Raw genomic sequence first — 143,437 nt, 5'->3', positions numbered from 1 at the left:
AGACAAAAATACAAATAATTTTTTTCTTGAAAATAATTTTTTGCGGTGCAGCTTTATGATTTGTTTTTCCGTATTCACAGTGCGGTTGTGGACATTTTTTCTAGCAATCCTACGTTATTGTATGATTTACTTTATATGAATTAGCCAACTTGTAAACTACGTACGAATTCCCATGAGATCTTGCAAACGTTACATCTAGGATGAGTCTCATGCATACGTCTTGTCAGCAGCGGTAGGGCAATCAGATGTTGTATCGAAGCTGTTTAGGATAGATCTGGCTTGGTCTGGAACACCAGGGATGCTTGATATCAGACTACATACAATCAGGTTCTCAAGGTTTCATGCTAGGTTGCATTCTTTAATTGGCTCCCCAGATCACCCATTTGTTCCCATTCTCATCTTTGAAGATAGCTGAGATGGTCCTCGGAGAAAAGAAGGTAATTGAGTTCAATCAATCATTGACGTTTGATGGTCAATCAGCGAAGGCTTCTTTAGAAACCTGGAGCACGTAGGTCTCATCAGGCCGGCCTGAAAAATGAGCTCCATTCTTCAAGCTGAGAAACGGCGAACAGACAGGTGCACTATATTAAAGGCTAAAAAATCATTTTGTAATGTCATTTTGTCCTTTCACATTAGATTCTCTCTGCAATATCTCCTTTAATCTCGTAGCAGGTTGCCAAGCAGCAGCTTAAAGCGGCGTGTCATTATGAGCATTGTCAGATGGACTGTTATTTTAAGGGTTCTGCGTTTGTCAAGGTAATGATCCCGCCGAAAGAGTTTCGCTAATGCAAAAGAAATGGAAGGAATCCGTCAAGTACATATTAGACTCTGGAGGAGATATTGAGGAAGAAATAAGAAATGCACGTCGGCAGGAGGTGGGTGCCGAATGGCTCGGGGAAGAGGAAAATCTCGGAATGACAAATCGGAACGTCAATTAAAGTAAATCACTTTTAAAGTAAAAAACTATTAATTGCTTCATATGCATCGTGGGAAGCTCACAGATCCGGTCATATGTTGAAGCCTATATGTGAAGACCAGAACATTTGTGTGAGCTCATCTCGAAAAATTGTGAAAGATCAGTTCACACCTCACCAGGCTTTATTCGATTCCCAAAGAGCTTTATAAATGACTGTTAAATGTTTTATCTAAAGTATTTAGATCATTGATGGTATGTGACATATAGGCCTAAAATTGAATTGCCTTGATGTGTTGATGACATCACAGTGGCACTCTTAAAGGCACAGTACACCCAAAATGAACCAGAATGAGTCACATAAGATAGAAAGAAACATGAAGCTTATTTTATTTAGTGATCTGTTCTCTTGAGATGCTAAGCCTCATGAAGTTTTGTCTTTGTCTTTTAATTCCAGCCGTCCCCAAAACAACCGCCAACATCTTTCCTGCTGTCCTGGATGCCATAAATGAAATTAACTGTAATCTCTCTCTCTCTCTCTCTCTGTGTTGTCTTTCTCTTTCATCTTCTGTCTTTATTTAATCAGCTTGTTTTCTTTTTGTGTCTGCTGTCTGGATTTAGTGCCAGGGGTCGCTTGTTGTGCAGATTGTGTGAATGTTGGAGTTCTGGTGTCCATGTTGTGATTATAACACAATTTCTGAATATTCAAAGAGAGACGACGTAGTCCTCGCTGTGACCAGATGCATAGCTTTCAATTAATGCTAAATCTCGCTTCGGCTTGCATATGAGTTGATATTGACAGGTTTGAGCAAGCTCATTTTGATTTAAAAAGGTATTGTAGTTTGTCAAGCTAACGTTACACTTAGAAAAACTAAATTAAAGGGATAGTTCACCCAAAAATAAAAATATTGTCATTAATGACTCACACTCATGTCATTCTAAACTCGTAAGACCTCCGTTCATCTTCGAAACACAGGTATTTTATATAGTCTAAGAGATTTCTGACCCTTCATTGAAAATCTACGTACGGTATACTGTCCATGTCCAGAAAGATAATAAAAACATCATCAAAGTAGTCCATGAGACGTCAGTGGGTCAGTTAGAATGTGTTGAAGTATCGAAAATACATTTTGGTCCAAAAATAACAAAAAATGCGACTTTATTCAGCATTGTCTTCTCTTCTGTGTCTGTTGTGAAGCGCATGCGCGAGACTAAAGTCACGTGACTGTAGTGACGTGGATGACGTGTTTTCCTCAGACATGTTTGCAACGTTTTTTTCTTTCAACCTTTCAGCATGCGTCTCCCTCAGACTGTAAACGAAGCCCGTGCGCACAAAAACAAAACAAAAACAAAAAACAGATGGGGCACACCAGATAACACGTCAGCTGCGTTGTACGTCATCCGCGTCACTGAAGTCACGTGACGCAGAGAAGACCATGCTGAATAAAGTCCTAATTTTTGGACCAAAATGTATTTTCGATGCTTCAACACATTCTGACTACTTTGATTATGTTTTTATTACCTTTCTGGACAATCTTGATTGTTTGTATTTATCATTCTGTAGATGAATGTGTATGTGCGCAGGCGTTTAGTGTTTCTTTACAAGGTAACTTCACCACCTACTGGTCTGGCACGCATAATAGACCATTTTAGTTGTTTTTTGTGGATCTGTTATAACGTTGACGCTTTTCACAAACACAAAGGTTAACTTTTTAACCGTTTTTAACTACATCATTGACGTGTAAATTTGTCTGTTGGAGTATAAATATGGGTCTGCAAAGTTATCCACAGGGAGATATACTCTTTAACCCTTGTGGGTTGTTCAAATTCACTACCCTTTTGTGTACAAAAAAGCCACTAAACGGCTGTAAAAATGTATCAGAAGATTGTTTGCATAAATCTGTTAATCACCCTCAGTACTGATCAAAACTACCAAATGTTTACAAAAAAATCCATAATTATGTTGGCTTGAGAAAGCCAACATACTGTTGTTGCACTTAAACTTATTAGTGGTGCTTGCATTTATGCAAGGCATCACTATTACTATTCCTCATACTTATTAGTGGTGCTTGCATTTATGCAAGGCATCACTATTACTATTCCTCATACTTATTAGTGGTGCTTGCATTTATGCAAGGCATCACTATTACTATTCCTCAGGGATATTATTATTAGTGGTGCTTGCATTTATGCAAAGCATCACTATTACTATTGCTCAAAGATATTATTAGTGGTGCTTGCATTTATGCAAGGCATCACTATTACTATTCCTCAGGGATATTATTATTAGTGGTGCTTGCATTTATGCAAGGCATCACTATTACTATTGCTCAGGGATATTATTATTATGTTGGCTTTGACAAAGCCAACATACTGATATTGTATTTAAACTTATTATGTTGGCTTGACAAAGCCAACATACTGATATTGTATTTAAACTTATTAGTGGTGCTTGCATTTATGCAAGGCATCACTATTACTATTCCTCAGGGATATTATTCTTATTATTATATTTTATTCTTATGTCTGCACGTTTTTTCGGCACGTAACTCGTCCCGCACGGTTTGCCGTAGTCCCATGAAAGATGGCTCAAATCGACCGGTTTATTGAGGAGAGGTGTGCTATGACTTTTATAAGGGATCGGGTGCAGGATTTCCGAAAGGGGGGCAAAAAATCACCCAAAAAATCCCATTGACTTAACATTGCGCCGAACTTTGACGAGTCATAGCTCCGCTCGAGGATTTTGTAGAAATATGTGGGTTACAACATTTGAAGAGGGTGGTAGACTCTGTAAAAACATACATGACATTGGGGTGTAAGTTGTACCCCTGGGGTGTAAGAGGCACCCAAAAGTGCCCCATTGACTTATAATGGGGCAGGAAACATGCCCATATAAGGAAATAAAAAAGTTCCAGCTGGGATATCTTCGCTTTACAATGTCCTACAGACAAGTGGGTGGGCTCATTTCACTCGGGCATCCAATCAGTCTCTCAGGATCATCTCAGAGCTATTAAGCCACGCCCTTAGCAACAATTTTGGGCACCCTAGCAACATCTCCCATAGACTGCCATTATAAAATGCCCAGATGGATATCTTTGCACCAGAGTGTCATAGAGACATGGGGGTGGGCTCATTTTACTCAGGCATCCAATCAGTTTCTCAGGATCCTTAAAGGCTTACTAAGCCACGCCCCTAGCAACCACTTTTCAGCACCCTAGCAACATAAAATTCAAACAGTTATATCTCAGCATCCGAACATCGTAGAGACACGGGGGTTGGACCGTTTGACTCGTGACTCAGAGTGTAATCATTATGGGATGCCAATTTTTTCCCTAGCAACCAAATACAGTACCCTAGCAACAGAGTAAACAAAGCCTTATATCTCTGCATCAGAACATCGTAGAGACACGGGGGTTGGACCGTTTGACTCGTGACTCGGCGTGTAATCATTATAGGATGCCCATTTTTTCCCTAGCAACCAAATACAGTACCCTAGCAACAGAGTAAACAAAGCCTTATATCTCCGCATCAGAACATCGTAGAGACATGAGGGGTTGGACCGTTTGACTCGTGACTCGGAGTGTAATCATTATGGGATGCCATTTTTTTCCCTAGCAACCAAATACAGTACCCTAGCAACAGAGTAAATAAAGCCTTATATCTCCGCATCAGAACATCGTAGAGACACGGGGGTTGGACCGTTTGACTCGTGACTCAGAGTGTAATCATTATGGGATGCCAATTTTTTCCCTAGCAACCAAATACAATACCCTGGCAACAGAGTAAACAAAGCCATATATCTCCGCATCAGAACATCGTAGAGACACGGGGTTGGACCGTTTGACTCGTGACTCAGCGTGTAATCATTATGGGATGCCCATTTTTTCCCTAGCAACCAAATACAGTACCCTAGCAACAGATTAAACAAAGCCTTATATCTCTGCATCAGAACATCGTAGAGACACGGGGGTTGGACCGTTTGACTCGTGACTCAGAGTGTAATCCCTAGTGGATGCCATTTTTTTCCCTAGCAACCAAATACAGTACCCTAGCAACAGAGTAAACAAAGCCTTATATCTCTGCATCAGAACATTGTACAGACACGGGGGTTGGACCGTTTGACTCGTGACTTGGAGGGTAATCACTAGTGGATGGCAATTTTTTCCCTAGCAACCAAATACAGTACCCTAGCAACCGGATAAACATAGCCTTATATCTCCGCATCAGAACATCGTAGAGACACGGGGGTTGGACCGTTTTACTCGTGACTCGGCATGTAATCACTAGTGGATGCCAATTTTTTCCCTAGCAACCAAATACAGTACCCTAGCAACAGTGTAAACAAAGCCTTATATCTCCGCATCAGAACATCATAGAGACACCGGGGTTGGACCGTTTTACTCATGACTCGGCATGTAATCACTAGTGGATGCCATTTTTTTCCCTAGCAACCAAAAACAGTACCCTAGCAACAGTGTAAACAAAGCCTTATATCTCCACATCAGAACATCGTAGAGACACGGGGGTTGGACCGTTTTACTCGTGACTCGGCATGTAATCATTAGTGGATGCCAATTTTTTTCCCTAGCAACCAAATACAGTACCCTAGCAACAGTGTAAACAAAGCCTAATATCTCCGCATCAGAACATCGTAGGCACACAGGGGTTGGACCATTTCACTTGTGACTCTGCATGTAATCATTAGTGGATGGCAATTTTTTCCCTAGCAACCAAATACAGTACCCTAGCAACAGAGTAAACAAAGCCTTATATCTCCGCTTCAGAATATCATAGAGACACGGGAGTTTGACAGTTTGACTCGTGACTCGGCGGGTAATCAGTAGTGGATGCCATTTCCCCCCTAGCAACCAAATACAGTACCCTAGCAACCGGATAAACAAAGCCTTATATCTCCGCATCAGAACATCGTAAAGACACGGGAGTTGGATCTTTTTACTTTTGATTTGGAGTATAATCATATACTGTCGCCCAAAATTTGCCACGGCAAGCACCACTTCACATTTTCTTCAGGAAATGTACCTATCTAGTTATTATTATTCTTCTTCTTCTTCTTCTTCTTCTTCTTCTTCTTCTTCTGAGACTAAAATTTCTGCGGCTAACTCATCCGACAGCTTTCAAGCTACATCCACGAAATTTTCCACGGACATTCTGACTGGTCTAAAGAAGTGTGCTATATCTTTTTGACGGGATCCGACTTACAGAATTCCTAAAACGGGACATCAAACTTCCGAAAAGTCCCATTTACTTAACATTGCGACAAACTTTGACAGGTCATAGCTCCGAGTGAGAAATTTGTAGAAACTTGTGGCTTACCATATTTAAGGAGGCTGACAGGCACTGTGAGAACATACCTCACATTGGGGTGTAAGTTTCACCCCTGGGGTGTAGGAGGCCCCCAAAATTCCCCATTGACTTATAACGGGGCAGGAAACACGCCCATATAAGGGAATAAAAACGTTCCAGATGGAATATCTTCGCTTTACAGTGTCATAGAGACATGGGGGTGGGCTCATTTTACTCAGGCATCCAATCAGTCTCTCTGGATCATCCCATAGCAATTAAGCCACGCCCCTAGCAACCATTTTTGGGCACCCTAGCAACATCTCCCATAGACTGCCATTATAAAATGCCCAGATGGATATCTTTGCAGCACAGTGTCACAGAGACATGGGGGTGGGCTCATTTTACTCAGGCATCCAATCAGTCTCTAAGGATTCTTATTGAGCTATTAAGCCACGCCCCTAGCAACCAAATATGAGCACCCTAGCAACATAATAAACAAAGCCTTATATCTCTGGATCCGAACATCATAGAGACATGGGGGTTGGGTCTTTTGGTCATGTTAGCTTCATGCTAGCTTCAAGCTAAGTCATACTAGCTTCATGCTAGTTTCATGCTAGCTTTATGCTAATTTCATAATAAATCTTGCTAACTTCATGCTTATTCATGTTAGCATCATGCTAGCTTCATGCTAATTCATGTTAGCATCATGCTAGCTTCATGCTAATTCATGTTAGCATCATGCTAGCTTCATGCTAATTCATGTTAGCATCATGCTAGCTTCATGCTAATTCATGTTAGCATCATGCTAGCTTCATGCTAATTCATGTTAGCATCATGCTAGCTTCATGCTAATTCATGTTAGCATCATGCTAGCTTCATGCTAATTCATGTTAGCATCATGCTAGCTTCATGCTAATTCATGTTAGCATCATGCTAGCTTCATGCTAACTTCATGCTAATTCATGTTAGCATCATGCTAGCTTCATGCTAATTCATGTTAGCATCATGCTAGCTTCATGTTAATTCATGTTAGCATCATGCTAGCTTCATGCTAATTCATGTTAGCATCATGCTAGCTTCATGCTAATTCATGTTAGCTTAATGCTAGCTTCATGCTAATTCATGTTAGCATCATGCTAGCTTCATGCTAATTCATGTTAGCATCATGCTAGCTTCATGCTAATTCATGTTAGCATCATGCTAGCTTCATGCTAACTTCATGCTAATTCATGTTAGCATCATGCTAGCTTCATGCTAATTCATGTTAGCATCATGCTAGCTTCATGTTAATTCATGTTAGCATCATGCTAGCTTCATGCTAATTCATGTTAGCATCATGCTAGCTTCATGCTAACTTCATGCTAATTCATGTTATCATCATGCTAGCTTCATGCTAATTCATGTTAGCATCATGCTAGCTTCATGCTAATTCATGTTAGCATCATGTTAGCTTCATGCTAATCATGCTAACTTGATGCTAGCTTCATGCTAATCATGTTAGCTTCATGCTAGCTTCATGCTAATTCATGTTAGCATCATGCTAGCTTCATGCTAATTCATGTTAGCATTATGCTAGCTTCATGCTAACTTCATGCTAATTCATGTTAGCATCATGCTAGCTTCATGCTAATCATGCTAACTTGATGCTAGCTTCATGCTAATCATGTTAGCTTCAGGCTAATCATGCTAACTTTATGTTAAATCAGGCTAGCTTCATACTTAAACATACTAACAGCCAGATAGCCTACTAAACTAAACTTCTGTCAAACCGTTTTTAACGTTCAGGCCAGGCTTTGTCAAGCCAACATAAAGTTTGTCAACAAACTTTTCTATCTAGTTATTATTCTTCTTCTTCTTCTTCTTCTTCTTCTTCTTCTTCTTCTTCTTCTGAGACTAAAATTTCTGCGGCTAACTCGTCCGACAGCTTTCAAGCTACATCCACGAAATTTTCCACGGACATTCTGACTGGTCTAAAGAAGTGTGCTATATCTTTTTGACAGGATCCGACTTACAGAATTCCTAAAACGGGACATAAAACTTCCGAAAAGTCCCATTTACTTAACATTGCGACAAACTTTGACAGGTCATAGCTCCGAGTGAGAAATTTGTAGAAACTTGTGGCTTACCATATTTAAGGAGGCTGGCAGGCACTGTGAGAACATACCTCACATTGGGGTGTAAGTTTCACCCCTGGGGTGTAGGAGGCCCCCAAAATTCCCCATTGACTTATAACGGGGCAGGAAACACGCCCATATAAGGGAATAAAAACGTTCCAGATGGAATATCTTCGCTTTACAGTGTCATAGAGACATGGGGGTGGGCTCATTTTACTCAGGCATCCAATCAGTCTCTCTGGATCATCCCATAGCAATTAAGCCACGCCCCTAGCAACCATTTTTGGGCACCCTAGCAACATCTCCCATAGACTGCCATTATAAAATGCCCAGATGGATATCTTTGCAGCACAGTGTCACAGAGACATGGGGGTGGGCTCATTTTACTCAGGCATCCAATCAGTCTCTAAAGATTCTTATTGAGCTATTAAGCCACGCCCCTAGCAACCAAATATGAGCACCCTAGCAACATAATAAACAAAGCCTTATATCTCTGGATCCGAACATCATAGAGACATGGGGGTTGGGTCTTTTGGTCATGTTAGCTTCATGTTAGCTTCAAGCTAAGTCATACTAGCTTCATGCTAGTTTCATGCTAGCTTTATGCTAATTTCATAATAAATCTTGCTAACTTCATGCTTATTCATGTTAGCATCATGCTAGCTTCATGCTAATTCATGTTAGCATCATGTTAGCTTCATGCTAATTCATGTTAGCATCATGCTAGCTTAATGCTAATTCATATTAGCATCATGCTAGCTTCATGCTAATTCATGTTAGCATCATGCTAGCTTCATGCTAATTCATGTTCGCATCATGCTAGCTTCATGCTAATTCATGTTAGCATCATGCTAGCTTCATGCTAATTCATGTTAATATCATGCTAGCTTCATGCTAATTCATGTTAGCATCATGCTAGCTTCATGTTAATTCATGTTAGCATCATGCTAGCTTCATGCTAATTCATGTTAGCATCATGCTAACTTCATGCTAATTCATGTTAGCTTCATGCTAGCTTCATGCTAATTCATGTTAGCATCATGCTAGCTTCATGCTAATTCATGTTAGCATCATGCTAGCTTCATGCTAACTTCATGCTAATTCATGTTAGCATCATGCTAGCTTCATGCTAATTCATGTTAGCATCATGCTAGCTTCATGCTAATTCATGTTAGCATCATGCTAGCTTCATGTTAATTCATGTTAGCATCATGCTAGCTTCATGCTAATTCATGTTAGCATCATGCTAGCTTCATGTTAATTCATGTTAGCTTCATGCTAATTCATGTTAGCATCATGCTAGCTTCATGCTAATTCATGTTAGCATCATGCTAATTCATGTTAGCATCATGCTAGCTTCATGCTAATTCATGTTAGCATCATGCTAGCTTCATGCTAATTCATGTTAGCATCATGCTAGCTTCATGTTAATTCATGTTAGCATCATGCTAGCTTCATGCTAATTCATGTTAGCATCATGCTAGCTTCATGCTAATTTATGTTAGCATCATGCTAGCTTCATGCTAATTCATGTTAGCATCATGCTAGCTTCATGCTAGCTTCATGCTAATTCATGTTAGCATCATGCTAGCTTCATGTTAATTCATGTTAGCATCATGCTAGCTTCATGCTAATTAATGTTAGCATCATGCTAGCTTCATGCTAATTCATGTTAGCATCATGCTAGCTTCATGCTAATTCATGTTAGCATCATGCTAACTTTATGCTAATTCATGTTAGCATCATGCTAGCTTCATGCTAATCATGCTAACTTGATGTTAGCTTCATGCTAATCATGTTAGCTTCATGCTAGCTTCATGCTAATTCATGTTAGCAACATGCTAGCTTCATGTTATTTCATGTTAGCATCATGCTAGCTTCAGGCTAATCATGCTAGCTTTATGTTAAATCAGGCTAGCTTCATACTTAAACATACCAACAGCCAGATAGCCTACTAAACTAAACTTCTGTCAAACCGTTTTTAACGTTCAGGCCAGGCTTTGTCAAGCCAACATAAAGTTTGTCAACAAACTTTTCTATCTAGTTATTTTTCTTATATTCTGGACAAAATTTCGGCGCGTAACTCGTCCCGCACGGTTTGCCGTAGTCCCATGAAAGAGGGCTCAAATTGACCGGATTATTGAGGAGAGGTGTGCTATGACTTTTATAAGCGATCGGGTGCAGGATTTTCGAAAGGGGGGCGAAAAACCACTCAAAAAATCCCATTGACTTAACATTGGGCCCAACTTTGACAACTCATAGCTCCGCTCAAGGATTTTGTAGAAACATGTGGGTTACATTGTTTGAAGAGGGTGGTAGACTCTGTAAGAACATACATCACATTGGGGTGTAAGTTGTACCCCTGGGGTGTAAGAGGCACCCAAAAGTGCCCCATTGACTTATAATGGGGCAGGGAACACGCCCATATAAGGGAATAAAACCGTTCCAGATGGGATATCTTTGCTTTACAGTGTCGTAGAGATAAGTGGGTGGGCTCATTTTACTCGGGCATCCAATCAGTCTCTCAGGATCATCCCAGAGCTATTAAGCCACGCCCCTAGCAACAATTTTGGCCACCCTAGCAACATCTCCCATAGACTGCCATTATAAAATGCCCAGATGGATATCTTTGCACCACAGTGTCATAGAGACATGGGGGTGGGCTCATTTTACTCAGGCATCCAATCAGTCTCTCAGGGTACTTACATAGGTATAAGCCACGCCCCTAGCAACCACTTTTGAGCACCCTAGCAACATAAAATTCAAACAGTTATATCTCGCCATCCGAACATCGTAGAGACACGGGGGTTGGACCGTTTGACTCGTGACTCAGAGTGTAATCATTATGGGATGCCAATTTTTTTCCCTGGCAACCAAATACAGTACCCTAGCAACAGAGTAAACAAAGCCTTATATCTCCGCATCAGAACATCTTAGAGACACGGGGGTTGGACCGTTTGACTCGTGACTCGAAGTGTAATCATTATGGGATGCCAATTTTTTCCCTAGCAACCAAATACAGTACCCTAGCAACAGAGTAAACAAAGCCTTATATCTCCGCATCAGAACATCGTAGAGACACGGGGGTTGGACCGTTTGACTCGTGACTCGGAGTGTAATCATTATGTGATGCCAAATTTTTCCCTAGCAACCAAATACAGTACCCTAGCAACAGAGTAAACAAAGCCTTATATCTCCGCATCAGAACATCGTAGAGACACGGGGGTTGGACCGTTTGACTCGTGACTCGGAGTGTAATCATTATGGATGCCAATTTTTTTCCCTAGCAACCAAATACAGTACCCTAGCAACAGAGTAAACAAAGCCTTATATCTCCGCATCAGAACATCGTAGAGACACGCGGGTTGGACCGTTTGACTCGTGACTCGGAGTGAAATCATTATGGGATGCCAATTTTTTCCCTAGCAACCAAATACAGTACCCTAGCAACAGAGTAAACAAAGCCTTATATCTCCGCATCAGAACATCGTAGAGACACGGGGGTTGGACAGTTTGACTCGTGACTCAGAGTGTAATCATTATGGGATACCAATTTTTTCCCTAGCAACCAAATACAGTACCCTAGCAACAGAGTAAACAAAGCCTTATATCTCGGCATCCGAACATCGTAGAGACACGGGGGTTGGACCGTTTGACTTGTGACTCGGAGGGTACTCCCTAGTGGATGGCAATTTGTTCCCTAGCAACCATAGACAGTACCCTAGCAACAGAGTAAACAAAGCCTTATATCTCCGCATCAGAACATCGTAGAGACACGGGGGTTGGACCGTTTGACTCGTGACTCGGAGGGTAATCACTAGTGGATGGCAATTTTATCCATAGCAAACAAAAAAAGTACCCTAGCAACAGAGTAAACAAAGCCTTATATCTCCGCATCAGAACATCGTAGAGACACGGGGGTTGGAACGTTTGACTCGTGACTCGGAGGGTAATCACTAGTGGATGCCAATTTTTTCCCTAGCAACCAAATACAGTACCCTAGCAACCGGATAAACACAGCCTTATATCTCCGCATCAGAACATCGTACAGACACGGGAGTTGGATCGTTTTACTCGTGACTCGGAGGGTAATCACTAGTGGATGCCAATTTTTTCCCTAGCAACCAAATACAGTACCCTAGCAACAGGATAAACACAGCCTTATATCTCCGCATCAGAACATCGTACAGACACGGGAGTTGAATCGTTTTACTTTTGGCTTGGAGTATAATCATATATGGTCCCCAGAATTTTGCCACGGCAAGCACCACTCACATTTTCTTCAGGAAATGTACCTATCTTTATTAGTGGTGCTTGCATTTATGCAAGGCATCACTATTACTATTGCTCAGGGATATTATTTTTATTTTTATTCTTATTTCTGGACAAAATTTCGGCGCGTAACTCGTCCCGCACGGTTTGTCGTAGACCCATGAAAGAGAGCTCAAATCAACCGGCTTATTGAGGAGATGGTGGCTATATCTTTTATAAGCGATCGGGTGCAGGGTTTCCGAAAGGGGGGCGAAAAACCACCCGAAAAATCCCATTGACTTAACATTGGGCCCAACTTTGACAACTCATAGCTCCGCTCGAGGATTTTGTAGAAACATGTGGGTTACAACATTTGAAGAGGGTGGTTGGCTCTGTAAGAACATACATGACATTGGGGTGTAAGTTGTACCCCTGGGGTGTAAGAGGCCTCCGAAATTTCCCATTGACTTATAATGGGGCAGGGAACACGCCCATATAAGGGAATAAAACCGTTCCAGATGGGATATATTTGCTTTACAGTGTCGTAGAGATAAGTGGGTGGGCTAATTTTACTCGGGCATCCAATCAGTCTCTCAGGATCATCCCAGAGCTATTAAGCCACGCCCCTAGCAACAATTTTGGGCACCCTAGCAACATCTCCCATAGACTGCCATTATAAAATGCCCAGATGGATATCTTTGCACCACAGTGTCATAGAGACATGGGGGTGGGCTCATTTTACTCAGGCATCCAATCAGTCTCTCAGGATCCTTACATAGGTATTAAGCCACGCCCCTAGCAACCACTTTTGAGCACCCTAGCAACATAAAATTCAAACAGTTATATCTCCGCATCAGAACATCGTAGAGACATGGGGGTTGGACCGTTTGACTCGTGACTCAGAGTGTAATCATTATGGGATGCCAATTTTTTCCCTAGCAACCAAATACAGTACCCTAGCAACAGAGTAAACAAAGCCTTATATCTCCGCATCAGAACATCGTAGAGACACGGGGTTGGACCGTTTGACTCGTGGCTCAGAGTGTAATCACTATGGGATGCCATTTTTTCCCCTAGCAACCAAATACAGTACCCTAGCAACAGAGTAAACAAAGCCTTATATCTCCGCATCAGAACATCGTAGAGACACAGGGGTTGGACCGTTTGACTCGTGACTCAGAGTGTAATCACTATGGGATTCCAATTTTTTCCCTAGCAACCAAATACAGTACCCTAGCAACAGAGTAAACAAAACCTTATATCTCTGCATCAGAACATCGTAGAGACACGGGGGTTGGAGGGTTTGACTCGTGACTCAGAGTGTAATCACTATGGGATGCCAATTTTTTCCCTAGCAACCAAATACAGTACCCTAGCAACAGAGTAAACAAAGCCTTATATCTCCGCATCAGAACATCGTAGAGACATGGGGGTTGGACCGTTTGACTCGTGACCCGGAGTGTAATCACTATGGGACGCCAATTTTTTCCCTAGCAACCAAATACAGTACCCTAGCAACAGAGTAAACAAAGCCTTATATCTCCGCATCAGAACATCGTAGAGACATGGGGGTTGGACCGTTTGACTCTTGACCCGGAGTGTAATCACTAATGGATGTCAAATTTTTCCCTAGCAACCAAATACAGTACCCTAGCAACCGAATAAACAAAGCCTTATATCTCCGCATCAGAACATCGTAGAGACATGGGGGTTGGACCGTTTGACTCGTGACCCGAAGTGTAATCACTATTGGATGTCAAATTTGTCCCTAGCAACCAAATACAGTACCCTAGCAACAGAGTAAACAAAGCCTTATATCTCCGCATCAGAACATCGTAGAGACACGGGGTTTGGATAGTTTTACTCGTGACTGGAAGTATAATCATATACAGTCCCCAGAAATTTGCCACGGCAAGCACCACTTCACATTTTCTTCAGGAAATGTACCTATCTAGTTATTATTATTATTCTTTTTCTTCCGACCTAAAAATTTCTAACTCTAACTCCTCCTAGAGCTTTCAAGCTACAGCCACCAAACTTTGCCCAGACCTTCAGTCTGATCTGAGGAGGTGTGCTATATCTTTTCTAAGGGATCGGACTTACGGTTCTCCTAAACCGTCCGATCAAACATCCCAAAAAAGTCCCATAGACTTACATTCATAGAATGTTTAGGCTGAGTGTTTATTTTCAAATTCTAACTGTCAACTCTCATTCATACAAATACATTACATCATCTCTCAACCTCTCTCAGTCTATCTCTGTCTCACAAAACTCACTCAATAGGACAGACAAACACAACTACACACACACACACACACACACACACACACACACACACACACACACACACACACACACACACACACACACAGACACACAACCACACAGACACACAACCACACACAACTACACACAGACACACAATTACACACACAAACACAAAATTATATATAACATACTGTCACAAAAACACAAACATGCACACACACACACACACACACACACACACACACACACACACAATCACACACAGACACACAACCACACACAGACACACAACTACACACAGACACACAATTACACACACAAACACAAAGTTATATATAACATACTGCCACAAAAACACAGACATGCACACAGACACAATCACACACAACCACACACAACTACACACATACACACAACTACACAGACACACAATTACACACACAAACACAAAATTATATATAACATACTGTCACAAAAACACAGACTCAAACACACACACACACACACACACACACACACACACACAAACACACACAGACACACAACTACACACAGACACACAACCACAAAATTACACACACAAACACAATATTACACACACAAACACAATATTACACACCCAATCATACTCACACAAACACACACATAAATGTCCCAACTGCCCTAAATGCCCCATTCTGCCCCAAATGCCTCATCTGCCCCAACCGCCCCATTTTGCCCCAAATGCCCCATTTGCCCCAATTGGCCAATTCTGCTCCAAATGCCTCATCTGCCCCAAATGCCTCATCTGCCCCAACTGCCCCATTCTGCCCCAAATGCCTGATCTGCCCCATTCTGCCCAAACTGCCCTAAATGCCCGATCTACCCCAAATGCCCCATCTGCCCCAACTACCCAATTCTGCCCCAAATGCCCCAACTACCCTAAATGCCCCAACTGCCTCATCTGCCCCAACTGCCTTAAATGCCCCAACTGCTCTAAATGCCCCAACTGCCCTAAATACCCCATCTGCCCCAAATGCCCCGTCTGCCCCAACTACTCAATTCTGCCCCAAATGCCCCAACTGCCCCATCTGCCCTAAATGCCCCAACTGCCCTAAATGCCCCATCTGCCCTAAATGCCCCAACTGCCCTAAATGCCCCATCTGCCCTAAATGCCCCAACTGCCCCATTCTGCCCTAAATGCCTCAAATGCCCCAACTGCCTCATCTGCCCCATTCTGCCCCAACTGCCCTAAATGCCCCAACTGCTCTAAATGCCCTAACTGCCCTAAATGCCCCATCTGCCCCAATTATCCAATTCTGCCCCAAATGCCCCAACTACCCTAAATGCCCCATCTGCCCCAAATGCCCCATTCTGCCCCAACTGCCCAATTCTGCCCCAACTAACCCATCTGCCCCAACTAACTTAACTGCCCCAACTGCAGCTCCAGCTATTACTCTCAGACTAGGCTTTCTCAAGCCAACATAAAGTTTGTTCACAAACTTTAACCTCATCTAGTTTAACTCTTTAATTGTCAAGTTCAAAAGTGATGTCACTGATTTGGGGAAAAACACCAAAAATGACAAATTTTCAATATAAAAGTGATTGTGGACGGGATTTTTTTACCATTTTCACAGTTTTGGCCATGTCGAAGATTAGTGAAAACATTGGCTTTGATGCATTTTTAGTTTTTGCAGCATCAGATATTATTTTTTCTCCCTAATTAGTTGTTTGTGGCTTTTTTGCCCCATTCACTTCCATTATAACCACATTTTTTGATTGCAAAGCCATCATGCGTTCTTGATTGTTGCCGGTTTTTCCTTTCGCTAAGAGGTAAAATTTGTCTTTTTTACTGTTGATTGATTATTTGAAGAAATTTTACAGCCGTTTCATTTAGTGTTTTTTTTTTTTTTGTACACGAACAACCTGAAAGGGTAGTAAATTTTACCACTGTTGAGTTTTTTAAAAAATTTCAAAGCATTTTCTCAAAATAATTGTCAATATAAGATTTGTCACCAAAAATCATTCCATTTGCTGAAACACAGAGAAAGTTGTGGCCAAATTAAGACAAAACCCATAAGGGTTAACAAAAAACACTTTTCAAGAGTGATGTGAAAGTGATAAGCAGTTCAGCAATAAATATAAACGGTAGCATTTACCTAAAGATGCAAGGACAAACTTAAATTGTTGAAATGAAGTTATTCACTAACACAATCCTTCAAGTTAAACTGTTATGATATCTGCATCTGTTTGAAATGAAACCAAAAAACAATTCTTTAAAGTGCAGGTGTGCTGTGATGAAGTGTGCTATGTTTTATTCATGTACTCAGAGTGTTTGCTGCTGGGGTCTCAGCTCTGCCTGCCCTCGCGCCAGGGACAGCCTGATAAGGTTAATGACCTTTCCCGAATCTGTAATCTGCTACATATTAAAGACCCCAGTAAGACCTTCACCTGCATAATATCAAGAAATTAAAATCAGGGTGAGTCTATAGCAGGCCTAGTGAGATACTGCTGTTCTGGCAAGTTTGTCTTTGCAAGTGTTTTAACAATTAGCTCGCTATTGACATGATTGTAGGCGAATACATAAATCAAATCAGAGTGCTTCTGCTTATTGGATTTAAAGGGGCACTCCACTTTTTTTGAAAATATACTCATTTTTCAGCTCCCTAGAGTAAAAAATTTGATTCTTACCGTTTTGGAATCCATTCAGCTGATCTCCAGGTCTGGCAGTACCACTTTTAGCATAGCTTAGCATAATCCATTGAATCTGATTAGACCATTAGCATTGGGCAAAAAAATAACCAAAGAGTTTCGATATTTTTCCTATTTAAAACTTGACTCTTTTGTAGTTACATCATGAACTAAGAACGACAGGAAAAAAGTTGCAATTTTCTAGGCAGATATGGCTAGGAACTATACTCTCATTCTGGCGTAATAATCAAGGATTTTGCTGCTGTATCATGGCTGCAGCAGGCGTAGTGATATTACGCACTGCCGGAAAATAGTCGAATGTAACCAAGGGGACAATTAGCGTAATTAGCGCAATGCTAATGGTCTAATCAGATTCAATGGATTATGCTAAGCTCTGCTAAAAGTGGTACCGCCAGACCTGGAGATCAGCTGAATGGATTTCAAAACGGTAAGAATCAAATGTTTAACTCTAGGCAAGCTGGAAAATTAGCATATTTTCAAAAAAAGTGGAATGTCCCTTTAAGCATTTGACAGACGCCTTAATCCAAAGCAACTTATATTGCATTAAAGCTATAGCCTACCATATGCATGTTTGCAGGGATCAAACCTATGACCTTTATGTTGCTAATGCAATCCTCTACCCACCAAGCTACATAATCCCTTTAAATACAGGATTCCCACCGTTTGTTGTGCATATTGAGCCATGGTGCTCATATACCAAAACAACAGGTTCAAATCCACTTGGCGATATGTCCCAGTCCAATTCTCCCCTCCACAATTATTTCCAATCCCTCCTCCAATGTATATTTAAAATAAAAATGAAGCAATAAAATTGCAATTCAAATTAATTTTAATACACAAAAATAGAGAATTTCAAAAACGGCACTCGAGTAAAAAACATGTCTTCAAAACTATATACATTTTTGTATTGAATTTATAAATAGATGTACAAATCTACAAATCAAGAATACAAATCGGAAGTGGTGGTAAGAAGTATAAAACAGCCACACATCTCCACAGACTAATGAGAGTTCAGCCACCTTAGTGTAGCTTATCTCTCGCTTTACATGTTGCCACTGAGAGAGAGAGAGAGAGAGAGAGAGAGAGAGAGAGAGAGAGAGAGCACTCACAAATGGACTGTCTTAAACAAACATGAGCATAAGCAGATGGGGTTAAGCTCGATTAGTCTTTTATTTGTTTTTTGGACGAGAGTGTTTTGCTACAAGCTCATTCTCAAGAGTTGCACACACAGATTTCTGAAAGTCTCTCAAGGGAACAATGGCAGCAGAGAAATCCATATGAAGTCTGAAATAAAAACTGTGTGGGAAGAAAACATGAGCCAATTATGCTTTGTTAGATGTGCTAAAGGTGCCAAAAGAACTAGACGTCCACCTGACTCTATTTAAAGATACAGAGGTGAACAGAAGATCTCAGTAGAAAACACGCGTTGCTTGTTTTGACCCTACACATACTTGAAAAATGGAGAGAAATAAAAATCATAACTATATCTAATAATAACAGGTGTGAGTGTTAAGAGTGAGGAGAGGAGGTTTTAACTTTGTCATAACTCTCAGATTTTATACAGAGAAGCACCAAAACCAGTTTAAAGGGAACATATCATGAAAATGTGACTTTTTCCATGTTTAAGTGCTATAATTGGGTGTCCAGTGCCTCTATCAATCTAAAAAATGTGAAAAGTATGCAAGCGTGTTGAATAATAGGTAATTGACATTTGGCTCCCCTTGTGATGTCATAAGGGGATATTATTAAAAATAATACCGCCCCTTAATCTGCACTATCCAACCACGGCACTAACATTTAGTGCAGAGAGAGAAAAATTATTGACAAGAAAATTGAGTTTCAATTTCAACAAACCACCATCATGGCGAATCATATTGTTTCATCAGCTCATTTGCATTTAAAAGAACACACCCAAAAAACGGCATATTTTTGCTCACACCTACACATTTTAACAAGTTATAATAAATTATCTATATGGTATTTTGAGCTCAAAGCTTACATATGTACTCCAAAGAAGGCAAAGATTTATTTACATCTTAAAAAAGTCTTGTGAAATGTCCCTTTAAGCCACACTTAAAAATGTCTGTGCATGTGATGACAGCAAAAAAAATTCAAGACGCATTTACTTAACTTCTTAAACCCTGAGGACCCTGTCCCGGGGCAAAAATTTCGTATTTTGACTTAATATAAAATATTCTTTTAATCTTTAATGGTCCGTCATGGACCCCAGTAACACATATGAGATACTGTTTGAAAGCTTAGAGTCTCTACTTTCTGCAGATATGCATCACTTTGACATATCTTTTACTGTAAGAAAGTTATTTACACTTAATTTACACAATCACCCCCCCACACCAATATTTATAATATCATTTAATACTCACATATTTCATATTTTTCAAGTATGAAAAACATGTGCAAGATTTATATCAAATGAAAGCTCTCATTCTCAGGAATAAGGCTACATCATTATTTTTTGTTCTATTATCAACACATATCCAACAATCGTTGAATGAATAATAAGGTAAAAACTGGTCTTTTGTAAATTTATGTGAAACTTGAGCGTGAGCTGCCTCAGATAGCACATATAGCCACAAATGATACACCATCTTTTATCTTAGGTCCTACTCTAAACAATGAGTCCATTCACAGCATTTTCTTTGGTTGTGTTCATGAATAATCCCTTGCTATTTATTATATGTGCAAAACAAAAAATTTATATTTATATGAAAAATTTATTTTCGCACCCTTCAGTAAAATACAAATAACTTTTGAATGCGACATGATAAAGAGATCATTCTTTTTTTGGGTGTTTACTGTCTGCTGCTGCTAACAACCAGAAGTCTGCAGTCTGCTAGAGAACACAGAACCAGAGTTATACACTATCAAAGACAGTGTTTACAACATAAAAAATAAAATTTGGTGTTTTATCATATGAAAAACAACATAAACAACAATATTTGTTACAAACAGCAGGTTTTTTTGTAACTTCAAAGGTTTTTCTTTAAAATGATATAAAGAAATTGCATTTATTCCACTGTATGTGGTTATGGGAGCATTTCAAATGTTTTTAGGCAGAAATCGTATTCAAAAAGGGTATTATTCCTCCCTTCAGTTGGAGTAAAATAACTTTTGCAGAGATTAGGATAGAGAAAAAATTCATTCAAACAAAACTGTCTGCAGGTAGCTGAGGCACCCAGGGCCAGAGTTATACACTTTTAAATAAAAACTTTAGAAAAAAAACATCAAAAGCGCCTATTTATTTTTGTGTTTATTAGAGGACTGACATCACATACAACCATGTTTAGCACTTTCAACAGTGTTTTAAAGTATGTAATTTCAAAGGGTTTCCTGTAAAATGATACCAAACTTTTGTATGTAAACCTCTGCATGTGGGTATGGGAAGCTTTTGAAATTGGGTAGGCCAAATCCAGGCGAAAATCCCCAAAATAGCTTTAGGGTGTAAGAAGTTAAAAGACCGCACATTGAATAAAATAAAATAATTTAATTTAATAAAAGGGTGTTTGTTAGGCTTAAATTGATGAAAAACTAAGACAAACTCACAATAACAACAAAGTGTTTTGGACACTTTCTGTTTGTTAAGAAGAACCTGTGGTGCACCTGCAATGACACATCAGTTAACCACTGAGGGAAACTGACTTCATAACAGTTAGTTTGAAGTTTTTAAAAAGGAAGTTAGTCTTGAGAAAATATCTAGTATCATCTGTTACCAAATCTCACTTGGACAATTGACATGCTTTGCGGCTTTAGTGTGAAATGGGGAGGCAACTATAATCTGATTCCAAAGAATCTTACTTCACATTTAAATAGAAAGGCACTTGCAAGATTTTTAAAAAGGGAATTAAAATAAAAACAGATAGAATTACAAAGATGTACTATTAATGCAATATAAAAAAAAATACACAACGAGGGGCCGATTTCTTATATCTCTGTTCTAAACATCTATCTGGGGAGTTTGACTCATCACAGAGCACTAACTGCTGTGCATAACCTTATTTTAAGGAAATATGAAAAATGTGAACTTATGTAATTGCTAACAAGTTTAGATGTGACTAAAATTGATCCCGCTTGTGTAATTTCATGACTCATCTATATGTGAAACTGATACATCTAAGAGTTTACCCTCCACCAAAAAACGGTTTTATCCCTCTGCATTTCCTGTGTCACTCTTTTCTTCTTTCAGCATGGCCTGTGCACTCTTTATCACTGCATTCCCTGTGTCACTCCTTTCTCTCTCTCAGCATGGCCTTTGTCACTCTTTATCTCTATGCATTCCCTGTGTCACTCCATCCTTTTTTTAGCATGGCCTGTGCACTCTACCTTTCTCTCTCTCAGCATGGCCTGTGTCACTCTTTATCTCTATGCATTACTTGTTTCACTCTTTTCTTCTTTCAGCCTGGCCTGTGCACTCTACATTTCTCTCTTTCAGCATGGCCTGTGTCACTCTTTATCTCTATGTATTCACTGTGTCACTCTTTTCTTTTTTTAGCATGGTCTGTGCACTCTACCTTTCTCTCTCTCATCATGGCCTGTGTCACTCTTTATCTCTACGCATTCCCTGTGTCAATCCTTTCTTTTTTAGCATGGCCTGTGCACTCTACATCTCTATGCATTCCCTGTGTCACTGCTTTCTTTTTTCAGCATGGCCTGTGCACTCTACCTTTCTCTCTCTCAGCATGGCCTGTGTCACTATTTATCTCTATGCATTCACTGTGTCACTCTTTTCTTTTTTTAGCATGGTCTGTGCACTCTACCTTTCTCTCTCTCAGCATGGCCTGTGTCACTCCTTTCTTTTTTTAGCATGGCCTTTGTCACTCTTTATCTCTACGCATTCCCTGTGTCACTCCTTTCTTCTTTCAGCATGGCCTGTGCACTCTACCTTTCTCTGTCTCAGCATGGCCTGTGTCACTGTTTATCTCTATGCATTCCCTGTGTCACTCATTTCTTCTTTCAGCATGGCCTGTGCACTCCTTATTCCTGCATTCCCTGTGTCACTTCTTTCTTCTTTCAGCATGGCCTGTGTCACTCTTTATCTCTATGTATTCACTGTGTCACTCTTTTCTTTTTTAGCATGGTCTGTGCACTCTACCTTTCTCTCTCTCAGCATGGCCTGTGTCACTCTTTATCTCTACGCATTCCCTGTGTCACTTCTTTCTTCTTTCAGCCTGGCCTGTGCACTATACATTTCTCTCTCTCAGCATGGCCTGTGTCACTGTTTATCTCTATGTATTCACTGTGTCACTCTTTTCTTTTTTTTAGCATGGTCTGTGCACTCTACCTTTCTCTCTCTCTCAGCATGGCCTGTGTCACTCTTTATCTCTACGCATTCCCTGTGTCACTCCTTTCTTTTTTTAGCATGGCCTGTGCACTCTACATCTCTATGCATTCCCTTTGTCACTCCTTTCTTTTTTCAGCATGGCCTGTGCACTCTACTTTTCTCTCTCTCAGCATGGCCTGTGTCACTATTTATCTCTATGCATTCCCTGTGTCACTCTTTTCTTCTTTCAGCATGGCCTGTGCACTCTTTATCCCTGCATTCCCTGTGTCACTTCTTTCTTCTTTCAGCATGGCCTGTGTCACTCTTTATCTCTATGCATTCTCTGTGTCTCTCTTTTTTTCTTTCAGCATGGCCTGTGTCACTCTTTCCTTCTCACAGCATGGCATACTGTATGTGACTCTTCCTCTCTCTCAGCATGGCCTGTGCCACTCTCTCTCTCTTTCTCGCTATCTATCTGTCTATCTCTCTCTGTGTATGGCCTGCGTCACTCTTTCTCTGTATGGTCGGTGTCAGACTCTACATTAACAGCAAATTATGATGTGAGTTATTTCCTGTGGGGAGTATGTTCTACTTAACTACACTCTCCCGGCCTCTGATTCCCACATTAATCTTCGACCCTCTGAGAACACTTCCATCGATTTGTGGTTCGCTGGGAGTCCATCTCATCTTATGGAAGTGAAGAGCAGGATTAGGCTGAAATGAGCATCTGGGGGAAGGAGGTGTTAAAGGTGCAGCGAAAGAGAGGAAAGACCTCTCCGTCACCCGGCTGACTGGTGATCTTTGTTGTCTTGTAGAGCAATGTGAGGGTGTGTTAACTGAAGGCTTTATATTAATCACATCATCTGTATAAAGAGACGTCTAGTGGTTATTGGAAAGTAATGCTCCAGGTTCAATGCAGATTAAGCAGTATTTACAAAGTGCGTGGCATCATATCGATTACCATCTTCAAATCATTTTAGTTCATCTTTAAGTTTGCCGCAAACCATTTAGGGTTTAAAATCATACATTTGATGCTCATGTTCTCCCTGTGCGTATTTATTCTCGTGTAACTGAGGTATTAAAATGATCATGCTCTTTTTAGATAAGTTCTAGGCTAGTAAACCTCTGTTTATCTGTTACCAGTAAGATTCCTGTGTAATGTTACTTCATGTAAATAGTATTTTGTGGTTTGTTGCACCACAAACTTACCTAGTATTGCTATGTTTCACACATATAGTTATCATTTAGTGTAGTTAAAGGCCTGTGTTTACCGTCTGATACCATCACTCTATCATGGTACCCACATTTCAAAAAGTGCTCATAAGACACATTAGTCAAGCACAGTTGGAAACTCTGGTAAAATTATGTGTCCTGTTTGACATATATGTCTCTCCTTCCATATATGTTCAAGTTTGTGAAGTTTCAATCAAGAAGATTTTCATTTGTTTCCTCAAAATGATTCATCTCGTCTGACAGCTGTAAATGGGTTCACTAAGGATACATTTTAATTCATCAGAGAAAATACACGCATATAGCTTTGAGCAAAACCTCAAGATATGAGGTTAGAACCGAGATATGAACTTTGGGTGATTTTAATAACATAAAAGTCTTGCCTTTTTGTAGCCTCGGTAGACATATTAAAGCTCTTATCTCTCTTTATAAATACATTACAACTATGGGCATTGGGCAATGATGTGTGTTTCTGTTTAAACTTAAATTAGTGCAAAGAAATTGGATGGATTTGAGCAATCAATTTTGACTATTTTTAGATCTAATGTTTTAATTTTGGTGATGCATCTATTTATTATGTAAAAGCATACTATTAACCTCTTTGATATTTTTGCAGCAAGCACCTTTATTTGTTTAATTTTATTTGTTTACATATTGTTCATATGTTAATGCTGTATAAACAGGAACAACTTGTGCATATGATAACATTTATGTAAAACATTTGTTGGATATAAATTTGTATACGCATGTGCAAGATTTTTATCTATTTTCTTGGAAGATGCTATGTTTAATAAGTAAACATTATCTGCTAAAGGTTAATTTAGTCAACTTTTTATGTCAGTTTCTGAAAAAAAAAATTTGTAGCATCAAATTTTTTTGTGTGTTTCTGTAATATTCTTGCTGTGTACTAAAAACATAATCAAAATAACAGAAACCATCGTTAGGAAAAATGTATTTGAAGGTTAATTTGAATTTTAAGTTTAGCTTTGAAGCAATCTTGTAGCTGGAGTATAAAATTTGATATTGCATACTGTATAAACTATTGTGCACGAGGCTCTAATAATAACCTTTTATTTTTAAAGCAAGCTTCATTTTAATGAAATTGTTTACGTATTTGGCAGACATGCATTAACTGAATTATCTCTTAAACAAAACAGGTGCTGCCCACAATGTGATAACATGATATTTCTGTACAACTGCTGAATTTCTGTAGAAGATTTCAGTTATTTATGGCCGAGCCTACAGAGATAACAATAACAAAGATTTTAAAGATTTTTAAAGGAAAAATTAAACAATGTATCTGAGGTGTTATGTGAAGGAATTACATTTACATATGCATTTGACATATACTTTATTTAAAGCAGGGCATTCAAGCTAGCAGAATTTGTGTTCTCTGGGATCAAACCCACAACCTTTTGCGCTGCTAAACACAATGCAGGATTCAGGAACACTCAATTAAGTGTTGGAAAACAAATTATGTTTGTTAATATAATTACATGGTATTTGGTGAAAATGGGAGTATATGCATGTGAATGAGTCTGTGTATAAATGTACAGACATTATTATTATTATTATTATTAGAATAATAGTTGCTTCTGGACACATCTCTGTTTGTTTATACCACTCCATCAAAAAAAATCAGTCTAGACTGGAAAAAACTATGAAAGCAGACTGAAAATTTGTAATAAAATTCAATTTTATCATTTGTTACTTAGAGACCACAGAAAATATTGTATTTGAGGGCTTAAAGGGCAGATTACTGTACTGTGTATAGTTTAGATGTCATGTCAATTTAAAGGGTTGCTTTACAAATGTATAACAAATCGTGACTTTGTTAGCGCAACATGAAATTATTCATTTCATTTTTAAACAACAGAGAGTAACAGACAGCGCCATCTACAGGTAAGTTTTAATATCTTCGTATTAAACTTCGTATGTCTTTGTTTCTCAGCCCATGTGGCAAATATAGACCTATTAATATATAAAAATATTTCAAAATATAAAAATTGCCAAAAAAATATATTTGGTAAAATATAATTTAAGATAACAATATAATACTAGCCTATATAATATAATATATTTTAAAATATGTTTACAAAAATTTATTTTTCACCAATATATTTTTGTGTATTTTTAAATATATATAAAAAAAATTTTTAAGCATTTATATTCATGGCACAGAAAAACTTTGTATTTTACAAACTTGTAAACCTAACTCAATATATTTTCAACTGCAAAAAATATACTTTATAAAATGTTATATTTATACTTGATAAACTTTTAAAAATAATATTTATTATTTAAATAAAATATTTAAATATTGTTTATTGCATATTGGATGTAAAATTAGAAATGTATTTGTTCCTGCTAAATACATTTGGAATATATTGATATATGAAGGATAAAAATGTTCAAATTCAAAAATATATTAAATTAAGCTTTACTTTCTACTAAATGTTTTTTATATATATTTAAAACATAACAATGTCTTATTTGCCATATGAGAGGCTATTTCTTGTAGTAATTGTTAATAACTACTTTAAAAAAAAATTTTTTTGATCATATTTTCTGCTTCAGACCAAAAGTACCAACGGCTCTTTATCTAAATCAAAGATGATGTATAGAGATGTGCATAAGAATAGATGTTTGTTCAAATAAGAACCACCAAGAAAATCATCTGGAGGCATTGAGATATCATCAGAGTCATTAGTTTCCCATTACGCTGCATGAAGATACTTGTGATCTAACAGAAATAAAACAATAAAGTGTTTCATTCACATCTCTTAAACCAACAACAAACAGCTAAACCACAGGTCATATGCCGTTTGGTTTCTATGTTCAAGTAAAGTTCAAAGATGAGAACATTTATGTCTTTGTCATTTATAGACTTTAAGTATGCGTGCCAGAATGCCAAATCTATTAAGTTGTTCAGAAATGTTCTTAAAAAATAACAGCATTTAGATAATCAAAACCAAACAACTTTGAATACCATAACTAAATTTGTTTCTTAAACAGATGTCTTTTAATGGACATTAGAACATCATTTTTTATTTTAAGGTCATCTTCTGTTTAACTTCTTATTTTTTCCACACTTAGTGACCTTTCTTATCACTTATTCACACATTTTATTTGTGCAATTGAGAAATAGTAAAAAGATTTAAATAAAACATATAAAAAGGTAAATATTTACAACCATTCTACCAATAGGCTATTTGTTAATATATTATAGTAAACATTAAAAAGTGTATTAATTACTAAAATATATCAGAGTACGCGACAATTTACTATAGTTTACAAAAGTAAATACTTTAATTTATTTTAGTACATTGATTTGGTTTATTTATTTATTTTTTACTGCATATTATTTAGGAGAAGGCTGCATCCTCCGGAGGTCGCATTTGCAGGCTGCATACGTCATCAAGACTGTCTTATTTCAGAATATTAACATTTATAAAGTTTACTAATATTCTTAGTTAATCGTAAATTGTTGCAATTTGCTTATGACTTGCGAATGTAATGCTCAGTTTATTTTAATAGACCAGGCTTGATGGCGTATGCAGCCTGCATATGCGACCTCCGGAAGCTGCAGCCTTCAGATGAGAAACGGCCTCAGTGTCTGATTTCCAAACGGAAGTGAGCACTTTGAAGCGTGTATTTCCTTTTAATTATCAATTAAATATGTTTTATCTGACCGACTGTTGTGGTCTAGCCAGCTATTTCTCCACAATTTAATTTGTATTTTGTTCTGTGCGGTCGTTGTAATTCTTCGTGTAGTTCTCCGTCGCTCCAGCAGGCGGCAGTAATGCCGTTTAACTCCGTCAACGTCACTGTAGAGGAAGAGTGCAGCGACAATAACAACAACACGACTGCAGTTATTGCCTAATGTCAGATATCAAATTCAGTTTAAACATTATAAACACCGTTTACTGTCATCATACTACATCAGGGAAACTCATTCGGGTTCATTAATAAGTTAATGGTAAGTGAAACATTATGACAATATCATTTTTAAAATAAGGAAGGTTAACGTGCCACACAATGCAAGCCAGCTGTTACATGTGTTTAGTTATGGAATGACTGATTATATTATCATGTCATCTAAACTAGTTCGTTTTCACATTCAGGGTGACTTGATATAAATCATATCTGAAGATTTTAGAAAAACTGTAAAACCCTCTCTGACGTCATGGCCCAGCAGAGAGGAGTCAACAGTCTGCAATTTAACCAGGACCAGAGTAAGTTTGAGACAAATTTGCCCAATCTAAAATATAGCATGATGCACGTATCTTTAAAAAATCCTAAATTTGAGATAGTTTTAATCTGGTTTAAAATGTTTAAAGGTAAAGCCACTCAAACTCCCAAATACATAATGTTAGATTAGTCTCAACCTAATAATACTTGTAATGTACTATTGATATTTACTTTTAATAATAATAATGACTTATTTAGCTATATCACTTTATACACTTTTACTAAGGTTGTTTCTGCTGTGCCATGGAGACCGGTGTTCGGATTTACAACGTGGAACCTCTCATGGAAAAGGGGCATTTAGGTAAAATTAATCTGCTTTTGTCATATTAATATCACTTGTTTGTTGAGATGTCTGTAAATGTTTTGTGATTTGATTGGTTACAGACCATGAGCAAGTGGGCAGCATTGCCTCGTGTTCAATGCTTCATCGATCAAATCTCTTGGCTGTTGTTGGAGGCGGAGTCAATCCTAAATTCTCTGAAATCTCAGGTATGACGGCACCTTGCACTTTATAATGCAAACTAATCTACTATTAAAATCCAACTGTAATAATAAAAGTATTTTGTTTTGTATTAGAAAACGGGTTTAAAACTTAATTTAAGCTTGCATTAAATGCATTTTCAACATTGGATTATATCTTTGACAGTATTAATATGGGATGATGCTCGAGAAGTGCGAGACCCCAAAGACAAACTTGTGCTTGAGTTCACATTCACCAAACCAGTGCTCGCTGTGCGTATGAGACATGACAAGTAAGACGAACACCATTTGGGGAATCTCGATTATGATTTGATTTGAATGTGCTCAATGTACTATTAATGTCTCATCTCTTCTGTTCTTTTGTGTGAAGAATCATCATTGTGTTGAAAAACAGAATCTACGTTTATAGTTTTCCAGACAACCCTGTTAAGCTATTTGAGTTTGACACTCGGGACAACCCAAAAGGTATTGCGATGATTATACAGATGTATGCAAAATATGTGTAGATAGAAGAAAATCAACCTAATAATTTTGTTCTTAAGATGCTTTACATTTATGGTCCTGTAGGTTTGTGTGATCTGTGTCCTAGTTCGGAAAAGCAGTTGCTGGTTTTCCCCGGACATAAATGTGGCAGTCTGCAGTTAGTGGTAAGATGCACTGTACTAGGATTGCAAAAACAAATGTGAAAATTATTACAAAATAGGAATGCACCCATGTATCGGCCTGTAATCGGTATCGGCAGATAAAATTAGTTTTTGACTCGGCCAATTAAATCCTGGCATTCAAAAGGAGTGGGAAAACGTATCAGAACTCATACTGTGGCATTATTTTGAATTGGGTCACAATGACAACAGAAATGCTCTTTTAGGATTTTTACGACATAAAAAAGCAAAGTTATCGGTATCTATTGGTATCGGCTAATGTCATTCTAAGTAAAAGAAAACAGAACAGTGCATTCCTATTACAAAATATTGGCTATTAAAGCATGTGATTCTCATTTAATTTCAGTTCAAGGTCCAGATTCATCCATCACTTTCTGTCATTCATTAACAGGATCTTTCCAACACAAAACCTGGAACGTCTTCAGCTCCGTTCACCATCAACGCCCATCAAAGTGAGATCGCCTGCCTTGCACTGAATCAGCCTGGCAGCGTGGTGGCCTCCGCCTCTCGAAAGGGCACTTTGATTCGTCTGTTTGACACTACGACACGAGATAAACTTGTCGAGCTGCGGAGAGGGACCGACCCTGCAACACTCTACTGGTATTGACCTATCTCTGCAATACATACAGTACACTAAAACTTTGTTTTAAAAGCATTTTAAAAGTTTGATTACTAGTCCTTTATCTATATAAAATGCATTATTTTTTTCAGCATTAACTTCAGCCACGACTCATCCTTTCTCTGCGCATCAAGCGACAAGGGAACTGTGCACATATTCGCTTTAAAAGACACCAAACTGAACCGTCGCTCTGCGTAAGACTTTCTTCTCTCTTGGTCATTTATTTACATACAGAATTACATAGTTGTAGTGTCATTTATAATCATATTTGACTTCTCTTCATTAGCTTGGCACGTGTGGGAAAGGTGGGTCCGGTCATTGGACAGTACGTGGACAGTCAGTGGTCTCTGGCTAACTTCACCGTTCCGGCCGAATGTGCTTGTATCTGTGCTTTTGGGAAGAACACATCCAAAAATGTCAACTCGGTTATTGGTATGCGTGTTTTATTCTTAACCCCTAAAAACTTTTAAAACTTTTTAGCTACTCTTTTGTATGATATGTAACGTTTGTTTCTTGTTTCTCTTTGAAGCCATATGTGTTGACGGGACATTCCACAAGTACGTCTTCACCCCTGATGGAAACTGCAACCGCGAGGCTTTTGACGTGTATCTGGACATTTGTGATGATGATGATTTTTAAAGCTGGAGAACTTTGATCTGTCGCTAAATGTAAATTAGTACTCAGTGTTACAGCTTTGTTTGTTCCTGTTGCTTAGTTGTGTGAGTTTATGTCGCTGCTTTGTATAATCAAATGTACATAAGCTTTCTGTGTAAAGTGGAAATATGTTTAATGAAGTTTGATAAGATACACATTTATAAGTTTTAAAGTCTGTTGAGTGTCTTTTGGGAATCACCGTTATAGACCTTTGAATTGTTTTCTATCATTCATTAAAGTGCACCTATTTCATTGCTAAAAAAGCTCTGTGTCCTTGATTGGCCAGCTAATCTGTACGTTGTGATTAGCCTAAATACCTCTGACATCAGCTGGAAATGTGACGCTCCTTACCATGTTTGACCGATTTGCTTACAGTGCAATACTGACAGGAGTTAACTTAGGTTGTGAGTCCTAAATGGGAGGAGTTATGATAATGACCGTCGGGTCCAGGGAAATAAAGTGTTGCCTGGAATCCGTGTGTTTGTTGTAGTCCAAGAAAAGAGATTTACGTTAGAAACCATAACTAGCATCATCATTTACCTTGGGCTTTGTACTTTTTGCATATCATTAAAATGTATGAATACACACTTAAACACCAAAGGAAATGTAAAATCGTGAATCGGACCATAGTTGCCCTTTAATCGGATATTATGTTGTTTCTTTAGTGCAGGTTATTGTACGAGAACCCCTGGTGGTTCGGGAGGGAATTGGAGTGGGTTCGTGAGTGGATGAATAAATACAATTATATCATAAAATGTAAATAAATAATTTTATTAAAAATAAAAATGGAAATAAAGCATTTACTAACAAAACGAAAGATATTTGGGTCAATGAAGAACAAGCTCCTAAAAACTTATTTTTTTTAAATTGATGTAATGCATACTTTGAAGTCTTTAAGTTTTGTTTATTAAACAACATTTCTGTACATTTTAATGTTTTTTTTCAACAATATTTTTAATATTCCAATTCAAAAAAATGTCAGGTGGTACAACCAATCATTGTCTTTTTGCTAGATAAGTTTTAATGCTGTCCCTGTGTCATGTTGATTGTTTTGATAGTGGCATTTCAAATTATAATCCTGGAAATATTTTGAAAGTGCAAAACTAACATTTGAAAACTATACATTTAAGAAAAATATATTTTTTAAAGCATAATTTTATTTCTTATTAAAATTATTATTATTTTGTTTTTTTATTGCAGTTGCTCCATTTGATTTTCTGATTGCACCACTTGACCTCTGCAATGAATTTATATTTAACAGACTTCTACTTGGATGCTGGTACAAGCTTTTGCCTGTGATATCAAATTCATAAATATACTTTTAAAATACAATTACAATTTTAAAGCATTTTTTCCTAGTTGACTTTCTGGTTGCACCACCTGACCTCTGCAATAAATTTATATTTAACAGACTTCTACTTGGATGCTGGTACAAGCTTTTGTCTGTGATATCAAATTCATAAATATACTTTTAAAATACAATTAAAATTTTAAAGCATTTTTTCCTAGTTTTACATTGGTTGTACCACCTGACATTTGACTTTCTGGTTGCACCACCTGACCTCTGCAATGAATTTATATTTAACAGACTTCTACTTGGGTGCTGGTACAAGCTTTTGCCTTTGATATCAAATTCATAAATATACTTTTAAAATACAATTAAAATTTTAAAGCATTTTTTCCCTAGTTTTACAGTGGTTGTACAACCTGACATTTGACTTTGACCACTGCAATAAATTTATATTAAACAGACTTCTACTTGGATGCTGGTACAAGCTATTGCCTGTGATATCAATTCATAAATATACTTTTTAAATACAATTAAAATTTAAAAGCATTTTTCCTAGTTTTACATTGGTTGTACCACCTGACCTCTGCAATAAATTTATATTAAACAGACCTCTACTTGGATGCTGGTACAAGCTTTTGCCAGTGATATCAAATTCATAAATATACTTTTTAAATACAATTAAAATGTAAAAGCATTTTTTCCTAGTTTTACATTGGTTGTACCACCTGACATTTTTGGTTGCACCACCTGACCTCTGCAATAAATTTATATTAAACAGACTTGGATGCTGGTACAAGCTTTTGCCTGTGATATCAAATTCATAAATATACTTTTTAAATACAATTAAAATGTAAAAGCATTTTTTCCTAGTTTTACATTGGTTGTACCACCTGACACAGACAGTGTACCAGCCTACCCATTAAGTTAAAGTAGCTTTTTTAGTATTTGAGGGAAATCTACAAACTTTATTCAGCCATAAGACCACATTTTATTTGCTGGATGATGTGATATATATCATGTTTAGTGTTTATACTTAATTTCTTAATAAAAGGCCCATGATTGTGTTTGTACTACATTTATGAACATTCAAATTGCCGGACAAAAGTTTTTTCTAATTAGCCCAACATCCCAACACCTACTAATATTTGTGAAAGGTAGACAAAGAAGAAAGGTAAACATGTTGAGTTTAGCCAGTGGAGGGAGTGTTGCTGTTGCTCTCAATACAACAACACACGAATGCTCACGGCACGCAAACTGTCCGTGACAAACACGAGACAACACCCGAGGAGTCGATCCACGCATAATCCAAGACTGTGACGTGTCGGGACGTGTTTTTTATGTTGTTGTTATATGACTGCAGAAGATTGAGCTCGAGGTGGCATTTATCAGAAAGTGAGTTTTCATCATGCTAACACGACTTAGCCGTGCATGCTAAGTCTGCATAATTGAAATATAGAAATAATAAAGATGTTTTTATATGACTACACACTTTTAAGTAATTGTAGTACTGATTAGATAAAACATAGATAAACATTCATTTATTTCGCTAAAAGTGTGCAAATGCCTTATGCAATGCGTTTGTTTGTTCTTAGCTTTAGCACAAGAAGCTAAGTTAATGAAATCTAATCATCAAAACTGAATAATTTTTAAAACCTTTTTTGCTTTTAATTTATTAAATTATTCTGAATTAACGATATGTCGTCGTTGTCTTCCTCATGAACGCAATTTTGAGAAAGTGACAAGCTGGGACAGCTAACGTTAGCATGCATCCAAAGCTAATGTTGACATTTAACACAAACACGAGACAAACTGTTTTTGTCATTAAGTTACGTAAATACGTTTTTATGACACGTCTTGTATTACACATGATACATTTGACTTTAAAACACATGACTGCGATCATGCAACCTTCCCTTTTCAAAGTGTGTATTTGGCAATCACAGTTATTGTGTGTAAGTTAACTGAGATGAAGACTTGTTGATGTTCATTCTTGTATTTGTTTCAGGTTCTGTTTAGTTCAGGATGTCTTCTCGTAAAAAGGTTCTCCTGAAGGTCATCATTCTTGGGGATACTGGGTGAGTTACATGCTTTTTCGGGGTTTAATATTTAAAAATGTTAGCTTATGTAAACCAATACCAATACAAGATAATATAAAAAATATGTAATAAATAAATATATAAATATTACAATTGAGACTATTAATAGAATGTGCTTTGGTAGGCACCTCAAAGACTGTGCCCGCGGGCACCACGTTGGAGACCCCTGGTGTAGTGAGTTTACAACCATGTATTTGTGTCCCACAGTGTTGGAAAGACATCGCTGATGAACCAATATGTTAATAAGAAATTCAGCAATCAGTATAAAGCTACGATCGGTGCGGACTTTCTTACCAAGGAGGTGATGGCGGATGACAGGCTGGTGACAATGCAGGTATGTCCCATGTTAAGCAGTTTTATTATAGCATGTTATGGTGTTAGATTGCATGTTTACCACTTGGTACAGTAGTCAATGTCCTGATGAAGAAACTCCACTTGAAGTAGATATCATTAACTAAATTTCCTTACATTGGGTTAATTTAGGAATATAGTGGGTACAATCTAGTTCGCACTGGCAACTTTTAATTACATCCTATTTATAAGCAAATGCATTTATTGCTAATGTCATAAAGTTGCAGAGCTGTTTTGAAGGTAATTTTTATTAAATGATGTCTTTCACTGGGTTCATGAATTTGCCTGCCCATTCAGTCTTATAGTCAATAGTTTTAACTTCATTAATCAAGGCAGATTAAAGTATTCAAACTCATTCTATGTTTTTTTTACAGCAAAATATTTAAAAAGACCAAGGACAATATCATTCGTGACCCTGTCTGTGAAATCCAGCCTAAAGTCTCATAATCTACTGATGAGATTTGGAGCTTTGATTTCACTTTAATTTCTATCTTTGACATCGATCTTACTCAAGTCAAAATATAGATAAAGATAAAGATATTTTCACTGAATGTTCTTTACAATATGTAGGATGATTTTGTGTAGAAAACATTAAATCACAAAAAATAATAGATTTTAGCTGAGTTTTCATTGACTGAGTCACATTTCCTACTATTTGACTCTTGAAATATTCTGCTGGTTGTTTCAGATTTGGGACACAGCAGGACAGGAGCGGTTTCAGTCTTTGGGCGTGGCGTTTTATCGCGGTGCGGACTGTTGCGTGCTGGTGTATGACGTGACTGCGCCAAACACCTTCAAAACCCTCGACAGCTGGAGGGATGAGTTCCTCATTCAGGCCAGTCCACGAGACCCAGAGAACTTCCCCTTTGTAGTGCTTGGTAACAAGATCGATATTGAGAACAGGCAGGTCTGTATTCTGGATACCACCCAAGATTATATTTTCCTACAGATATATTCAACTGGTTTTAAAGTCTACTTTGGTGTCAGTTTAATGACGAAATTGTACTGCTTATTGTGTATACGTGTGATATTACCTTTGTGCTATTACTTAAAGCACCAGCTGCATTTTCATCAGAAACTTCAAATGTGTAGTCATTTATTATGAATAATTAAAACTTTGTGTTTTTAGTAGGGTTGCAAAATTCGGGGAATATTCAAGGCTGGAAACTTTCCATGGGAATTAACAATAATATATTAGCCTGGCTAACTCCAGACCAGTCTCATAGAGATTGAGACGTGGTCTGGGAACCATATGCTCATTTTCTCGTATTTGAGGCGTGGTTTGCGAATGCCCAGAGCCGTTTATTGGGCGCTGCGAATTTCTGTCAAATGCGTCTGTACTTAGCTCATAGTCAATTGTTTTAATTATACCAGATGACAGATGTAGAGCGACATAAATTCAAGCATCAACAACTTTTATCGGGTACTTGTGCACACAGCTGAAAGCTATGCAACTAAACCGGTAGCTGTATATTGATATTGAAAAGCAACACAACTTAGTGGCACTGCGACAACCACAGTACAGGCATAATGACAATATCATATTAATAAATACCACTTACCATTTATAAGTTAAACGGACTTTGTCGACGATGATGCCTAGCAGGTTGGTCCTATAAAACTCTGTGGCTATCACGTCTTGCCATATCCAAACATCCTTCTTGGATATGAAATTGTTTAACGCCAAAAGTTGCTCTTTTTTTAAAAAAAAAACTAAAGTTGTGTTCAAAATTACTTAGAACACTATCAGTTGCATCGAAAAGTAACTTCGCGTCTGCTGCCGTGTTGGATAAACAAAACTGCTTCGGTGTGTCGCATAGACGTCGTCATTGTCTTGCTGCCCCCTTTCCGTTCTTTGATTGGTTCCCTATTTCAGGGGAAAAATTGGTCCATGGTTTGCATGCTAGACTTGCAGCGTGAATACATTTCTGGGGGAAACCCAGGCTAATAATATATGGGAATTGATGGGAATAAACTGGGAATTTGAAAAAATAAGTTTTTTGCCTATAACAGAACACATAAATGTATTTAAAAAAATTTTGCAGCATAATTTTTAGATTTAATGCAATTTAAGTTTTTAAATTTCTACCCTGCACATTCCTCAGTCACATGCACACAGCACATTGCTTGCTAAAGGGCCATTGAGGCCACACCCCCTGCATGTACTTGCATTTTTCCAAAACATGCACATTCTTATTAGATGATTTTTGATTAAATAAATCCAGGCTTGATCAGGATTCTTAAATTGTATTACCTTGCATTCATGTCTGCATTAACAAAATGTTTATTTATTTTTGTATATGATATAGTTTATATAAATTTCCCAATTATTTCTGTAAATTTCCAATTTGGAATATTTAAAAAAATCCCAGATTAATTTCTTACGGAAAGTTTCTGCCCCTTTGCAAGCGCATTGCTTTTATAAAACACTTAAACTCATCTTCTTTCTTGCAGGTGACGACAAAGCGAGCACAAGCATGGTGTCAGAGCAAAAATGATATTCCTTATTTTGAGACCAGTGCAAAGGAGGCTATCAACGTGGACCAGGCTTTCCAGACCATCGCTCGCAATGCCCTCAAACAGGTACACGTTCAGCGTCCTTTAATGCACTATAACAACTACTACCGTTTAAATGCTCATATTGATGACACTTTCCAGGAGGCTGAGGTGGAGACGTATGACTTCCCGAGCCAAATTAAACTGCGAGACGACAGACCCGTGTCCTCCAGCGATGGCTGCAGCTGTTGAAACCGTACGTGGAGAACGAGAGGACCAGAGGCGAAGAGAGCGGGCGGGATAGGCCAGCGTACAGGATGGACCGATCTCTCCGGTGCAAACATCCTTCTTCAAACGTCTGTGTAAAGAACTGTTAGGAATGTAAAGAAACTCCCTGCCACAGCATTAGTTTTAATATATAACTACATTTATGGATATTATTTCTATTTAGAGTAATGAACTGTAATAGTTATTCTATTATTTACAGATGATTGCTTTTCTTTATATTGCTACTTGTTTTTTTTTAATAATGTATTCTCTCATCTCCGTGTATTATAGCCCATTCAGACTTGACTCTTGCTTGCACATCTGTCTGTCTGTTATTTGGGTGCCTTTAATTTTTTAAGTTGTAGAGAAAGTCGCTGTCACATTTCCTTTGTTTGCCAAATTTTGCTGCTTTAACCTTAATGTGTTCTTTAACTAATAATAACAACTTGGCACACAGTACAAACAGCCGGTGCAAGCTCAACGAAATATAAAAATCTACAAAATATCAAAATCTTCAAAAGTTTATCAACTGCCAAGGCTTAAACATTCAGTTTGTGCCCGAGACGCCCTGAATTAGCGTCACGTGTGGTACTCGTCGTTGATAGATGCTTTCATGTGTTTGCGTAACATGAAAGTTTTAAGGAGCTAAAGTGCAATCAGTTTAGTTAAACTAGCAATGCAACAAATGTTGCTTTTCTGTTGAATGAGTGATTCCCCAGTTTGAATGACTGAATGTAACAAATTAACATGTAATTCTTGTGTCTCGTGAAAACATTTCTTGACCTCATGCTTGAGTATATTTTACTTTAATTTTTACCTCTAGATAGTAGACACATTTCTAAGGGGCTCAGTTTGACAAAATGATGGGTTTGACGTGCTAAGTCAAATAAAATCTGAACGCACAAATTGTCAGATCAAATGTGAAGGAAACCTGAAATCACAAAGTGAGCCCCAACAATCTTAAACTGTGTTTTTTTTAACATATCTTTATTTCTGTAAACCAGTATTGTAGATCAAAATGAAAACATTATTATTGGTGATGTCTGCCAATAAAAACAAATAAACATCTGTTCCTCTTTTATACAAATTACTGGTACATTGTTAAATCATCTCTTGATATTGTTTTCTGATCAATGCTCAATTAATAAATCTTTATTCAAATGACAGCAGTCTGTCTTGGCATCTGTTTATTTGATCCAATTCAAGGTTTTCTTAAGACATCAAAAGATGCACTGCTTTCCTCCAACAGAACCAAAGCACATTAAATTGTACTTTTTCCATTAAATTGAGTCCATGCAGTTCATCCAGACCACATACAAAATGGCAGCCGATATTTCTTTGATCCAAACAGCAGCTTGTAGCAGTTGATGCTGTTTCTGCATCCACACATTTGACATCCGTCTTACAAGTCTCACTGTGAAACAGGTGGTCCGAATGCATCCATAGTCTCCATCACTAAAGACAAGTGGTCCAAGAATGAACTTACAGAGACACGAAGAATACGAGCTTCATCTGCAGTCCATCTCCTGTAATGGCAACAGAATAAATCAAATGCATTGCAAGTATAAAAACAATATGTGAGAGAATAACAAGTACACAGCCTAGGGTACAAAATCAATTTACAGTAGCTAACATGGTGACCCTATCACTTTAAGTGATAACAGGATGCTCAACAAGACATCAATATCGACCCAAATCTAAATTAGGGCAACTATTCTGAACGCTGGACTATTTTAGGTGATTAATTATTCAGTTTAACTCACACAGACAAGGTTTGACCCGCAACATCCAAATCTTTGGTGATTCCTCCTTTTCTTGGCTCAGGATCAGGGGATAAAGACTGCAGGGCAATAGCTGCCTCTCTTTCTGAAGGGAAAGGGACTTTTAGAAAGCTGATGTTTCGTGGAGTTAAAGGATTTTTAAAAGATTGATTTTACATAGACCGCTCTGCGGCACATGGCTCTTGTCTAATCAAACCCCGCCGTGCAAACAAGTAAGCAGTGTCCGAATAAATATTATCGCATCTATAAGGTGTATAATAATTATTTTTAATAGAAGCCTACTTTTGTTAAATTACGGTAAGACAATGATGAAAGGATACAATTCAAGTTTTCCATTTGAACCGTTTTCACTCGAGGAAGCCGCCATGTTGACATATTTGTCCAGTTTCAGATTGCCATCAGCATTTTCGTCACGAGTCTATTAAATGTAAACCTTCATTTTAGACAAAAAAATCGTCGATTTTCTTTTTTTGAAAGACGGGTTTCATAGAAGTATTTACGTACGTTACAGACAAAATAATAATTATAATACAATGATATATTATAAAAGTTTTTATATAATATTTGCAGCGTTTGTCATATTGTCGCAGCATTATTTATACAAAAGTAAAAAAACAGTCAAAAATAGTGATGAACACATCAGTGGATGAACAGCATTTAAATAATTGTTTTGTTTGTTTATTAATTTATTTATTAAAGAGAGATATTATTTATATAATATATTTATATATTTCACATATATAAAATAGACGTCGTGTTTACGTGTCTTTCTTTGTAATAATGTTTATTTAATGTTTTTATGCGTTGGCAATGTGACGACGCTCATGCATTTGAACTGGTGAATCGCTTTTAAATCGGTTCGTTTAAACGATCTGTCCGAACAAACTGAAAGAGAGGGGGAGTGCGCATGTAGAAGAGTTTTGACTCGTAAGTACGCCAGTACATGCTGTTAAAGCTGCTCTAATTTAATATATATATAAAAATACAATTAAAAAGTCCATCACAACGAGCCAATCTTGCAGTCAATAACACTTGCAGCCGCTTCATACATTCAACATATGTTTTGTAATGTATCAGTATGACATAATGGACTCGTCTAAAATACCGTATATTTAGGCAGCTCACGAGGAAATAAGACACGTCCAGATCTCTGGTCCAAGACGCGCGTGTGGATCCGTGCAGTCCTCTGCGGGTTTATTTATTTTAGGTAAGTCGGACGCGACTGTATTTCTTTTATTTTTTTACTTTAACGTAAAGGAAAAGCGTTTTTCTTTCATGAACAGCTAAATACATTTAATTAAAGTATTTTTATTATCACTGACCGACAGATTTCTGTTTTATGTGATGGAAGCTTACGTAGCCTTGTGAATTTTGTTATTTGATTTCCTTATAATAAGGTTTTCGTTTATTGCTTACAACTAAGAGCAAATTGAAGTAATTACTATTGTTTTATAGTAAACTCAAGTAAATTGTTGTATAATGTATGTTCTAGTAATTTACACACTGTTATTATATACTACAGTATTATTCTGTAGTATTTACAAAAGTGAACTGATAAACTAAAGTAAATACTTTATAGTGTTTTTGAAACTTACTATAGCAGACAGTCTAATAATTTTACTAAAGTTTACTATAGTAAACATAAAAGTATACTATGTTTTCTGATGGAACTATGTAAATACAACTGAACCAACCAAAATGAAATATTTTTTTAAAAATATATTTCATCTAAAATTCGTAATTGTATTTTTCTCTATGTTTATATTTATTTCATTGGTATCTCTATTCGACATTTATTTATTTGTATTGTATTTTATGTTTTTATATTTGGGAATGTTCTCATTCCAAGCAACTATAACATCTTAATTTCTGGGATCAATCAAATTTAAAGGGGACATTTCCCAAGACTTTTTAAATATTTGACATCCCCAGAGTACATATGTGAAGTTCCAGTTCAAAATACCCCATAGATAATTTATTATAACGTTTTAAAATTGCCGCTTTGTAGGTGTAAGCAAAATATGCAGTTTTTTTGGTGTGTCCTTTTAAATGCAAATGAGTTGATCTCTGCACTAAATGGTTGTGGTGGATGCAGATTAAGGGGCAGTATTATTATAATAAGATCCTTTTCTGACATCACAAGGGGAGGCAAATTTCACTGACCTATTTTTTCACATGCTTGCAGAGAATGGTTTACCAAAATTAAGTGACTGCGTTGTTCTTTTCACATTTTCTAGGTTGATAGAAGCATTGGGGACCCAAATCAGATTTTCATGATATGTCCCCTTGAAAAACCATTCTAAACAGTGTTACATATCGGTTTCGGTGTATTTTCGATAACTCATTATTGCATGTTTAAATGTGTAATCCTCCAGTGGTGTTGGTACATTTGGTCATCTCTCAGGCTGATGGGTACGCTCCGTGACCTCCAGTTTGCCCTGCGGACGAAGATCGAAGAGCTGCGACAACGTGACGCCCTCATCGATGAGCTAGAGCTGGAACTGGACATGAAAGATGACCTCATCAGACAGTTACAGGGGGAGCTGGACCGTCTCCACACTGCCTCTGTCTCACATAACCCCTCTGGCGTGATAGAAAACACAGGTGAGATGGGAACTACACTTCCCTAAACACATTCACACACTTAAGTTTAATCATGGAACCAGTGGCTGGTTGCATAAACATAGTTAATAGTCTAACTAGCGATTAGTAAGGCCTTACTTTTCAGATTCAAATTAGAAAAATTTCACATAACGGACTTAAAATCATTCTCACCAGTCTTAAGTTAGACTAGTTGAACTTTTTCAATTTAACTAGTATGAAGCCCCCTAGAACATGATTGCATCATCTAATGTTTTCCATTCAAAAGCATTTCTTACATTTTATGAAACAAATATACACGTTTTATTAACAATAAAAAAATGAGTAATAAAAAAATAATTTGTGGTTTTATTTTATTGGCACTTGAGCAGCGATGCCAGATGAGCCCCAGCGCACTAAACGTCAGGCTATATCAGCTGAACCCACAGCGCTCGACCCACATCAACTCACCCATGTCACCTTAACCAACTACAGCAAGAGTGAAGAGTGAGTTAAATCAATGCCCATACACGCCAAAAAGATAGACACATCTCCAAACTCTATGGTTTTTTTATGGCCGATTGAGAACGCAATGTCAAGGAGACAAATAGAAAATGGGTGAAACAAAATGAGCATTTATCATGCAGAATATTTATGATTATACCCTTTTAAGTGCTTAGGAAATATTTATAAGACAAATGTACTGCAGATCTAATAAATCATGGCTCTTTTTGAATAAGACTACTGCACGCTGAAGGATTGTTGTTCTGTGTTACACAACTAACGTCACATTAAAAAGTGAATAATGGATCGGTCATTATACTGTCTGTCAGACATTAGATAAATATCTCATTTAAGAAAAAAAAAGCCAATTAAAAAGACTTTTAGTCTGATAATTAAAAAAATTCAAATAGCAGACGACTTCAGGCCAGAACCGCACCGGATCCATGCCAAAGTCGGTAGCTCCGGTGTGGATCTGGCCATTGCAATATATCAACAGTGTTGGGAAAAGTTACTTTTAAAAGTAATGCATTACAATATTAAGTTACCCCCCAAAAAAGTAACTATTTGCGTTACTTATTTACTTTTTATGGAAAGTAATGCTTAAATTACTTTTTAGTTACTTTTGCGCAACGTTTTCTTACTTGGCTGAGGCTTGATCTCTTTCAGGCCTTGCAGGTAGCTTTTATGACTGAGAAGTTCTGCATGTAGAAATTGCATATTTCCATCCATACGTTCAGTTTAATGCATTACGTTGTTTTTTACATCAAATTAATTAAACTGAAAAGTAACTTGCATTACTTTTTTTTTTAAAGTAACTCACAAATTAATGTGTACATTTATAAAGTAATGCGTTACTTTACTCGTTACTTCAGAAAAATAATATTATTACGTAATGCACGTTACTTGTAATGCGTTACCCCAACACTGTATATCAATAATAAAATGTTACATTTTATGTCATCTCTCAATTATTCATCAAACCGCAATTATTGCAGATCTCGTCAGTTGATCCAAAAGGCTCTGCTGGAAAATGATTTCATGAAGCACTTAGAAGCCGGTCAGATCCTCACCATCATGGACTGCATGTATCCCACCACACTGGCACAGGGCTGCTGTGTCATCCAGGAGGGAGACGACGGCTCTACCGTATATGTACTCGAAGGTAAACAACCTATGTGTCTGTCCGGCACATTTTTAAGGCATTATATTCAATTCGAACTGTCCAAACTAAACCTTTATCTTCTACTTTGTTTTGTATTTAACTATCTGGCAAGCTGCACATCATCTGTTTCTGACAGCGTTTCTTTGTGGACCGAGAGACAACACGTCAAATGACATGTCTTTTTATTTCCCCGGCTCTTATTATTACAGGAGAGACAAACTGTACAAAGGGATTTCAGATCAGCCTTAGCCGATGAAAAGCACAAAAACATCATGTCCGTCACGGTCACGCTATCATCACGTTGCTTCATAATGAGATGCTTAATTATGTGCTCACAATATTGCAGACTGAGTCTCACTCATACACAAGACACAACATAAACAAGATGTATAACTAAACGCATTTTATGGCCCTGTACAGTCTCAAGGTTTTAAATCTGTGTTTTGTGTTCAGAGGGGATGGTGGAGGTCACTAAAGGAGGGCAGAAACTGTGCACCATTGAGCCGGGAAAGGTGTTCGGCGAACTCGCCATACTATACAACTGCACACGCACGGCCACCGTCACAGGTGACACATAAAATACTTCAAACTGATTTCTAAAGGAAGCCAAATGTTTAATTTATGTTTCTGTTTGGCGTGCTTAGCATGACAAAAAGCAAAGACGGGGAAGTGGGTCTAACATTAAGTTCAGCTCTGTAAATTGTTGTCTCCCTCAGAGGGAATGATGTGGATTCGTCTGTGTAATTGCTAAGATGTTTGACCATATTGAGTTTACTGTTCTTTTGTCCTTTACGACACACTAGTTTAGCGTGAAGGATTGGGGTGAAATGAACCGACTCTCTGTTTAATTTCAATAATGAAACGCAATTAAAATCCGTCCTTTGGGTATCCAAGTTCTTTCTTGAGTTCTATGAAGCAATCTCACCTATGTGCAGATTTGTTGCGTCTTACTGAATACTGCGTTGTATATAAAGTACTGCAACAGCAAGCAAAAGAGTATGCCATAAGATCTACTGCATAGCAATTGTACATTGCAGAAAAACATCACAGTGTACACCAGGCTTTATTATTGACCCATTTTTTATGTGTGATACCATGATTAACATGGGCACATTTCTTATCAACCTTCCTTGTGATATATATCTAGTTATGTCCAATCTTTGGCCATGTAAACACCACAACTTTCACACAATAAATGCAAGGACACCAAAGGAAGATGTGATGTAACCGTTAACTGTTTACTTGGAGCGAAATCCACCCACAGGAATTACATCAGAAACGCACAATGGCTTCAAGGACAGCGTAGTCAACTTTGCAGTTGAAATATGTATGTCCTTTAACAAATGTGAGCTTGGCTTTTCATATTCAAACCCACTGCAATGCCTAACCCCATGAACTTTAATTATAAACACTCAATACAGTTTAGAAATGTAATTTAGGGGAATGATGTGACAAAGGGTCATTTAGCAAGACCTTCACTTAATTGATAAGCAGCAACCCTGGGAAATATTGAAAATTAAGTTTTTTATGGTAAAATATTATTAAAATTCTGTTTTTTGTAAGTTTAAAAATATGTTGTATGCAAATTTTTGTTGAAAAACAGTAAAAGGCTGATCCATTCCTTGCTGATCCATTCAAATGCATACATTTAATGATATTATATTTAAATAATTATCTTTCTTCTTATATATGTTACCAGTTACATACATGAGGGTGACTTATGTTACATTTTGTGTTGTTTAATTCATGTTTATAGCATTATTTTCATGTCACGTGTTACCATCATGGTGGTTTATATTTGTGTAAAGACCATAGCACATATTGGCAACAATCTATGAAAAAAAAGCTGGAAATGACATGCCATTTTACGACCTTTGTTATGGTGGTAAGCTGTATGCTATTAAAGGGATACTTCACCGATTTAGCATTCAGCTTTGTATCTGTAGAAACCCGGCAGTATTACTGAATGACCATGTTTCCCTCCCTCATTTCCCCCTGAGAGGAGAGATATCTGCATTTTGGTTCTGCAAAAAAGTCCTCCGATGATGTAATATGACGATTTTTGCATCATCGGAGGACTTTTTTGCAGAACCAAAATGCAGATATCTCTCCTCTCAGGGGGAAATGATGGAGGGAAACATGGTCATTCAGTAATACTGCTGGGTTTCTACAGATACAAAGCTGAATGCTAAATCGGTGAAGTATCCCTTTAAGTACAAAGCAAATTTATAGTAACATATAATTTATATATAAAGCTAATAAATTAATAAAAAACATGATTTAAGAGGTCAAATGATGCGATTTCAGGTTTTCTTTTGACTTTGGGGTTCAAAAAATTTAAGAATTTTTTTCTTAGTATTTTTGTCTTGTTTTCAGTAAAAATATCTAAGAATTCTTCGGTTTAGATTCTTTATCTTGATGCGCAACACGACCCAAGAAAATAAGTCTAGTTTTTAGACCAAAAATATCAAATTTAAGTGATTTTGTGCATAAAACAAGCAAAAAAAAATTGTCAATGGGGTAAGCAAAAAAATCTTGAACATTTTTCTAATGAACACTAAATTCAAGAGAAATTAAAGAAAATTTTGCTTACCCCATTGGCGGATATTTTTGCTTGTTTTGTGCACAAGGTCACTTGAATTTGATGTTTTTGGTCTGGGAACTGGATTTGTTTTCTTGGGTCGTTTTGCTCATCAAGAAGAATCCTCTTTATTGAAGATTTTTTAGATATTTTTCCTGAAAACAAGACAAAAATACTAATATTTTTTTCTTGAAATCATTTTTTGCAGTGTAAAAGATCCGTAAAGTTCCAAATATCCACGCATGCCTAAAACGCCACATTCAAACATGTTCCCACATATCTGCGTCATTGTGTGTGAAGAGATTTGCATAAGACCGCCCATTTGTATGCGCAAAGAAAGAAGACATAACTTTTATTCTCGCTGTAGTATTGTTGACGCCGCCGCCATGTTGTGGAGATGTGTTTTGGGAACTGAAATTCCAAATATGGTAAGGGGCGTATCATTTCCGTTACACGCTTGAGGTATTCGGCCAATCACAACGTACTGGATAGCTTGCCAATGATAGCTTAAGATGCTTTTCAGAACGATGAGCTTTGTAAAAATTAAAGCGTTTCAAAAAGGCGGTACATAGAGGAACAACTATAATGTATGGTGGGAAATATGTTTTGCGATCCTTAAACCACGTAAACACATTGCATTACATCGAATACACAAAATAACGTTATTTTTAGCAACATCTTGACCCCTTTAAGAATTGTGAAATATACAAAACTTTACTGTAATCTGAATAAAGTGCCACCATATTTTTCACAGTTTTTACCTGCAAAGATGTTTACAAGTTTTCTGGCAACCACAGCTTCCAGTTTTTCAAAAGCAACTGATTTTTTACAGGTTCATTCAATCTTTATATTTTATCAGTATTTGTGTTCTCAAGGATCGAACACATGACCTTTCTGTTGCTAACACAATGCAATCAGTTAACCAATGTGTGCATTCAATGTCATTCCAGTGTTTGAGGTATTTTTTCACTATCAATTTAAATATCAATTTGGATGAGCCATAGTCGCACGTTTTCAGGAATAGTTTTTCTTCCTCTCTTTTCTTTTTTCCTTTCTTTTCAGCTCTGACTTATATCAAACTATGGGCCATAGACCGGCAGGGTTTTCAGACCATCATGATGAGGACGGGCCTTCTCAAGCATTCCAACTACATGGAATTTTTAAGAAGGTAGAAACAATATTAAATCTAAATCAACTTTTATGCATTAAAACTAAATCAATGTTTGGCTTTAATTGTATAATAATACTGTACTACTATCAGAAATGCTAGTAATATAAATACATTTTTGTGTTTTTAGTGTGCCCTCCTTTAAGACCCTCACCGAAGATGTGCTGAGTAAATTAGCTGATGTCCTGGAAGAGGTGAGACTTTTAGGACACACAGTTAAGCTACACGTTTATTATGGAAGCAGTTTTGAATTAGATGTTAATCATCACTTTACCCTGTAGACGCACTACAGCGATGGCGATTACATCATTCGACAAGGAGCCACCGGAGACACATTCTTCATCATCAGTGACGGCCAGGTGAGAAAGACTCGACCTGATGTTTATTTCTGCTTTCGGTGTATAACTTAGATGAGAAGTCATATATATGTACACAGGTGAGGGTCACCCAGCAGAAATCAGCCAATGAGGAGTCTGCGTTCCTGTCCACACTCGCAAGAGGTGACTGGTTTGGAGAGCAAGCTCTCAAAGGGTCAGTGAGGAACCAGATGACAGCAGACGACTCTGGGCCCGATCCGCACCAAAGCCGTGACCTGGTTCAGTTTCGGCCCGGAGTCGTCTGCTGTCTGAGAGGTTTTTGGCATTAAATAGTCATGTTATATATTAACCACTGTATTTAATTGTTTTTCTCCCAGGGAAGATGTGCGTACGGCAAGTGTAATGGCAGTCGGTGATGTGACGTGTCTAGTTGTGGACCGAGAGTAAGAAGCTTGCAGAACAGTCAGTCGATCACAATTACTTAAAGGAAAACACCACCGTTTTCCAATATTTTACTATGTTCTTACCTCAACTTGGACAAATTAATACATATCTATCTTTTTTCAATGTGTGCACTTAATCTTTGTACAGCACGTTGTGAATGTGTTAGCATTTAGCCTAGCCCCATTCATTCCTATGGCTCCAAACAGGGATAAATTTAGAAGCTACCAAACACTTCCATGTTTTCCCTATTTAAAGAGTGTTACATGAGTAGTCACACAAGTAAGTATGGTGGCACAAAATATAATAAGAAAAAAATAGTTTGGAGCCATAGGAATGAATGGGGCTAGGCTAAATGCTAACACATTCAAGAAGCCGGTACAAAGATTAAAAGTGCACGCATTGAAAAAAGATAGGTATGTATTAATTCATCTGAGTTGAGGTAAAAACATAGTAAAATATGGAAAAACGTGGTGTTTTCCTTTAAAATCGATCAAATTCACTGCTAATAATTTTCATGTTGCGCAGATCTTTTAAACAGCTCATTGGAGGGTTGGACAACATGAGCAACCAAATGTACGAAAGCGAGGAGGTGAAGGCCAAGTAAGCACACATTCATTCATTAGTAATGAGACGTATCATTATTAATGGATCATTAAAATACCTGACATTTCTCACAGGTTAGACGCAGAAGCTGCATTTTTCGCTAACTTGTCTCTTAGCAACTTCCGCGTGATCTGCACACTAGGGATGGGAGGATTCAGTCGCGTGGAGCTGGTATAATCAGACCAACGTCCTGAAACTAATACAAAACTCACAGTATACTGTTACATAGAAAGTCTGTTTTCTTGCTCTTCACAGGTACAGCTGAAAAATGACCAGAGTCGCTCTTTTGCTATGAAAGTTTTGAAAAAGCGTCACATACTGGACACCTGTCAACAGGGACACATACTGTCTGAGAGACGCATCATGATGGAAGCCCACAGTCCCTTTACTGTCAGGTCAGCACAACCAAAGATACCGGATATAACAAGATGAGCACTGCTATTACTATGAATAGGGCACAATGCTCAATATGGCCACTGTGCCGACAGAAGTCCCGCCTTCCAGTTAAAAGAACCAATCATCAATCAAAAAATACATGATCTGAACTTAACTCTTTCCCCGCCATTTACGAGTTATCTCATCAATTAGGAGAAAACATTTCCCTGCCAATAACCCTTTACTGACAAGTTTTTATGGTAATCTGTAATTTCGCTATTATCCACTAGTTGGCCTCTTACCCAATTTGAAAAAAGAAAACTTAAACTCCATGTATGTTTTGATAATCATTCTGATTCTGATCTCTAACAAAATCCCTTTAAAAAAAAAGCAATTTGTGAAAATGACAAAAAATGCTGGTGGGCAACTTTTTTTACACTGCACACTGCAAAAAATGATTTTCAAGAAAAAAATTCTTAGTATTTTTGTCTTTTTTTTAGTAAAAATATCTACAAATTCTTAATTTTTCTTAATGAGCAAAATGACTCAAGAAAATAAGTCTAGTTTTTAGACCAAAATATCAAATTTAAGTGATTTTGTGGATAAAACGGGGTAAGCAAAAAAATCTTGAACATTTTACTTACACTGCAAAAAATTATTTTCAAGAAAAAAATCTTAGTATTTTTGTCTTGTTTTCAGTACAAATATATACTTTTTCTTTAATTTTTCTTGAATTTAGTTTTTAAGAAAAATGTTAAAAAAATTTTGCTTACCCCACTGGCAAATTTTTTTGCTTGTTTTATGCACAAAATCACTTAAATTTTATGTTTTTGGTCTAAAAACTAGACTTATTTTCGTTTTGCTCATCAAAAAAAAGCATCTTAATTTAAGAATTGTTAGATATTTTTGCTGAAAACAATACAAAAATACTAAGAATTGTTTTTCTTGAAAATCATTTTTTGCAGTGTAAACACTAAATTCAAGAAAAATTCAAGAAAAATTTGCTTACCCAATTGGCAGATTTTTTTCTTGATTTATGCACAGAAGTACTTGGGTTTGATGTTGTTGTTCTAAAAGCTGGACTTGTTTCTTCGTTTTGCTCATCAAGAAAAATCATCTTAATTTAAGAATTGTTAGATATTTTTGCTGAAAACAATACAAAAATACAAAAAAAATTTCTTGAAAATCATTTTTTGCAGTGTAAACACTAAATTCAAGAAAAATTCAAGAAAAATTTGCTTACCCAATTGGCAGATTTTTTACTTGTTTTATGCACAAAAGCACTTAAATTTGATATTTTTGGTCTAAAACTAGATTTTCTTGAGTTTTTTTGCTCATCAAGAAAAAGCGTCTTAATTTAAGAATAAACAAGAATACACAAAAATACTACGATTTTTTTTCTTGAAAATCATTTTTTGCAGTGTATAAAAGGCTGGTGGGGAATGAGTTAATAATTTTTACCCATACAATGTAAAGTTGGCTATCGCTACAAATATACCCGTGCGACTTATGACTGGTTTTGTGTGGTCCAGGGTCACATTTTTTATTGTCTTTTTTATTTATGTTAAGGAATTTAAATAATTTTATTAAAAACACAATAAGACTGTATGGTTATATGCTCCAGATTGTATCGGACCTTCAGAGATTCCAAGTACCTGTATATGTTACTGGAGGCGTGTTTGGGTGGAGAGCTGTGGACTCTGCTCAGAGACAGGTAAAACAAACTTTCTTTTATACATTATTACTCAAAAATTTCAAGACGTGGTGTGATTATACATTTAGAGGATCATTCGATGACGGCACAACACGATTTTACACTGGATGTGTGGTGGAAGCTCTCGCTTTCCTCCACTGCCATGGCATCATCTACAGAGACCTGAAGCCTGAGAACATCATACTGGATCAGCGTGGATATGCCAAGCTGGTAGCTACTATACAATACTGTTATTGGTTTATAGGGTAGTGGTTAATGTTTAAAGATTTGGGCTGGAAACCAGAAAGTAATACAGTATTTATCCACATTGACATGTTTGCTTTTTGCGATCTAGGTTGACTTTGGTTTTGTCAAAAAAAGTCGGCCTGGGGAAGAAGACTTGGACGTTCTGTGGAACTCCAGAGTATGTGGCTCCTGAGATCAGTCTGAATAAAGGTCATGATGTCTCCGCAGACTGCTGGTCTCTTGGGATCCTCATATTTGAGCTGTTGAGCGGAAGGTTGGTTGTTAATAAAGGTGACGATTTAACAATGATATTACCATCAACCAGGGGCTGGTGTTTTAGGGTCAGTGAATATTCAAGGCTTATCCGAGACCTCATGTATTGATCCTAAATGTTGTATTGTTTATATTTCCTCTTTCACCTCAAGCCCACCTTTTTCAGGGACAGATCCCATGATGACATATAACGTTATTCTTCGAGGAATTGATATGGTCCAGTTTCCCAAGAAAATCACTAAGAGTGCTGCAAACATGATAAAGAGACTTTGCAGGTACAAGCTCAAAATACACTTAGACAGTATATAAAACGGACTGTTTTCTGGAAAGGCAGTTGAATAGATTTTGAAACCCAACCGTCATGCAAGTAATTTGACTATGTGTCTATGTTATTTGTCTATCTATGTGTCTAACAGGGACAATCCATCTGAGAGACTTGGCAACCAGAAGAATGGTGTTAAGGACATACAGAAACACAAGTAGGTTTATTCATGGAGTATGTAGCCATTTAATGCTAAAAACACTCATATTACATATTTGACCCTGCACTGCAAAAAATGACATTCTTACTTAGTATTTTTGTCTATAAAAATATATAAAAGTCTTAAAGCGAATTTGTGCTTAAAACAAGCGACAAAAAAAAAATCCGGCAATGGAATAAGAAAATTTTTCTTGAATTAAGTGTTTATAAAAAAAGTAAACTTATTTCAAGAAAAAAAAATTGCAGTATAAGACTTGACTGCAATAAATTATTTTCAAGAAAAAAATTCTTAGTTTTTTTGTCTTGTTTTCACTGCAAAAAATTATTTTCAAGAAAAAAAAATCTAGTATTTTTGTCTTGTTTTCAGTAAAAAGATCTAAAATTTTTCAAATTAAGATGCTTTTTCGTGATGAGCAAAACGACCCAAGAAAATAAGTCAAGTTTAAATTTTCAAGATCTTTTTGCTTACCCCATTGGCAGATATTTTTGCTTGTTTTATGCACAAAATCACTTAAACGTAATATTTTTGGTCTAAAAACTAGTTTTTAGACAAACAATATAAAATTAGTGCTTAAAACAAGCTAAAAAAAATCTGCCAATAGGGTAAGAAAAAAATATAAAAAAGTTTGTTTTTCTTAAACGCTTAGGGGGGGAAAATCATCCCATTGGAAGATTTATTTGCTTGTTTTAAGCACAAATTCAATAATTTTTTTCTAAAAACTAGATTTGTTTTCTTATCTAGCTAATTTAGCCTATCAAGAAAATACATCTCGATTTAAGAAATTTTAGATATTTGTATTGAAAACAAGACAAAAATACTAAGAAAGAAAGTCATTTTTTTGCAGTGTTTAATCTAATGATGAGATTTGGAGCATCAATGTTTGATTTCATTCATTGATTTAATTCATTTACATGACTCTACTCAGTGAATATTAAATATTTCATGGTTATATTTTCACAGAATGTTATTTACAGTATGTAGGATGATTTTATGTAGAATCACAAAAAAATGACTTTTACCGGCAGGGTGACCTTATTTATTGGTTCATTTCAAAGCACTATCAGACAGGTTGTCAATGAATATAAAAGGTACAAATTCTTTAATACCTCATAATAACCTAAAAACTTGTGTGGATTTTGAATTGCAGATGGTTTGAAGGTTTTAACTGGGATGGTATTCGTGAAGGCACTTTAACACCCCCGTTAATACCAAATGTAAGTGTAAAACTTTTCATTCAAACTCAACAGTGATTTTCTATCCTCCAAATGTTTTTCCCTTAACTTAGCTTTATTTTAATTTGAGAAAGTAATACATCCCTATGCTGCTTGTTTGCTCCAGGTGGAAGGCCCTTTGGACACAAGCAATTTTGACTGTTTCCCTGAAGATACAGATGAGCCACCTGATGAGGAATCTGGCTGGGATATTGAGTTCTGATTGGACTGAATTTGCTGGAAATAATTTAGTTATATAGAAATATGGGAGCCAGTCTGTGAAAACCCAGTTATAATAATTGTACTGTTTTCTACATAAAGAACATTTTGTGAAAATATAACTTTGATATCTTTACTATTGACTAAGTAAATATCAATGATTGAAATCAATCTCATTATGACCGATGTACAGATGCTCATATCTTACAAGTGATGTTGTATTTAAAGTTAATAGAAATGGAAAACAGGAGTGAGATATATTTGTAGCTGATGTCTTTTTATTGGTTTGTAACAAACTCTTAAGAATATAACACAGTATGTTTAACCTTCTCTGTATAGAAGCACCCAAAACAGTCATATTACACATGCTAGAGGAAAGTTTCATAACCAAATTAATTAATAAAGAAACAAACTTGGTTCAAAACCAGTTAAGCTCCATGCAGCATCTAAGGCATGCTGTTGACTACTACAAAACAATATTTGGTAAGACTTTACAATATGGGTGTAGTTGTTAAAATTTGTAAATGCATTACGTAACATGAAATAACAATAAGCTATATTGATTTTTGCATTTATTAATCTTTGTTAATGTTATTTAATGCCAACAGAATTGTTCTTGTTGATTCACTGTGCATAACAATCACTATATTTATAAATATATCAGTAAATGCTAAAATTAACATGAACTACGATTGATAAATGCTTATTGTGAATTCGTATTAGGTGATGCATTTCCTAAGGTTAACAAATGTGTAACGTGTTACCAATTATTTCTACTTCAGTTTGTAAAAACAACTTAACTGTAGTAGTCAAAAATATCAAATGAAAGAAAATATCTACTATATCATATATTTAAGATATGAAATTTGCTTTCATTAGATTTACATTTTTGCTTAACCACAGCCGATTGCGTGATATATTTAGTACCAAGACTAAATAATTACATCTCGGACACAAGCAAACATTATTGACAGATGACATAGCGTGATATGTATGGTCATTCACAGTGAACTCTTAAAGGGATAGTTCACCCAAAAATAAAAATTTGGTTATTATTTAATCTCCCATTATTAATTTCTTTGTTCAGCTAAACAAAGAAAGATATTTGTAGGAAACAGAAGCACCATTAACTTCCACAGTATGAACAGTTTTGGTGCTCAAAAAAGGCACCTGCTTCAAATAGAGGTTTGTAACAAAATGAGGGTGAGTAAATGATGACTGAATATTCATTTTTGGGTGAACTATCCCTTTAATTCCTTACATGAAACGTATGGAATGCTGGTAGTGAATAGAAAATGAAATTCAACGAACATTGACTTCCTTTACTACAGTAAATATGTAAACATATTACCAATCGTTTCACATCTAGTGAGGAATTCACAAACGAAAACTCTGCCAGCAGAGTCCTGCCATGCCATGAAATCTTACAACAACAGGACTAGACAACAGAACAGCACAAACATCATTTAATATAGTTGGAGAAGCAGAATCTAGTGATCACTTGGGAATCATGCCTATTGTAATTGGAATATATGAATCACAAAGAATCATCGTAGGAACAATGCAAAAAAATATCTGTAATATTACGATGTAAAGTGATATTAACAAACAGATCTACTTTTGTTACCGGAGCGCCTGCATTCTTAAAGGGACATTCCACCTTTCCTGAAAATAGGCTCACCCTCCAGCACCCCCAGAGTTAAACATTTGATTTTTACCGTTATCTATTCAGCCGATCTCTGGGTCGCTAGCACTTTTAGCATAGCTTAGCACAATCCATCCAACCAGACTAGACCACCAGCATCGCGCGCAAAAACGACCAGAGAGTTACGTCATTTTTTTTATTTAAAACTTGACTCTTCTGTAGTTACACTGTGCACCAAGACCGACGGAAAATCAAAAGTTGTGATTTTCAAGGCAGATATGGCTAGGAACTATACTCTCATTCTGGTGTAATAATCAAGGACTTTGCTGATGTAAAATGGCTGCAGGAGGAGTAGTGATATTACGCAGAGCCCGAAAATAGTCCCCTGCTATTAAAAGTTACCAAGGGGACTATTTTCGCGTGCTGCGTAATATCCTAGAAAATCCCAACTTTTAAGTTTATGTCGGTCCCAGTAAACGATGCAACCACAGAAGAGTCAAGTTTTAAAGCAACACTATGTAGTTTCCATGTAAAAATGACTTACAGCTCCCCCATGTGGTTGAAAAGCGCAACAGTGCCTGATATCAGACACTCTTCTGCAGGCAGGGGGAGGGCAGGGCTGTGTTTCCTACCCTCCACCACCACCCTCAGAGTGCGCCTGTAGCAGCTAGGAGGCTGCTCAGGTTGCAGCAACAGTACAATTTGTCCAGTTAAAAGTTGTTCTATCACTGAAATAATGTTTGAGACATTATTTAAAGGTAAAAAAAAACGACATAGTGTTGCTTTAAATAGGAAAAATATCGAAACTCCCTGGTCACCCTTGAGCGCGATGCCAATGGTCCAATCAGATTCAATGGATCGCGCCAAGCCACGCCAAAAGTGGTTCCGCCAGACCCAAAAATCGTCTGAATTGATTTCAAAATGGCAAAAATCAAATGTTCAACTCTAGGAGAGCCGGAAAATGAGACCACCCTCAAAAAAAAGTGGAGTGTCCCTTTAAGACGTGAGGTTTGAATGAGTCCCACAATTCTTCTTTTATGATTGTTTGAGGCAAAATGGTATTAAATACAACAACTGGTATGTCACAGGTTATGTGTCATGGAGAGCAAAGGAAAAGACAAAAAACAAATTACAACCAGATAAACACACTGCAAAAAATGATTTTCAAGAAAAAAAATTCTTAGTGTTTTGTCTTGTTTTCAGTAAAAATATCCAAAAATTCCCAAATTAAGATGCTTTTTCTTGATGAGTCTAGTTTTTAGACCAAAAATATCAAATTCAAGTGGTCTTGTGCACAAAACAAGCAAAAAATCTGCCAATGGGGTAAGCATATTTTTCATGAATTTTTCTTGAATTTTGAATGTTCCAGATTTTTTTGCTTGTTTTATGCACAAAACCACCCAAATTTGATATTTTTGGTCCAAAAACTAAACTTATTTTCTTGGGTCGTTTGCTCATCAAGAAAAAGCATCGTAATTTAAGAACCTTCAGATATCTCCACCGAAAACAAGACAAAAATACAAATAATTTTTTTCTTGAAAATAATTTTTTGCAGTGCAGTTGTCCATTGTAACATGAATAAATATTCTTTTTAACTATCTGTCGAATGGAAAAAGCAATCAAAGATATTGGATATACCAAGATATAAATAGGGGACAATGCAACGCTCAATATGGCCATTCTGGAGATGGAAGTCCCGCATTCCAGATAAAGGAACCAATCATGAAACAACCTCAAAAAAAAGGTGTTGTTTTAGCTCAATTTGAGCTTAAGAAACAAAAGTTATGATACAGTTTAATTGTCTAAAATGTGGATTTTAGGGATATCTGTCATGACATTTTTTAATCTTGCATAAACAATTTGGTACTGTGTTGGGTCTCCAGCTGAAATAATGGCTTTACTTATATGGACAGAGAGTTTCTTTAGTGTTTAGAGATGAGATGGTTTGATTATGCGCACCATGAGTTCATGGAGTCAACTGACTTCACACAGGACAACCCGTAAACATTTTACACCGATTTTCAGACCTGCCTGGCACCATGTCTCAAGTGATGCCTGAACGATTCGCGTCCATGACCTTCAAGCACCAAAAATGTAAAAGCAGTGTTTATAATCCAGAACTATGATATTTCAAAGCAGCACAGTTTTGAAGAAGGTCCAGGATCTGATGGATGTGTCCTCATCCTGACTATCAGACCGAAGAAGAGGATGAAGGGTTTGATGAAGAGGACGGAAGATTCCAGAGCACCCATTTACGTTTGCTCTGCCTCTTCTGGGACAAAAAGTCCTCCTTTTCCCGTTCCTTCCGATCTCTTTGGTAATGGTCTTCCTCTTTCAGGTACCAGACTGGAGGCCAGCGGTTCTTCTCAAAGAATTCCTGGTTTTCTGACAATACGAATAAAACGGCATCCAAAACGTGTTAAAATTACACTGAATCCCTTTCGAGGAATAAGGAGAAAGATCTTTATGTACTACCTGCGGATTTGACCCTCATGTCTCTTGGGAATTTGCGGCACACGTTGTTGTAATTGGTGCAGATGTGATGAAGGCACCAGTCGGTGAGCTGATAGGCACAGTGAAACTGAAACCACATGACATGAATGGATCACATCAGTGGCCTCAAACCACAATGGATAAAACAATCTGGAGGGCTACTTTTTTAAAGCAGTTACTCAAAACTTTGTTTTACTTGTTGATAGTGATGGTCGTTTTCGAAGCACTGCTTCATGAGGCTTCGAAACATTTACGAATCTTTTGTTTCGAATCAGTGGTTCGGAGCTTGTTTCAAATTGGCCCAAGTCACGTGATTTTAGCAAACGAGGCTTCATTACGTCATAACTGTTTCGAAACGTTTCGAAAATCCGATGGTTCACCACTAGGGGGAGTTGATCACATGGCCAGTGTCTAATACGTTTAGGTGAACTCGGGTCAGTTTTATTATGAAAGTTCATAAAACATTTATCCTTCTGACTAATAACAATGCCATTTTGTCTACTTTTTGTTTATAGACAGATTAAATGACAAAAATGTGCATAATTAAACGGGTAGTTAGTTTTAATGATTTGTTTGCCCTAAATAAAACTAAAAACACATAATAGACTTTCAACTATGTCTTAATTAAGTTAAATAATTTTTTAAACATATTTTAATACAAATCTTGCTATTATTTTGTTAAAAAAAGTGTAAAATGTTTGGACATATCTGTTTTTACACTATTTTGACCAGCAGGGGTCACCAGCGTGTGTGGTGTTTCGAACTGCTTCGAAAAACTGAAGTATAGTTCCTAGCCATATCGGCCTAGAAAATCGCAACTTTTAATTTTCCGTCGGTCTTAGTACACGATGTAACTACAGAAGAGTCCATTTTTAAATAGGAAAAATATCGAAACTCTTTGCTTATCTTTTTAGGCGCAATGCTAATGGTCTAATCAGATTCAATGGATTATGCTAAGCTATGCTAAAAGTGCTAGCGCCAGACCTGGAGATCAGCTGAATGGATTCCAAAACTGTAAAAATCTAATATTTAACTCTAGGAGAGCTGGAAAATGAGCATATTTTCAAAAAAAGTGAAATGTCCCTTTAAGAAAGCTGTGCAAAACAATTTTTATTAATGTTATCATGTTACCATGTGAGTACGACATTGTTCAGACTACTTTGCTATACAGCAATATGGTTAATCTTTCAAGGAAAAACGTACTGAAACCTAACCTACTCACTTAAAACCAAAATATGTCCAGACTATTTTTTTAATTTAATGCACAAGAAGATAATTTTGGTTTTGAAGTTGTACCTGAGCCATCTCCAGATAAACCATCACATCTCCATCAATGTCCGTTCCCATGGCAGCCGCCTCCTTCAGGACAGATACAGTGTGGAGCTCTGTGATAAAAGACGATTTATAAGCAACAATACACAGAAGATTAATAAGCCACATCGAGCAAAACATTTTGAAAGTTAGTATCAAGCATTAGACCTGTTAGGGCGACCAGGTGAGGCAGGCAAAGGCGATTGGCTAGAATAATGAGCTCCATGGCTTCCAGGTCAGGTCTGGAGCAGAAGCGTCCCGTGTAGAGATATTCCAGCACGGCTTGCATACTACTGCGAGTCGTGTTCGGGAACAACACCTGTCAAGGTTTGGTCATTAATGTACATGTGCAAGAGTGCAATACATCCACGTTTGCATGATAATGTCTTACCTCTTTAGTACAGCTCTCGACAAACGGCCCACCAAACATGGCTGCCATCCAATCACAGCTGGAGATGAGCAGGGGCTTGTGAGCTTCAACGGTACCATCATCCAGTTTAAAAACGACATCTGGATCATAAACAAGAAGTTAACTCAAAGACAGAATTAATGTAGTAACCCAACCCAACAAATGGTTAGATTGCTAAAATGGTTTACAAGCACCTGAGAAAGTTCCTTTAGCCAGGCATTCCTTCACGCGATTGGTCCGTCGCACATGGAAAGCCTTTGTGATCTCTTGGTTCATGAAAGCCTCGTTGTTTAGGATGTTGGCGACCATCATGCGCAGGTCGAACACCTCCAGCAGTTCTGCGATGTGGGCGATGTGCATCAAGTCTTTCTCGTGTTCATCCAACTGTCCTGTATAAAGGTAACCGAGCACCACACGAAACGGGCCAAACAACACGGAGGGGTCCATATGTACCACCGTCATCGGCCGACAGTTTAACGTAATGGGGTCTTTTACGGTTTCTGTCACGATGCTTACGAAAGCACGGCCTAATGAAGACAAAAGCCTTCTCGTACGACCGCCTTCCAAGATCCCATCCGAGTCTGACCCGATCAGGGTATCATCACTGATGCAGGTCCTGAGGTTGGCCTTGCCATCTTCATCGCTGCTCTCACACATGTCAAAGCTGGCAGCACGGGCGGGCGGCTCCCGTCCATGAGGTTGCCTGCCGTTCGTCTCGGCTTTTAAATCATGGAGGAAAAGGTCGTAGAATTTGGAGGAGGCGGTGGCAAGGTAAACCTTATGAGCAAAGACTTTCTGGTTCTCCTGGAGAACCAGAACTACATCGGCACACAGCGGTTCCTCCAGCAGACTCCCCGGGTGTTCCTTTGTCGTGGATGGAGGTGCTGGGATGGTTATAACAGGAGGGGGAGGTTTAGGGGGTAGGAAAGGCGCCTGCAGGAGCGGCCGCTGGACGTCACGCAAGTGGGACTTCCAAAACTGCAGGTGGCGGCGTGAGATGAGAGCAGCACGGATGGCATTGTCGAACACGTCTTTTACTCCAAACTGTGCCACCACGCTGGTCTCGTAGTACGGCACGCCCAGTTCTTTGGCCACCTCGCGACCCTTCTCGGGAGGAAGAATTTCGTTTGCTTTGATGGGTCTGTGAGGTTGGTTGACGGAAAAAAGTCAGAAAGTATATACTAGTTTACAAGTACAGTAACATATGGATAGTCTGATAACATACAAATAGATTTACCTTGCAAGGGGGCGCCTGGCTCTGTTAACCGCCTCCAGATCTGCGTAACGCAGATCTAACTGGCAGCCCACCAAAATGACCGGGGTCCGAGGGCAGAAATGCTTGATCTCTGGGTACCACATGGTCTTCACGTGAAAAAGAGAATTTGGGTTGGCGATGGAGAAGCACAAGACCACCACATCTGACCTAGTGCCCAGGCACAAATACATCAAAACCGAACATATCACCAAAAATTTAACCTAGGGACAAGCTATCACCAAACATACCTCCCGTAAGCAAACCGACGGTCTTTGTGATGGTCTCCGAAGGTATCCCATAATCGGAGAGACACACTTACATCATCCACGACATCTCTGGAGCGCTCCAGAACCTTCAAAAAAACAAACAAACACAAATTAGATTAGGAAGTCTACATATCTCATGCCATGGAACCACAGGAAAGAAAAGGCTGAAATCCAGAACCTCTTGGCAGACCCTGTACTGGTCGATGGCCCAGACAGTGGGCACGTGTGTGGCGAGTAACTGGTACTGTGTTAGGGTGGCATTACATGCACGGGCACAGATAAGCCGGGTTTTGCCCACAGCGTTGTCCCCTACCACCACACACTTAATGGTCTCCACATTAGGCCTCTCATAGTCCATGTCAGTATCTGTAAACTGCGACCGAATGGAAAGAATTACAAGCAAATTTACATTAATTCATTTAGCAAACACTTTTGCTAAACACAATAATGTAAAACCACAATACAGATACACGGTAACGGTTTACACAACTGTAGAAAAATCTAAATGGAATTAAAGTGTGGTGAAAATCAAGTTTTTATTGTTGTTTTTATGTCTATGTGGTGTTTTTAATATGCTTTAAAGGGACATATCATGAAAATCTGACTTTTTCCATGTTGGGTGCCCAGTGCATTTATCAAGCTAGAAAATGTGAAAACCAGTCACTTAGTTTTGGTTAACCATTCTCTGCAAGCACGTAAAAAAAATAGGTCATTGATATGTGGCTCCCCTTGTGATGTCAAAGGGGAACTTATAATAATAATAATATCGGCCCTTACTATGCACTTTCAACCACGGCACTGCCATTAAGTGCAGAGAGAGACAAATAATATAAAAGATAATTGAGATAATTATTATAAAAGATAACTAAAAAAGATAATTGAGAGCACAATTGAGTTTGAATTACAACAAACCACCATCATGGCGATCAGTGTTTGATCATCAGCTCATTTGCATTTAAATGGCATCACACCTACAATGTGCCAATTTTAACATGTTATAATAAATAATCTATATGGTATTTTGAGCTGAAACTTCACATACGTACTTTGGAAACACCAGAGATTTATTTTACATCATAAAGTCTTGTGAAATGGCCCCTTTAAGCATTTATTTATGTGTATGAAATGGAGGAGGCGGGGACTAATTTGTATATTCATATCTATGGCCAGAGCTGTGCGGTTAAGTAGACGCAGATACTAATTTGCATATTTATAGATCTGCGTATACTAAATGAGGAAATTACATTTAAACAGTTTTAAAGGGGTCATAATATGAGATTTATGTGAAGTTTTAGCTCAACCTATGCCACATATAATTTATTATATAGCATGTTAAAATCTCCACTTTGTAGGTGCGAGCAAAAATTTGCCATTTTTGGGTGTGTCCTTAAAAATGCGAATAAGCTGATGAAATGCAAACATTGCATAGATGGTGGTTTGTTGAAATTGAAAGTCAATTGTTCTGTCAATAATTTTTGTCTTTCTCTCTCTCTGCACTAAATGGCAGTGATGTGGTTGGACAGTGCAGATTACAGGGCGGTGTTATTGTAATAAGACTTGCTACCTACGTCACAAATTTTTCAAATGCTTGCAGAGAATGGTTCACCAAAACAAAGTTACTGAGTTGTTCTTTATCACGTTTTCCAGGTTGATAGAAGCACAGGGGACACAATTATAGCACTTAAAGGTGCAGTGTGTAGATTTTAGCGGCATCTAGTGGTGAGGTTGCAAATTTCACCCCTCCCTTTTGAAGCACATAAAGAAGCTACGATAGCCGTCACAGGACAGACATGTCATCATCTGAGAGAACGTAGTGACAAACTCGCTCTGTAGAGCAGTTGGTCCATTTTGGGGTAGAAACATGGCGGGGCAAAATGGCGGCTTACATGTAGGGGGTCCCGCGGTGTGTGTAGATAAATATGACTCATTCTAAGGTAATAAAAACAATACAGTTTATTCTATAAGGTCTATATCCACCACTGATAATATAGTTATCTATATTACATTGCATTGCTGTCGAAAGATCCTTCTAAAATTTACACACTGCACCTTTAAACATGGAAAAGTCAGATTTTCATACTATGACCCCTTTAAAGCATGTAGTAATTACTGTCACAGGAAAAACTTTTACATATCCAATTATGATGCTCAAAGATGAGTTTTTAAGTGATAAAATTATAGACTACAGGAAGACTTTAAAACATTATATAAAGTCTGAATGGTCAAAAATAATATAGTAAATTATAATTTATATATTCAAGACATTATGTTATGTATACTATATTATATTTGGAGGATATGGTAAACACATTTTGCCTTTGCTGCTGCTTCTCATTTATGGTCATGCCTTAAAACAATGTATTATATAAAGTAAATATTATGTGGTCTCTCAAATAACATTAGATGATGACAGCATGCATAACAATAGGAGTAACATTTTATTCTTAAATGATAATTTAACTATTTGGTTCATGTAATTTAGCACAGTATTGTAAAAAATCAAACTATTTATACAGTCCTAAACCAAAAGAGAAACGGATCACTGATGTTTATATTGTGTTTATAATAATCGCATAACAGCAGGGTTTTTTCTCTCAGCATTTATTACTGCTGGGTATTAAGTGCAAAAATGCACCAAGGACTGAAGTCTAGGTAGGGAACTCACTAATTTGACATCCAGTCACTGTTTCACCCTGAACTTATGTAATGCTTCTCATACCCGTAATGTCCTGCTCAAAATGACAATTAATTTACAACACCAAATACATTTATAAAGGCCCGAGCCCTTACCGAAGTGAATTGAAGGGATGCATCGGGTTGACAGAGGTTTGTTGTTATTTCAGAGACGATGTTTATGAAAAGCGCGTTGGATGCGGCGTGCATCTGAAGCGATCCGGGGCTACACTTCATTTTCCCGGCGGACACGCGAAAGAAAGACAATTACGTAAACGCGTTTGACAGCAACGAGACCCGAACTAGCCCATTTTACCGGACCGGGCCCTCGTTGCTGCCTTTAACTAAAATAAACACAGAGGTTGAGTGAAGCGAAACGACTGGCTGTTTCGGGCTGCGTGACATTCCCAGCGTTCATTGCTTTTGCTTCCGCATGTAGGTAGTGACGCACCGCACATATCAACTGAATGAATCTACTGTCGAGTGTGCATAATATATTTTAGTATTTTATTAAATGTAAATAGTTTTACTTTTGTATATGCAGTTTACTATTGTATAAAAAATTTGTTAAAATAAATGTTACAAATTTCAACGTTTATGGTAACGAGTGGAAAGTATCTTGATATATTTACTGTAAGTTTTGTAAACACAAATATATTTGTGCAAACATATTAACGTTAGTTGCTTTCATTGCAAACTAAAATTTTATTGAAATAAAGTTTCTGAATATGTATTTGAATTATTTGACTTTATATTTAAGAAAAGTTGCCAATAAGAGTCAAGAATACACTGCAAAAAATTATTTTCAAGAAAAAATGTTCTTAGTATTTTTGTCTTGTTTTCAGTAAAAATATATAAAAATCTTTAAATTAAGATGCTTTTTCTTGATGAGCAAAATGACCCAAGAAGTTAAGTCTAGTTTTTAGACCAAAAATATCAAATTTAAGTCATTTGTGCATAACACAAGCAAAAAAAATCTGCCAATGGGGTAAGCTAATTTTTCTTGAATTTGTCTTGAATTTAGTGTTTAAGAAAAATGTTCAAGATTTTTTTTCTTGCCCCATTGGCGGATTTTTTTTTTTGCTTGTTTTGGGCACAAAATCACTTAAATTTGATATTTTTGGTCTAAAAAAAACTAGACTTATTTTCTTGGGTCATTTTGCTCATCAAGAAAAAGCATCTTAATTTAGGAATTTTTAGATATTTTTACTGAAAACAAGAAAAATAAGATATTTTTTTCTTGAAAATCATTTTTTGCATTGTAGATGTGAATTCCCGTTTAAAAAGCATCTTAGGGTGAAACCTTAAAGGAATTTAACATAATTCCCATCATTACATTTGTGTTCCATAAGAAAAACATCAATAAGTGGACTGGACTCTTTTTGCCTTGAATATAAATTATTTAAAGGGCACCTACTATGCAAAATCCACTTTTACAAGGTGTTTGGACATAATGTGTATTGGCAGTGTGTGAAGACAACCAACCTAAGATGAAATAAATCCACCCGCTCCTTGTTTTTTAATTTCCATTCAACCAAAGCAGTCTTATTAGACATGCCGTTTTGATTCTCTTATCAATGTGAGGTCACATTGATAAAACCCCGCCCACTAACAGTCCTGCATTACCATTTTGAGCTGAAACTTCACAGACACATTTTGGGCACACCTGAGACTTATACTGTATTACACTCTTGCTGTTAATTTATTTCTAAATATTTTTATGTGACAAAAGAATAGCCAGATATTATGGATTTTAACTATTTTTTATTGTTAGTTCAATGTTTGTAATGACATAACGCACAACAGCTAACACACTGTACCAAGCAATTTTAATACTAGAGCTGTTATCAAATCTATGCCACATTTTTGTCAATTTGGACAAAACCAGTCTGGCCTTTGACTTTCTGGAAAATGATATTCGTTATTTGAAAGATGTGTACATTAAAAAAAATGAAAATATGTATCTTAAAAACATCATTGCATATGTCATCAATGGTGAATATCAATGACTTTCCAGGACTGACTGAAGAGAAAGGCAGAGAAGCATGGAAAAAAGTTTTTAATATAAGCACACTTTAAATTGCAAAATTGAAACAGATTGCACATAAGCAGAAATTGTAATTTTTTTGTCCAATATTTAACACAGTTGGGGTGAGCAATGCATTTGTAAGGCACTATTAAAGTTTTTACTTGGTTTGGTGTGGAAATACTTTTTACTGGTCTGACCTAAAGCCATAATTAACACCTATGTAAATAAAAGTGAACCTGGTTCTGAGTTGCACATCATACATGCGTAATATCATTCAATTTGTACATACATGAAAAATGATTGATTATAATTTCTCTTTCTTTGGAGAATCAAATAATTATTGGAAAATAATCGCACCTCTTGTTATTTTGTGAAGATGTGGTGTTTGCCCAGTTTACGTTGGCAATAATAAACAGGTTTTTTTGCACGTCAGTGTGAACAAAAGTAATTAAATTCACATAGCCGGCCCTCCAACCCCCCCAAAACCAGCAAATGCTTTGATCACTATCAGTATAATTAACCCTTTAAGAGGAATGTGGAAATTTCTTTAGGCTAATGAAATCGTCATGGAAAACACATCACTTCCTCTTCACACTTTCCTACATTCATGATCAAACACTAAAACAAACCGTCTCAGCTCAGGTGAACAAAACACATTGTTAATGGTGAGAACGGATGTTTATTTAACCTTGTGACCAGTTCTGATCAGCTAAATATGTTTAGTGAAGCCCTTTGGCACTGATGGCATCTTTTGGGCACAATTAGTGGGATATGTCTAAAACTGGATAATGGGAATTAGAATAACATTTTTTATTATTATTTTTATTGTTCAATTTTCTTTGAAATAAATGCCATTATTTCCTCACAGGGTTTAAAAGTAACATCAGAGACAGAATCAGTCTTAAATGTTTCATCTGACATGAATTTAGATGCCCAACCTGAGATAAAATCATTCCGTCCGGACCTGAATTAATCTCAATCCATGAATATTTACGGAAAGATGGAAAGTTTGAGGCTTTAGTTCCCACGTTCTGATTGGTGAAGGTGGAAATTTATGACCCGTCAAGCTCAGCTGAAGACCTGTATAAAGCAAAGGCTGCTATCAACCTCCAACACAAACCCAAAGGACCGGCACAGGCACTACAATCAGCTTGAAATCCTTGTTTTATCGCAGAGGACTGACTGAAATGGGTGCAAACATGCTGCTGAAAAGTGGATCTCTTCTGCTGCTTGTTTTGGTTGCATCTGCGTTTGCATCAGATCAAGAACCTGCACAACCAAGACGAGCTCGGTTCTCAGCCAACAGCCCTAGTAAGTCAAACATTTTTTTAGTTATATTTTACTTTTAGGCATTAGTGGCTTAGTGGTCTGTAGGATGATTTAATCCCAATCGGATTTATCCATTAATGTTCACCTTAACTTTCTAAACAAATGTTTGACTAAACGTAACATCTTCTCACCCTCCAGCTGATGTTGCCCGCTGCTTGAACGGTGCGATCCAGGTGGGCTGTGCAACCTTCGCATGTCTGGAGAATTCCACCTGCGACACGGATGGCATGCACGAAATCTGCAACAGCTTCTTCCACACAGCTGCAATCTTCAATACAGAGGTACAAAACCTTCTTACCACTTTAATTTGTTTTTATTTTAAAATCAATGAATGATGAAACAGATGTTAAATGACCATCATTTATTTCGCAGGGTAAGACTTTTGTGAAAGAAAGCATCAGGTGCATTGCCAATGGCATCACTGCAAAGGTTTTCCAGACCATCAGGCGTTGTTCCACCTTCCAGAAGATGATTGCCGAAGTGCAGGAGGAATGCTACAAGAAACTTGACCTCTGTGAAGTGGCCCGATCCAACCCTGAAGCCATCGGTGATGTGGTCCAGGTGCCAAGCCACTTTCCAAACAGGTAATTAATATTATGTTGCTTCTGACTTGATCAAGTGATATTGCATGAGATTACTCATCTGTATGCTGACACCATCATGATTTTCTATCGCAGGTACTACAGCACACTTCTGCAGAGTTTAATGGAGTGCGACGATGACACTGTGGAGGTGGTGCGAGCCGGATTGGTGTCCAGACTGGGCCCTGACATGGCCACCCTCTTCCAGCTGCTACAGAACAAACCCTGCCCGTCTGAACCTGCGGCCGCCGGGCCTATTGCCATGGATGGCCATGGTGCTTTCCGCTGGCCTCCCATGTTCAAGATCCAACCCAACCTTCGCAACAGGGATCCCACTCACCTCTTCGCCAGGAAGCGTTCAGTTGAAGGGAGCTCTTAGATGGCTGCACATTCAGTTTGTTAACAGCTCCATATTTGCACAGTCATGCGTACTGTAATACTGATAAGAGTGTAAAAGATGGTAAATAGTTATTAGTGCATATAAAAATACTTAAAAATTATTAACATGTATTGGATACTTCAACTGCATTACATTGAATTTACATCCCACATGTCATTTATTGCATTATTTACTTTAATTATTAAATGTTTATGGCCTAGTGCATTTGGATTATCTATGTAGATAAATGACCCCTGACCCGTTAACCAACTTGTAGTGGCAGGCAGAAAATTATTTATTAGTGTTCATCGAGTAATTTATATTTATTTTTCCTACCAAATGTAATTTATATAGTTTACGATTGTTTGTTTTAGCGTTCCAAAATTCTTTATTCTTTAAGAGAGAAAATAGATTTATGTGGGGAAAAAAGTTTCTTATGCTGGTCGTAGGAAATCTTATATATACGTATATAAAAAAATGCTGGTGTTACGTTGGTTATATTGTATTGCTGAATGTGCTTGGATAGAAATAAAGTTTGAGACTACCTGATACTGTACATTGTTTGATTTTTTTGTGAAAATTTTGAATGATTTTTTAGTTATGGCTGAGAGCATTGAGTTAGCAGTGCAAAAGGTTGAGGGTTTGTCAAATGCGTAAACGTAAATGTGTCCATGACTACAAAACCAGTCATAAGTTGCATGCATGGGTATATTTGTAGGCAATACATTGTATGGCTCAAAATTATTTAAAAAAAATGGAATGCCAAAAATCATTAGGATAATAACTCTTTTCCCGCCATTGATGAGTTATCTCATCAATTAAGAGAAAACATTTGCATGAAAAACGTGTTCCTGATGAGTTTTTATGGTTACATGTAATACCGCGGTTATTCATTAGACTTACCCTATTTATAAAAAAACTGAAACAACATTTTTTTTAGTAATTATGTTTTAATAAAATTATTTCAGCTTTTTGCTAATTTTTTGAAGAAAAATACCCATTTAAAGGGATAGTTCACTTTAAAAAATTCTGTCATCATTTTCTCCTCCTCATGTTGTTCTAAACCTGTATGAATTTCTTTTTTCTGATGAACCCAAAGAAGATATTTTGAGAAATGATGGTAAACACACAGCAGTAAGTGACCATAGACTTCCATAGTAGGAATAAAAATAATATGATGGAATTTAATGGGTACCGTCACCCGCGTGCTTACCATCATTTATCAAAATATTTTCTTAGTCATTTATCACAATACTTCCAAAATATTTTTTTCCTACTATGGAAGTCTAAGGTCACTTACTGCTGTGTGTTTACCATCATTTCTCAAAATATCTTCTTTTGTGGTCATCAGAAAAAATTCATACAGGTTTAGAACAACATGAGGATGAGTAAATGATAACAGAATTTTTATTTTAAAGTGAACTATCCCTTTAAGAGTTTATGAGCAGAGAAGAAAATATATAAATAGGATGAAATGTTTTTTCACCGTTTTGTTTGTTTATTATTTGTTTGAAAGCAGAGGGTCTGTTCTTTAATTTTATATATTTGTATGTTTATATATTTTTAGAAGAAAAGTTCCTGGAAGGCATTTTGTGAAACTTTTGTGAAAATCACAAAAAATGCTGGCAGGCAACTTTTCACACAAAAAAAGGCTGGCGGGGAATGAGTTAACAAAAGATCAAATTTCATGAAGATAGTTTTTAAACTTCCTATTGTAAATATATATATATATATATATATATATATATATATATATATATATATATAAATGTATGTTTCATTTGTAATATGTGTTGCTAAAGACTTCATTTGAACAATTTTAAAGGCGATTTTCTCAATATTTTGATCTTTTGCACCCTCACATAGTTGTATATCGGCAAATTTTGTCTTATTCTAACAAACCATTAATGGAAAGCTTATTTATGCAACTTTCAGATATTTCAGTATAAATCTCAATTTAAATAAATCTCTGGTTTTGTGGTCACAAATGAATAAAATAGCATCCATACAAATGCAATGAAAATCCAAGTGAGCACAGCTGCAGTGTTTGCCACATCCACAAGGTGAAGCTCTTTTCAAACATATTACATAAAAGTATTGGTGGATTGGGAGTTCAACGGCTGTGCTCACACATTTCTCAACATACTAAACTATATACATACATTCAATTATGCATATATGTACTATAATTCAGGGTAGATGGCTATAAAGCTTTGAAATTCTTGACAATGCAGCTCTGCCTTTAAAGTTTAAAGTTCGCATGGACAGAAATGGAAAAGGTTTTCACATTCAAAATGTGGGCTTGAAAACAAAATTATAATATAACTTGACCTTAAACCGTTAACAAGCATTACATAATTGACAAAAGTTGATTGTAACCACACGATTTTCTAAAAGAAAGTCAATTTCGAAACTTCCCAGAATCATTGGTCAAGACAAAAGTGGTGCGGTATTGCTGCTATGTAAAACCGAACAAATAAACATCTAATCAAGAGGAGTGAGACTTGAAAGCAAACTTTCTGTTAGCAAAGTTTCTTCCTTTGGCACTCATTCATTTGTGGATAAGCGGAACATAGGGGGAGATATTTTGGAATAAACACACAGACGATACTGTTATTATCCTCTAAAGTTACATCACAAAGTTTCAGAATTAGTCTTTGCTGCATAAATGAGACGATGGGAAGAATAGCAAACAAAAGAATCAAGTTACAGTTGAGAAAGTGTTTATGAGACAATGGAAAGTTAACTTAATATCTGTTTTAAACCTATAAAATATTAACAAACTCTCATGCTGTGGTCATCTTACCGTGCCTTGAATAGATCTTGGACAGTCAATAAAAGTCCAATTTATTTTATATACACTCACCTAAAGGATTATTAGGAACACCATACTAATACTGTGTTTGACCCCCTTTCGCCTTCAGAACTGCCTTAATTCTATGTGGCATTGATTCAACAAGGTGCTGAAAGCATTCTTTAGAAATGTTACCCATGTTGATAGGATAGCATCTTGCAGTTGATGAAGATTTGTGGGATGCACATCCAGAGCACGAAGCTCCCGTTCCACCACATCCCAAAGATGCTCTATTGGGTTGAGATCTGTGGGGGCCATTTTAGTACAGTGAACTCATTGTCATGTTCAAGAAACCAATTTGCAATGATTCAAGCTTTGTGACATGGTGCATTATCCTGCTGGAAGTAGCCATCAGAGGATGGTACATGGTGGTCATAAAGGGATGGACATGGTCAGAAACAATGCTCAGGTAGGCCGTGGCATTTAAATGATGCCCAATTGGCACTATGGGGTCTAAAGTGTGCCAAGAAAACATCCCTCACACCATTACACCACACCAGCCTGCACAGTGGTAACAAGGCATGATGGATCCATGTTCTCATTCTGTTTACACCAAATTCTGACTCTACCATCTGAATGTCTCAACAGAAATCGAGACTCATCAGACCAGGCAATATTTTTACAGTCTTCAAATGTCCAATTTTGGTGAGCTCGTGTAAATTGTAGCCTCTTTTTCCTATTTGTAGTGGAGGGAGTGGTACCCCATGGGGTCTTCTGCTGTTGTAGCCCATCCGCCTCAAGGTTGTGCGTGTTGTGGCTTCACAAATGCTTTGCTGCATACCTCGGTTGTAACGAGTGGTTATTTCAGTCAAAGTTGCTCTTCTGTCAGCTTGAATCAGTCGGCCCATTCTCCTCTGACCTCCAGCATCAACAAGGCATTTTTGCTCACAGGACTGCCGCATACTGAATGTTTTTCCCTTTTCACACCATTCATTGTAAACCCTAGAAATGGTTGTGCGTAAAAACTCAGTAACTGAGCAGATTGTGAAATACTCAAGGGGGCTTTTCTCCCCCCTGTTGTGTATATTCATAAACTTGTGAACTAATGTCTTAATGTTAATGTACTACACTTAAATCCTGAACCAGTATAAACACCATCTGTCTTACTCTTTCTTTTTATGGCAGTAAGACCACAGCATTAAAAAATACAATTCGCCTCCATTTCTTTTCACTTTCATTCTTAAAGTCTTTCTAAGTTTAACCCAACAGCACCTCTCCACCTTCTGTTTGTCTAAATATCCTGCCCGGTCACAGTGTGTCAAAGCAAAAACATTGCGGTAAACACACACAGACACGCAGCTGAGCAGGTGTCATGACTCGCCCGGCACTGAATGCATGTGAGCTTACAGAAGTAAACAAAGTGAGTGACAGAGTCATCACCTGCACCCGCGGGCAGCACAGTATCAGACAGCTCTCCAAAACAAAATCTGCATGCAGAATGTATAAAAACATGTATTATCAACCAAAAGACCTTCACAATCTAAGAAAAAATCCTCATACCAAAATACAGTATGAGAATAATTGGTGCAGCTTTTTTAAATTAATTTAAGTGTTATTTTTGTTTATACAAGTTAAGCCTATTGACTTTTCTATGCAATTTGGAAGACAAAACTGTTAAAAATGTCCCTTAGATGTACCCTTGGTCTCTTTTGACTTGGGCCAGTTTATAACAAACAGAAAATGTAGAGATACTCAGATCAATGACCAACGTCTGAATGGCATTCATAGATGTGGTATAAGTCTTAGGAACACAACACCTTTACAAAGCACAAATAATTACATTTGAGGCGGTTGTTTGTAATGACACCGCTGTCGCAAGAAAAGCAATCAAGCCCGTCATTTGTTCAAGACCTTTTGGACCATCTGTCAAAGGTGATAATGGTCGCTGGTTAATTGCACCTTACGACCCATTAGCTGCTCATGAGGGCAGGTGTGTAGTCCATAGATAGCTTTTACAGGCCGGCAGATGTGACTTTTAACCAGTTCCTATTTACAGACATTAATTCAATTATGACCTTTCCTGCCAAAAGCAACAAGATTACTTAAGGTGAAAAGACAAAGATGCTAAAAGGGTTCTGATGGATCAGGGCTCACATCAAGAAAATTAAACACATCCACAATTTTGATGCACAAAAAAATCACTGAATGACAAAACAAGCATACAGATTTATCACCTGTGATTTGTGGTGATATATCAGCACGGGTGTGATTTGGGAGTGTGAAGTTTTTTTTGCAGTCCTTTAGTTTTAGCATCAACAACATAAACAAATGTTTTAGTGTATCAACTACTACACTGAGCTAACATGTAAAACTAATTTATACAATGTTAACTACACATTCTTAAATTTCTGCCTGGCTAAATACGTCACCACCTCCCTTCTTCTTTAGGAAATCGACATATTTTTGTTTTCCAATAACAAAATGTTTAGCCAATAACCAGACTGATAAACGAACACAGACCGGAAGTAAACTTTGGGCCAACGCGCGTGCGTCCATTGAACGTCTATACAGGAGGTTGGTTAATGTCTATGTATATTTTTACAATAGTAGACCTCATACTATTTTATGCAGCATTTGCTACAATTTATAGACTGTTTCATCGGACGCACACGTGTTGACGCGGTTACGCGCCTGAATTGAAGAAAACTTTTACTTTTATTTAATTTAACGTTTTGGCTAGATGCTAAACTAATATCTGAAACAAATACATTTTCGAAAAAAAAAAGATTTGCTAAAGAAGAGGGGACACGATTAGCATGGATAACAACTGTATGTAGGGCAATGAAGTAATTTTCTTGTCATTTATTTACCTTGTTATAAGAAATAAACTACTGTAACTAGAACTCTGTAGTTATTGATTGTATGTGGAAGCCCATACGACAAAAAATACATTTCTCTAGCCAAAACTAGGTTTTAAATATATGCTAAATACCTTTTGTAGAAAGTAAAGCTAAATTAAATATATTTTTTACAGTTGAAAATAAATTTAATTTTAACCTGTTATGTTTACAGGTTTGTAACATACAATGTTTTTCTTCCAATGTGATGTGAATATAAATGCTTTCAAATATATTTCTTTTTTTACTATATTTCAAAATATACAAAAAAAATTTCAAAATATATATAGCTGAAAAATACATTTTTGTAAACGTTTTTTAAAATATATTTCAGCACATATATTTTTTGTATATTTTGAAATATGTTTGTATATATATTATATTTTATATATTATATTTGAAAATATTATATTTGAAATTTTTGCCATATAGAGTCTACCGGAAGTTGTGTTTAGTCCACAAAAGCCATTTTTTTACTGTATAATATACTACAGTAAACTACATTTTACTTTAGCAAATATTAATGTATACCACCATATTTACTAAAAAATAATCAATTCACTTTAGTTAACACTGTTACAGTTAATTCTTTAGTAATATAATATAATTATAGCTATTTACTATACTAAAGTAGGCCTACTACACAAAATACTACTACTTCATAAACTCCAGTTCACTACAATTTAACAGGGTTTACTATAGAAAAACATTGTAAAGTATTCTGCCTAGTGAAAAGGTGAAAATTCATTGCTGTTCTGTCTAAAGAGAGTGATTTTAAGTACTTCAGCTGTCGTGTATGCGACGAGTTTTCCTCGTGATATGTGCTCTAATGCGCATGTGTTTGCGCGCTGATGTTGGCGCGCTTGATCGATTGGGGACCTGCGCAAGGGAAAGGCGATCTTTTCTCACCGTTAATCATGCGTTTGGCTCTGCCAGAAGCTTTCAGCTGGAGTGAATGTTTCATATTAGAGACAGCAAATTCTTACTCACGTCTGCCCTTCCGACAACCTCTGGACAGTCTCGCAACGTTTGGTATATCCTTCTCACGTACTTAAACTACTCATACAAGTAAGTGACACAGAAGAATGACACAGCTTTTAATAACAACACATGAACCAGCTCAAAATTTTATATATAACTTTTTTATTTTCCCACAAGAAAGGCAATATCAATAAGCTTATTGACGGCCTGAATATAAGTGCACTGCCTCGAATTCACATCTATACACAATCATACAATCACTCAAGCATTAACCCATGAAAAAATACCGCAGTACTTTAGTAAACTGTACTAAATTTTAGTATACTATAGTAATTACTACACTCTGTTAATGTATTCTGTAGTATATGTTAAGGTTCAAAAACACAACATCATCTAGTGATTTTATTACAGTTTACTATAGTAAATACTACTACAGTATATGCCCTCCCACATTAAAAAAAGGGTAGGATACTATAGTATTTAGTATACTAAACTGTAGTAATATTCTAGATATAATATATAATGTTTTTGAATCTTAATAGTGTTTAATACTACAGAATACTACTATAATATACTACTATTTACCATAATAAATACTAAAGTATACTACAGTATTTTGTCCTGTGGGCCGAATCACAACAGGTTACCAGTCATCCTTTTTAAACCTCACATAAACCCTGCCATTTGACAATTAAGCAGAATATGGTAAAGGCAAAGATATGCTATGGTTTGACACTAGCCCCAACAACATGATATGGGCAAAATCTGTCAGAACGTACTAAGAGATTGTCAAACCCCCCAACTGACATTAAATATATATATGTATTACAACAATTTCATCCTACCCAGGTAACATTTGTTATCAAACATTAATTCACACTACTGGAATTTAGTGTTTCAAACCACAAAGAAAATGGTATTTGTATGCTACATCCGCAACAGCAAGCAATGATAACATCATTCATTTGTAGCTTATTTAAAGGTAAAGCAACTGTACCCCACGAATCTGTGTTACAGTGTTTCTTAACCAGACGACAGAGTATTTCCACAAGAAAAGCAAAAATGCTTTGCAACACAGCACAGTCGATCATAACAAATCCGTGGATTAAGGTGAGAAGAAAGGAAGCCATCCATCAGTCAAAAATTTTGGTGGTCCTGACCAATTTTGACAAACTCATAGAAGGGATAACATGGAATAGATAGCTGTGTTGCTTCTTGTTGTCACCTTACACCTGGTTAGTGTGTATTACTATTTATGTTTTACTAACATAAAAGGGAATGAGCGAGCTAAATACAAAATAATAATAATTATAATAGTAACATAAAACAATAGTGTTTATATAATTTCATATTTGTACAGTCAGTCCACTCCACTGGGTAACAATTGTAATTATTTCTGTGCCATATCGACTAAAGAAAACCCTTTATGATGTTTTTGAAACATCTTTTTGTGAGGACCAAGGCCTTTTGAAGCATATCGGGCAGAAACGGTGACAAAAGTTCAATAAACGTCAGCCATCTCTTGAGAGCCACCCGAGACTCCTCGTCTTCATTTTCACATTCTGCAGGTATAAAATGTCTCTTCCTGCATATGGTTTTATGATGGCCCAGGCTGAACTCTTCAGTCTCTGAGCTCGTAGAGTTTATGAGCAAAAGGAATTAGAAAGACAATGTGACATCAGATGTCCAGGTATTCTCTACAGTCAGCGTTTCTTGAAGGATCGAACGTTGTGTTGAGGGAGAACTGGCGGGGGGATGCAGGGTTCTTCGGGTCCAGACACCTGTATGAAGACTGAGTCTGGTTCAGAAGAACAGGTGGAGTTTCTTTCGTTTAGGATGACTTCAGAGTATACAAGGTCTGGAGGCACAGAAAGGTCCAAATACTCCTGTAGGAGAAAGTTTTGTTTTAGTACTTTTCATGGCTTAATCACATAAGGATGCTCTCCATAACGCTAACTGATAAGAGTGAACTGCTGGGCTTACCTGATTGGACATCATGGACAACGTACGATCAAGATCTTCAACCAGCTGCCTAAAAGTCGGTCTTTGTGTGGGAACCGCGTGCCAGCAGTCTTTCATCATCAGGTACCTAAAATAGACCAATTGCATAACGTTATAAGACATTATACATATAAATACCAATCAAACTTGGATAATTACTTTGCAAAGAACTTTTGTAGTCTCGAAAACACAAACTAAATGATTTAAACTGGCCGTACAGCTCATGAGTGCAAGCTGAGGGTCTGTCCATGCGATGACCTTCCCGCAATAGCTTGAAGAGCTCCTCCACAGGCACTCCTGGATAAGGTGAACCTCCTAAAGTAAATATCTCCCAGAGAAGAACCCCAAAAGACCACCTACAAACCAATATCACCAAGTTAATGCCAAGACACAACCAAAATCTCCAGTGACAAAAAGCGAGAATTTAATGAAATGGAAATAAAAAGTTTCTTCTTACACATCACTTTGGTGTGTGTAAACTCTGTCAAACAAAGCTTCAGGTGCCATCCATTTCACAGGGAGTCGACCCTGGAAAAATAATACTTATTTAACATACAGATAAACTTTTTATGAATCGAATCATAAACTGATATCAGTTGGACTGTAAATTATGAGTATTTGGAGAACTGGCTGCTTACATTCGTGGTTTTCTTGTAGTAATCAATGTGATGAACGTCCCGGGCAAGACCGAAGTCTGCTATCTTCATTACATTGTCATCTGTTACAAGTACATTGCGTGCTGCCAAGTCTCTATGGATACACTGTTGAGGATTACATACACAGTAAGTATCTCAGGCCTTGATAAAACATTATAGAGGATAAAAAAATTCTGCTTTAACATGCCCCAGTTACACTTTCTGGATGCCAGATATTCCATGCCACGAGCCACTTGGTAGGCACAGGAGACCAGGTCTTTAATGGACATGCTCTCCACAGGCACCTGGTTGGGATTGTAACAATACTCCATGCCATGTGGCCGGCGGGCCCGCAGATATTCCCGCAGGTTTCCTTTGGAGGCGTATTCCACAATGACGTAAAGTGGGCCTGAGGAAAGATGTAAGAAATAAACAAATAAATCAGTTGGATGGGTTCTAATATCTTTGAACTTCACACCATATGGTTGGAGACAATCATTACCATCTTGAGTACAAGCTCCAAGCAGGTTGATGATGTTCTTGTGTTTTCCAATCATCTTCATCATCTCCATCTCTGAGATGAGGTCAGAGAGGTCCTTCTCAGTTGCGTCAGCTAAAGAAAAGAAGCAAGATGTTAACGAGGTGCTATTCTACAAGTAGCAAATTATGGTTTAGCAGTAATGTGATGTAAGCTAAAGCCCATTTCAGGGTTCATATGAATTTTCTTCCAAACGTACATTTCAGCATCTTTACAGCTACTTTAATCACACGGTTGGGCTTGTCTTTGTCCAGTCCAATGGCTTCACCCATCACCACTTGGCCAAAGCAGCCCTCTCCCAGAGGTTTCCCTAACACCAGTCTGTTACAAACACACAAGATGGCAAGATGACTCCAGGTTGACAGAGATTCTACTGCAAGAAAGTCATAATATATTAGATGAGCATTGGCGGTACCTGTCTCTGGGCACTTCCCAACACGGGTCCTGGGGCAGCTCATACTCAGAGACCCCTGACAGCATAGGGGTCCCACTGGAGGAGAGCCTTGAGGGTCTGACCAACATTACACCAGAGTTCAGAGAAGAACTGGATTCCACTGACACCTATAAAACACGAAAGAGTTAGAAGTGTTTTCTAAAGGTCTTGGTACTTTTTTTGGGGAAAAGTATGCCTTATTGACTTTCTGTTACCTGTCTGCGGAGGGGAATGCTTTTGGCCAGCTTATGGACAGCCAGCTGGCCCTTGAATTCACTCTTTTTGGTGGAACTGCGGACTTTGACAATGGTGGCAATTCCCACCATGATGAAGATGAAGAAGAATCCAACACAGTAGATTAAAACCTCCAGGTAGGACTGACTGGGCACTGCAGAAGGGGTGGTGGGTGCTTATAAAGCAAACACAATTTTAGGGTCAGTAACTGCAAAACTAAATTTGTAAATATGCTGATTGTGAATTGTACTTTTCCGTGCTAAACGGCATTGCTTTGTTGTTTTTTAAGGTGTTAGTAGTTTGTAAGTAGTTGTTTACTGTCCTAGGTCGAAGGATTTTACCCCACAAGGTCACTATCCTGAGATATAATTCATGTCCCTTTGACAAAGAATGCTGAAGGGATTTTTTGCCTGTTTTATTGTTTTTGACAGGGGAAAATGATGTGTCTGTTGCCTATCCCCTTCACCACATAATTTTAAGATTAGGTGGTATTAGAATTAATTATAGTGATGCTCGTCTTAGCAAGGCTAAATCTTCTTGTAGTGTAAACTACCCCCAAGCACACCTCCATTACTGTGGCTACAATGTTTAACAGGGCCCTCAACTGACACACATTGAAAGACGCTGGTGACAGGCACACATACGCACATGTATCCACACATATACACACACACACCAAGCTCTGTTGTATTTCAACCAGTGCATTTGACACTATTGGCACTGAAAAGAGAGCACAAGCTCCTTTTGTTGCCACATAATGACTCCTTTGTGGCTTAGGATTTCACTCTACATTCTCCACCGGTGTGAGGCTGCACAAGTATGAAATGAATCCAAGCTAGCCAAAATGTCCACGAAGGACAGGGCAACATGACAAGGCATGATAAACTCCCCCGATGGGTTATTAAAAGAGATGCACCGATATTACATTTTCCACCGATAACCGATTATTCAGACTGATATCTGTCGATATCAATAGTTTGGTGGTTATATTCATTAATTAACTAAATTCTAAAGATTACATTTTCTGACTATTATTCATATAATGTCCATTAATATCGTACATGGTGTTGATAGCCGATAGTGTGAAGAAAAATTGCTTTTATCGACCGATACAGATTATTGACCGATATATCTGTGCATCTCTAGTTATTATGAATTTGGATTCAACTCATTTGTGTTTTTTAAAATTACACTGTGGTTAAAATAACACCAAGCACCCAGAAAATAAACACAAACATGTTTTAATGATACAACGACAATGCAGCACCAAGCCAATAAGTGGTCAGATTATAGTCAGAAAACATCTGTTCCAAAACCTAGTTTACTGCCTAACTAGACAGAATTTTGGCATTTTACATATGCACTGATACACAGTCTGATCCATATGATAAACAGTGACTTTTAATTGTCTTATATAGTATAATGAACCACGTTTGGCCAAAATTTGAACTGACATGACTTGGTGTGCAAAAACCTATCATTAAAACAAAAAGTACAGAGATTAGAGAACCAAAAGTAGAGCAGAAAAAAACTGTCATAACTGGTGTCATTTGCCAGGTAAACAGAAAGCCAAACACACCGTATAGAAAGCTAATACTAGTATAGGGGAGATGTCACCAATATCCAATTGTTTGGTCTACGTAGCATGCTGGTGCTGGATGCATGAATGGTTCTGCACCTGCAGAAGACAGACGGCCACACACATCTTTGTAAAATACCTTGTTTTTTGGGGTGTGTGCAGAAACTATACCAGCTCAGGGATATTCAGGTAAATGCTCTTGAACCTGAATACGGTCCACCTGAAGACCCGGCAAATGACCCAAAAAACGACCACACTTGCAAGACAGAAAGAAGATTGAAAGCAGGAAAGGTCGAGAGGTAAAGAAAGGGTCGCCGGATACCTTTGACGACGGTCAACCATGCTGAATGATGGGAGAGCCCGATAGAATTGCCCGCCAAGCAAGTGTACTCCCCAGCATCCTCAAAGGACACATTCCTCAACTGGAGCACCTCCATCTCCTTGTCTGTGGTGTTGAGGCCAGCATTCTGGAAAAGAATGAGAAAAGCACACCCAAGGCCCAGACGTGAGGGGAAAGAAGAAAGCATGACCACTATGGGATCGAAAGGTTTTTGGGAGGTTGACCTTTAAAACCAGTTTAAAGCTCCCAAATCCACCTTAGAGCGCTGACCCAACACCTGTAGCGAGACCACAAAACAATGGCCTACACCATCACCTTTAATTTACCTTCACCCACATCAGGATAGCAACATGGAGATCTAACCAGTAAGACCCAACCCACATCAAGGAAATCAGTGCCATGGGTTGGGTTCTAATCCCAAAGTAGGGATTAGCTGGGAGTTTCCATGGCATTATGGGATAGGAAGACCCAAAGTATTAAAAAGGAACTAGAGTAGCCCAAAGACAAAACTTCTACAGAGAGGATTTCAGTCTACCCTGTGGTCAAGTTACCTTGTACATCATGTCTAAGGACAGTTAACCAGGCTGACTGATTGGCCTCTCCTATATAATTGGAGACTTTGCATATATACTCGCCGCCCTCTTCCTCTGTGATATTGTAGAGTGTCAGCACCTGGGTGTCCGAGCTATTGACCCCCGAGTGCTGGAGATGACAAAAAATCAAATTCCAAATAATTCAACCCCAGGTGTTATATCAGATGTGTGTAGAGCTGCCTCTTGTAAAAAAAAATGCAACAAAAAAACTTTATACTTTTTGTTTTTAGATCTAACATTTGATCAAGTATGTATTACAGTCAGTAGAGAAATAATATTCATGGGCAACTTCAAAAATGTCCCCTAAACCCTTCACACATGTACTGTGTCTGCTCTGAAATACTGTAAATTATAAAATAAGCAAAAAAATAACATATCATCCTGGTATGCATCTTTACCTTCAGAACTCGGACATAAGGGAGTCCGTCAGGTCCGATCTGGCTTCCGTTGACTATGATGTGTTTGAGCCACTGTATGTGGGGCTGCGGGTCGCTGAACACCTTGCATACAAAATCCACATCACTACCCACGACAGCGGTCCGGTTTGCTGGGAGTCCAGCATACAGGATGGGCCTGTGTGGAGATCGCTCTACAACACGCACATGATGGGTTTTTGTTAGACATGGGTTAAGAACTGTTTGAGTATTAAAATGCTGAATTGATTAGCAATTATTGAAGTAATCAAGCACAACTGCAGTACTGACCGACTACATCAAGCTGATAGGTGTGATTAATGCTTCCGTGTTCATTTTCCACGAGGCAGGTGTAGTTGCCCTTGTCTGAGGGCACCACAGACTCCATGATTATGGTCCACATGTGTTCCCTTAGCTGAGAGAGGAAGCAGAGGATTTATTATGTTTAAATTTTTTGTGATTTTTAGCTTGATTGCAGGAACTAAATCCAAGAGCTTCATAGAGATAGTTTTGGTTTGGCCCATAGTCTGTGAGACATCAACTACAGATCAAGATGTAAGTGCCATCACAGAAAGTCAATGTGAGCTGTGCATCTAAGACAACAAGGACATAACAGCAGCAGCCAGAACAGGGTTAGCTTGTAGCCCCCAATGCGCTGGTCCCTTTTGAACTCTTTTCCGTTCTTGAGCCAGCGCAGCTTTGGAACGGGGTTTCCCTCGGCCTGACATCGGAATTTCACAGTTTTGCTGGCTGGTACAGCATGAAGCTTTTTTTCCATCTTTTCAGGTTGGGCCCATTGAGGTGCCATTGCTACAGTGGACAAAAACTGCATTAATAACAATCACTGATTCATCTTTTCATTGTCTGCTGCAAAATAGGGTTAGTACTTACGTAAGAGCTCCTGACTGCTTGACGGCTTGTTTTCTTCTGACGATGATTCATCATCATCCTCATCCTCAGATGATGGTACTGTGTGACCTGTGACGAATTCAACATGATTTTTATTAATACCTCCCCCTCAAATAAAAGGTCAGAATGAAGACACCCACAGGACACCCAGAATTTATCAGGCACAATGCCTGATTTTTTTATTCATTTAAACTGTTACAGCATCCAATGTTCTGATAAACAAACACAGTTGTAACCACACTTTGTTTGCCTGTCAAGTCCCCCAGGATCCTAAAACCTCTCATTTGTTTCAGTTTTGAGCATTTCGTTTTGTCAAAATGTAAAGGAAGAGGTTCTTGGATAGAAAGGGTTTATTTTTTATGAATGATGACTTCTTGGTAGTCATCTTCAAAAAGCAGAATACAGATTACTGTTTGCTATAATTCAAGCACACTGTGAATGTATCTGTTCCTCAAAGACTGCTGGACAGTGATGAGGCATGAGTCACTCTAGGCTTCGCTCCAGGATTCTGCTCAGAACTGTGCCTACGCTTGAATCATACACAAAAGCACAAACGCACGCTGGGGAGCTGCCTAACAAATTCACCACTCAACCCCTGACACATTCTACAACATAAAGAGTCCCAACCAGAAATAAAAGACCATTTAAAAGATGACAACAAACCTTTGTATGTTGCTTAAATAACAATAACAATAAAATAAAAGGAAAGGAAAAAAGGTTGAGAGCGTGCAGACCACCAAGTAGAAAATTTTCAAAAGCTGTTAACTGAACAAAGCTCATCTTTTCATAGCTCCCACGCAGACATACCCGTCACATTAACAACGAAATAGGCAGAGTAGTTTCCGAGCAAGCTTTGACGAAAGCAGGCACAAAGCCCAGAGTCAGCTGGTTCCCCTGACCCAATCACCAGCTGGACCAGTTCACCTGCATGTGGTCTGCACTGCAGTCTGGTCTTTAGTCCGGATGACCTCTTGGCCTACAATCGGGGACTCGTCATGAGCCAAGCATTGCAGCACCAAATGCTCCCCAGGGAACATTTACAGCTCCACGTTAGTTTCTGTTCAGACTAGCGGTAAGACAGGAAATGAACATGGACTGTTTGGAAAGTGGGAATACTGGATAAAATCAGTCATTTAAAAGAAAGGGAAAGACTAGGGGCAATACTCCAAAAAACCACTGTTTAACTAAAATAACAAATCATCACTCAACAGGGATAAGCTACAAAGCACCAAGGAAATCTAAAGAATTGACACCCCCTAAAAAACGAACAAAGCCACAAAAAATATAATACAATCACTAACTAAGGTACAAAATTGTAACTGCATAAAAAAGATACACAACAATTTGTTACATTTTTAAACAAATCCAGCACCACAGGCATTTATCCATTGCTACACTATTACCCACAGCTCAAACAAAAACAAGCCTATAAGGAAAACAAGATACTTCCTGTTGAGAAAAGTGGGATGTTCGGAGGTAAAAATGAAACAGTTTAAAGATTAACCTCCTGTGTCCCATTAAAGCTTTTAGGACTAAGATTCAGCACATGCAAACAAAAGGCAAAAACCCCTGACGCCACAGCATACGGCCAAGCCCATTCAAACAGACCCCCCACCACTAACCTAAGTCACCTTAATTGCCAAACAAACTAATCCCTCCCTTGTGTCCCGAACAGTGTTTCCCAACAATGTGAGCGGATCCGTCAGAGACCAGGGGGAAAAGCGAGTGTTCATAGAGCCTATAACAGCAGGTTCCTTGACTTGTTGTCATAGAAACCTCACTTAAGCCAAGTGAAGGTATTTCCTGGATCACAGGCCCCCTAATCCCGGCAGGGAAATGGGATGGGGGAGGCTGGGATCAACTTTCTCCACAGTTTTTTAAGCAGGCTGAACAGAAAAGGTAGAGCTGGAAGAGATGATGGTCTGGTGCGCTATCCTATAGATTGTAGATCTATAGGATGTCTTTCCAGTCACTTGCCTGACAGAAAAACCACATATATCACTCAACACTTATAGTAAAATGCAACACTTAAAGTTGGAATCCAGGCAGGGAAATGGGATGGGGGAGGTTGGGATCAACTTTCTCTGCAGTTTTTTTAAAGCAGGCTGAACAGAAAAGGTAGAGCTGGAGGAGATGATGGTCTGGGGCCGGATTCACGAAAACGTTCTTAAGACAAAAAATAAGAAAGTTCTTAAGATAAATTATAAGAAGTTCGTAAGAATGTTCCTAAGTGCAATTCTTGAACATTTCTTAAGAAGTTCTCACATTTTTTCTTAAGAATATCTTAAATTTGTGTCTTAAGAATAAAATGACAAGCTTTGGAATGAATGATACCCTGCTAATGATGTAATAAACTTATTAATCTTTTGACTAACGTTACCTTGCGATCATTAACGCGATACAAACGAGTGATACATTAAGACTATAGATGATGTTATTCGGTGTTGTAACAGAGGCCAGCTAGTATTAAGGCGGTGCGGTGAGTAAATATCATTTCCTAACGTCGCAATCGGTCCATCATGCGGGTCGAGCGCCCTGGGCGTGCGTGCCTCACTCTCCGTGCTCACGGCTTCGTCTCCCGCGACCCGCGCTCACGCGTCAAGAGACGGACGCGGAGGGTGCAGCGAGCCCGGTTTCAGATCCCTCGACTCACATGACAAAGCGATTACCGGTTCGTCTCCCGCTTAGAGCGACTTTTAGCTGTTAAGTAATTTCACAATGAATGTAGGCTATTACTGAGGAAGTTAAATGTTTGCTAATATTATCACTAATACTTATTTGTGTTGCATGACATATTACTGAGTTAGCCATTAAACTTCATTATATGAGTGTGGAATTCCTCTTTAAACTAATATGTGAAGTAAATTGATTAAATTGCCATTTCAGACTACAAAATACAACATGTCACATTTAAAAATGGCAGTTAAGAAGATATTTCTTCTTAAGAATGTTTTGTGAATCCGGCCCCAGGTGCCTCATCCTATAGAGTCTAGATCTCATTGATAAAAATGTCAGCATCTATATGAAGTTATAGACTTTTTTTAGGCAAACTATTCCTTTATGGGTCTTTGTATAGGTAAAACCAGAAAGAATGTTGTTGACTTGGTTTGCAAAAAGCCATAACATACAAGAATTCAAACCATTCCTTTAGGAAATTGGAAGCAGCCAACAACAAAGGGAAAGAACACATAGCCTAAAAACAGGAATCACAATGAGATGCATAAATGGAGAAAATGTAAAATTAGAAGCACATTTTGTTTACGGAAACAAATGACAAGTTTTATGGAAAAAAGAAAGAATTTTAAAATTCTCCTACATAATTTAGTCCAGTCTGACCAACCCAAACATTGTGCTCAAACACACAAACATGACTTCATCTGCAAGCTGTACCAACGCACATCTGTGGGCTCGGATTCAAGCCGTCCCACAGTGGCTTCCTGTAAAACCGAAGAGAATGTGTTTTCTCAGTGGGAAGAGGAGACCCAAACCATTTGTCTCAGTCGGTCAGTCCAAGCTGAAGTGAAGAACATCTATCACCACCTCATCATTCTTTCCCACAGAATTCTTAAAAGCCAAAGTCTGGTATTATTAAGGCTCATTACCACCCATTAAATGAACTAATGTTTCAACGAAACAAGCCATGTATCATATAGCTGCCAATCTCTCATTCTCTGTCAGCCAGTGAACATTGATGCTAAGCTCTGGACTTGGCCTGAAATCACTGGAGGAAGTCATAGCCTGGATGAATTGCTGTAGGGATTTCCTGCCAGACTAGCAATACTATTACTAGCCAGACATAATACCAGAGGCACTACAACAAGTCAATTCAGGCAAGATGGGAAACAGACAAGTTGATCAAGGCTTATAAACAATAGAGCCAGAGATTGTGCGGTAACAGGATACGGACTTATTGCTGTTCTAACAAGCAGATGAGCTCTGCAACTCACAATGTACAACCTGTCAGTGCCTTAAGCAGCTGTAAATGGACACTATGTCCATTTGCGTGCCAACATGCAGCTTTGTGAGGGTCAGTCAATCAAAACTGTAGAGCGAGTGGTTGTGTGCTGGTGTCAGGCTGTGCCGAGTATCACTGAAGGGTAAACCTCAAACCCACAATTCCACCCGCCTCGTTCGACTCTGGTGGCTAATTATTTCCCAGGAATATGATCTTCAAGGTGAACATCAGTCAGAGGGTGGAGACATGCTCCTTTTGGTTCGCCCACCGTCAGGTCTAAATTCAAATCTAACTAAAAATTTGGTGGCTGCCCATGAAGCTCTACACACACATGTACATTTTGTCATCAGGTGCACAACTTGTATCTAGGGGAAAAATGTATACATAAAAGGACGCCAGTTGCTTAAACAGAACAAAAGTTCGGATGAAAACGTGTTGTTTGCTCGTACAAAAATGCTGACGTGTTGTGGGTGGTTGGCAGGGTGTTTCTGGGTGGTGGCTCATTGGCCCAATTTAAAAAGAAATGCCCACCCATAGTTTTCATAGTCTTAAGATAATGCTTACGCCCAACCTTCATTATAAATATATGTAATTGTTTCATGTTTTATTGTACTGTTTTCTTGTAAGACTAGTTGTTTTTTAAGGTGTTTAGGGAACTGTTAGCATGTTAAAGAGCGTCTGTAGTCCATCTGCACATCTAAGATTACAAGAAAAAGCAAAAACTCCAAAGCTTCATGCATGAACAATAAGCATCTGGAGTCTTACTACACACCAGACCTTAATGAGTTCCAGCTCTTCTAGTTGACTTCAAAAACCATGACCAGAACTCTACGGCTACATAAAGTAAAACCTAACATCAAATAAAGCCCGCCTAAAACTGTATTTCGAACAACTGAGAAAAGATATGCTTTTGGTCGATTACTCTCGAAAATCAGCTGGGTTGTTTACACATAAAGGGTTATAAATAAACATATGCTGGGTTGTTGTTGTTAACCCAACCCAGCATTCCATTGAAACATCCCAGCATAGGTTTTTTTTATTAACCCAACACGTGTTTTGTCCAATATATACCCAGTAGCGGTGTGACGGATCACATGGTTCAGCTCGCATGCGATTCGCGGATTAATATGCAAATTTAAATATGGAAAGTTTATCATTTGCACGTGTTTCAAAGGCTTAAAAATTTTTTACTTTTCAAGTGATTGTGAACAATTTAACCGCAAAAAGGCCCTAAAGTGAGTAGCTTTCTGTACGCGCAGACGCACATGCGGTTGAATGTGTCTGGTCCAACTTCTTCTAATAAAAACATTTGTTGTGTCGTTAGTTTATGTACAGATTAGGCAGGAACCAGTCCGTGCTAATCTTAAAGAGACAGTAATGTCAATTAAGTTTGTGTCATTAATGTCAATTAATAAATAATAAATATATTTAATTTATACAATAAAACAGTGCTATTATTCATTTGATTTGAATGCTAATTTTAGACCTTACTTAATGTGCAACTTATTTCTTTTTTATAAATGTTTGTAATTTCTTTATTTGTTATTAGATTTTCCCACCCCTCTTTTGCTGACTGGAAAAATGATCCGACCCGTGCCTCAAAAACCGCGAAACGTGACTTAACATTCATGACTTCATGAGTTTTGAGAATTTAGAGAGTAGTTAGTTGCCACGGTTCAGAACTCCTTAAGGCTGTTCACCTTAAAGGGATAGTTCGGACAAAAACGATACCAAACCCATGATTCACTCACCCCCAAGCCGTCCGAGTTGCATATGTCCATCGTTTTTCAAACAAACACATTTTCTGATATTTTAGAAAATGTTTTAGATCTTTCAGTTGATTAAATGTAATATTACGGGGTCCAGCCATAGTCCACGACCTTCAAGTCCAAAAAAAGTGCGTCCATCCTTCACAAATTAAATCCAAACGGCTCCAGGATGATAAACAAAGGCCTTCTGTGGGTAATCCGTGCGGTGTTGTTGTAGAAATATCCATATTTAAAATTTTATTAACGTAATTAACTACCTTCCGGTAGCGCCGCCATCTTAATGTCATCCGCATTCAGGATGAGAGCTTACGCAGCGTACAGAGGTTTCTCTGCTGCTGCTCTGTCCCACCGCCCTCCGAATTTGTCATACGTCACTAAGAAAAGTGCATACACTACGCTAATACTCTCTCCTGAGTCTAAGATGGCGGCGGTACCGAAAGGTAGTTAATTACGTTAATAAAATTTTAAATATGGATATTTCTACAACAACACCGCACAGATTACCCTCAGAAGACCTTTGTTTATCATCCTGGAGCCGTTTGGATTTAATTTGTGAAGGATGGACGCACTTTTTTTGGACTTAAAGGTCGTGGACTATGGCTGGACCCCGTAATATTACATTTAATCAACTGAAAGATCTAAAATATTTTCTAAAATATCCGAAAATGTGTTTGTCTGAAAAACGATGGACATATGCAACTCGGACAGCTTGGGGGTGAGTAAATCATGGGTTTAATATCGTTTTTGGCCGAACTATCCCTTTAAGGCTGTTCACCTCAAGTTATGGAAAACAAAATACAAACATACCTTGTTCAGTCACTGCGGGACGCGAGCGAGCCGAGGGAAGCTGGGCTAAAATAACCCACAGGAGAAGTATACGCCATGACATCAACATCCTGAGAGAGGACATGGCAATGCAGCTGGGCGAGGAGTGTGGGCCGAAAGAGCTCATTTACACAGCTGTGGGCAGCACTGGGCCATCAACACCAGCAACACGAAGCTACCTGCCAAAAAAATGAGAGACAGGAATTAGCCTAACATGATATGCATGGATAGAGAGGAGGAAAAATAAAATTGCACTGGCTTTTTTAAAATGGCAAAGGCTAACTTTATATTACCACCTAAATATCACTGATTTTTAGTTAAGGGGAAGTTCAACAAGACTATAAAGTTGCTTTTAGGTTTCTACTGTATCAAAGAACCCCCAGCATGAGCAGAACAACAATTAGGCTTTGCTTACAAACACCAGATCCCTCTGTCACCTGGTCATAAGGCACATCTGGTTCATACTAATTTGGCTTTATAAGGATGCAGTCCTTTCAGTGTTTTTTTAAAGATGAATTAAGTTTAATGAGAACTGACAATTGTTTATTATGCATCAGCTAATGAAACAAATTGAAATATTTGTTTTTAATTCAAAAGCAAATTCCACTTGTTTCTAAAATGTATATTTAATATTCTTCACTATAAGTGACAATAAATGTTATTCAGTAAAATAAAACACCCTAAATCACCATTAAAATAAATAAATAAAAAAACTTTAAAGGAAATCAGAAACTTGAGAAACTACTTGAGAAAATATTTTATTACGATTCAGATGGAATGGAATCATATGGAAAGGCCATAGCTTTGAATTCTCAAACAATCAAAGAACTCCAACCTAAATCCCAGATTTTGCATCCCAGATCTAAGACACATTTTTACCTAAAGTGACTTCAAGCCATACTTAATTAATGTGTGTTCCCTCGGAATCGGACCCCCAAACTTAGCAATTTCTAATGCAATGCTCTAGCAATTGAGCTACAGGAACAACAGATTTCATTGTAGACTAATGCATAAGGAGATTAGCATGAGAACACTGAATCAAAATGTACATTTATTTTGGTTTCCCCAACTCTATACAGAATATGCGGGATCCCAACACTTCCCCCACCAGCTGCTGCCCCCCTGAGTAGGTGTGGAGAGGCCATGCTGGTGGTGTGAAACACATCTGTTATTGCCCCCAAGAGGGACCACTTGACACTTGAGTTTCTTCAGGACCCCAGTAACACCCCCCGTACCTGACAAACTTTACTCAACAAAAGCCCCATAACTTTCCACGTTGTTTTTTTACCCCCTCCTCCGATGAACCATTTGCTCTTGCACCTTTACTTCTACCTAGAAATAACACAATTTGGTGCCATATGTTTAACACTACAAGTGGGGGGTATTAGAGCATTAGTGAACACAAACAAACACAACAGCTGTCAAAATGGCCTAGTGTGGTGGCATAAGCACCTTGGTCAATTGGCTTATCTTTTCAGAAAATATGCTGTGTGGATGTTTAACTGCATGAAATCCAAATTAAGGGCTTTGTGGGTTTAGTTCATGCGTGTACCTTTGAGGGCATCTGTTTACTTCAGTTTTAGCAGATCATCTAAAATTTATAATCTTTCTCTTGCAAAAATATGTAGGACTATGGATGCATAAATCCGATAATAGCATTTTCCTCACTATTGGCCAATTTTTTAAAAACGGCCAATAATCAGGGCAGATTGGCGATCAAAAGGGGTGGTAACCCCCATCAGAACCCATAAAGTTTAGATATTTTGAATTGGGACACAATGATAACTAGGGCTGCTCGATTATGGGCAAAATCATTGGTTAAAATCATAGTCGCGGTAATTTTAACAAAATTTAAACTAGTGCTGCCTCACGATTAGTCGCTACTAATCGTTTGCAGAATAAAAGTTTTTGTTTACATAATATATGTGGGTGTACTTTGTATAATAATTATGTATAAATGCACACAGACATACGCATGTATGTAAATAAGAAACATTTGCATGTGTATATACATGTTTACATTTATATATAATTTAAATTATATATAAATAAAAAGATTTATTATATAAATGTATATTTTTCTTAAAATTATACATGTATGTGTTTGTATTTATATTTACATAATTATTATACACAGTAAACACACATATATTATATAAACAAAAACTTTTATTCTGCAAACGATTAGTCGTGACTAATCGTGAGGCAGCACTATTTTAAACCATGCATTTATTTAACATTTTATTAAGTGTTGCAATGGGCTACATGTGTCAAAGCAGTAGTGCCTTACAAACAAATCAAGAATAAAGTCCCACTTAAATATCCTGTTTCAAACTTCAGAAAAAAAATCAGATGCATTTAAATTAAAATAAAAAATTGGAGAAGATCCCCATCCTGTAAATCATGATCACCTCATTAGAATGATAAACAAGGGGTGGCCGTCTATTACCAAGAGCTGTTGGGTGATCTTTATGACCGTAATTCAGTTAAACTACATAAAGAAGCGGTCGCTGGGATGGGTGATGACCATTGGACAAAAAAATCTAAATGCTAGTGTGCAGCGGGTTTATGATAAGGCCATAAACGCACTTCATTTACCTCCCAGGCGCTGTCCATAACTATCCAAGTAGTAAAATTTAAGAATCTCTTAAACTGATGAGTTTATTTTGGGGTATTTTTCCCCACATGAAACTGCAAAACACTTTGGCGAGGTTCAAAGAAATGTTATTGGAAAGCCATAAAAGTGTTTTTCAAGAACTGTCACGAAACCGTATAAAAGTTTTAGCAAGATAGATGCACGTTACGCTGTTCTAGCAGCGTTCTGACAGATTTTAGAAATAAAACAACTGTTTGATAGCTCTTGCTGCTGTTGCTTGAGCGTTTCTATCTATAACTCAAGGTAATCGCAACATTTGGTAGAAATTCAAAACACAATAACCACCGCTCACATCTCAAATCGAACTCAACAACTTGTAAGAAAAACATTATCAAATCCTATAATAAAGTTAAGAAAAGTTTAAAATGCATACAAACAATTGATTTAAATAACAACTTCAACTGATGCATATTTAACAGCTGTTTTTATGTCTTTAACCATAAGCATACGCTGGCCTTAGTAACAACTACGAGTAAATGACTATTCACAAACTTCCACTTAAACCATTATGTCATGAAAAGTAAAAAACTGCATTGAATGCCATTCTCCAGAGTTCTCCACAGAATTGCAAAAGCAGGAATTGAAAAGCTTTTTGTGATAATTGAAGGTTGGGTTTGCTGTGTTCTCAGGCCCCCTGAGAGTTCAGCCCGGACCCTTAATTACAATGCCGCTGCGTCCATGCATGACATTCCTCCGTTCTGTGTTTGTTTTGGGAGATAGTCATGCAATCCACCCCTAGATCTCCCCCAAACCCCCGCTTCTGTCGCCTGACTGGTTATCAGACTTCTTTGCATCTGTAGTTAGAGATTAGGGAAGGAAATCCCAGTGAATTATTTCCCATTTCTCTTCCCATCCACACCTATTTTATGCCTAATCCCTAATGCATATCAAAACTCAGGAACTGCCATTACTGCTACTAGTGAAAAGCTTTGGGTTGGTTTAGTTTAGGTTTCTCATGATCTTGTGGAATCCAGGTTAAAGTCTCATAAACTTAAAATGAGATTTTGAGAATCACAGTTCGATTGCAATCATTCACGGTTAAACATTTCTGTCGAAATTACAGATATCTTCAATACTGACTCCATATCAAAGATTGAAATTAATGTGAAATCAACACTGTAAAAAAATTGCTGTAGTTATGCAGCTGTTTGACAGTAACTTACTGTAGATTTAAGTTTATGTTATTTACACAGCAAAAAATGATTTTCAATTTTTAATATCTAAAAATTCTTAAATTAAGATGCTTTTTCTTGATGGGCAAACAACCCAAGAAAATAAGTCTAGTTTTTAGACCAAAAATATCAATTTTAAGTGATTTTGTGCATAAAACAAGCAAAGAATCTGCCAATGGGGTAAGCAATTTAGTGTTTAAGAAAAATGTCAAGTTTTTTGCTTGTTTTATGCACAAAATCACTTAAATGTGACATTTTTGGTCTAAAAACTAAACTTATTTTCTTGGGTCGTTTTGCTCATCAAGAAAAAGCATCTTAAATGTAAGAATTTTTAGATATTTTTACTAAAAAAAAGACAAAAATACTAAGAATCTTTTTTCTTGAAAATCATTTTTTGCAGTGCAATATGACTTGCAGTGCATTACAAGGTATACAGTATAGGTTTTAACATCATGTGTATTCCCTGGGTTCAAACCCAAGACCTTTTGCGCTGCAAATGCAATGCTCTACCACTGAGCTACACAGGAACATTTACTGGTAACAGTTTGTTTTAAAGTTAAATGAACATTAAATATTAACACATCTTTATCTTTACAGAATAAAACAAAAAACAGCATCATGCAAAACATTCTGGGAACCAAAATCTGGAGGAAAATGGGTTAATGGGGATTTCTGGTTCCCAGAATGCTTTGCATGAGGCTGTTATTTTAGTTTTATTCTGTAAAGACAAAGACTTGTTAATGTTTAATGTTCATTTAACTTTAAACAAACTGTTGCCAGTAAATAACACACATTTAAATCTACAGTAAGTTACTGGCAAACAGCTGCATAACTACAGCAATTTTGTTACAGTGTTGATTTCACATTAATTTCAATCTTTAAACATGGAGTCATGGACTTAAGTCTATATTGAAGATATCAAGGTTATTTTTCACAAAAAGCTCTTTACAGTATGATTAATTTATTCAGAAAATCACAAAAAAGCTGGATTTTAAAAGGCAGGGTCACACATGTGGAAAACACAATATTCTCATCCTGTTAGAGAGAAGATTTGGGGAAGAAACCAGCAAGAATAATCTCAACGCTGAATCGCAAGCGCTCCGACCAGGTGCAGAAACACACAGAGAGCTCATCTTTCAATGCATCCTATATTACACATTCAATTTGGATGGACTCCAGTCAACTCTCAAACCGCTCGACCGTAACTCATCGCCCTAGAGCCGCAATAAGACAAGATGGGGTCCTTGGGGATGGGGTGTGCAGGGGTTTCGAAAACATCAGTTTAATTTATGAATCATCTCCACAACTCTCTTCAGAGATGCAGGCACACGTCCAAGTACTGATTCTTGATGATGCACTTGGTATTTAAAAGTGGCCCTAAAGGTCACAGCAGCATAACATGACTAGCAGGGGACTAAAATCATTCAATCTGAATGGATTCTTGGTGATGCTACAATACAAGGAGCTCCACCTAAATGATGGGAAGACCTATAAGAGTAGGCTATATCATTTTATTCGATAATACGATACAACCCCCAAAGGGCAGTTAGTTGTGAATGTCTAGAAAGCATCCGATTTATCATTAACAGATAAATAAATCTCTTTGGAAATGGTTTGTTTCCTCAAGAAGCACAATGCATTCATACTAATCACTGGACAGACAATGGCACCTATGGTTTTACAACTCAAAATAGGTCACTTTTCATATTCATTGAAATGGTAATGACTAGAACACAATGAAGCATTCTTATTCTACTCGTGCTGTGAGCATCTATTCAACATGTGTCTCCTCACGAATATGGGGGGACAATAGACATGAACATAAACAAAGTTCATTCCCTTTAAAAAAAAATATGTGTATTTTTTGCAAGAATCAAATGCATAAATGAAGATAAAAATCACAGATTAAATGCATTGAGGCAGATAAGTCTTGTTGGCTTATCAAAGAAAATATACATAATGCTTTTCTATGAAGAGCACGCTTGCATCAGCTCACACAGTGATAATAAATAAAATGCACAGGATTGGCTCATTGATTTGGATAAAATCGTATGTGAATTCATAAATATAAAATGTTGCATCTGCTATAAACTTTAAAAAAAAGAAACATCGTGGTAAACAGCAGAAAATACATACAGTGCTTGAAAACACAAGTTAAAACGACTCACCATTGCGATGCCACTGAGTTATGCTGAAGTGTAACTGTTTTCTTTCCAAGATTTGTAAAGCAATACTCCAAAACCATTAAAATCTCAGAATTATTTGTCCATTCACGCGACAAGCGAAATTAAACAGTCCCACGGTGCAGAGAAATCAAAACAAGCCGCGAGGCGTCTCTGTCTGTCTCTCTCTCTCAACACGATTGTTTTTGTCAAAGTTTTTAGGCGATTCACGACAAACAAAAGGTTTCGGCCCAGGTGCGCGGAGCAAGCGTGAGAAAACCTCCGGGTCTACGGCGTTTCTGTAGTTTTTCATTCATGAACCCAGCAGCGCGCGTCTGTAACTCACTGTGCGCCGAAGATTTACGAGAGGAACCGAAGTCAAACTGCTAAACTGCTGCGCGCGGTGCGCGTGTTTCTTCTGTCGCTCACAGCAAGCCCTGCTTCCTCTCGACAGAAAAACGAAGGACTTCTTCCCTGTCGTTCCTCCCACTTCCAGGATTTGAGGATTCAAGAATTTCACTGCCCCCTTCTGCACCCCCCCCCCCCCATCTGATCCTCCCATTCACCCCTCACTGCAAAAAATCACTTTCTTGCTTAATATTTTTGTCTTGTTTTAAGTACAAATATCTAAGAAATCTTAAATCACAATGTAATTTCTTGATGAGCAAAATAACCTAAGAAAATAAGTCTAGTTTTTAGACAAAACAATATAAAATTTAAGTGAATTTGTGCTTTAAAACAAGCAAAAAAATCTGCTAATGGGGTAAAAAATATGTTGAAATTTGTTTACTTTTCAAGAAACATATTTCTTCGTATTTTTGTCTTGTTTTCAATAAAAATATCTAAAAATTCTTAAATTAAGATGCTTTTTCTTGATGAGCAAAACGACCCAAGAAAATAAGTCAAATTTTTAGACCAAAACTATAAAATTTATGTGATGTTGTGCATAAAACAAGCAAAAAATCTGCCAACAGGGTAAGCAAAAATATCTTGAACATTTTTCTTAAACACTAAATTCAAGAAAAATTTGCTTACCCCATTGGCAGATTTTTTTGCTTGTTTTATGTACAAAATCACTTAAATTTGATATTTTTGTCTATAAATAGACTTATTTTTTGGGGTCGTTTTGCTCATCAAGAAAATGCATCTTAATTTAAGAATTTTTAGATATTTTTACTGAAAACAAGACAAAAATACTAATTGCAAAAAATGTGTTTCTTGCTTAATATTTTTGTCTTGTTTTAAGTACAAATATCTAAAAATTCTTAAGATGCATTTTCTTGATGAGCAAAATGACCTAAGAAAATAAGTCTTTTAGACAAGATAAGTTTTTAGAAAAAAATATACAATTTAAGTGAATGTGTGCTTAACAAGCAAAAATATCTGTCAATGGGGTGAGAATTTCACATTTTTCTTGAATTAAGTGTTTAGGGGAAAAAAAGTGAACTTATTTCAAGAATTTTCCTCACCCTATTAGCAGATATTTTTGCTTGTTTTAAGCATAAATGTACTTAAATTTTATAATTTTTGTATTAAAGGAACAGTATGTAGGATTGTGGCCAAGACTGGTATTGCAATAACAAAACTTGTGGCTAAAACTGGTACTGCAATCACCCAATTGGTGGCCAATACACAAAATGACAACATAAACATCAGTTGAGGGCTGCAACTCCACTTTTTAAATGACAATATCCTGTCCAGACCACTGTTGTCAGTGATATAAGTATTTGAAATGAAAATGATTTCTTAATGTCTAGTGACATATCAGGGTCATTTTATGATTAATTGATATACATTTCTTACATACTGTTCCTTTAAAGCTCATCAAGAAAATGCAACTTAATTTAAGAATTTTTAGATATTTGTACTGAAAACAAGACAAAAATACTAAGAAAAAAGTCAGATTTTTTTCCCTGATAACCTTTATCAGAAGTGCCTAATTTTTCTATTTTCTTAATGATATATTTATATTTATGCCTTTGGCATTACAAGCTTTACATTTTTTCAGTATGTGTGTTCCCTGGGTTTGAACCCATGATCTTTTGAGCTGCAAATGCAATGCTCCACCACTGAGCTATAGGAATGATGAAATACAGTAATACTTTACTACTGTTACATTTATGCATTTGGCATATGCTTTAATCCACAATGCATACATTTACATTTCATAAGTTTGTGCACACTTATAAACAGTCACCGGCCATAACTGGATTATTTGGTCGTTTATCTCATTGGTTGACAGCAGCACTTACATCAGGACAACTGGGTTGAAAATATGAACTGTGAAAATGAATAAAGACTGCATTTACTGTTAAAGTCAATACATACCCAGCATCTGGTATTTATCAATGTCTTGTAAAGAACCTATAATATGATAACTGAGATTTATTGTTTCATGCATGTAAGGCTATGTGACTACATGTAACAAACATATTTTCAGTCATTTCTTATTCATTCCTTTAAAGCTGTTATTCATCTTTGGAAATTCTGCAAACATGTAAATATATCCGCATCTGGTTTATGTTTAAGTGATAGCTCAATCTTGCAAAATCGATCCAGTCACTACCTTACTAATGGAAGTGGATAAAAAGGACATTTTTCATGGTACCATACAGGAATAAAAGCTATGCAATCTTTGGTCTGCATCAACGATAAATCTCAAAAAGATGATGTGTGGTTCTTTACTTGTTTAAGCCAAGGTGTATATATTTGCTGTTAAAATCTATTTTAATGCACAAAACATGGTGTGCCTTTAAGTACCTTTGATGAATTACCCTTCATGGAGACTGTTGTATTTTCGAAAAGAGTTTCCCATGAGGTGCTTAACATCAACATCCAAGTCCATTTGCTCACTTCCCTTTCAGAGTGAATGTCTCTCCATCTGCTAAAACAATCAAACGCTCTGAATCCACACAGCACACTGCAAGAGAGCCACCTGCTTTATATATGAAGGTCTGATGTGGTAAGTGGATGACTTGTCTTAGAGAAACCACCTAGTACAGCTTTAACCACACTGACATCTGGAGATCAGTTTTACAGGAGAGAGTATATCTGCTGTACAAAACATGACTTAAATGTACAAATTTAAACAGGGGCAAGTAGGGAAAGTTGTCACATGTTGATATACAAGTATGCAAGCTTTTTGCACCATTTTATGCTTCATAATTCTGTGAAAAAACAGCTAAAATCATTTTTTTGTTTTCTACATAAAATCATCCCACATAACGTAAAGAACATTCTGTGGAAATATAATCTTGATATCTATAATATTGAGTGAGGTCATGCCAAAGATTAATATCAATGTGATATTAAACATTTGATGCTCGTAATCTCACAATTAGATTGTGCTTTAGATTTTGCAACTGCGATGTTGGGATTTCATTATTGTTATTTTTTTATGGTAATCTGGAGGCTATCCTGATTTGAACCAGAATGTGTTATACTATCTATTGAGAGTTATCAGCGGTTTGTATGTGTAAACGCACTCATAATCATGTATGTGGCTTACAGTATTATACAGTATACTTATACAAAGTATTAAATAAAGTGTGTTCAATACTTATTCCCTGTGTCATTTCACTTTATTTATTATGACTCAACTTGTATACTTAAATGTTCTGATTTCTGAATCAAATATTTGGCTTGATGGCCACATCTGGTGGAAATTTTGTATCAATAGCCCACTTAGAAATCCTATTACTGATAAAAATGCTTATGTGTCGAATACTTATTTCCCCCGCTGTATAATATGATAAGGTCATGCATCCCAAAATGACACCGGAGGTAAGTGCTACTGTTCGGTCAGATATCAGTTTCCTCTTTACTGTGGTCTCATTTGTGTATCTCTCTCACTTCTCTGGGTGTGGTTGACTTGTATCTTGAATCAGTCATCACAGAAGCGGTTGAACAATATGAAATCGATGCCACAAATAATCTAAGCATCAACAATAAAACTTGTATATTCAATAACAAGATTGTGTGCAAGAGACTGGGTTACTTTTTATTTAGTGTCTAATTTATTAAGTTATAAGTTCACCCACTCATCCAGACTGTTTGTGGAAAATGTGAAACTCTAATGTTAACTTGAAGACAGTGATGTCATGGGATTTTAAAGGAATACTTCACCCATGAATAAATAGTTTTTCATTGCTTATTCAGTTATGTATGCAGTTTAATAGTGACCTCATACAATGCATATATATTTAGAAGACTTAAAGAGCACCTATTGTCCGGTTTACATTTTTACATTTCCTTTGGTGTGTAAGTGTGTGTTAGTACATGTTAACGATAAGCAAAAGGTACAAACCCCAAAGTAAACGATGATGTGCGTTATCATCTCCAACGTAAATCTCTTTTCTTGGACTACAACAAATACAAGGATTGTAGGCAACAGTTTACTTCCTGGGATTGGTGATGTAGACAAGACCGACTTTATCATAATTCCTCCCAGCTTGTAAGTTAACTCCTGTTAGCATTGCATTATGAGCGAATCTTTCAAACAGGGTAAGGAGCGTCACATTTCCTGCTGAACTCAGAGGTATTCAGTTCAATCACAACACACAGATTATCTGACCAATCAGGGACACAGAGCTTTTCACATCTGTGCGTTTCAGGAAGAGATTGAAATCTGGAGCTACAAAAATGTATGGTATGTGGAAAATAATGTTTTTTAACCGTTAAATAATAATAAAACATTGTATTATTCAAGTGTTTCTCAACCTTTTTGGAGTATTGGACCTCAATAATATCTGAAAACAGCCTCATGGACCCCATTTCAATCACAATGATTTTCACATTTAAAAGATATTAATGCAATATAAGTGAATGCAATTTCAGTAATTAATATTTTTTTATGACTTGGCAACTACAACTCTCAACCTTAATTCTGGTTTTAGTAATACAAAAAATCTTATACTCTAAAATAAGATTTAAACTTCAAAAATAATGTAAGATAATAAAAAATTATGTTTTTTTATGCAATTACACCACGGACAACTAGGGGTCCGCGTACCACCGGTTGAGAAACACTATACCAAATACACAAATAAATTTTGTTTTTCATCAATGAAATAGGTGCTCTTTAAAATAAAGTTTTAAATATTTTGTGAAACCTGTCATTGTATAAACTGTGATCCTGGACCAAATATTAAAGGAAACTATCCCTTTAAGTCATCATAAGTTGTGTAGGTATATTTATTGCAATATCCAACAATACATTGTATGGGTCAACATTGCAGATTTTTTATGCGAAATAATAATAATAATAGTAATTAGGATATTAAATAAAGATCATGTTCCATGAACATAATTTGTAAATGTCCAACCATAAATATATAAAAAATGTATTTATCATTACTAATATGCAACCTTTCATTTGGACAACTTTAAAGGCAATTTTCTCAATATTTTGATTTTTTTCATCCTCAGATTTTCAGCCAAATATTGTCCTATCCCTACATCCTAAATCCTAATTTCAGAAAATTGACCCTTATTGTTTTGTAGTCAAATTTTTATTTAAACATTTTCTTTAACACCTATAAGATCTGCTGTAAAGAAAAACTTTTTGTACCTTTTCTGTATTTGTGTTGATTTGATCATTTCCTTATTTATTTGCATTAATAAACATTTGGTTGCATTAAGACACCTCTTTCAGCATATGAATTAAAGCACTGTTAACTTCTAAAGCAGACAGTTTGTTTCTGTATCCTCATAGCGGTCAGACAGGAACAAGCAACTTTCAGTAAACACCGCACATCGTTTTAAATGTGGGAGTTTATTGGGCATCCACTGACATGACCCTAAGCTCTGCTTAAACCACGAATGTGTGCCAGAAAGATACATTAAGTCCTAAAATGGACATGATTATCACAAAAGAGCATCAGATTTTCTCAGGTCTGCGTCAAACTCAGGTCTGCGTTTAACCACACAGCACGTTTTTACTAAAATGACAGACTGGATGCAAGTTGCCACCCTGCGATTTTTCATAATGACACACATGATCTTCACAGTTTATGGTCTTATTCGTGCCTGTTTTCATCATTTGCTTTCCTTTTCATTCCTATAGTTGTGAACTTACACATCTTGTGTATCCACGCACACTGTCAGGATTACAAGAACAGGCAGGTGTGTTCAGCTTATTGATATAAATCAGTCATGTTGGCTTTGATGGTAACAGAAGTGCGGAAGTCATAAAGCTTTGAGAGTGATTTACACACGGCCAAAAGCATTCAGATTTACATTTATAGTAAAAAAAAGTTCATTGGACTAAAATAAGCATATAAGTTAAATGCAATCAGACACAATCTGTATAACAGATGTTGTATTGCAAGCCAAAGAAAAACTGTTGCTGGTATTGCTTGATACATCAAAGACATATCACCTGTAAATGGTTAGCACTTGGAGACTTGGGTGATCTTTACAATGTAATGCTTGTATTTGATGTACTTTTTTTAAGGCTAGGCAACCATTTAGCGCTCGCTGCAGCCAAACTATCAGGTTTTCCTAAACTTAGGAAGCTGGTTTTGGAAGCCATGCAGCGAAATTCCAAGGTTTGTGGTGTCTTTGTTTCATACAGACTATTTTTTATTGCAAAGAATTAAGGGCTAGGCCTGCAGATTTACTTTCAGGACATTTAGGAAGTGTTGGATGCAGAGGAAAACAAAATGCGGTTTTGCCAGGCACAGCATCGCCACACCCAGTTTGCCACAATGAGCAATTCGGAAAAAGCATGCAGATCTTTGCACCGATTCATCCGACGGAAATCAAAGGATAGTGAGAAACACAATTTTAATCCATGTGCAGTTTTATTTTTTCACTCATTTATACATCATGTCATGCAAAGCCCGAGTTATAGCAACGTGATGCGTAACGCTGCTTCGGACCACCACAATCCCATCATGCGGTAAAGTGTTTGCCACTTCTTTAAGAGTCTTCCAATAAATGGGAAATGTATCTGTGTGTTTTCAGTCCGAGTCTGTCATTACTTGCAAAGTTCACAAGGGTTGTAGTTTTTTTGAAAATTACATGCTTTAGCCAAGCCTTTTCCCAAGCCTCTGTGGTGCACCGACCAATGAAACGAGGAGCTGGAAGAATACCTAGGTCTGCGGTCGAGCTGTGAATCCAGCTAGACGAGACACGGTTCAGCCAAAACTAGTCTGTTTTGGTACTTTCTGACCAAGGCCAAACCGTGGATTCGTGTTGTCTTCTTGAGTTTAGGCTCCCTGGTGTTTGCTGTGACCTCGCATGAAGTCATCATGAGAGCTCTTGATTCACAGGGGTTTAAATATAAACGTATGTAAACAGTAAAATCATCAATAGTGATCATCATCCCCGAGAAAAAATATTATTGCTCATATGTTGCTCTTTCCCAGATTTTAAAGATATAGATTGTTATTCTGTCTTGTGGACAATCCCTTTACATAATTCATGGTGCACTTGGCCACATAAAGATGTTGTTTTTGTAACATTTACGCTTTTGGCAGATGCGTTTATCCAAAGTGACTCACATACATCTATATCACTATGGGTGATCCCAGGATTGAATCCATGAATTTTGTGGAGTGCTCTACCAAGTGATCAGCATGATGTTTAAACAACTTGGTTTTGCATGCAAGTCAATTCAAACTACTATTTTAAGTTTTGACATAACTAATATGTTGGGTTATATTGTTGGGTCAAATATGGACAAACCCAACAGTTGGGTAATAAATAAACCCAAATGCTGGGTTGTTGTTGACCAACCATGGGTTGAAACAACCCAGCATTTGGGTTTATTTATTACCCAACTGTTGGGTTTGTCCATATTTGACCCATAACCAAAGGGGTTGTTAATAACCGTGAAGACTTCCTTGGTGGTGTAAGGAGGACTGCTGTGAACTGTCAATGGCATTTCTTCATTTCTTCAAGATTTTGAGATTTATGAAAACAGACAAGGAGCCGGGAAATAACCAGTCGTTTGAGGAGTGTCGGACAGCTGGGATAAGTTCGTGGCAGGGGCTGAGGTTTTGGAAACTCTGTACCGTAAGTGCAGCTGGCGGATGGGCTGTTTGCCGAGGAGCAGTCTGCATTTCCGTATTTTTAACATTGCCCTGTTCCATGGCATCGCTCATATCCCGAGACTTGAGTTCAACCACTGCCGGTAGGGTGGAAAAACCTTTTTTTAGATTTAGACCTAAGACTTAATAGATTTATTTAATGATTTACTTACAGATGATAGTTACAGATGTTTCTTCTAAAATCAATACAGTAAGAGAATACAGCAATAAAAACAATCTGGTTGTAATAACTTGAACATTTTGGTAATGAAAAAATTTGTTGAAATGTTTTTGAACTTTTAAATGACTTTCGATTGCTGACGTCAATATCTTGGAAAATATGAGCACAGCCAGCTTGATCTCACATGAAATCGTACATATTTTTTACGAGTTGGCTAATTCGTATCAATTCATACGAAGTTAATCGTGCAAAATCATACGATTCTCATGAAAAGAACAACAACGCAACCGAACCCCTAACCCCAACGTCACAGGGGTCAAGGCAAATCGTACCAAAACTTACGAATGTGGTCGTATGAATTAATACGAATTAGCCAACTCGTTAAATATGTATGAATTCTCGTGAGATAGCGTTGGCACAGCATGACACAATATTAAAGAGATTCACCCAAAAATGAAAATCACTTCAATCATTATCATTTACTCACCCCTATATTGTTTAAAACCTGTATGACCAAGCAAGCAATTTTAGGAAGAACAAGGCAAAATTTGTGCTGTCAGTGAAAGTCTAATAGAAGTCTAACCATAGCCCAAAAATAGACGATGCGTATACACTTATAGAACATGTAAAAGAAATAAAAGAAAACAAACACCTTGAACACCTGTTGACTTTGCTTACATGATGGAATATAGTATACCTTATTTTACAAGTTATTTAGGCAAAAATGGCAGCTAACCAAATTCAAGATTATTTAGGGGGCGTGCACACACTGCAAAAAATGATCTTCAAGAAAAAAATTCCTAGTACTTTTGTCTTGCTTTCAGCAAAAACATGCAAAAATTCTTAAACTAAGATGCTTTTTCTTGATGAGCAAAACGACCCAAGAAAATAAGTCTAGTTTTTAGACCAAAAATACAAAATCTAAGTGATTTTGTGCACAAAACAAGCAAAAAATCTGCCAATGGGGTAAGCAAATTTTTCTTGAATTTAGTGTTTTAATTGGCGTATGTTTTTAATTGTTTCCAATGGAGGCTCTGTGTTTTCAAAAAAGCCAGCAGCTGGCGTTTTTTCCGCGCTGAAAGTTGGCAATAAGCGTTTTTTTCTGTGCTCAGCGCGAGAGTTGCAAAATATTCAACTTTGGGTGAAAAGCTCAGCTCGTCAATGTCAATTCTCACACGGCCATCAAATCACAGTGGAGGAGGGGCGGGACAAAAATCTTACGCCCTAAGTGGGCGTGCACACCAAAACTTTTAAATGCAGCTGAAAACGCCTGGAGGACAATGATTGCCAGCTGTTTTTTCAGCTGAGTGCCGGTTTTAACGTGCGCCGACCACGGGCATAAAAGCTTTGGTGTGCAAGCCCCCTTAGTGTAGAAGGGTCTATAGTCTTGTTTTTGCTTGATTGGGAGTTTCTTTATTTTATTAAACACAAAAGAAGATACCCTGATATAATATTTCACAGTTTCCGGTACCCACTGACTTCTGTAATAATAACAAATACTATGGAAGTCAGTGGGTCCGTTAACTGTGTGCTTACCATCACATCAAATTATCTCAGTCTGTGCCCAACAGAATAAAAAAACTCATACAGGTTTTGAACAACATAGTAACGGGAAGTAAACGATGACAGAATTTTAATTTTTTTGGGTGAACTATCCCTTTAAGATCTCTCTTGTGAAACTTTATTGGACACACATGTGGGCTCACTAAGGTCTCTAAACATCTGACAAGCCAGAGATTTGGACAAAGGTGTCTTCATTCAATTTCAATGCATTCCAGTGGAAACAACTAAGATATTGAAGAGATCTTATTCTGCTCGCCTTATCCTAAAAAGATCAAGTACTTTTAAATACAGTGCTCTGTTTGTTTTCTATAAAAGCATAGTTTTTGGCAACACAACAAACGAACTGTACATGACAGAACATACTGTATCCTCGACCGATCAAATGGATGTTGATGTTTTCTTCATAGTGGGTCTGCAGTGTGATCACCACATATATGATTCATCCAGCTGACAACAGGAGACAAATCAAACTCTACTATCTAAAATTATCTTAAACTAAACTATATACTGCTACCCATATAAAAATCATATATATGACCATACAGTGGTGGTCGAAATGATAGAACACCTGACAGATCTGAATATAGTTGGCATTTATTTGCCTCCAAAACATGATTTCATTTCAAAATGATTGTTGCTCTGAGCATGTCTTAAATGAGTCATACTATATATCCACTTTTAACTTAATATTTGATATGTCCACTTTTTTGGGGGTGTTACCAATTGAAGTAATTTTTTAAGTTGATCCAACTTTTCATTTTTACAGTGCGTGCACAATCCCTTTACTTAATTCATGGTGCTCTTGGCCACCTAAAGTGATTTTTGTAACATTTATGCATTTGGCAGATGCTTTATCAAAAAATGACAGCAGGACATCTGCAACTCAAGCCAAAGACTTTCCTTTGAATGTACAAGTGCAGTTTATTTTCCAACTTGCCCCAAATTTGCTCAATAGGGGTGAGGTCCAGACTTTGGCCCTGACCCAAATGGCGCACTTCATGTGGACTTTCAGTCTTGTGGCCTTAAATTGCACGTGCTTGCTTAGTACACGAGTCCGTAGGGTGTCCCATCTGTAATTTTTATGCTCGAAGTGTGCTCATTAGCGCCCCCTTTGAACCCTTGATGCAGTCTTCGGTGAAGCCCGCACTGCAGCAGGCTTCGCGCACTTTACCAACCCAGAAGTCCTTGTGAAAGAGAAATCAGACCAATCAGAAGACTGAAGGGAGGAGTTAACATTGATGGACAACATCTATTTCTATTACTGGCATGACGCTTGAGTCTGTCCCAAAATACGGTGCGCTCTCTTGGACTCGCGTCAAGGGTCCCTAAGGTCTGCACTACATGATGTCATCAAAGTGTGGACTCTGAGGAGGTCCACAAGTCCGAAGTGTGCCATTTGGGACAGGGCCTTTGAGGAAAATGACCCAAATCTCCCCACGATGTTCCCACAAAGTCATCATTATGCTCTATAGAGCTATCATAAGGAGATCCAGGTCACCCTCCCCACTGGTCCCCTCAAAGTCTGGACCTCAAAAATTATTTTTAAGAAAACATTTTCTTAGTATTTTTGTCTTGTTTTCAGTAAAAATATCTAAATATTGTTAAATTAAGATGCTTTATCCTTATGAGAAAAACGACCCAAGAAAACAAGTCTAGTTTCCAGACCAAAAATATCAAATTTAAGTGATTTTTTGCACAAAACAAGCAAAAAAATCTGCCAATGGGGTAAGCAATAAAATCTTGACAATTTTTCTTAAACACTATAAATTTAAGAAAAATTCAAGAAAAATGTGCTTATCCCATTGGCAGATTTTTTTTGCTTGTTTTATGCACAAAATATTTTTGGTCTAAAAACTATCCTTATTTTCTTTTGTCATTTTGCTAATCAAGAAAACGCAACCCAATTAAAGAACTCCTCGATATTTTTACTTAAAACAAGACAAAAAAACTAATAATTTTTTTCTTGAAAATCATTTTTTGCAGTGTATTGAGCCAATTTGGGTCAAGATAGAAAATAAATGCATTGGTGCACTGCAAAAAACAACTTTTTTACTTAGTATTTTTGTCTTGCTTTTAGTATAAATATCTTAAAAATTCTTAAATCAAGATGCATTTTCTAGATTAGTCTAGTTTTTAGTGAATTTGTGCATAAAACAAGCAAAAAAAATCTGCAAATGGGCTAAAAAAAACATGAACTTTTTTCTTAAAAACTTCATTCAAGAAAATGTAATAAGCATTTTCTTACCCCATAGGTAGATTTTTTATTTTGCTTATTTTATGCACAAATTCACTTAAATTTGATATTTGTATTTATTTTAGGTAATTTTGCTCACCAAATAATGCATCTTTATTTAGTTTCTACTGAAAACACAACACAAAACACAAAGCAAGAAAGTGATTTTTTGCAGTGTGCGCTTGGAGTACAAACTGAAGATCAGCTTTGAGACAGTTTTAAGGAGGCTTGCCAAAAAAATGACACCCAACACACCCAAAGTGTTTAAACATAGCCCAGTACAATGCAAAATATTACCACAAAAGAGAATCAACACATATTAATAACAAATAAACTGTAGTCAATGTATGCTGTGAGTTTATTGTTTTTCCGGGCATTTTTTTGTGTACATTATTCATATAAATCCCAGATTACCTAATATGCAGTGGTTTGTCTTTTTGCTAAATTATTTTGTCCAATACCTTAAAAGTTCAGTGTTTGTTCAATTTTGTGTGTGTGTGTGTGTGTGTGTGTAGCACATCTCATATGTTGATGGTTTAATGTAATCTGAGGGGGCATTAAAACAAATATTGTACACATTTTCCTCCAGGATATCAATTTGTGCCTACTGTATGTGAAAACCCAGAAAGTCTTTTTTGTGTGATTAATGCTTTCTACATAAAATCATAATGTAAAGTACATTGTGTGAAAATATAATCTTAATATCTTTAATATTGACTGAGTAAGATGATGCCTAAGATCGGAATCAAACGTTGACGCTCCTAATCTCATCATGGATTTTACAGACAGGGTCACAAATATAACGATCATCTGTTGATATATTTATATTTTCACTATTTATTTCTATAGATAATAAACCTTTACAGACAAGAATGAAGTGACATTGAAAAATACATTAACACACAATATATGTGTGTGTGTGCTTTGGTGGTACACTGTCAGACCGCTGGGCTCCTCTAAATCACTAAAGCTTGCAAAGCAGGCACCAGGCCTTCATAGGCAATCAAAACTGTTTATTGTTCAAGAAGTGAGCAAATGCTCTGCGGAATTGTGGAGCAAACAAATACACCACAACCCAAGCGGGGTATAAACACTGGCGCCCCCCTCACCCTCCACACAGGAACCAACTCCACATACTGGGAGTGTGTCGTACAAATGAAACTCACGTCTTACGATGTTACTTAAAAGATGTTCAAATCTTGTGAAACTCTCCAGGCAGACACCGTTAAGAGGTCCCAGATGCTATAAGCTCCAAAATGACTGATTAATCTAACAATCACTGTAAGATTCAGAGCTTGATTGGCTGCACCATTGACAGACGATTTATGAGTGTTTCTTTTACAGAAGCACGTTTCAGATCTCCCGCCCTCGCATTTATTTTTCGGAGACCCCATGTTGCGCCGACAGCCCCGAGCCTCACATGTGTTTATATGACAACAGATGGATTTTTCTGCACTGTACCCCCACAACAATACAACTGAAAGGGGTCCAGGTGCAGATAAAGTAATTACAGGTTTGCAGCACACCTCTAAAGACACACACGTGTGGTTTCTTTAGCATGATCGATCTATGTCAGCCATAAATGTAAACACACACGGTCTCTCCATGAGTTGCACTGCACATTGAATCAAACCTGTTTTTCAATGTAAAATCCTCTTTGACTATTCAGTATATTAGTTTGAAACGAACATGCGTGTATATATTTAGCAAATTATGCAACTGTGGCCACAGCAAAAGAAATGGGTGGATTTATGTGCTTTAATTAAATGGAAGTAGTATTGTGTAATCTGTCTAAATAGATCTTTTGGGTCTACATTGTTTGAGAGTATTATGAACATGCCCAGATCATATTTCTACATAAAATTAAAAGGCCTGTTTTTATGACTAAGACTGAAAGTAAAAATGAAACTATGTAACTCCTATGCACTTATATTTCAAGCCATGCGGTATAAGAACTGAGCGACACTAGCAAGGCAAAAATAAATAATGCAATATAAGAGAAATCATTTAGACTATGTACTTGTCATGGCATTTACTCTGTCATTTTTATTGTTTTAAATGTAAAAAAGCATTATGGTATTACAATAAGTTCTATTACATGTTTGCTTAATTTACATGTTTGCATTTTATCAGTATGTTTCTGGCAGGACCGTTTCTAGACATATAGGCAAACTAGGCGGTCGCCTAGGGCGCCACCTGTTGCAGGGGGCACCAAAAAGCACATATTGATTTTGACTGCTGCTTTACTGACTTAAAATTAGCATGAAACAGAAGTCGCAATTGTTTGATTTTATCGGCTTCTGAAATGAAAAAACGGTGGGCCTGGACTTGAATTCGTCCATCGAGAATTGACTGTATCGTTTGAAGTTTGGTCATGTCGCTATTTGCTAATCGCTGCAATCTTCTCCCGGACCCCGCCCACCTGCCATACCATATGACCGGAAGTAAAGAGAGATCATAAAGAGAGGAGGGGAGGTGATTTGCATTTTTGATTCAGGATTATGACGGCACACAATTTTTTTTTTTAAACAATGAAGCTCACAGAGAATGTTTCATTTGTTAAAAAATACCACAATATTCCAAAACAAATTACAGTTTTTCATTTTAATTTCATTCAACTTGAAATAAGTAAAAGATGAGCACTGCAACAAAATAAAAAAATAAACAAAAATGTTGCATTTATAACAGAATGGACAGCAAAATATGTTACCAGCATACACAGAAGACAGTGTGTGGTATTTGTGGCAATTTTATACTTTTTTTTAAGACCACAACTTGCTTTTCTCGGTTTTTAACACATATTTTTTCATGATAATTGATATGTAATATTTATAAAGCAGTGCACGATTAGCCCTTAAGAAAATGAAGCATGCATATTTAAACTATAGTAAAGTAAGTAACCACAAAGGTAGTAAGTAACCACAAATTTACTATATGTTCTCACCATAATAATAACAATAGTATTTTATTTGTAGTAAAACTATGGTAATTAATCTGTTAAAATCATGGTTACTCCAAAAATAAAGCCATGGTATATTTGCATACCCCTGGTCCAACATGTGTCAAAACCTGGGCACAGCTACCCTAAAATGTGATTGCTGCCCCCACAGTTCCACCATTAGGCACCATTGAAGTACTGTCAATCTGATTTCATTGGATCAGTTACTGTTTGATCATTATTTACATGTAAAGTTTGCATTTTAGTTTGCATTTTAGTGCTCAACACCACCATTAGATCAAAGGGTTCAAAGGTCAATTATTAAAAAATTGAGTGAAAAGCACAGAATTTGTTTTTATTTTTTATTTATATTTTTTTATTTTACTACTTTGTTGAATTTAAAATTTTTGTGTTACATGATCGCATGATTTGTGTTTTTGTATGTTATATTTAAATAGGTGCAATTAGGGGTTTTGCATAGGGTGTCAAAATGGTTAGAAACAGCCCTGTTACCTTGGATCGAACCCACAACTTAATGAAATGCTCAGTTAGTGTGACCTGAACATTCACACAAACAGGGACTTTGTGCTACTAAACAGACACCTTAAGTTCGGTTTAACCAACCAGTCACCACAGACGCATATATTAAATGACCCGCATTTAACTAGCACGTTGTCTAATGCTTCGATACCAACTGTAAACGAATGATAAATGAGGTGCTGCTGCATCGTTCTGGGGTTTGCTAAAACCCTCCCTGGTGATTTTAAAACAGAAACAGTGGTGGATGTTTTCCACAGTACAGGCCTTCTTTAATGGAGCCCAGATGGCCATTAGGTCTAATAACTCTGCGGTCGTCCCACTGGGGCTCACAGGAAAAGAAGCGGGGAGCTCTCAGGGCAGAACGTCCCCGGGCCGGACGCTGACGGCGGGTCTGTGGGTAGAGGAAGTGAGCGGGTGGATAAGGCCACATGTGTGCGCAGGCGGGCGAAGGCCCGGTCCGTGTGTGGGAGACAAACACATATTCATACCTGGAAGAGCGGAGATGAACGTGTGGGTTGCTAGTTTTGGTCAAAGTGAAAATATTTAGACAGTTGATCGGTGTTCAATATCCGTCTGCGGAGATCTGGGACTGGATATTTACCCAGCCAAAAATATAATTTGTTTATTACATTTAGTAATATTACAAAATTTATTATTTTCACACACTATTTTATATAAAAAATGTCTTTAATATTTCTTAAAATAAACTTAAGAACAACTTAGTGTACTCAACTGTATTATTTTTTAAACATGGTTTATTTCACGACACTAAAAAATCTGTTTAAATATTGCGTGTGATTTTCTGGAGGGGACTGGGGGGGATTTACCCCCCCTCTGTTTTTTATAGCCCTGCCTCTGATTAATTATTTTTTTATCCCTGGTGAGGAAAAATATACCCCCCCCCCAAGTATACTTTTCAGCTATTTGTCTCCGAGTAAACGCGGGTTTTCGTGCACTAAAATCGTGCAAAATACATATTCCCTGTATCTCTAGTAGGAAGTTCTTTGTTAAGTAAGCGCACTAAAATAGCTCGCAAACATCCAAACCTCAAACCACCACACAACCATCTTATCTTGTCCAAACAAAGTAAGTGTCACTTGTAACTTTCCCAAATGTCAACCACCTGAAATAACAACCTCGCTGCAGAACTGGCCGGACCTGTGGTGATGTGGGAAGGCGAGTAACTCACAGATATATTATGGACTTTGAGGGCACAACCGCAGTGGCATCCTTGGCCAAAATCATTCAGGCACAATGCAATAGGCAGAACTCTGCACTTATATTAAAAAAGGTCCTGGTACCATGGCAGATATATGACAGTCCAAGAATCAATTGCATATTCAGGAATTTTATACACGGTGTCCATACAGCTCAACTGGTAGAGCAATGCAAAAGTCATGGGTTCGATTCCCAGGAAACACACATAATAATGTGGCACAGAGGCTTCTTACAATCTGTTTTTGGACACACTTTCAATCCATAACAGTAACTAGCACTTGTGATCTGATGGGTTAACCAGACACTTCAGTCCTATTCATCAACCTGGCAGAAGATCCTGGCAAACAGATTTCATGCTCTGCTGTCATGAGCTGAAGACCCTCAGTAGCTTTGCTGAGGCTCTTTTGGGAACGTGTGGATTCAAACATTGCTGTATTGGTAATAAAACCAGAGGTGTGAGTGTTGTGTAGATATACTGACCCCTGTTGGCGGCTTAAGGTTATCACAGGACGTTACTATTATATGTTGAACTTTATTTTTTCTGCCTGTTATTTGGACATCTGATTATTAATATGTCACTTCTTGAATAACTTATCAATTTTAAATGAACTGCTGAGTTAACAATATTAAACATAGCCGAGCAGACAGTGGGAACCTAAGTTGAACTAACCTGTTACAGATGTTATATCAAAATAGCTTACATCAAAGAATTAATGTTAGTACCTCAGAGTAGTGATGGTCGCTTTTGAAGCACTGCTTCGTGAGGCTTCGAAACTTTTACGAATCTTTTGTGTCGAATCATTGGTTCGGAGCGTGTTTCAAAACTGGCCAAGTCACGTGATTTTAGCAAACGAGGCTTCATTATGTCATAACTGTTTTCGAAAATCTGATGAAGTTATAAAAAAGTGTAAAATGTTTGGACAGAACTGCATTTGGGTGATTCTCACGAAAACTTGGTTTTAAAAATGTCAAGCATGAAAATTTAAAAATTGCTTAAATTTACTTTTTTTCCCCACCAGACATTGAAAAACAAAGTCTGGAGTAAATGGGAACATTAATTTAAAAACTTTTAGTAATCATTTAACACTTTTTGTAACATCATTTAAAAAATTAGTCCCAAAAAATCTCATTACCGCAACAGTCAGAAAACATCAACACTGACATATTTTCAAAATGACATGACAAACCTAAAAGAACATAATTTGGAGATTCTGCACATGCATTTAAAATCAAAGTATTATGCTTCTATTAATTAAATTAACATTTAATAAGCATCTGTTGCTGTAATGATAATCAAAATGTCGTGTAAGCATTCTGACAAGACAATATTTCAAATTAACTGTAATAAAATGATCTTACCTGGTAGCCATCTTGAAGTAACTGGTCCATGTGCTTGGTCACTCAAAATCAAACTTTATTAAAATTCTGTATGTGTGCTTAAACTGTTCTCAAAAAGTGTTGCGGAGGATGAGAACATCAGGCATGGACACATCATTTTCCTAATTTTTCTTCATTATTATTATACATGAATATTCAGTAAATATTTTTTCTGTCATCTAAAGTAGTCTAGCAAAACATCCATTTATTTTTTTTCTTAATATTTTTGTGTTAATTTGATTAAATTACAACATAACGCATTTTCAAACACAGCCGGACACATTGCGGTAATGAGAATAAAATTTACAATTATAAATTCTTATGTTGAAATCACACATTGTGCAAGAAAGAACACAGTATTGTGTTAATTCTGATGCTTTTTAATGTTACTATATTACACATTTTAAAGCTAAAATCATTAGTGCCGTGGTGTTTCAATGGTTTCGTGAGAATCACCCATTTACACTATTTTGACCAGCAGGTGTCGCCAGCGTGTGTGGTGTTTCGAACGCTTCGAAAAACTGAATCAATTTTGGTTCAATTGATTATAAGCTTCAAAAAGCTTTGTTTCTCCTATCACTCGCTCAGATGTACATATTGGTACCAAATGTATATCTGTACCTCAATGATAAGGACCTTAAACTGTCCTTTTTAAAGAGTGTTACTTAATTTTATTTGAATACAGTGGAAAAGTGGGTAAAGTAGGTAAAGTAAGGAACATAACATATTTGAAAACATTTGAAAAAATGTTATCAGGTGTTATCAGGTAAACAATTTATGCAGAGGGATATTGAGGATGAAACTTTTTTCTTGGAAGTTACTTACATTCCTAGGGCAGATGGGTTCACTTTAAAATGAAAATTCTGTCATCATTTACTCATCCTCATAAACCGGTATGATTTTTTTCTGATGAACACAAAAGAAGATACTTCTAAAAATAATGGCAAACACACAGCAGCAAGCGACCACAGACCTCCACAGTAGGAATAAAAAAATATGATGGAATTTAATGGGTACCGTCAACTGTGTGCTTACCATCATTTATCAAAAAAATTTTTTAGTCATTTATCACAATACTTCTAAAATATTTTTTTCCTACTATGGAAGTCAACGGTCACTCACTGCTGTGTGCCCACCACCACTTCTCAAAACATCCTCTTTTGTGTTCATCAGAAAAAAGAAATTCATACAGGTTTAAAACAATATTAGCACATATTTGCTACAGGATTGCGAGGGTGACTGCTGATTGCAGAAAAAAAGCTTAGAAGAGATAATAGGTAGTATTCAGGATTCATGAAGGGCAGACATACACTGATCAGCCATAACATTATGACCACCTGCCTAATATTGTGTGGGTCCCCCATTTGTCACCAAAACAGTCCTGACCCGTTGAGGCGTGGACTCCACTAGATCATTTTATCAGAAAGCATTCACTTTTTTGGCATTTGGTCTTGGCCGCCCATGACCCTGTTGCGTTTTCACCTCTTTTCCTTCCTTGGACCACTTCTGATAGGTACTGACCACTGCAGACTGGGAACACCCCACAAGAGCTGCAGTTTTGGAGATGCTCTGACCCAGTCGTCTGGCCATCACAATTTGGCCCTTGTCAAAGTCGCTCAGATCCTTACGCTTGCCCGTTTTTCCTGCTTCTAACACATACACTTTGAGGAAAAACACTTGTCATAATTTTATTGTCTGTTGGAAAATAGGGTCAGTACTTACGCAAGCACTTCTGGCTGCTTGACTCATCCTTGTCCTCAGATGATGGTACTGTGTAACCTGTGACAATATCAACAGATTTGTATTAAAATTTATTCAGCCCCTTAAATAAAAGGTCAGAATGGAGACACCAACAAAAACCCTACAATAGAGAGTTTTCCCCTATGTTACAGTTTAAACAGTTACCCGGATATGCGACCATATTGCACAGGGTTCCCACACCTTAGTTAACTTCAAATTCAAGGACCTTTCAAGGACTTTCCAGGTCCAATACCCTCAAATTCAAGGACTAAATGTGGGGACACATTTCAAGTGAGAGCAAGTTTATATCGAGTTACCTTTTAAGATACATTGTTACAGTTCCCTTTGGAGGGAACTCGCGCTGCGTCACTGCGGTGACACTTTGGACACGCCTCCATGGGGTAAGTGTGTCTGAATGTGTACATCAAATTCAACCAATGGTGAGGCTTAACATCAAAGACAGGGTGACACGAGAACCAGAAAGTATATCGCTATATGAAATATTGCCAAAGACAGCGTTACAGGAACGCAGCAAGTATGGCAAGGGACACGCAGCGTCTTGTTCCCTTCTTAGGGAACAACAGTTACATACGTAACCCGTAACCAGAGACTTTTTCATGTGTCAAACACAACTATGCAAAAAAACATTTTGGTATGAATCAACATTCGCATACAGAAGATTTAAAGCGAACAGTTTATATATATATTTGTATATATCATATATTGAAAACCATGCATTTTCAACAAAGATGCACACATCTTGTATCCTGTACTTTGCCTTTAAATTACTGAAAACTCATATTTTCTTTTTTAATATTTTAAAAACAATTGCAAGAGCCAAATGTTAATAGTTTAACTATGAACATTGCACAAAAAAGTGCAAGTGTAAATAATCAAAACATGTATTGTATAGCACTAACTGTTTAACTTTCAGAAATTTTTACATTTCAAGTATTCACACATACATCCAGTCTTGTCCTAATGACTAAAATTGCACCTCATGTTTTCTTTTGTAATATTTTAAAGATATATCAGCTAAACCGCCTTTCCATTGTACACTACATTAGGACACGAATGCTGAAGTTCGCCCCCTAGTGGCAGTTGTAATAAAATTTCAGTTTAATTGTAAATCCTTATCAAGATGGGAGAGAAGCACATTCCAGGGTAAGAGAATTTAATCTTTGAATATATTTATACTTAATAATTTACTCAGTAATCAATCATTTAAAGGATTCAAGTGTTACTGATAAACTTTAACAAAAAGGATTCATAATTTTCACCTTGCACACAGTGTTTTGATTGGAACACACTGAAATATCTCACTTCCGGTTGGTGTTTCACATGCGTTGTAATTGCACAAGTTATTTTTTTATGCATTCAAAGCTCAAATTGGATCCGAAAATTACACACTTGCAGGTGGATGGCACCCAACGCAGCACAGGATTTTCGGTCGTCATTTGTTGTGTACAGTGGAATGGCGGCTTTAAAGTAACGTAAGTAACTTACGCTGATTTTAAAATCAGAAAAGGATTACCGGACGGCTTAAAGATGATTGGAGGGCCGCATTTGGCCCACGGGCCTCCAGTTGACTAGCCCTGGTCTACATTCAGCACTGTAGTCTGGTCTATAGTCCAGATGACCTCTAGGCTTACAATCTGGGACTTGTCATTAGCGAAGCCTTGCAACACCAACGATAGTCAGAAAGGAGATTGAAGAGGAGGAGAGGTCGAAAGAGGTGAGAAAAAAATGTTGCCAGGTACCTTTGATGACGGTCAACCATGCTGATTGATGAGCGATCCCCACAGAATTGCCCGCTAAGCAAGTGTACTCCCCAGCATCCTCAAAGGACACATTCCTCAACAGGAGCACCTCCATATCTTCGTCTGTGGTGTTAAGGGCACCAGTCTGGAATAAAAGAAGAAAAGCACACCCAAGGTCCAGAAGTGAGTGGAAGGAAGTTTTTAGGAGTTGTTTCTAGTTGGCTTTAAAAACATTTACAACCTCCCAAAGCTTTGAAAGACACATAAAGTCCTGGCCCAACACCTGTAGCAGGACCAAACAACAATGGCCTACACCATCACCCTTAATTCACCCACACCAGATTAGCAACATGGAGCACTAACCAGTAGGACCCAACCGACTTCAAGGAAATCAGTGCCATGGGTTGGGTTCTAATCCCAAACATGGGATAACCTGGGCGTTTCCATGGCATTGTGAAATAGGAAGACCCAAAGTATTAAAAGTGTTAACTGTTATATTGTAAAGTGACAGCATTTGACCCCCCGAGTGCTGGAGATGACAAAAAAAATAAAATAAAAAACCTTTATATTTGTGAATAATTTGTAGAGCTTGTAAAAGATGCAACCTTGGGCTGCTGGTCAAATAAAAAGCAAAAAGTACCTTTATGATTTTTTGTTTTTAAATCTAATATTTGATCACAAGCTGCAGTAGAGAAATGATATTCATGGCCAACTTCAAAAATGTCCCATAATCCCTTTACACATGCAATGCTTCTGCTCTGCCATACTGTTAATCATAAAACAAGCACTTTATTTTAACAAATCAGATAAAAAAATGGAACGCATCTTTACCTTCAGAACTCGGACATAAGGGAGTCCGTCAGGTCCGACCCGGCTTCCCCTGACTATGATATGTTTGAGCCACTGTATGTGAGGCCGCTGGTCATGGTCGCCATACACTTTACATTCAAACTTCACGTCACTACCCACGACAGCGGTCTGGTTTTCTGGCAGACCTGCGTGTAGGATTGGCCTGTGTGGAGATCGCTCTACAACACGCACATGAGGGGTTTGTTAGACATGGGTTTAGATCTACTGGGGTATTTAAGCGCTGAATTATTTAGCCTAAAAATGTATGAGATATAACTGACCGACTACATCAAGCTGATAAGTGTGATTTATGCTTCCATATTTATTTTCCACCAGGCAGGTGTAGTTGCCTTTGTCTGAGGGCACCACCGACTCCATGATTATGGTCCACAAGTGTTCCCTTAGCTGAGAGAGGAAGCAGAGAAGATTTATGATGTTTACATTTTTATAGATTTTTAGTTTGACTACAGGAACTAAATGCAAGAGTTTCTGATCCGGCATAGTAAATATGATTCTATAAAGCATAAATATCACTCTTAATTCTGATTTAGCAGGGCTGCCAACAGTTACGCATTTAGCTTGAGACTCGCACAAGTTAGTCGGACTAGTTCGGGTCGGACTCAGGTCTAATTTCCTCGGGTTTGTCTCGGGTCGGGTCTTTCTTTAAAAAAAAATATATTTATGCACGTTCGGTTCAGGTATAAAGTGATTCGGTTCATTTCGGGTCGGGTACATTTCTTTGGACCCGTGAAGACCATATGGCTAGGAACTATACTCTCATTCTGGCGTAATGATCAAGGACTTTGCTGATGTAACATGGCTGCAGCAGGTGTAGTGATATTACGCAGTGCCCGAAAATAGCTAGTCCCTAGCTGTTGAAAGTAACCAAGGGGACATTTTCAAGTCAATGAGAATTGAGCGTCTTGAAGTCTAAAGAACAGGGTTAGCTTGTAACCCCCAATGCGCTGGTCCCTTTTGAACTCCTTTCCGTTCTTGAGCCAGCGCAGCTTTGGAACGGGGTTTCCCTCGGCCTGACATCGGAATTTCACTGTTTTGCTGGCTGGTACAGCATAAGGCTTTTCTGTCATCTTTTCAGGTCGGGCCCATTGAGGTGCCATTGCTACAGTGGATAAAAACTGCATTAATAACAATGACGGATTCATCATTTCATTGTCTACTGAAAAATAGGGTTAGTACTTACGTAAGAGTTTCTGGCTGCTTGACGGATTGTTGTCTTCTGATGACTTATCATCATCCTCACGTGATAGTACTGTGTGACCTGTGAAAAAGTCGACATGATTTGTGTTGAAATTTATACAACCCTTAAATAAAAAGTCAGAAGGAAGACCATTTCTCATTTCTTGCTACTCATTTTCAAAAAGCAGAATCTGGATTGCAGTTTGCTATAATTCAAGCACACAGGTAATGTATTTGCTCTTTAAAGGGGCCATGGCATGAAAACCTGACTTTTTCCATGTTTAAGTGCTATGATTGGGTCCCCAGTGCTTCTATCACCCTAGAAAATGTGAAAAAGGTCAACCCAGAAACTAAGTTTTGGTAAACCATTCTCTACAAGCACATGATAAAATAGGTCGTAGAAATTTGGCTTCCTTAAGATGTCATAAGGAGCTCTTATTATAATAATTCCACCCCTTAATCTGCACTATCCAACCACAGCACTGCCATTTAGTGCAGAGAAAAGCACAATTGAGTTTTAATTGCAACAAACCACCATCATTGTGATCAGTGTTTGAATTTCATCAGCTCATTCGCTTTTTAAAGGACACACCCAAAACGGCACATTTTTGCACACACCTACAAAGTGGCAATTTTAACATGCTAAAATAAAGTATCTATATGGTATTTTGAGCTAAAACTTCACATATGTGCTCTGGGGACACCAAATATTTATTTGACATCTTAAAAAAGTCTTGTGCCATGGCCCCTTTAAAGACTGCCGGACAGTGAGGAAGCGTGAGTCACTGTAGGCGTCGCTCCAGGATTCTGCTCAGAACTGTGCCTACGCTTGAATCATACACAAAACCACAAACCCACACAGGGGAGCTGCCTAACAAATCATCTCTCAACCACATTCTACAACATAAAGGGACCGATTCCCAGAAAAGGTGTAGATTAATTCAGGACTACGCATGATGTTCTGATGCAGAGATATTGGTCTTGCTAAACAGTTGCTATTAAAAATTGGACAAAACAAGCATTAAAATAAGCTGAAATAATCTATAAATCTTGATGTTTCTTGACCATTTTAGTAGCGAATATATCTGTCTAGTCATTCCAAGTTTTGTTTAATTTTATGTGGAAAAAAATGTGTGAGTGTTGGGCCTTTAAATAGTATTGTGGGCAACTAGGGGGCCTTGAGGTGAAAAAGATTGGGAACCACTGCTCTACAGTACACGATTTACATAAATGACATATTTTGATTAAAAACTAGTTTGCATGAATGGTAAAAGCATCTTTTAATTTGGTCTATTAGTAGCCTTTGTTCATACTTCTAGGCCATTTTACCTCATGTAGACAACAAAACAAACACATACCTTGTTTAGTCTCTGCAAGATGCGCGTGAGCCAAGGAAAGCTGGGCTAAAACAACCCACAGGAGAAGTATACGCAATGACAATAACATCCTGAAATAGGACATGGCAATGCAGCTAAAAGAGAAAAAGGCCACACAATACATCCATAAAAATAACAACTTTTCATATTTCAAGAACACAATACAACATCCCTATTCTACTTATTTTGGAAAGACAATAAAGAACATATTTTTTAAAAGTTCTAATATGTGCCCTATATATAATTCTGTATACTTTAGTTTGCAAGCTTAAAAACAGATAACGTTATGTTTCTAACACAAGATATAAAAGCACTCACCACTTTGATGTGACGAATTTATATTTTTAAGCGTTCGCGTTTGGACCTAAATCCAGGTGTTGCGGGCAAACCTCCGCACGCGCGTAGGTACTGAGAGGAACAGCTACTGTGTGTTTCTAAAGAAACGGTTTATTCTGTCGCGACATTTATACTTTTTTTCTCTCTAACTCACTTCCAGGATTTCAGGATTCCGTGGGCGGAAAATTGCATCCTTTGACAGTAAACTCATGATACCACAACTCAAAAACAAAAAAGCTAACGTTAAACATGTCGCATATCTTTGGAATGCTGAGATTTTTTGATATTCGACTGATTTAAACAAGATACTATCAACACAGCACGTACAATTAGTGTCCTTTTTAGGCGTTTTTTTTAAAAAGCTTTTTACAGGAATACTATTACTAAGGGTTAAGTACACTGCCACTGCCCCCCTTCTGCAATGCCCCCATCTGATCCTATCAGTCATTCCAATAAAACTCACATCCATCCATAAGGCTTCAGTACAGTAAAAACATTTAAACAAACGGCTATTGTGAAGCAAACGTAACTTCCGGGACATTTAGCAAAGAATCAATAACGACTTTTAGAGTAGTTTATTTCTGATAACAAGCAAAATAAACAAAACGTAGAATATATATATATATTTTTTTTTAACCTCCCTTCACATAGCGGTGATCCATGATCGCCGTCTGCCCTCGTCTTTCAGAAACAAAAACATTATTTTCAACTAGGTATTTGTTCCAGAGTTTAGGTTTAGTCAGACCATTAAACAGAGAGACCGGAAGTTAAATTTCGCCCGCGACAACGCAAACTGTTGAGACGTGCACAAAATAATACTTAAAGGGATAGTTCCGTCATCATTTTCTCACCCTTATGTTGTTACAAACCTGTATACATTTCTTTGTTCGGATGAACACAAAAGAAGATATTTTGAGAAATGTTTGTAACCAAACTGTTTGTGGACCCCTTTTACTAGTATTCTTTTTTTCTTACTATGGAAGTGAACGGGGTCCACAAACGGCTTGGCCACAAAAATCTCTCAAAACATCGTCCCCTGTGTCAATCAGAACAAACAAACCCATACAGGCCTGTAACAACATGAGAGTAAGTAATTGTAGGGTGATCACAGGTGCCACTCCTCCCGGACGCGCCCCGGCCAGGACCCTGGGTGCGTCCTCCGGAAGTCGCACTTGTCGACTGCATACGTCATAGAGGATTATTATTATTATTACCGAAAAGCAACCGTTACAATTTAAGGTAAGAATGAAACTACGATTGTATGTCTTAATGGCGTATGCGGTCAACAAATACGACTTCCGGAAGACGCACCGAAATCCTGGCCAGGACGTGTCCGGGAAGAATGGCACGTATGGTCACCCTAGTAAATGATGACAGAATTTTCATTTTTGGGTGAACTACCCCTTTAAATGACAAACGTTTCTCTTATCTCCAGTGTTATACTTTATTTGATCTTAATACAAATGACAGAAATTCAGCAGGGTTTGACTAATACAGAATATAGCTGTCAAACTGACATGTCATGTAATAGCTACATCCTCCTGATTTTAAAAACTACCATGCATCGCAGTCCAGGAAAGTTGCATTACACTGAAATAAGCAAAACTTTTTCAAATGAAATGACAATATATAACAATGTATAGAAATTATAGTAACAAAAAAAACATATTCCTCAATCAGTATCAAATACAGAAGCAAAGATATAAAAAAATCTGTTCACAGGCCAGCAGTGACAAATAAAGGCTCTGAACAAATATATAAATCGCATGATAAAGCCACAGTCAGCAGTTGCATTCAGAAAAACACTTTATAAAAGACCTTTTAAGGGTATTTGGCAGCCAAACATTTTAAAGGACGTTTACATATCAAGCATTGGACAAAATAATGTTCTTGAGGCAACAGTAGACGGCACATGAACAGAGAATATCAATAAGCTCAAGGTCACATGACAATCGACAGGTTTGTAGGTAGTTTTTTCTTTTAAAGCTGCTCTGTGAAGAGACCATCGTCTCACGGTCACGGAAGACAGACAGCGGTGAGTGTATGTGGTTATCTGACGCTTTGAGACATATGCAGTGGGGTCAACATCTCCTCAAAAATCGCCCCTTTCACATTTGAGCCCCGAAGGTTCGCCTCTTGAAGGTCACAGCCTGAGAGGTCACAGTTCTGCATGATTACAAATGAAAATAAAATATTAGGGAGTTTACAACTGTTTGCTTGTAAAAAGTTTGTACCACAACGTGTACATTTGGTGGATGATTCCCAGATTGTTCTGAGGGTTTTAAAGTGTTGCTATGTGGTACCCACCCATTCCGGTCTCTAATGGTGCGTTCACACCAGATGCGAATGAATCGAATAAATTGCGCTATTTGCACTTAGTTGGGCGCTCTGAACATTTTAAGTTAACTCGGGACCTCCTCACTCCGGGTATTATACAGCGACAATGAGTTTGTCCTCCATTATTGTTTTGTATTTCTGCCTCTGCTCGGTACGTCGTAATCACGTCACTACTTGAGCAAGCTCCTGATTGGTTACGCGGCACCAATATTCGCTAAAGTTCAACTCTTGCGTTTTGTGCAAATCATTCTGCCTCATTCGCGTGAATCGCCGGATGTCTATTGCGTCTTTGCATATAAATCACTCGCAGTTAATGCTTCATTTGAATCAGGTGTGAACGCACCTTAAGACATATTGGTTTGGTTTTGAAAATTAAAGATCCAGTCACCTCCAAATCAGTCCCTGCCAGTGTGGCACCCCGTAAGTTACAATTCTTCAGTTTGGCATTTTTCAACGTGGCAACACGGAGGTTTATCCCGGTCATCTGACTGCCCTCCATATCAACACCCTTCAGATTTGCACCTGTGAGAACAAAATGACATACATTACGTGCTGAAAACACACGATCAAATTTTAGTTTCACACATGCCAAGTGCTTTACCCTCCAGATTCGCTTTAAGCCCGGCAGGATCTTCGAAATTGCAGCCTTTAAGTGACGCCCCTTCTGCATTGGTGCAAAGCATTTTTACTCCCTGTAAATTGGCTCCCTATAAACAACAAAAACTACATCACATCTCTGCAAGAAAAAATTACCGTCATTAGAACACAAAAAGAGAAAATCATACATCTAGATTAGCATTAGAAAGGTCTGCCCTCTCCAGGTTGGTACCACAGAGGTTGGCATGCGTGAGGTTACAGTGACTGAGATTGGCCATCTTAAAGTTAATATAGCGCAGGTCAAGCCGTGAAAGATCTGCCCCGCTGAAATTTAGACCCTGGGAGGAAAAAACTGATCTCAGATAAACCCGACACAACAATATAGCACAATCAAAGCGATCAAGGTATTTATTCGGTTTTGTTATACCTGACAACGGAGTTCCGATTTAGTTGGCGTGGCAAGCAGGAAACGCACAAATTCTTTTCTGGAGATGGGCGAGTGGTCATCGGGAGGCTGGGAATTCTGAGATAGGAGAGCATATAATTGATCATGATTTTTTTAATCGCCATATACTATAAGACTCATATAAATGAAATTCGTTACCTTAATAACAACTTCAAGTTGCTCAGCAAGCCGTTCGATTCCAAAGAAACGGGCTTCTTCAAGCACGCCTAAACAAAGTAAACTACACTATTATTCAATTTACATGCAAACTTATTGTAACAGGGATCATCGGCATATAATAATTTATCATAAGCAAAACTGTTGTCCAAAAATAACTGAATTAATAAAATAATTGAAAATGAAAGGATCACTGTGTAGATTTTTAGCGGCATCTAGTGGTGAGGCTGTGAATAGCAACCAACGGCTCAGTCCACAGCTCACCCCTCCCTTTTGAAACACAGTTGTCTAATGCTGCATTAACACTAGCCATGGTAGAGACCGCAAAAACGTGCTATTCGCGCGTAGTTGGACGTTGAACATTTGAGTTTACTAGCTTCATTCGCGCGTGAAAGCCGTGTGTGAAATTGTAGTTATTTGAGACATTCACGCGGAAATTCGCATAATGGGAGTGGCTTCTGCGACTCTGCTGAGACTCCGCTCACTTCCTGTAATCATGTCACTACTACAGCAAGGTCCTGATTGGTTAACGTGGCGCGGAAATCCACCAAAGTTCAGATTTTTCAACTAGTGCTTTTCCCGCTTCAACGCTCAATTCGTGATAGATCGCGTCTTTGCATTGACTTAACATGTAAATCACTCGCACTTGCCGCCTCTACCGCGTCTGGTGTGAACCCTGCATAAGACAATGTAGTGACATTGTAGAGCAGTTTGTCCGTTTAGGGTTACTTTGGAAACATGGCGGCACAAACTGACGACTTCCATGTAAGGGGACCCACGGTGTATATACTGTAGATAAAATTGTTCATTCTAAAGTAATAAAAACAATACAGTTGATGTTGTTAGGTCTTTATACACCACTGATAATAAAGTTATGGATATTATATTGCATATCTGTAAAGAAGTGTTTAAAACTTTCAAATATGTTGCATCATTCTTACCCAATAGATTTATGCCGTCATTAATGATGATCTGTCCATGTCTCAGGTAATTCAGTATGGGTTCAAAGTAATCTGGACTGCGATCGATGAGATATGCACCTTGCTCGTCTTGTTTGTTTCCCCAAACATCTGCTTCACAGAATTTAGAGAAAAGCAAAACTGAAAATGATGAACCTGAAGCCATAACCTTAAAAACCGATTTTAAACATTTAATAGACAAACAATGTCATGTTCTCACCCTTGTCTCTGAACATGTGGGCCAACATGCTCTCTGGCTCTTTCACCAAAGTACTTCTGAAAAGACACATATGGTATTAAATGTGCTTCTGTATAGCTCAGTGGTAAAACTTGCGTTAGCAGCGCAAAAGGTCACTGTTCGAATCCAAGTAATAAATGTAAATGTAATGTATATATATGTTAATGCACCGCTCTGCCAGTGTTTGTTGTGATTCAGATTATTGATTATTTTTCACTAGCAGGATTACTTAAAGTTGTTTTGAGATTACCGGGTGGTGGTGAATCTTCTCCCCCCTACATTTAGGGTTATCCAGTCTGTGTGAGTCCATGAGTGAAACTCATGTGCACCTTCTGAATTATTTGGTGCATCTGTAAAACATAATTCAATTAAAAAAGATAAGAGATGAAATAAGAAAAATACAAATCAAAGTGAAAAAGAGATTGTTTCAAACTCACCAACAAAGAAATCTCCTTCAGATACATAGAGGACATCATCATCTCTATTGCAAGAATACAGATTACAGACCAAATTGTAAAATTTCTAAAACTGATGTACTGATGATAATGTATACATATGATCATGTATACATAAGAAAGATAATGTATATATTAATTTACACGTAAGAAAACTAGTGCAGAATTGAATGCTTCATACCTGACAAGAGCTACATCATCAATTAGACCACCTTTCCCATTGTATATGTTGGTAGCTTTGATTCCAAATTTTGTGCTTGCAACTGACAGCAAATCAGCCAGAGTGCCATAAACTGCCACTACCTGGTATACAAGCCATGTAAGTTAGTCAACAAAAATGCTTTTAATTCTGCAATAGAAAGATAACGGATAACAAAACGTTTACCTTTCCATTGTGCGAGGTTCCATTTACAAACAGCGTCACTCGCTTCATATCTAAGATTGTAATGTGGCTCCTCAGTATCTATTTGTGTTGTTTTAAACTAAAGTTAATGTTAAAATTACAAAGCATTTCCGACTACTACAGAAGACTATTTACTTCCGTTATGGTGTCAGCCAATCAGCAGTTTAGAAAAAAGCGAAGTAGGGCCGTTTAACAGAACAAGAAAATAGAGTGGCAAACAGCATAAAGTGGAGAATCAAGTGGGCGGTCTTAGCGGCCCAAACCTTCTTTCTGATTGGTCATGTACAACGAAGACTGGTCACGTGGTTTGCTTGACTACTCGCAACCGTTTGTAAACAACAGGTAAGCATTAAAAAATAAAAGGATTAAAATGTTTGTGCTTGTATTTTTTTAATAAATCCGAAGGATACAGCCTCCGTAGGTCGCAGAAGCAGGCTGCATACGTCATCAAGCCTAAGTTAACTGAGCATTACATTCGCAATTCATAAGCATACAAACATTTACGATTAACTACAAATAATAATCAATTTATAATTGTTAATATTTTGAAATAAGACCGTCTTGATGCCGTAGACAGACTACAAATGGGACCTCCGAAAGCTGCAGCCTTCGGATTGAGAAACGGCCATAAAGTTTTTGCCCACTTTACCAAGTGCGCAAAACCGATTGATTGTGACGACAAAGTACCGCGAGAGCGATTTGATAGAAGACTGCTCCGTAAGCTCTGCAATCGCTCTCGCGGTACTTTGATGCCACATGGTCTACGCAGAGCTGCAAGAAGTCGAACACATCTATTTATCAGCTCCAAACTTAGCACAGACGCGCTAATTATTGTTTTTTTTTTGTACTTAACAACATCAACAATTTAAATATGTATTAGTTAATTATGATTCTTTTAAAACGTGTTTATTTCCAGCCACAAAGTCACACCAATTCAATGTGACAAAACTCTAGCAGTTTTAAAAACCACTGTTAATACGTCAGCATACAAAACCCCACCTCTGTTTGGATTGTGTGTCTTGCTTGCATAACAGACAAGATAACCATTTTTCAGCATTAATTTATTTAACATACTGAATTTACAAAATTAAAAGAAAAAGCAACAATTAAAGAAACAGGTTTGTACATTTTAGTCCTTTTTGTCATTTATTTTTTGTTTCTTTTTTTATATTTTTGAATAGCAATCCACTGTACACAAGGCTTATGATTTTCCTATATCTTAAAATAAAAAAAAATACAACCAGGATGCTCTGACTTCCCAATGACGACACTGCAAGTAAGGCGAATCTTAGGTTAGACAAATTGGACTTGAATGCAACCCTGCTACCACATCCCATTAAGACAGCAAATCTCCTTTGACAGAAATCTGCCAGAAGAATGTCAGCGTCTAAATCCATTTGGCCACCCTCTGCCTTAATTTACACTGAAATAACACACAATCTCAGTCATTCTGTTCATGCATTAATGCAGATTTTGAGAAATTGTGTCATATTTTACAGTGAAATGGGGTCACAATGATGAGAAGCCTTAAAAATTCAAAAACACTAGCGGGATGACTTCTTTTTTTTAAAGCTTCAGTCAGTTGCTCTGCTTAAAGAGTTAGAAATGCGTAATTGATTCAAACGTTGAGCGGATGTTTGCATGAATTTTTGTGTGGTAACGTGACATTAATGAATGGAAAAAGTTAAATTCGATAACTTAAAGCCGAGAAATATAATTCTCATAGAGCAACATTTTTTTAACAAAAAGAGTAAACAGTACAACCCTTTAACATAAACCGCTTCCACAATAAAATGTGCTGTATACTAAGAATAACACTTGTCAACATCTCAAGCAGCAATAATTCTAGCTACGTCCTGTGTAATTCAGAATTCGGTACACAATATGTATTTCCCTTGAGCTAGAGTGGTTTCAGCATTGAGACGGTTAAGGGAAAGGACACAAATAATAAACACGGTATAGTGTCCATTACAGTGAATTGTTGTAGTGATGCCTTTTTCTATTGTATATGTTCGCCATTATCGCCCCAAAAACAATAAAAATACTATTTCAACTTTGACTAAAGACTCCCACATGTTGTCATCTACATTTAAGAAAGTTACCGATCTCTTCAGTTTTGGAATGAAATTCTTACAACAGAGTAAAACATTCACCTTCATGTTTTTCATTAGAATAGATATGACAATATTATACAGGGTGGTGTAAATAGTGTAATAAATATTTAAGCGCTGACTTTAAGCATCGGCTTCAAATGAAACAATAGTTAACAGCATTGACTGATGCCCTGCAAAGCTTTCGTCGTGTTTGATGGCCGTAAATGTGTGCGAGGAAGTCCCGGCCGAACCCCGTCCTAGTCCCGGCGGGTGTCCGAATGAGAAGCTGGACATGTTTGGGACAGGTGTAGGAGGGAGGGAAGAAAGAACAAAGGGAGGCCAAGCGAGGAAAGGAGTGGGATGAAAAACCGCTGAGATGAGTGAGGATGGTACTCTATCCCCCCCATTTAAAATGTCTTCCTATGGATGGCACGAGCACGATCCTCCTCGTATTCCTTCTTGGAGACCCACATTTTCTTAAAGGTGTCGAGTGAAGCCAGGATAGATCCCCTAAATGAGGCATAATGGGAAAGGTGAATGCGGATGACAATCTTAGCACCTGTATTTTTTGAACCACGTGTACCTTGCTAGCCAATTGCAAGCCCCAATTTATATATCTGTCTACAAAACGAATGTCAAGTCAGGCATGTTTGATCGGTAGAGTATATACTACATTCTTACCCTATCCAGGTGGAGTAAAGTCTCTCCTGTGGTGCTGATATCTATAAAACAAGGAGGAGCATTTATTAGCAAAACAGTTCAAATTACCATAAAATAATAAATGATCATATCTCAGTCATGGCTTCACCTTAATTTTAACATCTTTGGGTGCAAGTTTCTTCACTTCACTTAACAACCTATCTCCAAAACCTGCAAGACGGAAGTAAATAGCTAGGGTTGAGTTTCGGTTATCATTTGCTGGAGAACCGAGAGATGAGAAATGACGGCTTACCTTTCAGTAGTGTTGAGCCTCCAGACAGCACTATGTTAGAGAAGAGGGTGCGTCGCAGGTCCATATCTGACTTTTGAATGGCAAAAGCCAGCACCTCGTGAATGCCCTCACTCTCATCTCCAATCAGATCAGGCCTGAAGAGGAGCTCTGGAGCTCTGAACCGCGCCGGACCGATCTGTGGGAGATCAATAGCTGTGAGTACAACCAGTTGGTAAAATAACACATGAATTGATTACTTAGCAAGCTGGAAAGGTATTCCCACTTACATCTAGAGTGCTTCCATCTGGGAGTGCGTATTGTGCTTTCTCAGTTTCTAGAGTTTCATCTTTTTGAGGATTGAGGGAAAGGTAGCATGCTCTCTGAAAAATAAATTTTTTTATTAAAAAAAGTTTTATACAGTTACCGTTCTCAAAAATTATTTTTTTTGATTAAATTTGTAAAGCTTCATACCTCCTTGATGGTGCGCACGACCTCAAACTCTGCCGAGGTGTGAAAATCGTAGCCTTCCTTGCGCAGGAGCAGGCGGAGGTAACGAGATACGTCACGCCCGGCAATGTCCACGCGCATTATGGAATGCGGGATTGCGAATCCTTCGTAAATGGGGACGGCGTGCGTCACTCCATCACCGGCGTCCAGGACCACACCTGTGGTTCGACCTGTGGCATATCTGTCAGGCAGGAAGTAGATTTATGTGAGGGAGATGTATCTGGAAGAAAAACAACATGATGAAAAAAAATCTCTGTACTTACAAACTGAGCACTGCCTGCATGGAGATGAACAGCGCGGGGACGTTAAAGGTCTCAAAGAAAACCTCTGCCGCCCGTTCTCGGTTTTTACTGGGGTTCAGTGGTGCTTCAGTCAGTAGTACAGGATGCTAAGATAAAAGTGAGACACAAAATGTTAACGTCTCTGAGAAATGTAGTGTCAAAATAATGCGTAAAAGCACACGGCTTCACCTCTTCAGAAAAGGTCTGCAGCTGTTCCTTTGAGTACACGTACTGCCAGATGCGCTCCATATCGTTCCAGTCTTTCACAATTCCGTGTTCCATAGGATAGCGTACGGACAAAAGCCCCCTGTGCTCCTGCAAATAGGATACACACAAAAAAAGTACATTAAACTTTTATGTTATCATAACACATCATAAAAATTAGAAGTCTGAAAATACTTAAAGGCAAAATATTTAATTTTGGAGCATGGAATGATGGGAATTGTAGTCTGCCGATTGGACAAATCATGTGCATGGATGTGCTTTCGCAATACTATGATGTCATATGCCGTTCAGTCTGCGCATGGCTGCATGAGGTCGACTGCCGTAAAAGTGGTCCTATGAACACTTTTTAAAACTGCAAAATTTTTTGGATTTAAACTTTGTTGAAAACATTTGGGATAATGCAAGTATGTCAACAAAATATTTAACCTTCTGCTAGCAGTTTTTGGATATTTTAATGCACAAATTATACATATTGTTCCTTTAATGGAGACAGAATAGTAAAAATTTTGATGGTTGATACCTCAGCTTTAGGTCCTATGAACATATCACCCTCAAGAGCGCCAGCCATCACCCGGACATGTTTGGGTCGTCCCACACTAGAGATCATTCAAAACAGTTAGTGCACTTGCTAAATAACATCGTAATGCATTTATTCTGGACTACTGTTCACAATAAAAGGTTAGATTTATGCAATAACAACAGTATAAATTCTTACTAATTTGGGAAGCAGTATTTGGGGATCTGATCTCCAGCAAAGCCAGCTTTGATAACACCAGAACCCTGTGGAAGATAGTGAGGAAGAGAGAACATAATATGTAATACAATATAAACTTCAAAAAGTAGTCAACACAAAAAAATGGGGCCCTTTGACTTTTCATAGTAGGAATAAAAATTACTTTGGTCAAGGCAATGGGGACCATTTTACTCCTTTTACATACGAAAGCTCAGATACAGAATGCGTTTAAAAATGAATCATCTACTCTGTATGATCTGAACTCTGCTTGTTATAGCTTGAGTCATGAGACTGAGCTCGAGGGGACAACAAGAAACAACTCAACAAACTAATATTTGCTCAAAATTTCGACAAATTACTGCAAATATTAATGGGAGAAAGTAATTTTATAGTAACGAGTATCACATAGCAAAATGTAGCTGTAAAAAGGCGGGGTCACAGCCGGTCATCTTAACAACAACTTCATCCAAAATCCGCTTTTTATTTGACAGACAGCCTTTGACAGCCATGCATATTGCAGTGTGGGATTAATATAGGCAATGTACTTTAATTCATTTAAACATTGAACAATACATTTGTATAACCAGTAAACAACTGACAGCACAGCACTACATTGATGCATCATTCCGATTAGCTAATGCCAGCTAAAACAAATCAATCCAGACAAATACAACCATCTGCTCTGTTACATTTTCCACGATTAAGTTTATTAGCGTGTTTAGACGTGCATCAGACTGTGCAGACATTTAAAGAATATAATTTAATGAATAAAATCCCAGACACATATTAGCACCGGTCGGCTAGCCCAGGCTTTGACACCATAGGACACAATGGTATTAGCTTTAGCCCGTTAGCATAGACTGGGTGTGGAAGGCTGACATCATACTCACATTATCAATTACAACCGGCTGGTTTGCTATAATATCATACGACTCCATAATCAGCCTGCGCTTGGGTGCGTTATTCGGTCAACTCAGATCGCAAGAAGTACGCGTTTTATAATTTTCTGTTCATGTAAATAAAAAACAACCGTCGCTGCTTAGGCAGTAAAAACCGCAGGCTGAGCGGTGATGCGTCAACCGAACCTAACGGTGCAGGGAGCCAATCAAACCCACGTAACAGCCTGGTGACTGACAGAATTGTACCCAATAGACATGCGGGAAAACAGATAGTGGGCGGGATATGAAAACCTAGTGGATTCTTCGGTCTTTTCTCAATCCGAAGGCTGCAGGCTGCGGAGGTCGCATATGCAGGCTGCATACGTCACCAAGCCTGGTTTATTTAAGTTAACACAGAATTACATTCGCAAGTCATGAGCAAATCACAACAAGTTAAGATTAACTAAGAATAACAGTAAACTTTAAATTGTTAATATTTAAAACAAGATAAATTTAGATGACGTATGCAGCCTACATATGCCACCTCCGGAGGCTGCAGTCTTCGCATTGAGAAACGGCCTTCATGACGCGGACACAAACATCTTGGAGTAAATTTGTAACATGTTTCATTTGATAGTTTTTGATAATTGTATTACTATGTTGTTATTTTTCATATGTGTATGGTTTTTCCTGAAGTGAAATGAAAATATTTAATCGTTAATATTTACGTGTATATGACATTTTTAGATTATTGAATGATCAAATCCCATTTATTGTTTTTTTATGCAAATACTCTCTCTCAAAATAAATAAGATTATTAAATAATAATAAGAACCTTTTTTAAATTCGAAACAATCACATTAAGGGACTTTTATTTTAACACACGGAAGTTCCTCGACAGGAAGCTGTTCTTCATAAGGTTGTTATTCTGTCCTCCGTGAAACTGAAAGTGTCAGATCAGCCAAAGATCAACAATCAAACGCCCATCAGAAAGTCTACTGAATCTTTTCAAAAACTCCGGATCGCAGAGGTGTGTGTCCAAACTTGAGTTTATTTGATGGCTATTGTTGCTTGATTTACACGTTTCTGTGTGTTAATGACAGGTAATATCAAAATAATTAAGTCCACTGCTTTCGAGCTGATAGGGAGTCACGAAAACTGTAACAACACAGCAAAACTTCCCATAAAATTGACTTTACTAAACACGAAACATGGACCGAGTATAGGTTGTGGCGGCTCACGTGACCTACATTAATTCTACCATAAATAAATCTTGCGCATCGTGAGAAATTGTTTGATCTTGTTTACAGTAATAATTGTGAATACAGTAAAACATGTATTCTGCACCATTCATAGCTACTACTGTATAGTAACTATGTGTATTGATCTGCTTGTACAGGTTTTATACATTGAGCCAGCTCTGGCTTACACATGGTTGAGTTGGAGACAGTGGATATAACCTGACAAAAGATGGCATGTGTAGATGAACCACCAGAGAAGTGAGTTCCTGTTTCTTTATTTTAATTTTTTTTTACTTATATCATAATAATGCTGGCACCTCTCCAATGCCAGGCATTGCTGGGTGTGTTTTGCCACTGAAAAGGAGGACCGTGCTGCAGAATGGGTGAGCCCGTGCCGCTGTAAGGGTTGTACAAAGTGGATCCATCAGACTTGCTTACAGCGATGGCTCGATGAGAAACAGAAGGGCAACAGCGGTGGAGCTGTGAGCTGCCCACAATGTGGAACAGAATATCGGATAGTTTTTCCCAAAATGGGTGAGCAGTTGCACTTCACCTTTTTGAAGACACCTGTCATGCATTCTCATTTACAGTCATGCACTTGGCAGGGAGTTTTATTTAAAGCAAATTACAGTGATGCAAGCTATACATTTTATCAGTATACACTGCTGATAACTGAGAAAGTGTGAAATGTGTGCTTGTTTCATTTTCGTTCCAGGGCCTGTGGTCTACTTCCTTCAGCAGGTTGATAGAGCTCTATCTCGGGTCAGCCCATTCGCTGCGGCTGGAGTCGTTGTGGGCACTGTCTATTGGTCAGCCGTCACCTATGGTGCCGTCACAGTTATGCAGGTGCGTTAATTTCCGAGGGAAAGGGGCCTGAACACAATTTTTTCTTTTAAACAATTTATTTATAATTGTTTTATAATTTTTTAGGTTGTGGGCCATAAGAAGGGTTTAGATGTGATGGAGCGTGCAGACCCTCTCTTCCTGCTCATGGGTTTGCCCACCATTCCTGTCATGCTGGTACTGGGAAAAATGATACGCTGGGAGGATTACATAGTGCGGATGTGGCAGCGTCACTCATCCAAACTTCAGATCTTTAGTGGGCTTGTCCCTGGAATGTGGAAGAAAATGTGGTACTTTGTCTTAATTATACTCAAAGTGCATGACAAAGAACTGATTGTTTTATGTATGTATTGGTTTGTGCAGGAATGGGGCGTCCTCTGCCCCGGGTCCCAGCGGAGGGTAGTTACGGAGGAGACCATCTCTCTGTATCTCGCACCCTGTGCGGTGCTCTAATCTTCCCCTCTATCGCCAACCTGGTTGGCCGTCTTCTCTTCCGAAGAGTCACGTCTAACCTGCAGCGGACTATCCTGGTGAGTCAAGGCATAATATTATGACATCACCAGGTTAAAAGCATGACACTTAATGGAGTTTTCCTTTTCCAGGGTGGCATTGCTTTCGTTGTGATCAAGGGTGTGCTTAAAGTGTATTTCAAACAGCAGCAGTACCTCACCCAGGCCAACAGACACATCCTGAATTATCCCGAACGGGAGGAAAGAGCAGACGGCACTGTTGAAAGCGGCAACGACGACAGTGGCAATGAATGAAGACCATGCACTCGTGGCCAACAAATCAACAAATGCACTGTAGTGTAGGATTCTCCATTTGTTCAGAATTGAAAATCCACAATTGCAGATGTTTTAAAGACATTGTCCTTCTGTTTTTCAAGGCCCTAATTCTGTGTTCAAATGCACTTACTTTGCTACATATTCATTGGTGAACCCAAAAATGGATGGGACATGGTCTTCTCTGTGAGATGCTGGTTTTATTGGGCTGTTAAAGTGCCTGTAATAGCAAAGTACAGCGTTAGATGGCGCCAAATGTAAGGGTAGTAATATTGCACTGTGCACTTGTGTGGCCTGTGAAGAAATGCATTTAATTTAGACTGATGACATACCAGCATAGTCACCATATTGCAATATAATTTATTGATTTTGAATGACGTTATCACACACTGGCTCTTTAAAGAAAAATAAAGACAACATATAACGAACAATAATCAGGACTTTTGATCTTTAATAAACTTGTTGCTAAATAAAATGTTACTGGTTATAAGTGAATTGGGAATGGGTGATTCTTACAAAATCTAAATTTAGTTACAGCTTGTCACAAAGTTTTTTTAATGATTTTAACAAATTTGTCACTATAATTTTGTGTAAGTACTTTTAGTAATATTTAATATAACATTATTGTACTACATTCTAAAAAATGCAGGGTTATTTTCAAAACACATTTGAGCCAAAACGGGACAAACCAATCCTGCCAACTTGTAATTTAAAGGCGGAGTCCATGATGTTTGAAAGCCAATGTTGATATTTGAAATCACCTAAACAAACACGCCCCTACCCCAATAGAATCTGGACCTTCTGTTGATAGACCCGCCCCACACATACGCAACCCGGCATTTGATTTGATTTGATTGGCTATAAGTGTGTTTTGGTAGTCGGCCCGTCTCCTTTTCCAACGCGTTTTTCGAACATCGTGGACTCCGCCTTTAACCTAAGATGGGTTGTATCAACCTAAAATGCTGTGTTGTTTAAACTTATTGTTGGGTTAAAAGTAAAAAAAGTTTTCGGTTAATTTAACCCAACGACAGGGTTTGTTTCTTTCTGTGCCAACGCTGGGTTGAAAATAACCCAGCATTTTGGGCAAATGTTCAAATCAATTGTCATGAAAATTATATCATTGGCAAAAATATATTTTTTTTGTATGATATATGACTGATGCTGATATGAATCCACATATAAATATTGCTTTAGAAACAGGATGACATATAATGTACTCTAAAAATATGCTGGGTCGTTTTCAAAAAGGTACAAACCCAACCCAACTGGGTCAAATATAAAATGTTCTGGGTTAATTTAACACAATGACAAGGTTTGTTTCTTTCTGTGCCAACGCTGGGTTTAAAATAACCCATCATTTTTAGAGTGCAAGAAATTTTGGGCAAATGTTCAAATCAGGTGTCAGAAATTATATCCTAATGCAAAAAATATTCAAGTTTCATAATTTTGTATGAAATATGACTATACTGCAACCTGGGTCAAAGGGTACGAACCCAACCCACTGGGTTGTAATTTAACATGCTGGGTTGTTTTAGCAAAATGTGCTGGGTTGTTTTAACCCATTGTTGAGTAAAATTTAAAATGTTCTTCGTTCATTTAACCCTCAAACACTCCTCGTTTTCTGTTTACACTTCTGGCCCTTGGGGTCTATATGACCCCAAAATTGAAAGCATAATTGTGAGAAAAATATACATTTTCATTAATACAAATAATATATCATTTTTTTTGTTTACTTCTCATCTATACAATAAAGCTGTGTTTTGAGAGATTTGAAGTAGTTTTGTACCTGTTTACCTCTAAAATCCTCAACTACACAATTGGCTTTCCTGAAAAATATCAAATTTTTATGAAAATTCACATAAATTATTATCTAAATTTGATTTAAATTGTTTTTAGATATTAATATAGGTGTGGGGTGTTGAATTCAGGCATCGGTTTTTAGAAAAAAACATAAGAGAATTACAGTGTAGGAATTAAATCATTTAGACCGGCAGATTCCCATAGAGACCCATTCATTTTCCTGGATATGGACAACTGCTCAAATCATTACTTTTGTGATACATTTTGTAAATGTATGTTTATATAAACATTAGAAAGGATATTAAAAATAAATATTATGTCAAATAGTAATTTTTTACAGTTTTTGATGCATTTTGAAATGTCTGTTTTTACAAAATGTCATAGAAATTTGACTGAGTGTGTGTGTGTGTGTGTGTGTGTGTGTGTGTATGTGTGTGTGTGTGTGTGTGTGTGTGTGTGTGTGTGTGTGTGTGTGTGTGTGTGTGTGTGTGTGTGTGTGAGAGAGAGAGTGTAGATGTTCGTGCATTAGGTTACACCCCTTTGTATCCTTTTTCTACATTTGTGACTGATTTTATTTGCCAAATTGTATAAAAATGCTCTCTGTTGTAGTCATGCGTGTGTGCGTTTGTCTGTGTGTGTTTGTATGTGTTTGTGTGGGTTTGAATGTGTGTGTGTGTGTGTGTGTGTGTGTGTGTGTGTGTGTGTGTGTGTGTGTGTGTGTGTGTGTGTGTGTGTGAGAGAGAGAGAGAGTGTGAGAGAGAGTGTGCATGAGAAGGAGAGAGAAAGAGCATGTGTGTGTGTGTGTGTGCGTGTGTGCGTGTGTGTGTGTGTGTGTGTGTGTGCGTGCGTGCGTGTGTGCGTGCGTGTGTGAGTGTGTTTGTGAGTGTACATGTGTGTGCATTATGTCACACCCCTTTATGTGTTATTTTCTGCATTTGTGACTGATTTTATTTGCCAAATTCCACACAAATGCTCTCTGTGGCAGTCATCCCTGTGTGTGTGTTTGTGTGTGTGTGTGTATTTGTGTGTGTTTGTGTGAGCATGTGTTTTTTGCATTGCATTTGTGCACAAGTACCAGGTCTTCATTTCTGTGTCAAAATTTTCAGATTTATGCTGGATTTATTGATATTTATTTTTTGACAAATGGAAAAAAAGTACATTTTTTTGCATTTCCCATTCACTTTCAATTGGGGTCATATTGACCCCAAGGGACAGATTGCATTACATACCTTTAGAACAACCGAATCAAGCCCAGTTTTTTTGTGCATGTAAAGATAGATTATTTAGGAAAAGTCACAAAGTTTTACATCTCTGAGATGAAGGGAACCTTTTTTGTTGACCAATGAAATGTCGTTTGGGGTCATATTGACCCCAAGGACCGATTGAGGGTAAATTTAGCGATTGCATTTGTCTCTTTTTGACCCAATGCTGGGTTGACAATAACCCAGCATTTTGGGCAAATGTTCAAATCAATTGTCATGAAAATTATATCCTAATGCAAAAAAATATTTGTATGATATACAGGATGACATATAATGTACTCTAAAAATTGGTCGTTTTCAACCTGGTTCAAAAAGGTACAAACCCAACCCGCTGGGTTGTAATTTAGCTTATGCTGGGTTGTTTTAACCCATTGTTGGGTCAAATGTAAAAAAAATTATTTAACCCAATGACAGGGTTTGTCTTTTTCTGTGCCAACGCTGGGTTGAAAATAACCCAGCATTTTTAGAGTACAAGAAATTATGTTCAAATCAGTATCCTAATGCAAAAAAAATCTAATTTCATTTTTTTTGTATGAAATATGACTTATGCTGAAATTCATCTACATATAAGTATTGCAACCTGGGTCAAAAGGGTACGAACCCAAACCACCGGGTTGTAATTTATTCTATGCTGGGTTGTTTTAGCACAATTGTTGGGTCAAATCTAAAATTTTCTGGGTTAATTTAATTTAGCGATTGTGTTTGTCCCTTTTTGACCCAACGCCTGGTTGACAATAACCCAGCATTTGTAGAGTGAAGGCATCATCTGACCTTATGTGCATTATAAAGACTGGTTAGCAGTCTAATTATGTTCATCTTAAATAGAACCGGTAATTATGTAGTCATGGTGAACTGAATATTTCCACCTCCCCGTCATAGTGTTCAGCGGCCCTTTATTTCTCACCATCAGACATCGCCCATGTGCTCCAGCAGGTCCTTTGAAGTAAATTCAACCACAAATAAACTGGCCTCCTTCTGATCTTTAATTTTTTTATTTTGAGAAGGAAAAAGGCGTATGAATTATGCAAAAGTTTGCAGATGGTAAAAGACAGACTGGGAGTGAAAATCACCCGAGATGACTTCATTTGTGTTTAAAAATAGGCCTATACTTCCACTCACAGACCTGGAACAGTGCTGAACTTAATTCACACAGCACCTACTATGGTCCTTAGGGATTGCTGTTGCCTTGTTTGAAGCTTAGCTGGCAAATATATTACAGCAGACAGGGTTTGTTGAAGCTGCAAAACGTACAAGGAAAGTAATATTGTCCGTTGAATGCAATCTATGCATCTGTTGCATTTTAAACTAGGAGCACCAGCCATGCACTTAAGATGTATCAGACAGTAATGTCTCAATAAAGATTCAAATTAATTTAATATTATTGTGAAATAATTAAGCATATATATTTCAAGACATTTTGGACAAGTATAAATGGAGAGTTTGAATCGTGAATGCATTTATATATAAATTATATCTGAGATTAGGGTCACAGTCCTGAAGCCGTTTACAGATTTATTTGATGCTACAGATGAAAGAAAAGCATCACATTGCAAAGTAATAAGTAGAGAAACATAAAAACTGAGACTCCAACTGTATGGATGTCATAAAATTTTAATGAAATACCCGGTTGCCATAAAATCACAATTTCTTTTCCAATACACAGGGCTTTATCTTTGGATTTGCCTCACAATGAGCAAAAAGATGCTATTTAAAGAACAACCACTTTAAAATTGTAACAGCATGTAAGTGAAAATATCAAAGCTAAATGAACAAAAGAAAAAGAGGAATAACAATGATGGCTCATTATGACTAATGTAAGCGGTTCATTTATTTCTACAGCCTGCTTCATGAAGCAGCCAACCTTTTGAACTCGGTAACTTTTAACAATGAATATGCTTGCGCTTTGAAAAAGTATTTTAAAATGCTGTCAGGCACTTAAACTTAATTGTAACACTATTATAAATCACATATTAGTAGGCTATGTGCACTGCACGGTAGGAATGAAGTGACAACAACCTAAGATATCAGAGAATTTTCTTCATATTAACTCTTTAGATAATCTAGATGATCTTAAATATCTGAAAAAATTACTTGTTTTTATTAGAGCATCGCTGGAGCCAAGGATCTGCAATAATGATAATTATTTATACACCCTAAAAATGCTTATGTTAAATGTTTAAATTAACACAGAAAATGTTTATATTTGACTCAACAATGGGTTATGTTGGGTTAAAATAACCCTATGGACAGCTTATGTCCAACCCAAGGGGCTGGGCTCTTACTTTTTTTTGACGCAACACTGGGTGGAAAATAACTGGAAAAATGACCCCAGCATTGGGTCAAAATGGGACGAATCCAACCGATTGCTGGGTTGAAAATAACAAAAGACTTGAAATGTTCACTTAAGACATTGTTAGTGATGTGCATTATCCATAGGGATTTAAACGTAGCACATCTTATCAAGAACGATCAAACAGGGTTAGCTAAAATCAGTGTAGGGGATGAAAAAGCTTTTATCTACGTGCCCCACTTTTATCTTCTGTAATGAGAAACTGAAAAGTGAGAAAACAGCCAGACAGGACCCAAGTGAGATTGAAGATAAGCAACCTCTCAAAGAAAAGCTCCTTGACCTGGACACCACTAACACTTGAACGGCTGGGATTTCATTACATGATATGTCATGGATTGAAGTGTGTCATGATTTTATATAATTGACATGGATCTCTCTGAGCACACGGCTTTGCTTAAAGTGAATAAAGATAAAAGCAGGGTTCTAGAAAAACAATTACCAAGCCAAGGGTTTTAGTGCCCCGATGGATTGAAACTTGGGACCCAAATGGGATGATATAATTAACATCTTAATGGGCCACACTAAAATTCCAGTATGGACCCATGATGGGCCCCTATGTGTAACCCTATTCACACAGCATTTTGATCCCAGAAATTTTCCGTAAAATTGAAGCAGAGATCAGGGAGCTCATCACTTTGCATGCTAGTGGTTTCTCGAGAGAGAAATCACGGATAATTAGCAAACTTCAGACACGTTGTAAAAAACCTACCAAGTGCAGTACTTTAAATACGTCACGTGTTTTTACATAATCTTTATGTTATGTGTGTGAATGCACGGACAAATTCTGGAAAATCATTGGCAGTGTAAATAAACCAAACATCAAACTATGCCGGACAAATCCCAGATGCAAACTGGGGGCTGTGACCCCCTGGGGGGCCCCAGTTTAATGACATTTTATAAAATACATTTAAAAAAAATCTGTGTAAATAAATAAAAAAAAGATTACTAACCAACAACACTACATTTACCGTAGATTTAAATTTATGTTATTTACTGGCAAGAGTTTGTTCAAAGTTAAATAAATTTTAAATATTAACAAGTCTTTATCTTTACAGAATAAAACTATACAATAACAGCTTCATGCAAAGCATTCTGGGAACCAGAAATCATCATCAACCTTTTTCTGTTTTTTGCTTCAGATTTTGTTTCCAAGAATGTTTTGCTTGATGCTGTTTTTTTAGTTTTACTCTGTAAAGACAAAGACTTATAAATGTTTAATGTTCATTTAACTTTGAACAAAATGTTGCCAGTAAAAAACATAAATTTAAATCTACGGTAAGTTACCGGCAACCCAGCTGCAATTTCTACGGAATTTTTTTACAGTGTTTGTTTTGTAATGTTTTATTTGGGGGGGGGGCATGAAGGGATGCAGCGTACACAAGGGCGGGCACACGCCGATAAAGTTTGAGAATTAATGTGCTAACACAGACTGGGCCTATGTGGAGCCCATGGACTAATTTTTAAGATTTTTTTTTTCAGATTTTCAAGAAAAAAATTCTTAGTATTTTCGTCTTGTTTTGAGCAAAAATATCTAAGAATTCTTAAATTAAGATGCTTTCTCCTGATGAGCAAAACGACCCAAGAAAATAAGTCTAGTATTTAGAACAAAAGTATCAAATCTAAGTGATCCTGCGCATCAAACAAGCAAAAAAATCCGCCAATGGGGCAAGCAAACTTTTCCTGAATTTTCCTTGAATTTAGTGTTTAAGAAAAATGTTCAGGATTTTTTTTGCTTACCACATTGGCAGATTTTTTTGCTTGTTTTATGCACAAAATCACTTACATTTGATATTTTTGTCCAAAAACTAAACTTATTTTCTTCAGTCGTTTTGCTTATCAAGAAAAAGCATCCTAATTTTTTTTTTTTTTTTGATATTTTTACTGAAAACAAGACAAAAATACTAAGATTTTTTTTCTTGAAAATCATTTTTTGCAGTGTAGGGGAAGCCCCTAAAAAGCCCATTAAAAACTGCATTAATGACAGCTGCAATAATAATCTCGATAATTTAAGATATTTGCACGCCATGCCTTGTGAAAGAGATCCACCATATGTAAATGAGTTCACCCTCAACGATTATTCAAAAACATAACGTTTAAAAATCACTGATGATACTGAACAACACAGTGAAAAAATTCAGTCTCCAAATTTATTTGTGCTTCAAAACTACTATTTATAAGGCAACGGTAATGCAGACAACAAAGATTTTCAGTTTTCCTTATTTCGTTGTATACAGAAAAATACAATGACGATAAAGGCTTTCATGTTTTTGTTAAAAACTGAACACTGCACCATTATGAAAACTAGCTATTTAAACTCAAAAAAGTGTAATATTTAAAGAGGGCATTGTTAAGCTAACACCAATGCTCAAATGTTAAATATAAACATATCCCATCGTTACAGTTCACAGTTTAAAGTTAAAAAGTAGCGTAAGCGTCCCACAAAAGCAACGCATACTGCAAAAAATGACTTTCCCACCTAGTACCCTGTCCCGCTTTCAGCAAAAATACAAAAAAATTCTTGATGAGCAAAATTACCCAAAATAAGTCTATTTTATAGACAAAAAATATATATAATTTAAGGGAATTTGTGCTTAAAACAAGCAAAAAAAAATCTGCCAATGTAATAAGAAAAGTGTTTATGAAAAAAGTAAACTTAATTCAATAAAATTTTTCTTATTACATTGGCATATTTTTTTGCTTGTTTTAAGCACTAATTAGTGATGGGACGGAGACCGCCTATTCTGAGTCCGAGTCAAGACAGAGTCTTTGAGGAAGCAAGTATGAGTCTAGACCGAGTTCTTTAGTAGTCAAGATCAAGTCAAGACCAAGACCATAAAACATGTCAGTTTTCATAATCATGATTTAATATCACCCCAGTTAATAATCAACAGTTAGGCCTACAGACTAAGCTAGATTGGAAATTGTTTAGAGGAGCAGTCTTAGCGTTTTAATATGGACTATGCTTTTACTATCATTAAAAAAATCCCTACCACATGCAACATCTTCTGCATATTTTTCTATAGAGATAAATAAACAGCTATGATGGCAGTATGTTTGCATTGCACCATGGGATGTCATTTTCAGATAATGCCCGTCAACATTGCATTTTATTATTATTGTTATGTGTTGTGTTTTTTTTATATGAACATTTAAAAAATGCGTTGGTCTCGAGGACTTGGTCTAAAATTGTGAGTATTTCTCCTCCCACTGTGGTCCGAGACCAAGTCCGAGACAAGTCCGAGAAAGCAGAAATCAGTCTGGAGTACTACATCACTAGCACTTATTTACTTAAAGTTTATATTTGTTGTCTAAAAACTAGACCTATTTTCTTGAGTCGTTTTGCTCATCAAGAAAATACATCTTAATTTAATAATTTTTTGATATTTTTACTGAAAACAAGACAAAAATACTAAGTAAGAAAGTGCAGTTTTTGCAGTGCAATAGAAGGAACAGTTACAATTTGTTTAAAAATCTATGACCACATCAACTTAATACACAGAATAGGTGAAGATTGCAACTAAATGAACGCACAAAAATGAGTGTTCGATGTCCGTCGGCTAAAAACATCTGATGCAGTCATTAAAAACGTCTTACAAATCATTCTCATGGATTCGTCCTTTCTCTCATGACACAACAGCTCAAAAATGTTGTCACAGGAACGACCACATTCCTAATGAGATTCAGTCATTCATTGTGACAGGAATAACACCTGAGCATCCCACATACATCTTAATAAGTCGTTAACATAACACCATGCTGCGTTCTCATAGGATCACGAAGACCTGAACCTGAAACGTAGCAACAGTGGGTAGAGGTTGTTTTTAGATCTCTTGGGTAAGAACGGATGCAGAAACCCACATAGCAATTCCCGCATCTCCATGGAAACAGTGCCAGCTCATCCTCGACCCCCTCCCCTACGATACCTCGTTCCGTTTCTCCTCTCTTTAGCGGTGAGCGCACTGTTCGGATCTGATCAGAGACCCTCGCTGCATGGAGGTGACCTTGGTAACGTCTGTGGTCACCGTTGAAAGAGGAAAGTTCTCGTAGGTCTCCGCTACACCCCAGCCGCAGTGGCAGCGCTGAAGCGTCGCTTTGAGCTCTTTCTGAAAGTTGGTGTTGAGAAAGCCGTACACCACCGGGTTGACGCAGATGGAGGCCATGGCGGTCAGGTGACAGGCGGAGAAGATGACATCGTGCTGGCATGAAGGTAGGGCTTGGTGGTACCAGTCAAAGATTGTGTTGAAGACGTTGAGCGGCAGCCAGCATAGCGCGAAGGCAACCACGATCACGACCAGCATGGCGTTGACGCGCTGAGCACCTCGCGTTTTCCTTCGCCGGGCTTCCGTGGCCTGCTCCACCATGTCTCGTCGTCTGCGCAGACGCAGGAAGATGCGCAGGTAGCAGAGCAGAATCAGGAGCAAGGGCAGACAGTATTGGAACAGCAGAAG

At 37.5% G+C, this 143,437-nt stretch overlaps 12 protein-coding genes across 16 annotated transcripts in view; 5 read left to right on the top strand and 7 right to left on the bottom strand.

Moving 5' to 3' along the window:
• Positions 1 to 27,868: 27,868 nt before the first annotated feature.
• Positions 27,869 to 30,870, top strand: wdr45 (WD repeat domain 45). Its single transcript, XM_055208225.2, has 11 exons — positions 27,869 to 28,028; positions 28,174 to 28,284; positions 28,527 to 28,601; positions 28,685 to 28,789; positions 28,947 to 29,052; positions 29,151 to 29,245; positions 29,348 to 29,427; positions 29,834 to 30,042; positions 30,154 to 30,255; positions 30,348 to 30,493; positions 30,591 to 30,870. The coding sequence occupies exons 2-11, from the start codon at positions 28,236 to 28,238 to the stop codon at positions 30,698 to 30,700; spliced, it is 1,077 nt and encodes a 358-aa protein (XP_055064200.1). The 5' UTR covers positions 27,869 to 28,028; positions 28,174 to 28,235; the 3' UTR covers positions 30,701 to 30,870.
• A 2,326-nt stretch (positions 30,871 to 33,196) lies between these two features.
• Positions 33,197 to 38,380, top strand: LOC129446553 (ras-related protein rab7). The gene is made up of 6 exons (XM_055207712.2): positions 33,197 to 33,398; positions 34,012 to 34,081; positions 34,310 to 34,436; positions 35,142 to 35,360; positions 36,908 to 37,036; positions 37,112 to 38,380. Exons 2-6 carry the CDS (start codon positions 34,029 to 34,031, stop codon positions 37,199 to 37,201), a joined length of 618 nt encoding a protein of 205 aa, XP_055063687.2. The 5' UTR covers positions 33,197 to 33,398; positions 34,012 to 34,028; the 3' UTR covers positions 37,202 to 38,380.
• Positions 38,183 to 39,460, bottom strand: LOC129446554 (L antigen family member 3-like). Its single transcript, XM_055207713.2, has 3 exons — positions 39,318 to 39,460; positions 38,980 to 39,108; positions 38,183 to 38,742 (listed from the first exon to the last, which is right to left on the bottom strand). Exons 1-3 carry the CDS (start codon positions 39,362 to 39,364, stop codon positions 38,628 to 38,630), a joined length of 291 nt encoding a protein of 96 aa, XP_055063688.1. The 5' UTR covers positions 39,365 to 39,460; the 3' UTR covers positions 38,183 to 38,627.
• Positions 39,461 to 39,931: 471 nt separating this feature from the next.
• Positions 39,932 to 53,489, top strand: LOC129446552 (cGMP-dependent protein kinase 1). Its single transcript, XM_055207708.2, is given in 21 exon segments — positions 39,932 to 40,204; positions 41,373 to 41,601; positions 41,970 to 42,084; positions 43,077 to 43,243; positions 43,697 to 43,810; positions 46,887 to 46,992; positions 47,123 to 47,186; positions 47,274 to 47,351; positions 47,429 to 47,523; positions 47,687 to 47,752; positions 48,279 to 48,353; positions 48,431 to 48,527; positions 48,612 to 48,751; positions 50,356 to 50,445; positions 50,514 to 50,655; positions 50,780 to 50,794; positions 50,796 to 50,944; positions 51,096 to 51,218; positions 51,360 to 51,422; positions 52,573 to 52,639; positions 52,764 to 53,489. Coding segments are annotated over 20 exon segments (2,058 nt in total). The 5' UTR covers positions 39,932 to 40,204; positions 41,373 to 41,405; the 3' UTR covers positions 52,860 to 53,489.
• Positions 53,490 to 56,000: 2,511 nt separating this feature from the next.
• rhobtb2b (Rho related BTB domain containing 2b) lies at positions 56,001 to 60,622 on the bottom strand. The gene is made up of 9 exons (XM_055207714.2): positions 60,413 to 60,622; positions 60,217 to 60,320; positions 59,951 to 60,136; positions 58,908 to 59,854; positions 58,696 to 58,814; positions 58,473 to 58,623; positions 58,290 to 58,378; positions 56,976 to 57,081; positions 56,001 to 56,885 (listed from the first exon to the last, which is right to left on the bottom strand). The coding sequence occupies exons 1-9, from the start codon at positions 60,590 to 60,592 to the stop codon at positions 56,692 to 56,694; spliced, it is 2,076 nt and encodes a 691-aa protein (XP_055063689.2). The 5' UTR covers positions 60,593 to 60,622; the 3' UTR covers positions 56,001 to 56,691.
• A 5,410-nt stretch (positions 60,623 to 66,032) lies between these two features.
• On the top strand, positions 66,033 to 67,774 carry stc1l (stanniocalcin 1, like). The gene is made up of 4 exons (XM_055207715.2): positions 66,033 to 66,247; positions 66,404 to 66,546; positions 66,638 to 66,849; positions 66,943 to 67,774. Exons 1-4 carry the CDS (start codon positions 66,124 to 66,126, stop codon positions 67,223 to 67,225), a joined length of 762 nt encoding a protein of 253 aa, XP_055063690.1. The 5' UTR covers positions 66,033 to 66,123; the 3' UTR covers positions 67,226 to 67,774.
• Positions 67,775 to 74,039: 6,265 nt separating this feature from the next.
• Positions 74,040 to 94,596, bottom strand: LOC129446557 (fibroblast growth factor receptor 1-A). 2 transcript variants are annotated; one of them, XM_073874513.1, is made up of 17 exons: positions 94,118 to 94,596; positions 88,104 to 88,296; positions 81,555 to 81,641; positions 81,303 to 81,473; positions 80,955 to 81,080; positions 80,649 to 80,839; positions 79,640 to 79,784; positions 77,720 to 77,913; positions 77,487 to 77,632; positions 77,271 to 77,392; positions 77,036 to 77,146; positions 76,754 to 76,942; positions 76,537 to 76,661; positions 76,356 to 76,426; positions 76,117 to 76,254; positions 75,881 to 75,986; positions 74,040 to 75,783 (listed from the first exon to the last, which is right to left on the bottom strand). In XM_073874513.1, exons 2-17 carry the CDS (start codon positions 88,246 to 88,248, stop codon positions 75,601 to 75,603), a joined length of 2,250 nt encoding a protein of 749 aa, XP_073730614.1. In that variant the 5' UTR covers positions 88,249 to 88,296; positions 94,118 to 94,596; the 3' UTR covers positions 74,040 to 75,600. The 2 variants fall into 2 exon arrangements, with proteins under 2 accessions (XP_073730614.1, XP_073730613.1); XM_073874512.1 differs by having other exon boundaries at positions 88,104 to 88,300; positions 94,118 to 94,595.
• Positions 94,597 to 112,496: 17,900 nt separating this feature from the next.
• LOC129446559 (fibroblast growth factor receptor 1-A) lies at positions 112,497 to 120,057 on the bottom strand. Of its 4 annotated transcripts, none has more exons than XM_073874514.1 (9): positions 119,435 to 120,057; positions 119,099 to 119,211; positions 117,745 to 117,822; positions 117,493 to 117,663; positions 116,825 to 116,950; positions 116,526 to 116,722; positions 115,695 to 115,839; positions 113,917 to 113,973; positions 112,497 to 113,855 (listed from the first exon to the last, which is right to left on the bottom strand). In XM_073874514.1, exons 2-9 carry the CDS (start codon positions 119,199 to 119,201, stop codon positions 113,614 to 113,616), a joined length of 1,119 nt encoding a protein of 372 aa, XP_073730615.1. In that variant the 5' UTR covers positions 119,202 to 119,211; positions 119,435 to 120,057; the 3' UTR covers positions 112,497 to 113,613. The 4 variants fall into 4 exon arrangements, with proteins under 4 accessions (XP_073730615.1, XP_073730617.1, XP_073730618.1 ...); XM_073874516.1 differs by having other exon boundaries at positions 112,497 to 113,840; positions 119,435 to 120,056; XM_073874517.1 differs by having other exon boundaries at positions 112,497 to 113,837; positions 119,435 to 120,056.
• Positions 120,058 to 120,871: 814 nt separating this feature from the next.
• kctd9b (potassium channel tetramerization domain containing 9b) lies at positions 120,872 to 125,234 on the bottom strand. Its single transcript, XM_055207833.2, has 12 exons — positions 125,046 to 125,234; positions 124,842 to 124,963; positions 124,643 to 124,686; positions 124,456 to 124,555; positions 124,188 to 124,243; positions 123,950 to 124,078; positions 122,991 to 123,058; positions 122,814 to 122,909; positions 122,575 to 122,724; positions 122,391 to 122,496; positions 122,178 to 122,311; positions 120,872 to 121,618 (listed from the first exon to the last, which is right to left on the bottom strand). Exons 1-12 carry the CDS (start codon positions 125,091 to 125,093, stop codon positions 121,502 to 121,504), a joined length of 1,170 nt encoding a protein of 389 aa, XP_055063808.1. The 5' UTR covers positions 125,094 to 125,234; the 3' UTR covers positions 120,872 to 121,501.
• Positions 125,235 to 126,107: 873 nt separating this feature from the next.
• Positions 126,108 to 130,935, bottom strand: actr1b (actin related protein 1B). The gene is made up of 11 exons (XM_055207723.2): positions 130,724 to 130,935; positions 129,816 to 129,880; positions 129,621 to 129,696; positions 129,065 to 129,190; positions 128,858 to 128,982; positions 128,559 to 128,775; positions 128,375 to 128,467; positions 128,109 to 128,283; positions 127,965 to 128,026; positions 127,838 to 127,878; positions 126,108 to 127,666 (listed from the first exon to the last, which is right to left on the bottom strand). Exons 1-11 carry the CDS (start codon positions 130,769 to 130,771, stop codon positions 127,564 to 127,566), a joined length of 1,131 nt encoding a protein of 376 aa, XP_055063698.1. The 5' UTR covers positions 130,772 to 130,935; the 3' UTR covers positions 126,108 to 127,563.
• Positions 130,936 to 131,599: 664 nt separating this feature from the next.
• Positions 131,600 to 134,011, top strand: marchf5l (membrane-associated ring finger (C3HC4) 5, like). Its single transcript, XM_073874510.1, has 7 exons — positions 131,600 to 131,741; positions 132,111 to 132,210; positions 132,284 to 132,486; positions 132,668 to 132,798; positions 132,883 to 133,071; positions 133,164 to 133,325; positions 133,398 to 134,011. Exons 2-7 carry the CDS (start codon positions 132,182 to 132,184, stop codon positions 133,557 to 133,559), a joined length of 876 nt encoding a protein of 291 aa, XP_073730611.1. The 5' UTR covers positions 131,600 to 131,741; positions 132,111 to 132,181; the 3' UTR covers positions 133,560 to 134,011.
• Positions 134,012 to 141,589: 7,578 nt separating this feature from the next.
• The window catches only part of npy8ar (neuropeptide Y receptor Y8a), an 11,524-nt gene continuing 9,676 nt past the window's right edge, over positions 141,590 to 143,437 (bottom strand). The window contains exon 2 of the mRNA XM_055208886.2: positions 141,590 to 143,437. This exon is cut by the window's right edge and continues 725 nt beyond it. Within this exon, the coding sequence (XP_055064861.1) occupies positions 142,934 to 143,437 (504 nt within the window). The 3' untranslated portion in view covers positions 141,590 to 142,933.

Source organism: Misgurnus anguillicaudatus, chromosome 12 (assembly GCF_027580225.2).
Source record: "Misgurnus anguillicaudatus chromosome 12, ASM2758022v2, whole genome shotgun sequence".
Classification (NCBI taxonomy): domain Eukaryota; kingdom Metazoa; phylum Chordata; class Actinopteri; order Cypriniformes; family Cobitidae; genus Misgurnus; species Misgurnus anguillicaudatus.
This window is presented reverse-complemented; position numbering and strand designations above follow the sequence as displayed.

Bases quoted from the DNA above. Each gene is read 5' to 3' on its own strand.
- wdr45 (XM_055208225.2), top strand. From the start codon at position 28,236: ATGGCCCAGCAGAGAGGAGTCAACAGTCTGCAATTTAACCAGGACCAG. The intron at 28,790-28,946 runs GTATGACGGCAC...TATCTTTGACAG, and splicing joins TAAATTCTCTGAAATCTCAG to TATTAATATGGGATGATGCT. The intron at 29,053-29,150 runs GTAAGACGAACA...TTTTGTGTGAAG, and splicing joins GTGCGTATGAGACATGACAA to AATCATCATTGTGTTGAAAA.
- LOC129446553 (XM_055207712.2), top strand. From the start codon at position 34,029: ATGTCTTCTCGTAAAAAGGTTCTCCTGAAGGTCATCATTCTTGGGGAT. The intron at 34,082-34,309 runs GTGAGTTACATG...TGTGTCCCACAG, and splicing joins ATCATTCTTGGGGATACTGG to TGTTGGAAAGACATCGCTGA. The intron at 37,037-37,111 runs GTACACGTTCAG...GACACTTTCCAG, and splicing joins CTCGCAATGCCCTCAAACAG to GAGGCTGAGGTGGAGACGTA.
- LOC129446554 (XM_055207713.2), bottom strand. From the start codon at position 39,364: ATGGCGGCTTCCTCGAGTGAAAACGGTTCAAATGGAAAACTTGAATT. The intron at 39,109-39,317 runs GTATCCTTTCAT...ACGAAACATCAG, and splicing joins TCAAATGGAAAACTTGAATT to CTTTCTAAAAGTCCCTTTCC. The intron at 38,743-38,979 runs GTGAGTTAAACT...TTGCCATTACAG, and splicing joins GCGGGTCAAACCTTGTCTGT to GAGATGGACTGCAGATGAAG.
- rhobtb2b (XM_055207714.2), bottom strand. From the start codon at position 60,592: ATGGACTATGAGAGGCCTAATGTGGAGACCATTAAGTGTGTGGTGGTA. The intron at 60,321-60,412 runs GTTCTGGATTTC...GTTTTTTTGAAG, and splicing joins AGTACAGGGTCTGCCAAGAG to GTTCTGGAGCGCTCCAGAGA. The intron at 60,137-60,216 runs GTATGTTTGGTG...CCTGGGCACTAG, and splicing joins CGTCGGTTTGCTTACGGGAG to GTCAGATGTGGTGGTCTTGT.
- stc1l (XM_055207715.2), top strand. From the start codon at position 66,124: ATGGGTGCAAACATGCTGCTGAAAAGTGGATCTCTTCTGCTGCTTGTT. The intron at 66,248-66,403 runs GTAAGTCAAACA...CTCACCCTCCAG, and splicing joins GTTCTCAGCCAACAGCCCTA to CTGATGTTGCCCGCTGCTTG. The intron at 66,547-66,637 runs GTACAAAACCTT...TTTATTTCGCAG, and splicing joins CTGCAATCTTCAATACAGAG to GGTAAGACTTTTGTGAAAGA.
- LOC129446557 (XM_073874513.1), bottom strand. From the start codon at position 88,248: ATGAGCTCTTTCGGCCCACACTCCTCGCCCAGCTGCATTGCCATGTCC. The intron at 81,642-88,103 runs GTATGTTTGTAT...AATTCGTCACAG, and splicing joins TCCCGCAGTGACTGAACAAG to GTCACACAGTACCATCATCT. The intron at 75,784-75,880 runs GTAAGCCCAGCA...TTTCTCCTACAG, and splicing joins TGTCCATGATGTCCAATCAG to GAGTATTTGGACCTTTCTGT.
- LOC129446559 (XM_073874514.1), bottom strand. From the start codon at position 119,201: ATGTCCTATTTCAGGATGTTATTGTCATTGCGTATACTTCTCCTGTGG. The intron at 116,723-116,824 runs GTCAGTTATATC...TGCGTGTTGTAG, and splicing joins TTATCAGCTTGATGTAGTCG to AGCGATCTCCACACAGGCCA. The intron at 113,974-115,694 runs GTACCTGGCAAC...ATATTGTCACAG, and splicing joins ATGGTTGACCGTCATCAAAG to GTTACACAGTACCATCATCT.
- kctd9b (XM_055207833.2), bottom strand. From the start codon at position 125,093: ATGAAGCGAGTGACGCTGTTTGTAAATGGAACCTCGCACAATGGAAAG. The intron at 124,079-124,187 runs GTGAGAACATGA...TCTGTGAAGCAG, and splicing joins CCACATGTTCAGAGACAAGG to ATGTTTGGGGAAACAAACAA. The intron at 121,619-122,177 runs GTGACTGGATCT...GTAATCATGCAG, and splicing joins TGGCAGGGACTGATTTGGAG to AACTGTGACCTCTCAGGCTG.
- actr1b (XM_055207723.2), bottom strand. From the start codon at position 130,771: ATGGAGTCGTATGATATTATAGCAAACCAGCCGGTTGTAATTGATAAT. The intron at 128,983-129,064 runs GTGAAGCCGTGT...CTTTTATCTTAG, and splicing joins TGCAGACCTTTTCTGAAGAG to CATCCTGTACTACTGACTGA. The intron at 128,776-128,857 runs GTAAGTACAGAG...CCTGCCTGACAG, and splicing joins ATGCAGGCAGTGCTCAGTTT to ATATGCCACAGGTCGAACCA.
- marchf5l (XM_073874510.1), top strand. From the start codon at position 132,182: ATGGCATGTGTAGATGAACCACCAGAGAA. The intron at 132,211-132,283 runs GTGAGTTCCTGT...CTCCAATGCCAG, and splicing joins GTAGATGAACCACCAGAGAA to GCATTGCTGGGTGTGTTTTG. The intron at 133,072-133,163 runs TGGAAGAAAATG...TGTGCAGGAATG, and splicing joins GTGGGCTTGTCCCTGGAATG to GGGCGTCCTCTGCCCCGGGT.